At 41.3% G+C, this 144,179-nt stretch overlaps 2 protein-coding genes and 1 non-coding gene across 8 annotated transcripts; 1 reads left to right on the top strand and 2 right to left on the bottom strand.

Moving 5' to 3' along the window:
* Positions 1-1,716: 1,716 nt before the first annotated feature.
* On the bottom strand, positions 1,717-12,202 carry PROC (protein C, inactivator of coagulation factors Va and VIIIa). Of its 3 annotated transcripts, XM_022590565.2 has the most exons (9): positions 12,095-12,202; positions 10,709-10,795; positions 9,240-9,406; positions 7,794-7,818; positions 7,537-7,674; positions 7,296-7,430; positions 5,204-5,352; positions 3,947-4,064; positions 1,717-2,829 (listed from the first exon to the last, which is right to left on the bottom strand). In XM_022590565.2, exons 1-9 carry the CDS (start codon positions 12,138-12,140, stop codon positions 2,252-2,254), a joined length of 1,443 nt encoding a protein of 480 aa, XP_022446273.2. In that variant the 5' UTR covers positions 12,141-12,202; the 3' UTR covers positions 1,717-2,251. The 3 variants fall into 3 exon arrangements, with proteins under 3 accessions (XP_022446273.2, XP_089773043.1, XP_089773042.1); XM_089916917.1 differs by lacking the exon at positions 12,095-12,202 and having other exon boundaries at positions 7,296-7,371; positions 7,520-7,674; positions 10,709-10,920; XM_089916916.1 differs by lacking the exon at positions 12,095-12,202 and having other exon boundaries at positions 9,240-9,400; positions 10,709-10,920.
* A 28,976-nt stretch (positions 12,203-41,178) lies between these two features.
* MAP3K2 (mitogen-activated protein kinase kinase kinase 2) lies at positions 41,179-137,790 on the top strand. 4 transcript variants are annotated; one of them, XM_022590566.3, is made up of 17 exons: positions 41,181-41,695; positions 94,568-94,636; positions 98,826-98,944; positions 99,619-99,659; positions 101,142-101,241; positions 106,541-106,654; positions 106,827-106,914; positions 110,193-110,323; positions 111,258-111,337; positions 112,625-112,692; positions 112,869-112,961; positions 113,669-113,875; positions 115,308-115,456; positions 115,837-115,968; positions 120,458-120,587; positions 125,062-125,239; positions 128,568-137,790. In XM_022590566.3, exons 2-17 carry the CDS (start codon positions 94,630-94,632, stop codon positions 128,791-128,793), a joined length of 1,863 nt encoding a protein of 620 aa, XP_022446274.1. In that variant the 5' UTR covers positions 41,181-41,695; positions 94,568-94,629; the 3' UTR covers positions 128,794-137,790. The 4 variants fall into 4 exon arrangements, with proteins under 4 accessions (XP_089773032.1, XP_089773034.1, XP_022446274.1 ...); XM_089916906.1 differs by lacking the exon at positions 115,837-115,968 and having other exon boundaries at positions 41,179-41,695; XM_089916908.1 differs by lacking the exon at positions 125,062-125,239 and having other exon boundaries at positions 41,179-41,695; positions 128,568-128,647.
* TRNAW-CCA (transfer RNA tryptophan (anticodon CCA)) lies at positions 70,321-70,393 on the bottom strand. The gene has a single exon. It is a non-coding gene; the product is annotated as a tRNA-Trp (tRNA).
* Positions 137,791-144,179: the final 6,389 nt, after the last annotated feature.

Raw genomic sequence — 144,179 nt, 5'->3', positions numbered from 1 at the left:
TACAAAAAAATCATGTTGAGATTTTTCTATGAATTGTGTTAAACCTATAGCTCAATTTTGGGAAAATTGACATCTTTACTGTGTTGAATCTTCCATTGTTTCTCCATGTATTTAGGTCTTCTTTAGCATTTTGTAAGTGTCATCACACAGATCTGGTACGTTTGTTATATGTATATCTAAGTACTTCATTTTCTTTAGAGCGATTGGAAGCGGTATTGTGGTTTGAATTTTGGTTTCCACATGTTCATTGTTAACATGTAGAAATACCATTGATTTTTACGTGCTGCTTATTGACTTTTATTCTCCTTCTTTGCTTTCTATGGACAGATCAAGTTTTCTTATGTTGCTTTAAAAGTTGTATTTTTGTTCTTGTTTTGTTTGTTCTTAGGACCGTTTCCAGAGACTTTATTTGTTTGTTTGTTTTAATAATTTTCACTAGTTTCACTGGAGAACAGGTCAGCAGATCTCTTCGGGCTGGGATGCCAGAAGTTCTCTCCCCCACACTAGTTAACCACCTTGACAGGAGACTCACCTGGGGAATCTTTAACAAGGGCAAAGACCTCAGCATGCGGTCACTCTTTCAATCCATCATGTCCCACTGCAAGTGTTGGGGACACTGGCCTTAGGCACTGATCAAGCAGATGGTTCCAGCCCCAGGCCTGGCTTCCTTCCACCTCCAAGCAGTCCCACCTACCCTTTCCCAGGCCCTAAGGAGACAGATCCTGCTGCCTCCTTCTCAGCCATGCCTCTATTCCTTGTGTTGCACGTATAGAACTCAGCGGGTCCTGGTGTCCCCCCTGGTCTGTAAGCAGCAGCTGTGGTTCCAACAAGAGGGATGTAATCGTAAGTCAAGGCCTCCTGTACCACTGACTGATTTGTGCTCTACTTTATCCTCATTGGCCCTGAGCATCTTGGCACCTACCCAAGCAGAAAAGATCCTTAAAGTTCCTTTTGTCCAGTGGCTTTCAACCACAGCCACACATTAAAATGACCTGGGGAGTTTAAAAACTATCAGTGTTTTTGTTCCCCACCCTAAGTCAACTAAACCAGAATCTCTGTGGGTGAAACTGGATGTAGATGTCTTTGAAAGCCCTCAACCACACCCCCAGCCCCCAGGAGACTCAAAAGTACACCGAAGGTTGAGAACCACTGCTCCCAATCTAATCTTTTCATTTGCCCAGAGAACAGAAGTGACTTGCCGAGCCACACGGAGAGTTAGACTCATGTAATGACTTCAGGCTAACTGCCTCGGCTTTGTATCACCACTCTCCCCTTTTGTCGGGTGCATCCTAACTGATTTCTCTCAGTTACGCCTATAAGGCCAGGTCAAGGCAGAGTCAATAGCCTACCACCATTCACGATTGTGTGGCACCGTTCTTTTTGTTTTGTTTTTTTTTTTTTGGCGGTACGCGGGCCTCTCACTGTTGCGGCCTCTCCCGCCGCGGAGCACAGGCTCCGGACGCGCAGGCCCAGCGGCCAGGGCTCACGGGCCCAGCCGCTCCGCGGAACGTGGGATCCTCCCGGACCAGGGCACGAACCCGTGTCCCGTGCATCGGCAGGCGGGCTCTCTACCACTGTGCCACCAGGGAAGCCCGGCATTGTTCTTAAATAGCTTCCCCACACCTACAGCGTGAGTTCCTTCTGGGCTGAACCAACCCCTCTGGGTCTCTGGCTCCTCCCCGCACAGGCGGATGCTGGCCTCCAGAGCCAGCAGGAAGAGTGGGGGGCGACCTGAAGGGCCCTGGCTTGGGAGTCAAACCAAGTTTGAGTTTTGGCTCCACAATGCAAACCTTCCTGAACCTCAGTTTCTTCCCCCATAATAGGAGCTGCAGTCTCTACCTTCAGAGCTGGCTTTACTGTCAGGATCTCTGACTCACACAGGCCCCTTCCAAAGCCCTGGGAGGGACTCTCCCAGTTTTGCAGTCCCATTTTTTATTCTTTTTCATAAAGCGAGCTTCCCCGAATTTTACCGGCTTTAGACGTCGCAAACCTTGGGTCTGCCCCTTCCTACCCTACAGAGTAGTTGCTGTGGAAGGTAAATAAGATCCAGTTCATAAAGTGTGGGGCGCGCAGTAGATGCTCCAAAAATACTTCCCTCCAGAACAGCCCGGAAAAGGGTCGGAAAGACAGACAGATCCATAGCTGCTGTGCTTGCTCCATGCCCTTTTTAATGTCCAACATCTTGGCCATTCAACAACCCAGCCCCCGTCCAAGGGTGTCCTCTGGGGTCCAGACACAAGTGGGGAAGACGCTAAGGCACCTGGCTCTCGAGGGGGGCCTCCTTAGCGTTGATGTAGCCATGGATCCAGTCGAGGTAACGGCTGACTTTGGTGTAAACACCGTAGTTGTTGAGGCGCCCGCAGCCCTCGCCCCAGCTCACCAGGCCCACCAGAAACCAGGTGCCGCGGAAGGAGACGACCATAGGCCCCCCGCTGTCGCCCTCACAGGCATCCCGCGGGTCCCCCAGGATGCCGGCGCACAGCATGTTCTCGGAGATCTTGTTTTGCATGGCCAGAACGCACATATTGTGCGAGACCAGGGGGACCCTGACGAAGTTGAGGACGAAGGTGCGGTTTCTCTTGGCCTCGCTGCGGTAGCCCCAGCCTGTCACCACCGTCTCCTGGCCGACCTGCGTGAGCTCGCGCTCCGACAGGCCACTGTCTGGGAGGCAGATGGGCACAATGGTCTGCGAGAGAGTGGCGGGCCGGGCCAGGTGGAGCAGCGCGATGTCATTGTCACTGGTGCTCTTGGTGTAGTTGGGGTGGACAAACACCTCCTTGATGCCCAGGTCCACTTCCCACTTCTCCCAGCGCCGCAGGTCATACTCCCCTGCAGGGCAGAGGGGCTGTCAGAGTGGGCTTGGGGGAGCCTCCCTCCCCTGGGGCCTCCTGGAGCCAACGTGGCTGCCACGCTCCTGCAGGTCCTCGTGGAGGGACAGCAGGAGTGGTCACCACATATGCCCGGCACTGTCCTGGGCCACATGGTCCCTATCAAGGGTAACAGCCCGTGAGTGTCAGTCCTAAAGGGGCAGAACGGTGGTCTGAATTCAGGACTGGCTCATAGACGGAGCAGTGAGGCCTGGGAAGTGACCGGCGGTGGGCAGTCAGCAGGGAAGCCTGAAGCTCCCTGGAGACCTGGGACATAGACCAGAGCCACAAAGAGAACATGGGACGCCTGCCAAGATGGGGGCAGGGCAGGAGCAGCCAGCCGGACACAGGCTCCACCAGGGAAGAAAGATCTGGACCACACACAAGACACAAGGTCTTCTCAGGCGAGGCTGCTGGTTCCTGGAAAGGGGGGCTGAGGGCTCTGCCTCCAAGCCCAGCCCCGCTGGAGGCCACTGGCCTCTGGTTGTCCTGGGCGTGATGGCAGGGTGTGTGAATCTGGTCATTCACTCTCAGTGCGTACCTTTGCCTCTTTTTCTTTTTGCATAAAGATTGGAGCGAGAGAACCCCCGCCCCCCAGAAACTGGTAGAGAGTGGGGTCTAGGCTCGGGGAGCCCTGGGCTGTTGCAGGAAGCAGCTTGCTGCTGTGCCAGATGCCAGGGCCCCCGCTGCACAGTCCATCCCTGTCACCCTGTGTGAAGCGTGGCCCTGAGGATGTCTTCTGGGTCTCTGCACCCCAGGGTGCTGCGGGTCCACACACACGGCCACTCCGCGTAGTGAGGGTGAAGACACGAGTATGTGTGTCACCTCCTCGCTGGCAAACACACGTGTGTAAGCACCTGGGCACCAGATTCGAAGAGAATCCCTTACGTGCAAACTACCTGGCGTCACTGTGTCTAAAATGCCGCCACAGGAGTGGCGGGGAGGGAGCACGTGGGCCTCTCCCCCCCAGATGCCTTCTGTGCGGCTCTGGTGTCGTCTTGCTCAAGCACTCCGGAGACCAGGCTCCCCACCCGGCCAGCCCGTCTGGGTCACCCCTCCGGCCTGGTTCCAGCCCGCACCTAGCCTGACGATGAGCTTCTTGTGGTCGTCCAAGCAGTGGGCCGCTGTCAGCACCCAGGAGACGTGGACGAGCACCGCCCCGCAGGCCAGCTTCTTCTTCGAGTCCAGCAGGATCACCTGCAATGGGGGGTGGGCAGTGACGGCACCACACGGCCTTCTGACAGCTCCGTGTCAGGGCCCCCGGTCTCAGCACAGCCCCAGGCACTAGCTGCATAAATAGGTCTTCCCTGGGTTCCCTGGTCACACGGGCATGAACTTTTTTGGCATTTTCTTTTCTGCATGTTTGACGGCGTTTGCCTGTTCCAGGGTGTCTCCCCGCCTTTGCCTGTGCTGTTCCTATAATCACCCTCAGCAGCGTCCAGAGACTTCTTCTCACCGCCGGGGGCTCAGGCTGGTCGTCGAGTCCTTTGAGAAGCCTTTGAGGCCCCCAGGCTGCCTTGGGAGCCCTCTCCAGGTTCCCTCAGTCCCTGTCCTGTCAGCCGGCTCTGGTCCCATTGGGTTACCATGTGTTTAGGAGCCTGAATCTCCCGGGGGCTGTGAGCTCCCCAAGACCTGCCAGTCCCCTGCTTTTTTTTTTTTTTTTCTTTTTGCGGTACGCAGGCCTCTCACTGTTGGGGCCTCTCACTGCCGTGGCCTCTCCCGTTGCGGAGCACAGGCTCCAGACGCGCAGGCTCAGCGGCCATGGCTCACGGGCCCAGCCGCTCCACGGCATGTGGGATCTTCCCAGACCGGGGCACGAACCCGCATCCCCTAGCATCGGCAGGCAGACTCTCAACCACTGCGCCACCAGGGAAGCCCCCCACCACCCCCGCTTATTGATCTCTGGACAATTCCCCCCCCCCAACCCAGTGCCTGGCAGAGATGGGGACCAAATAAGTGTTAGTTCCCATGGCGGGGCAGAGGACAACCCTCCCTCCCAGCCCTTTCCCACGCAAAACACCGCTCCCCTCAGCCAGGCTTCTGCCTCAAATACCACCAGCAGAGCATTATCTTTCCAGCTCTTTTTAAAAGCTATACCTCTCCTTCCTGCACATTCCCCCTTGGCCCCCGGTGCCCAGCCCACCCTGCCCGGCTGCTCCTCTCCCATCGGGTTAGCGCCATCTTTCCCTGGAACCCTCCACCCTTAGCACTGCCGCCCCCTGCCCCCCCAAGCAAAGGCTGCACTTCCCTTCCCACTGGTGCCTCCTGAGCAGGAACTGGGTGGGCTCAGTGACTCCTGACCCAGCTGGTGAGCCGCTGTCTCTCTCTCCTCTCACCTGCCAGGGGCTCTCTCCCCATCCGGCCTCCTGCCCACTGATGAGCCGTGGATCTAATTGGCCTTCTTGGTCTACTTGGTCTGTGTCACGTTTCAAGTTCTTGCGTTTCTTCTCCATTCGCTTCCCTGGCCTCCCACAAGGGAACGTCACTGAAGGCAGGGGGAGGCTGCTGAGTGCCTGCTGGGTACTGCTCCCGAGACTGCCCTCCCATCTCTGTCCCCCTCCTGCCAGCAGCCTCCTTTGCTGCCTTGTAGGATAAATGATGCTCAGACGCTCAATTCTATCAACTTGCAAAGCCCCTCGGGATAGTCAGTCGGTTAACGAACAGCGCCACTTAATGGCAAGAGTCAGACCAAGCAGCATCTCTACCTAGCGGTGCGCCCTTGGGCAGGTCGTTAAAGTTCTCAGAGTTGGGACACCCCAGGGCTGTTGGGAGTAATCCCTGAGATGCACAAGCAAGGTCTCAGCGCTGGGATACTGCCGAGCTCCTAACAGAGGTAAGGACTTATGGGGAGGAGGAGACGGACACGCCCAGAGAGCCGCAGAGTGGCTCTGAGCACGGCTGTGAGCTCCAGCCCAGAGGAGAGAGCACTGAGCAGAAGTGAGGGCTGGGAGGCGGGCCAGGGCCAATTCAGGCTGCGATGGGAGATTTAGACTCGCGAGAAGCAGTGGGAAACCATCAGCAGGGGGATTGCCTAGTGACAGAAAATGGAGATGAAACAACAGCGACAAGATTCCAGAAGCTGGACAGCAGAGGGACATGGTAACTGACTTGGCCGACTGAGAAAGCCGAAACCTCAGCCAGTGGTAGGAGACGCTGGGAGCAGGCTGCTTGGCAACACAAACGCCCAGGAAGCCTCCACGTGTCTCTGAAGAAGCTGTGCAGGTGGGGCTACAGCAGGAATGGTGAGAGCTTGTCAAAGAAACTGCTAGAGCCCTAGGCTTCTGTCTCGACCCCTCATCAGTGGCTTGACTCTCCTCTCTGACCCCTGCAGAAGACCCTAGGTGTATTCTCCGCAGACGGTGAACCAGAGACCTGGGGACTCCAGGCACCGCCACAGGGAACAGTGACACGCAAGGCTGACCAGAGAGAGTCACGCAGACATCTGCAGACGGGGCAGATGCCAGTTCCTCTCCCCCTACTCTCCCCAGGGGGCTGGGAGCCAGGCTGGGACCACCCAAGCATGAACTTGGAGGATTACTCTCAGAAAAAAGCCTAAAGACCTAAGAATCTGGGCAATAGGGGTTCTGCCAGTGACCTGGGCCTTCAGATGGTCTCACAGAAAAGCCCACCAGCCAACAGGTCCACCAGGCATTTCTTTGCACCTTCCTGTGAATCTCTAATTACTTTAAAAGGAATAGTTGGCTTCTTTTTTTTCAGTAAAAGGACTGGAGTATAAAGTTGTGGAAAGTTCCCTGAAAGAAGAACACAAAGTCAAAGATACGGAAAATAGAAGAGATAATGTGATAATAAAACTAGAAGATCAATCCGGGGAAAGAGATCTGATTAGGAGGTGCAGAAAGAGAGAACAGAGAAAGCACAGAGCAGGTCATCAAGGAAATAACTAAAGAAATGTTCCTAGAGATAGAAGACACGCATTTCCACATGAAAAGGGCGCTGCACAGTGAATGCAAGAAGATCCACACGGAGGAACAACCTGCTGAAATCATGGTAAGAGCTGTGAAACTCCGACTGTTGCGTAAGTATATCAATCAGATAGAAATTTCAATGTATAAAAAGGAAAGTAGAAGAGAAGGCAGAATCACGGTTCCTGTCTCTCCTCACAGAAGCCAGAGGTGAAGGCGGAAAGAAAGCCGTCAAGAGAGATGAGGAGGACCCTGGAGGCGTGCCCGCCCCATCCGCTCCTCCCTGGGGAGATGCGCTACCTCTGGGTTCTTGCTCCAGGCCACGCCCCCAGAGTGGGCAGCGGCCCCTGGAGGAAGGCGGGCGGGCGAGGGCAAGAGCGGGCAGGAGACTCGCCGAGGGCACCCTCCCTCCCCGTCGGGGCGGCCCGTCTCCTTCGCCTGGGACTCGGCCCTGTGGCTTGCTCACCGCCCGGGCGCCCCGTGCTGTCCCCCATCTGCGGCTCACCCTTGGGCTCGCAGAGCAGGTGGTCGTCCCCCAGGCGGTAGCCGGGCGCGCAGCGGCAGTGGCGCCCGCCCTCCTCCTCCAAGCAATAGTGCGCGCAGCCGCCGTTCTCCGCCGAGCAGTTGGAGAAGCGAGCCTCTGCGGGGGACCGGCAGGAGGGCGCCGAGAGAGCGCAGCGCTCTGCGCGCCCGGCCCCGCCCCCGTCCCCGGGGAGCTCCCCGGCCCGCCGCCCGCCGCCCCTCACCTTGAAGGCAGAAGCGGCCCTCCCAGCCCTGCGCGCAGTCGCAGCGGAAGCCGCCCAGGCCGTCGATGCACGTGCCGCGCCCGCAGCACGGGCTGTCGCACGGGTGCGCCGGCGGCGGGGCCGCGCACTGGTCCCCGTCTGCGACGAGGGGTAAGGAGGGGATCACGGGGGTCCGCCGGCCCCGTCCCCGTGCCCCCAGCGGCCCAGAGACCTCGAGGGGCACGGGCACCGCGGCCAGGGGTCTGGAGCGCACTCACCGTGGTACTTGGACCAGAAGGCCATCTGCGGAGAGAAGGGGCGGTGTCAGGGGCCGTCAGCCCACCTGTGTAGATGGGGAGGCCCCGGGGTCCCTCCCCGGGCTGGCCCAGGTCCGGGAGGCAGCATCTAAGCGGGCAGGGAAGGGAAGGGCTTCCACACAAAGAGGGGTCAACCCCAGCCTCTGGGCAGCTGCACCCTGAGAAAAGCCAGGCTCCTTGCCCCTCTGCCCATCTCCACCCCACATCTCAAACCCGCCCCCCGTCCCCCGCCCGTGCAGCTGGAAGCGTCCTCTGGGCGCTGGCTGCTACCCCAGCAGCCTCTGCAAAGGAATGGACCCAGATCCCCCCCCCCCCAGGGTGCTCTGCCTGCTTCCAGCTCCATCCCTCCAGGCACCGGGCGTCTGCTCTTTCCCTGAGCCTGTCCTCAGAGCTGGGTGACGAGCAGGACATGGTGTGCGTGAGACACGGCTTTTGTCGGTTCAGACAGTCTTCTTTTCTAAGCAGCTCTCTGGTGGCACTTCTGCTGCTGGGCTGGGACCACCAGTCCCTGAGATCTACTGCTTGATGCCCAGGCTGAAAGCCCCCCTGCTGGCCTGGAAGACCCTGGGCGGGGGGTGGGGGTGGGGTGGGAGCGGGGGAGGCACGGGAGGGGTGTGATGTGCCCAGGCTGTGCCTGCTGAAAATTATCTTGGCATCTACTGAGGAGGCCATTTGGGGAAAGAGGCAGTGGAGATGGTGGCTGAGGGCAAGAAAAGAAGCCACCCAGAGGTCCGCCTTCAGCTGTGAGAGCTAAGTGGGAAGGGCATGCCTACAGACAGCTTGAAGGGGACCCAGGTGGTGGCACAACCCCCAGGTCCTAGTCGCTAAAGTGAGCTCTGGGTGCTGGAGGGGGTCTGAGCCTTGTATCAGGAACACCTCCCTTACCGAGCGCATCCTACCGCCTCAGGGCCACCACCACAGGGCCCTGAGGGCCAGAGAGGACGCAGACCCTTTCCTTGGATCCCCTGAGCAATCAGGTTTCACCCCTGGAGTATCTAAGGCACAGAGTGTGTGTGCCCAGACATCAGGGAGTCTTGGGTCACCTGGTCAGCAGGGTGGAAGCAGGGGTGGTGGCCTCTGGATCAGAGGGAGAGAGAAGAGGGGAGGCCGTGGTGGCCAGTCACAGGTGGAGAGGGGGACTGAGCTACCTCCAGTGGGATTGGGTGGGAATCCCTGCCTAAGGCTTCCCCAGAAGCTTCTCACGCTCATTGCAGAGTTCTGTTTCTTGGAGTCCCACGTGCCCTGGCCAAGACCATAGGGCCGTTCACTCCACTGCTGCACCCCTGGCAAGCTGGGAGGGTAAGGGGCTGGTGTCCACCACTTCCCAGGACTCCCAAGGGGCCCCCGGCTGCCGCTCCAGGTCCCACCCCTGAGCCTCACGCTCTGCACCCAGTCGGGCGGCCTTACCGTGTCTTCCATGTTTTGGAAAATCTCCCGAGCTTCCTCAAATTCACAGGTCTCCTCTGTGCACTCGCGCTCCAGGCTGCCGGGCCGCAGCTCCTCCAGGAAGGTGTTGGCGCGTTTGCGGATCCGCAGTACCTGGTGGGCACGCCGGTGGCTGGAGAACACTGAGTCTGGGAGGGAGACAGGGAGCTCGCGTTGGTGGGGGGGCCTGGCTGGGGAGTCCCTGGGGAGGTTTTCGTCTTGGGTCCCTCAGGATTATAATTCCAGGTACCGATACCCTCTCCTCCTCCCAAAGCAGGGGGCCGGCCATCGGAGGACAGGACACTTGACCATTCAGAGTGCGTGCACTGAGGCCGACAGACCTCCCTCCCTCCGAACCCAGCCCGACCTCCGTGTGACCCTGAGCCCATGTCTTTACCTCTCTAAACTTCAGTTTATTCATCAAAAAATGAGGATGGGATAATCACGTAAAACACTTAGTACGGAAATGAGCAGCCAGTGACAAATGCCACGTGCTGCTGCTGTTGTTATTATTATACTGCAAAGGTAAGTGGGCCTCGTTCTCCAGATACACCTTGTGCAACCCCCTCGTGAAGCCGTCCCTCCATCCTCCCTGCCCTCCCCTCCTCCTGTCCCCCTCATGGAGCATTTCCCACACCCTTCCCCTAGGGCAGGCACACCTGGACAAGGCAGACCTGCCACCCGGGGAGCATCACCAAATGTCTCCTGGGCTCTGAGAGGTGTCTGCCTTGGGGGCAGGGGGACAGCTGGGGTGGAGGGACCAAAGCAGGGGAGTGAGCAAGAGAGGCTCGAGGGTGCCGGGACCAGGAAGGGCATCCTCAGGAAAGGAAGATGTGCCAGACTGAGTCTGGACATAGGAGCCAAGAGGACCGCAGGTGGGAACTGGGGCTGGGAGTGGGGAGGAAGGGCCGCCAGGAAGACAGAGCAGCTCAGGAAGAGGCCTAAATGGGAGAAAGAGCCCAGGGTGGCTGCAGGAGGTGTGGGGGGAGGGGCTGCCTAAGAAACCAGGCAGCACAGCTGTCCCGCGGGCCTCCTCCTCTCCACGTCCTGGTCCCCTGGCCGTGGGGACCAGGGGAGGGGTTGGGGCAGGGTAGCGGCCCACAGATGAGCATTTTAGGAGGACAGGCTGCTCTGGGGCAGTTTGCGTGGCAGCGGGGCCTGGCGCTCTCACAGTTGAGGGAGTGAACGGTGGAGTGGGGGGACCCAGGGGACTCTGTGACCAACCCCCCAGGTGGGAGGAAGGACGTGACCCCGCGACCCCGGGGGCTCCCTGCCGTCGCCACAGGACTCAGCCCCTGAGCTGCGGCCTGCTGCTGTGTTCCCCTCGGTTAATTTATCCCTGTTCCCTCAGGTCCGCCTCTCATCTCCTCTCGCCCTGAGGCTCAGGGGAGACGGTGAAAGGTGTGAAGACCCCGAGGGTCCCGAGGAGGGGGGTGGGAGAGTGGCCTTACCGGGAGGAGCTGGTGCGCTGGAAACTCCCCAGATGGTCACGAACAATAAGAAGCTTGTAAGCCGCCACATTCTGAAGTTGCTGCCACCTGTCTGAGGAGGACTTCTGAGCTTCCAGCAGCCGCGCCAGCCCCCGCTCTGCCCCCTTCCCCGGCCCCGGGTGGGATCGCCAGGGCAAAAGCTGGGGTCGGGGGTCCCTGTTTACTATTCAGACACCCACGTGGCGCCTCGGTCCCCTTGTCTATATGGGGCTAAGGTCACACGACCCGAGCCTGCAGGGTGAAGAGAGGAAGTGGAAGGGGCAGTGACCTGGTGAAGATCAAAGGGGACTCGGCACAGAAGGGTGATGGGCAGGTGCACCCAGAACGTTCCTGCCCTCCCTGGGTGAGGATTCGGGGGTGACGCCTCTGCTGATCTAAAGGCCAGGTTAAGAATAATAACTGACATTTATTGGACAGTCACGGTGTCTTTCAAGAAATTTGGACATGGTTCAGAGGACAGGCCACCAAGTCAGAGCGCCTGGTGCAAATCCCAGCTCCAGGACAGGATTGTCGGGCGAGATCCCTAACTGCCCCTCAGTTGCCTCATTTGTAAAACGGGTGGAAAAACTGTATTTCTGCCTCAGAGGGTTATTGTGAGAATTAAATGAGTTAATCTACTTAAAGCTGTTGAATACGTTTGCACATAGCAAATGCTCAGTAAGCATGAGCTACTATTATCTCAGCGAAGGCTCACCACCACCCAAGAGGGAGGTATTAATGTTGTTACCCCATTTCACAGAGGGGGGGACTGAGGCTCACAGGAGAGAAATCGCTTATTAAACACCCACAGCCAGGAAGCGGAAGAGCTAGTGCTTGAGCTCAGGCCTGTGTGGCTCCAGGCCTGGAACCTTAACCCCTGCCACAAACCACCAGGCGCACCACAAGGCCACAGAGGTAGCCCTGCTGGCCGGAAACCTAGGAGCCCCCGCTGCCCCCCAGGCTGCCCCACCGGCACCTCCCTCCCCATCTAACCTCATGTTCCACTTTGCCGACTCCCTCTGAGGCTGATTCTGACATTTGTTTAGAGGGTTTAGAAGTAGAGGTGAGGCTGTGGTGGGGAGCCTGGAGGGCTCCGGGTTCCAAGCTGCCTCTGGCAATGGCTCTGGGGTCTGGAGGCCCTCAGCCGACTTCCACTTCCCTCAAAGTCTGGGAGGAAGGCCCCTGGGAGCCATGGCACCCCAGCCTGAGGAATGCCAGCCAGAGCCTTGGCCTGGCCGGCAGCAGAGCCCAGATTTCCTTTACCCCAAGCTCCAGCCAGCCTCTCAAACCCTGGCTAGAAGAGTCCACCTTCAGCCCTGCTCACCCTCCTCCGGCCCCCCTCACAGACCTGCCTCGAAGGGGACTTACTGGGGTGGACCGCCGAGAAACTGCAAGGTCGCCCTCCTGCCGCCATGACAGCCTGGACCTCGAGTTAATCCATAACTTCAAATATTTGCTTGGCCCTTGGTGCTGAGGCCTCCCTCTCCACAGATAAACAAACAAGTTCCCGGCTCAGGACCGCTGTCTGCCCCAAGCCCACCTGTGCCCATCAGTGGTGCCTGCAGGAGGGAAGGAGGGAAGGGGTGGGCGACGTCAAAACTGTCTACAGACACGGCCTCATTTTAGCCTCATAGCAGCTGGCTGAAGGAGGGACGTTGTCCCCCTTTAGCTGATGGGGACATTTTTACCCGGAGGTACTGCGGTTTGCCTCAGATCAGCACAACCGGTAATGATATTTCATCAAATCTAGGATGCCATTAGTTATAAGATGCATCTATTTTATGTGTCAGCGTAAAAGAAAAGAAACATTGTTAGTTACTCAATGGCCGGCCATCCTGATTACATCATGAAGGTTTGATGTAAAACATGAAAAGATGTGCCTCTCAGGGTCCCTACCACATGGGTGCCAAGCACTCGGCTAAACTCTCAGCTCCAGCCGCTCTGGTAGCTGCCCCCCAAGCCCACACACACGCACACGTGACTGCACACGACTGTTCCCATAACCTCGATTTTGCAGGTGAGGACGCTCGGAAATCTTTTGTCACTTGCCCAAATTCACGGAGCTGGTAAGTGGCGGGCCTGGATTAGAACTCGGGTCTTCCCAGCACCTCTTGGCCACTTCTGTGAGCAAGTGAGAAAAATAAACAGGATTCCGAAAAGGCTGCAGTCAGTTCTTGACCGGTTTGCCAGAAAAGGCAGGAGCAGAAGTAAAGGGTTCGACCTGGAGCCTCTGCCCTGGCCCTGCGGTCCGTCAGCATTTATTCTGTATCTTCCTTCCTGTACCGGGGATGCCCCCACTTCTCCCAAACCCCACTCCCTCCGTGGAGGACTTGACCAAACTCCTCAAACTCCCAGCCCCTGAACGGCTCATGTGACCCTGCCCTGCTGGCCTCTGGTGATGGCACCAGGAAGTCCCCTGACCCAGGAGTCCATCAGATTCTCTCCCTCGGCCCCGAGGAGTATGGCATTAGAGCCTCGTTCCACTGTGAGCCCTGGACTCACAGATTTTTTAATTTTTTGGGCACGCCTTGTAGCATGCGGAATCTTAGTTCCCCGACCAGGGATCAAACCTGCGCTCCCTGCAGGGGAAGCACGGAGTCTTAACCACTGGAACACCAGGCAAGTCCCTGGACTCAGATTTTGAAGCCAGAGGCTAGGCACTGACGTTTCCGACTAAAGCAGACGAGGCTGATGAGGTGGAAGATGTAGAACGTGCAGACAGAGGCTGAGAGTCGCGGGTGGGCTGCGGGCGGGTGGTAGCATCCTACCTCGTCATGACTGGGGCATATCCTACCATTGGCTTCATGGCAGTCCCCTGTGCTCCTGGGAAACCCCCTGTTTCCTTATGTCTCCTTGCAACCAGACGCCTCCTACTGGGGTACAGCACCGTGCCCGGCTGTGGAGTACAAGGCCCTTGTGCTGCCCACACGGCCCACTGGAGAAGACCAGAGGAACAGGGTGACCTTCTAACAAGGCAGACCCACTGGGCGGAGGCCAGGTGACAGGTGCAGATGGCGACGCTTATGGAATTCCGAGGAGAGGGAAATCAGCACAAGTGGGATGGTCAGGGAAGGCTGCCTGGAGGACGCAGAGCTTCAGCTGGACATCAGAGGGCAGGCAGGACCCAGGTAAAAGAGGAAGGGCCCTCAGGAGGGGAGGGGGAGGGGACAGGGTTTGGGATGGAGCCTCGAGGAAGTAGGGAGCCAGCGGCTGTTTGTAGGGTCTGGGGCCACTGCTTGGAGAAGGGAAGTCACGGTCCTGTTAACTCGAGTAGGAAGCATTGGAGACGACGTGCCTGACCACACAAGAGGGGAGGCTTGCAAGCTGAGGAATGTGTGAAAATGCCTCCTGCACCCCTGTGCTTGCTCCAGGGTCCTCCCCCATGGGTCTGCGGCATCACCTCCACTCCACTGCCTGCCACCCGTCACCCCGCCTGCCAAGTGCAAGGTGCTGTGTGTGTTCACAGGGACTCCCGCCCATCTTCCCTTCCCCACCACCTCCTCGCCTCCCATCTGCTCCCCAGCCTAGCCCAGGAGATCAGCTCCATGTGAAGTCTATGTAGGGTCCACCACGGGCCCTGACCAAGAATAAGGGACTCTGCCCGAGGCACCCCCTTCCAAACCAGCCCAGATGCCCACTGGCACCCAGAAGAGCCACAGCACCTGCAGTGGGAGGAGTGACCAGTGCTGGGGTCCGCAAAGGCCTGGAAGGCTGTCCGGAGGCCAGGGGGTCTCCTTTTGCTCTTTACGCCTGTTGGCCTCCTGGGGCGCTGCAGTGCGGGTGCCTGCATCACGGCCTCCGCATTGGCTGCCAGCGCAGGAGACCCGGCTCATCTCCCTGAAGCAGGGAAGGTCCACGCCACCAGCTATTGCCGAGTTCTGCTGGCTCTGAAAGCCTGGCATCACCTGGAGAGTCTAGGTGCAGCCTGGACTCCAGCGTCTCTGCTTACCTGCAACAGGCTTCCAGCAGGGGGCGCTGCTCTGGTCCCACAGAAGGGTCCAGACCGCTGCTCCAAGGTGTAGCTTCACCGGGCTTGGTGGGCGCGGATGACTGACCTTGTCTGACTCTGGGGGTTCGCTTCCCAGGTGTGTCACCCCACATCGGCCCGAATTCAGTCAAGTCGACCCCAGATGCTAGAGCAGAATTTAGGCATCCCAGCCAGAGGTGATTGAGAGACAGGAAGGACGTCTGTGTGCAGGGAATTCCCTGAATTTGTGAGGACCCAGGTGAAGGAACAAGAAGCAAAGGTGTGTGTGTGGGGAAACAGAAAGTCAAAATTATCAGACGGCATCCAGCAGTGGGGTGTTCAAAAACCTCATCTTTGGGGTCAGGCTTACGCGGGTTTAAACCTCATCTTGGCATCTTCCTGGCTGGGTGTTTAACTTCCCTGGGCCCCAATTTCTACTCTGTAAACGAGGCCAAGAATAGCATCCACCTCAGGTGGTTGTTATGAGGATCAAATAGTTTCTACAAGGTGAGCCTGAGACTTAACAGGTGATCGATTAATCGACAACAATTTTCTCTTGTGGCTCCCCAAATATCCCAGAGAGAAGGTGAGGATCAAACCCCCCAGGGGAAATGATGTCAACAGCACAAGGACACATTGATTCTTTTTCTTTTAATTTTATATTGGAGTATAGTTGAGTTACAATGTTGTGTTAGTTTCAGGTGCACAGCAAAGTGATTTACTTATACATATTCATATATCTATTCTTTTTCAGATTTTTTTCCCAAATAGGTTATTACAGGGTCTTGAGTATAGTTCCCTGTGCTATACAGTAGGTCCTTGTTGATTATCTGTTTTACATATAGTAGCGTGCATATGCCAGTCTTAACCTCCCACTTCATCCCTCCCCCACCTCTCCCCCTTGGCAACCACAAGCCTGCCCTCTAAGTCTGTGAGTCTGTTTCTGTTCTATAAACAAGTTCATCTGCATCATTTTTTTAGATTCCACATATAAGTGATATCATATGATATTTGTCTTTCTCTGTCTGACTCACTTCACTTAGTGAGTCCATCCACGGACTCACTTAGGTCCATCCATGTTGCTGCAAATGGCATTATTTCATTCTTTATTATTATTATTATTCTTTTTTTAAAAAATAGGTTTGAGGTATAATTTACATGCAGTAAAATTCACTCTTCTTGAATGAACTGTTCTGTTTGTTTTGACAAATGTCTGTAATAGTGTACCCACCAGCACAATAATTAAATGGGACATTTTTAACACCCCCAGCCCCTGGCAACCACTGATCTGATTTCTGTTGTTTTTTGTAGAATGGCATATAAATGGAATCCTTACAGTATGTAGCCTTTTTAAAACTGGCTTCTTTCATTCAACATGAAGCTTTTCAGATTTATCCATGTTGATGTGTGTATCAGCAGTTTCTTTTTATTGCTGAGTAGTTTCCATTATACGGAGGTACCACAATTTGCTATCCGTTTGCCACTTCTTGGCTATTATTAAATAAAACTGCTAGAACATTCACGCACAGGTCTTTGTGTGGGTATATGTTTTCATTTCTTGTGGGCAAATATCTAGGAATGGGATTGCTGAGTCATGTGGTAAGTACATGTTTACTTTTGTTAAAAAAAAAAAAGAAAGAAAGAGAGCAAAACTGTCATCAAAAGTGGCTTATATTATTTTGCGTTCCCACCAGCAACATACAAATGTTCTAACTGCTCTGCATCCTCCCCAGCATTTGGTGTGGTCAGTTCTTTGGGTTTTGTTTATTAACTGTTAGCTATTCTAATAGGTGAGTTGTAGTATCGCATTGTAGCTTGAATTTTTATTTCCCTGATCACTAATGATGTTAAGCATCTTTTCATGTGCTTACTTGCCATTCATATATCTTCTTTGGTTATGTTACTGTTTAAATCTTTGGCCTATTTTTTAAACTGAGTTTTGAGAATTTTTATATATTCTGGCAACAAGTCCTTTGTCATATAAATAAAATTTTCTTTCAGTTGATGGTTTGTCTTTTATTACTTAACAGTGTCTTTTCAAGAGCAAATATTTTTAATTTTGATGAACTCCAATTATCAATATTTTTTATGGTTTGTGCTTTTGTGTCCTACCCAAGAAACCTTTGCCTTAGATCACATAGGTCACAAAGGTTTTCTCTTATGTTTTCTTCTAGAAGCTTTATGGTTTTAGCTTTTACATTTGGATCTCCAACCCATTTTGAATTTATTAATTTTTATATATGGTGTGAGGCAGGGATTGGTTCTTTTTTTTTTTCCTATGGATATCTAGTTGTTCCAGCACCATTTGTGGCAAACACTATCACTTTCCCCATTGAATTGCCTCAGTACTTTGTCAAAAATCAATTGACCATATATGCACGTGTCTACGTCTGCACTTTATTTTATTCTATTGATCTATCTGTTCCTCCTTATGCCTGCATCATACTGTCTTAATTGCTTGACCACTGTTACAAGATTCCAGTGAGTCATGAAATCAGGCGGTGTAAATCCTCTTTGTTCTTTTTTAAAATTGTTTTGGCTATTCTAGGTCCTTTGCATTTCTACACACATTTTAGGATCAGCTTGTCAATTTCTATGAAAAAAAATGCTTGCTGGAATTTTGAATGGGGTTGAGCTGACGCTATAGAACAATCTGGGGAGAAAAGACATCTCAGTATTGAGTCTTCTGATCTATTAGCATGGTATTTCTCTCCATTTTTTTTTTTTTTTTAGCTCTTTGTTAATTTCTCTCACCAAAGTTTGATAGCTTTCGGTGCATCAGTCTTGAACATATTCTGTTAAATTTATCCCTACTTAACTCATGTTTTCAAAATGCTATTGTAAATGGCATTTTACAGATTACAGTTTACAATTGTTTGTTGCTAGTATATAGAAGTACGATTGATTTTTTAATATGGAGACATTTCTCTTTTTGCGGTTTTATTGAGATGCGATTAACATATAATGTATTAATATAAGGTATACAACATAATGATTTGAGATATGTATATATTGCAAAATGATCACCACAATAAGTTTAGTTAACAGCTGTCACCTCACCTAGTTACGATTTTTTTCTTGTGATGTGAACTTTTAAGATCTACTCTCATGTATGCAATACAGCATTGTTAACTAGAGTTACCATGCTGTACATTACATCCCCAGAACTTATTTATCTTATAACTGACCACCTTCACCCATTTCCCCCGCCCAGCCCCCACCTTCTGGCAACCACCAGTCTGTTTCCTTAATCTATGAGTTCTTTTTTACACTCATTAGTGATGTCATACAGTATTTATCTTGAGATGGAGCTCTTGATCCTGCAAGCATTTGCTAGAGTGACCAACCAACCTGGTTTGTCTGGGACTGTCCTGATTTTAGCACTAAAAGTCCTACATTGGGTAAACTCTTCCCTGGGATGAGAAAACTCCCAGTTTTCAGTGATGGGCACAGAAGGTTAGGGGAAAGGTACAAAACCCAAAGGTGACCCCCAAAAGAGAGGCTGAAAGCCACACTAGTTTTAGTGCCAAATGGACATGGCACTTTCCCTAGTCTCTGTTGCTCATGATGACAACCATGATTTGCAGTTACTGACAATGGATCATCCATTACAAACCACCACCCCACCACTGCCTAGTGATTCCACTTAAGTGCACTGTAATCTAAAGCATGAACATCCACTTTGCCTGTGGACTGACTGTTATGATTTGTGTCGAGACAGTGCTAGTTTAATTTTTAACATGGTGAATATTGTGGCCATGTTTTTAAGAGTTTGAATAATGAAAAGGAAAATGATAACAATACCAATCAATGCCAGCAGGAACCAGACATGATGGTCGTTTAGAAGGCTAAATGACTATGTTACTTTAATGACAGCTGGCATAACACGTACAACTGGGTTAGGGAGGTAAAAAATTAAAAAGAGCATACTGCACAGTATGCAGAAAAGAATTTGGGTTGGGCATGGTGGAAAAAGGAATGTGAAAGCACATGTAGAAACTGATTCTCACAAGTCCCCAATGAGACAGGCAAGTGCTTCTAAATTAATCAAAAGGGTTTTTTGGCCTCCCCCCAAAACAACAATTTGCAGTTGAAAATAATGGCTGCTGGAGGAATCATGCTCCCTGACTTCAGACTATATTACAAAGCTACAGTAATCAAAACAGCATGGTACTGGCACAAAAACATGCACATAGATCAATGGAACAGAATAGAGAGCTCAAAAATAAACCCATTCACTTATGGTCAATTAATCTATGACAAAGGAGGCAAGAATATACAATGGAGAAAAGACAGTCTCTTCAATAAGAGGTACTGGGATGGGACATCCTTGGTGATGCAGTGGTTAAGACTCCATGCTCCCAATGAGGGAGGCCCATGTTTGATCCCTGGTCAGGGAACTAGATCCCACATGCATGCTGCAACTAAGAGTTTGCATGCCACAACTAAGGAGCCCATGTGCTGCAACTAAGGAGCCTGTGAGCCACAACTAAGGAATCTGCGAGCTGCAACTAATAAGCCCACCTGCTGCAACTAAGACCCAGCACAACCTAATTAATTAATTAAAAAAATAAGAGGTGCTGCGAAAATTGGACAGCTACATGTAAGAGTATGAAATTAGAACATTCTCTGACACCATATACAAAAATAAGCTCAAAGACCTAAATGTAAGACCAGAAACCATACAACTCCTAGAAGAAAACATAGGCAGAATACTCTTTGACATAAATCATAGTAATATTTTTTTGAATCTGTCTCCTAAAGCAAAGGAAATAAAGGTAAAAATAAACAAATGGGACCTAATTAAACTTAGAAGCTTTTGTGCAGCAAAGGAAACCATCAACAAAATAAAAAGACAACCTGAATGGAGAAAATATTTGCAAGTGATATGACAGATAAGGGGTTAATATCCAAAATATATAAACAGCTTATACAACTCAACATCAAAAAAAAAAACACCTGATTTAAAAAAATGGGCAGGAGACCTAAATGACATTTCTCCAAAGAAGACATACAGATGGCCAACAGGCACATGAAAAGATGCTCAACATCATTAATCATCAGAGAAACCCAAATTAAAACCACAGTGAGATGTTGTTACCTCACACCTGTCAGAACGGCTATCATCAACAAGAACACAAATAACAAACGTTGGTGAGGATATGAAGAAAAGGGAACCTTTGTACACTTGTTGGTGGGAATGTAAATTGGTGAAACCATTATGGAAAAGAGTATGGCAGTTTCTCACAAAACTAAAAATAGAGCTACCGTATGACTCAGCAATCCCACTCCTGGGCATATATCCAAAGGAAACCACACTTTGAAAAAATACATGCACCATTATGTTCGTAGCAGCATTATTTACAATAGCCAAGACATGGAAGTAACCTAAGTGTCCATCGACAGATGAATGAATAAAGAAGATGTGGTATATATATATATATATATATATATATATATATATAAAATGGAATATTACTCAGCTATAAAAAAGAATGAAATAATGCCATTTGAAACAACATGGATGGACTTGGAGAGCATTATGCTAAGTGAAACAAGCCAGACAGAAAAAGACAAATACTGTATATATCACTTATATGTGGAATCTAAGAAATACAACAAACTAGTGAATATAACAAAAAAGAAACAGACTCTCAGATGTAGAGGACAAACTAGTGGTTACCAGTGGGGAGAGGTAATGGGGAAGGGGCATGCTAGGGGTAGGGGATTAAGAAGCACAAACCACTATGTATAAAATAAATAAGCTTCAAGAATATATTGTACAACACAGGGAATACAGCCAATATTTTATGGTAACTATAAATGGAATATAACCTTTAAAATTGTGAATTATTATGTTGTACATCTGAAACTTATAAATATTGTATATCAACTATACCTCAACAGGACTTCCCTGGCAGTCCAGTGGTTAAGACTCCACACTTCCACTGCAGGGCTCGTGGGTTCTATCCCTGGTCAGGCAACTAAGATCCCGCATGCCACATGACCAAACAAACAACTATACCTCAATAGAAAAAAAAGAAAAACAGTGGCCATTTAATTAGCTTGGGACTGCCACAAGAATGAACGTATTGCTCCTTTCACTGTTCAATGAAACTGAGTAAAGTTACATTTCCTCATTCAGAGGCTGTAACTGAAATATCCTGTGAGTGAAAAAAAGGAGAAAAATTTTGATAACAGATGTGTTGGCTCTTTATAATGTAGAGCTGAATCTATCAGACACTACCAACAATCACACTTTCTGCAGCCCGCATGCCACAACTACTGAGACCACATGCCACAACTATTGAAGCCCGCACACCTAGAGCCCATGCTCTGCAGCAAGAGAAGCCACCACAATGAGAAGCCTGTGCACTGCAACGAAGAGTAGCCCCCGCTCACCGCAATTAGAAGAATCCTGCGCACAGCAACGAAGACCCAACACAGCCATAAACAAACAAACAAACAAACAAACAAATAAATAAATAAATAAAACTGTTTGATGATGTTTGAAGAGGCCATATGGACCCTAAAAATGGATGAGCTGACTGCACCTGAGCTGTTCAGTGTGATGTGTAGGTAGTGACAAAAACGCATATAATGAAAAATGATTCACCTTGCGGGAAATAAAATAAAATGTCACCAGAAAAGGACAACGAATTTAAACAGGATTTTATCATTTCTTTACTAAAACTTGAAATTACTTGTCATTCAACTTTAATTTCCTAAGTTCAAATATCACTGTGCTTAAAATCATTTTCCCTGAGAGGTTTAACTTACAACATCCAGAGTGCTTCAAAATGTCCAAAAAGGACATTTTAGACATGAATATCCTACATAATGAACTTATAGATGCAAAGGAGCTGACAACTTATCTACCAAAACCAGCCTGTAGGTATGAAGCGGATGGACATTTTTGGAGATCTGGAAACTAATCCCTGCAGTCTAAAAACTTGCTATTGTTAGTTAAGACCCTACGTATTCCAAGCTCAAATGATTTTGTTGAGAGAATCATTAGCTTGGTGCCATCACATTGGACTGACAGCTGGAATCAGTGCAAAGTGCGCTTAATAACAGCAGGGTTGCAAGTCAAAGAATTTTATGTTTGACCACATTCAGTTTGATCACTACACAAAAGAAGTGTTTCCTAAAGGCTGCAGGCAAGGAAATAGAAAGAGGTAAAAAGGGCCTTTGTATCATAGAACAGAAATGTCGTTGTTTTTTAAAATTAAATACTGGTAATATCTGTTTAATTAGTCCTATTATATTTACATTCTCCCTTTTAAAAGTCTTACATGTATTTTTTAAAAATTTATTTTGGGGCTTCCCTAGTGGCGCAGTGGTTGAGAGTCCGCCTGCCGATGCAGGGGACACGGGTTCGTGCCCCTGTCCGGGAAGATCCCACATGCCGCGGAACGGCTGGGCCCATGAGCCATGGAAAAAAAAAAAAAATTATTTTGTAGAGCAGTTTTAGGTTCACAGCAAAATCGAGGGGGAAAGTACTGAGATTTCTCATATACCCCCTGTCCCTACACATGTGCAGCCTCCCCCATTATCAACATCCCCACAGCAGTGGTGCATTTGTTACAATTATGAACCTGCATTGACATAACATCATCAGCCAAAACCCACAGCTTACATTAGGATTCACTCTTGATGCTGTGCTTCACCTATTCATCCCTGGCACTACCCCCTCTCCCCAACCCCTGGAAGCTACTGATCTTTTCATTCTGCTCATAGTTCTGCCTTTTCCAGAATGTCATATAGTTGCAATCATATAGTACATAGTCTTTCATATCTATGTATCTTAATACAAAATTTTAGTAACCCATAATGGTTAAAATAAATTGCCCTGTCAGAGGAAAGAAACATTATAAAACTATTTTCCTATTTCTTTCTCATACATATTATTTGCTTAATTCGTCCTACTCGTAATTTTTTTTTTTTTAGATGTTGGGGGTAGGAGTTTATTAATTAATTAATTTTATTTTTGTTGTGTTGGTCTTCATTTCTGTGCGAGGGCTTTCTCTAGTTGCGGCGAGCGGGGGGCCACTCTTCATCGCGGTGTGCGGGCCTTTCACTATCGCGGCCTCTCTTGTTGCGGAGCACAGGCTCCAGACGCGCAAGCTCAGTAGTTGTGGCTCACGGGCCTAGTTGCTCCGCGGCATACGGGATCCTTCCAGACCAGGGCTCGAACCCGTGTCCCCTGCATTAGCAGGCAGATTCTCAACCACTGCGCCACCAGGGAAGCCCCCTACTCTTAATTATAACTAATCCTATTGTTTTGTTTAAACAATAGCAGTTATGTAACAGAAAAGTAAATACAGAATATATCATTTTAAATAGACACCTAGTTTTCATATTACACATATAGAATGTATAATTCTAATAGATATCATTTCAAATAAACCCTTTGTTCATATTTCTATGTTAAAGTAATATAGATATGTACGTGTAGAATTTTCTTACGTATTATATTACTCTGGGTATAACAAATAAGTGTCTATTTTTTACCTATTATATTATCATCGGTTTGGGGGATCTGGTATGGATGTGTCTCAGGTGGGATCTCTAAAGTTGGTCACCACCTCCTCCTCTGCTTGGGCTCTGTTTAAGCCCCAGGGATGCAGAGCCAACTGAGACCGACGTCCAAGGTGCCAGGAGGGAGGTTCCCCAGGCAACCCTGGAGCCGGCCCTACCTAGCCCCGAGGAGGCCCCGTGGGAAAGCTGCCTGGAGGAGGCCAGCCCCGGCTGGACCCCGGGGGCGAAGGACCGGGGCGGGGTGGAGGACGAGGGCGGGAGCGTGGCTGGAATTCCGAGAGGGGGCGTGTGAAGAGGTGGGCGGGGCCGCCGCCCAGTCTCTCCCGGCCGGGGACTGGCCCCAATGGACCTGCGCAGCCCGGGCCTCCCTCCCGGTCACCGCCCCCGTGTGCCCGGCGTCTGCCGGGCCTGTCCTGCGCCGTGGGCCGTCGTCCTTCGGGGCGCAGGCTCTGGCGAGGCCACCGCTCCCGGCAGCGCGGGTTGCCCGGCCCCGCGGAAGTCAGGGGCCCGCAAGGCTGCTCCTGCGGCTGGGCGTGCACGCGGGCCCGCGCCGCTCCGTCCCCTGCGCGGCCGCCGCCACGCCCCTACCTCCGAGGGCAGCGCCGCCGGCCCGCCGGCCGCCAGCCAGCCCGGCGCCCCGCCGCCCAGTCCGGGCGTGTGCTGGCCGCGCGCCTGCCGCTGAGTCAGCCTGTGAGTCAGCGCCCCCTGATCGCCGGCCGCCGCGTCTGGGCTGCAGTCGGGGACCCGGATCGGAGAGCGCGGGGCCGGGGGTGGGGAGTGGGGGGAGGGAGGGAGGGATGGGGGAGAGGGAGGGAGGGATGGGGGAGAGGGAGGGAGGGATGGGGGAGACGGAGGAAAGGAGGGCCACTTTCAAAGCAAGGGTTTGCAACCTGTGGCCTGCGGGCCAAGTCCAGCATCTCATGTTTCTGTTCAGCCCAGGAGCTAAAATTGATTTTTACATATTTTCATGGTTAAGTCCCCCAAAATGACTTATTTTGTAAGAAAAAAAATTATATAAAATTGAAACCTCAGCGTCCATGAAAAATTTCATTGGAACAGCAGTGCTTATTTGTTTATGTATTTTCCATGGCTGCTTTGCACGACAGCTGCAGAACGGAGCAGTTGTGAGGGGCTGTGTGGGCCCCAGAGCCTAGACTCCGCACCTTTCACAGAAGGCGCGCCCCGCCCGGCTGTTAAGAAGGCGGCTTGGTCTGCAGAGAGCACGTCCTGGGCTGGGGTGGGCGGCTCCGGCCTGAGGGGGATTCCCACGCTGGGAACCGTTCCAGCCCAGCTAAGCTATCCCAGGGTTTGTCAGCTGGCGGGAGAGCCCTCGGCACAGGCGCCCTTAGCCTCCTCTGTGGTTGAACTTGCTAGGCCCTGGGGCAGGCCTATACCCTGCAGTGTGCGGGGTCCCCCATGGGACCACACGCACCCAAGCTGAGTGGTTGTCGTCCCTGGTTACCCATTAACCAGCTAGTCCTCGAATCAAGTTTCAAGGAAGTCAGGCCTGCGCATTTATTGCCTGGTGGATCCCAGGAACATGACATGCCCTATGGCTTGCAGCCTGGGGCAAACTGTCTTGGTGATCCAGGTTCTAGCCTTCTGACAGTTGTGGCTTAAGGCAGTCTTTTTCAAACTTTAAAAAAACAAGCCCTCAACCCTCAGTAAGAAATACGTTTTACATGGTAATAGAGTTTCACAAAAACGACCCCTAATACAGTGATGCACTCTTGGCCGTTGTCTATTCCTTTCTCTCTCTCTCATTTTTTTTTTTTTAATGGAAAGAAAAGCTGCCAGGAGATATAGTTTTACAGAAACTATTGTGGAAAGTCTCAAACACAGAAAAGTAGAATAATGTAATCAGGTTCCATGTACCGGTCCCTCAGCTTCACAATGAACGTTTTGTCCATCTTGTTTCATCTACTGTATTCCCGTTTTTTCTTAGAATATCTTTCCTATTTTTAAAAATTGATGATCATGAAACACTCAGTTGATCTTTTGACCTACCTATTAGTGCAACACCAATGTGTTTGGTGATATCCAGACATATCTGTCTTTTCTGTCTTCAATACAAAACATATCAGCAGGAAAGGACCTTCTTCACCTGTTGGCAGAAGCTTCCTGGCTCTCACGCATCATGACCCTCCTTGACTTCCTGTGACCGAAGACAGAGCCCCCAACCTCTACGGGCAATAAGTACACATACCTGTTTGTTATTATCTGATGTGCATCGAATCCTCTGTAACTGTGATAACCTAGGAGCGGGGAAGGGCGGTGGGGTGGGGGAGGGGAGGAACTTGGGGATGGGAAGAAGACTTTTCACTGTGGTGTTTGAATTCTGTTGTATCTATTTTACTTCAAAATTTTTATTTAAAAACATTTCAAACCTACACAGAGGTGTCAGGAACAAATGTAACAGTCCTGTACCCACCACCAAGTTCACATACTTGGCCTTCCTCCCCCTCCCCCTTCCCTCCCCCTCCCCATAGACAACTCCAGCCACCCTCAGCTCTGCCCCTGGGATGAAGCCAAAGAATTAGCATTCGGGGCAGCCCTGAGTTGAGTTATTTGCCATCCTGTAGGCTGCACCCTTTTGATGCTGGCTACCAGCACCTCGTGTTTTTATTTTGAAAATCCCACACGTCATGTCTCCTGGGTCTCCTCCCATCTGGGACAGTTCCACAGTCCTTGCCACTGTGGCACTTTGGCCAGTTGTTTTGTAAGGCATTACTCACTTTGGGTTTGTCTGATGTTTTTTCATTCATAGATTGAGGTTATGCATTTTGGGCAAGGATGCCATGGAAGCAATGTTGTGCCTGTGTCAGGACACCACATCAGGTGTTGTTGATGTGTCTAATTACAGGAATACCTTGTTTTATTGCTCTTTGCTTTATTGCACTTTATTGCATTTTTCACAAACTGAAAGTTTGTGCCAACCCAGCATCAAGTAAGTCTTGTGGCACCATTTTTACAACAGCATTTGCTCACTTTGTGTCTCTGTGTCACGTTTTGGCAATTCTCACAATAGTTCAGACTTTTCCTTACTATTATATTTGTTATGGTTGTCTGTGGTCATTGACCTTTCACGTTCCTACTACCACTCGCTGAAAGCCCAGAAGATAGCACTTTTTTTTAGCAATGAAGTATGTTTAAATTAAGGTATGTACATTGTTTTTTTAGACATAATGCTATTGCACACTTAATTGACTAAGGTATAGTGTAAACATAACGTTTGTATGCACTGGGAAAATAAAGTGCGACTCGCTTTGTAGCAATATTCGCTTTCTTGCAGCGGTCTGCAACCTACACCAAAGTATCTCCCAGGTACGCCTGCACTAGTCATGGTAACTTTGATCACTTAGTTAAAGTGATGTCTTCCTGAGGTTTCTCCACTGTAAAGTTACTGTTTTCCTTTGTAATTAATAAACATCCTGTGGGGAGAATCTTTATGACTATGTAAATATCCTGTTTCTCCTCTTACATTTTCCTTCTAATTTTAGCATCCATCAGTGATTTTTAAAAAAATTTATTTATTTATAGCTGCATTGGGTCTCCATTGCTGTGCGCAGGCTTTCTCTAGTTGCGGCGAGCGGGGTCTACTCTTTGTTGCGGTGCGCGGGCTTCTCATTGCGGTGGCTTCTCTTGTTACGGAGCACGGGCTCTAGGCGCGTGGGCTTCAGTAGTTGTGGCACACGAGCTCAGTAGTTGTGGCTCGCGGTCTCTAGAGCGCAGGTGCAGTAGTTGTGGTGCACGGGCTTAGTTGCTCCACGGCATGTGGGATCTTCCCGGACCAGGGATCGAACCCGTGTCCCCTGCATTGGCAGGCGGATTCTTAACCACTGTGCCACCAGGGAAGTCTGGTGGCAAGAGTTATTACTGTGTGGTGTTTTTTTTAACCAAATGGTGATTTTCCTATTACCATTGTTCTTTCTACATTTGTTCTTTGGAATTCTGCTGTAAAAAAGAGCTGTCTCTTTCCCCCATTTATGTATTTATTCCATTATTTCTATATCTGTATGGACTTTTGGATGTTTATTTCATTCTATAGGTTATAGTCCATTACTATTACCTTTTTATTTTTGCTCAGATTGCACCACATTTGGCTATTGGGAGCTCCTTTGAGTTGGTCCCTGTGTCTATGATGTGCCCCCATCATCCTTGGAGCACTTCCTTATTGTCTGACACAAGATGTTGCAGGCTCATCTTGTACTTTCCCTGCTCCAGAGCTGCGATCAACCCTTTCTCTAGGAGCCCTGGTTTGTTTCACTGGAGAACGTATTTAGAAAGTAAGATCTAAGCATGAGTCAGATTTAACTTGGTTAAATGAAAATGCAGAACTGGGCTGCCGTTGGGGCAGCTTGGGAAGGCGAGGAGCAAACTGTGCAGGGCCGAGAAGAGAGGCAGGGGGCACACAGACTGTGAGACTGAGAGCGAACCAGAGCGAGGGAGGGCAGCTGGGTCCCTCAGTCCTTGGCTGGGAGCACTGTGGGGACCTGGCCTCCATTCGGATAAAAGGATGGATTCAGAGCAGCAGTGCCCCTCCATTGGGCTCCACGCAGAGCTTGCCTCTGGGGTGCACCTGGGGCCGGGAGTTGAAAGGGAGAGGATGATTTTTCTTTTTTCCCTTGCATCGGTACTGCTTGAATTTTTTTTTTTTTTTAAACCACATCATCTATTATTTTTAAAACAGAACAGAAAAGATCTATTCTGTTTTTTTCTTTAACAATGTCTATATTGTTCCCTTTTTCTCAAACTGAACAACAGCGGAGGGGATGTGGATGGATTGTTACAGTGGGTTTCACCCACCGCAAAATGTGTGTGTGGGGGGGGGGGGGCGGGGAGCAGTCCACCTGCACTCCAGTTCCAAATGATGAAAGCCTCGGGGCTCAGAGGGAGAGGGACTTTCAAACTCTTCTGATTGTCACCCACAGTTAAAAATAAAAAATATATTTTACAAGATGTCCTACCATAGAGACACACATTCAACTTAAAATTTCACAACACAATAGTCACTCTTGTTGTGTGTGTGACACTTTCTACCCCATGCAGGTTATTTCCCCCTACTTTGATTTCACAACATACTAATGAATGGATCAGGACCTGAAGTTTGAAAAACACCCCTCTAGGCCAGCTTCTTATTGTGCAAACAGGGAAACTGAGGCCCTAAGAAGGGGAGTGAGGGCCCAAACTGCTGCGGCTTCTCAGGATACATTTGCTTATGGCCTTTAAAACAATGCTACATTTTTACAGCTATTGGGGAGAAATAGGTCTGAATAATAAGAGTAGATTTTTAAAAAGTGTCCAGAGCTGGATGAAATTAGCCTAAGGGTCATGAACCAGAGATTTCCTGCCCTTATTTGATAGCCTCAAATTCCTACTGTTGGAGGCTTTAGGCTCTTTAAGATAAAATAAACGTTTTGTCCTTCACCTACCCATGCATCCACTTACTCAGCAAATGCACACAGCTGGTCCTAGGCAGAAGCAGGCATGCACGATGGGGGTGGTGTGCTTTGCCTTTGGGGTGCTTTCGGTCTCATCGGGAGGCAGCCGTAGAAGCAGCCACAGAGGACCTTGCAGTGACAGAGATGAACAGGGTGGGAGTGAGGGCTGTCAGCCCGGCAGGATGGGAGCGTGGCCATTGGAAAGTCATCTTTCAGAGCCTCAGTTTCCTCCCCTGGAAAATGGGGCAGCTAAGACCTACCTGCCTGAGTCCTAGTGAGCCTGGGAAGCATCCAGCACAGGGAGGCTGGGGAGGGCTTCAGGCGAGCATGGCGGGGAGGCCTGCGGAGGGACAGGGAGGAGAGGAGACAGTCTGTGGGGGACCTGCAGGCCTGAGAGGTGGGACTGGTTGAGGATTTGGGGTCTGGAGAGCAAGGCGTGATGAGAATGACAAGAGGGGCTGGAGACGCAGCAGCCCCAGGATGGAAGCCTTGTCTGCCTGCCACACAATGGAGTTTAAACTTCATCCTGTTGGCAAGGAGGCCACCGAGGTGCTCTGTGAAGGGGAATTGAAACAGGCTGGGACCTGGGACCTGGGACCCATTGCTGCAGTGCTTGCACCTGGACAAACATGTCCTCAGTGATGTTTGCAACAGGTACAAAGAAACTGTGAGAAACTAAATACAGAGAAACTAAATACAAAGAAACTAAAAATAACTGTGTGCATGCACAGCTGGGGCAAATTATGGACAATATGATACAAAAAGACCAAAATCCCAGCTGCCACTTCTGAAGAGCTGGGAGCAAAAGCAGGGTACTGCGCATGCCCCCTGCATGCAGCACCACCAAGGGGGTGGGCAGAGCACCTCAGCCGCCCCTCCGGCCAGACCCCTGGGCACACCCCTCCCCTCACCCCATATGAGGAACCAGTTCACTCCCCACACCCCACACTCGCCCGGGGAGGGAGCGAGCAAGGGAACCTGTTGGTTGTTCTCGCTCCCTCCTGCTCTAGCAGGGGCCCCAATAAAGCCTTTGCCCGGCCTCTTATCAATTTCTATTTATTAAGGAGGCCGAGAACCCTGGTCGGTAACAGAGTGACATGGCCAGATCTGTATCCTTTACCCTGACTCAAGAGATGCCTGCAACTCTAAGGAAACTGGTCAAAATCTGACACCGTGCAGCACTTGAAAGACACCCGGTAAGTTGACTCAAGAATAGAAAACGGGGGCTTCCCTGGCGGTGCAGTGGTTGAGAGTACGCCTGCCGATGCAGGGGACGCGGGTTCGTGCCCCGGTCCGGGAAGATCCCACATGCTGCGGAGCGGCTGGGCACATGAGCCATGGCCGCTGGGCCTGCGCGTCCAGAGCCTGTGCTCCGCAGTGGGAGAGGCCACAACGGTGAGAGGCACGCGTACTGCAAAAAAAAAAAAAAAAAAAAAGAATAGAAAAGGGGGCACTTCCCTGGTGGCACAGTGGTTGGGAATCCGCCTGCCAGTGCAGGGGACACGGGTTCGATCCCTGGTCCCGCAACAAGAGGAGCCACCGCAATGAGAAGCCCACTTTCCAGTTACAGGAGGCAAGCTGAGGCATGAAGGCAGCTGCAGCCTCTCCCAGCCAAGTGCAGGGACCATCCGTGCTAGTCCGAGACCTGGCCCTGACATCAGAGGGAATTCTCCAGCCCTCCATCCTCTGAGGGTCTGCCCTGGAGAGTTGCTTCAGGCTGAGCTCAGGAACTTAGTCCCTGAACCCCTTGGAGGGGCCAGGTATCTGAGCACTTGAGGTGGGGTGTCACAGTGAAAAGGCAGGGTGCTGTACCACACAGATCCAATTGGAATCCTGCTTCAACCACCTACAAATTAGGTGATTTTAGGAAAGTTAGTCAACTTTGCCCTGGACTACAGTTTCCTCATTGTCAAGTGGGCGGCGGGGTAAGTGTGAATGAGGTAATGTATTTAAAGTCTGTTGTAAGCCCCCAGTTAGGAGTCACTCTAAATGTGATCTCATATTCTTCCTTTACAGATGAGGAAGCTGAGGTCAGAGAGGTTAAGGGACTTGCCCAAGGCTACACAGCTGGCAGAACCAGGAGCCCAGTGGTGGTCTGACTAGGTAGCCCATATTCCTCCTAGGAGCTAGCTAGCGCTGCTCCAGACTCGGTTCCACAAGAAGAGCCCTGGCTGGCTGCACCCAGCCTGAAACGACGTGTACCCGGCAACCTAGTCCCAGGGGCCACAGTGTGCAGGGATGAGTCACAGCAACCCACTCCAGCAAGGAGACCCCCTCCTCCCCAGCCTGCTCGCGGCCCAGACCTGGTTGCCAAGCAACAAGACACAACACACATAAACACTCTGGGATCCCTCGCTGTAACAGTGAGGCTGTCTATGGCGCTGCTGTCTTTCCCCTGCCCCTCCCCTCCAGCCCCGGCCCCGCAGCCTTCCCTCCGGCTTTTTCTGGGGCAGAAGGTTTGACCCTCAGGCTAAGAGCTTCCAGACCGGAGTGAATGCGGACTTCCCGGGGTGGATACGGGGCTCTGCCCGGGCGATGAATGGGACGAGGCTACGAGGGGCAGGGTGGAGGAAGGGGCGGCCCAAGGCGTGGGCGGCGGCAGGCAGCGTGGACTTTCACCATTTCGGCTGCGTGAGGTGGTGCCCGGGCAGGGCTCCCTGAGGCCGAATCGGAGGACACAGGATGGTTCCACGATGAGAGTGCGTGCCCATTTCCCAGGGGCACGAGGGGCTTCTGCTCCTCTTGGTGCCTCGAAGGCGGTGACAGCGCCCTGCGTGGGTCCGCAGGACTCCGCGGCTCCTCTCCTCGAACCTGCGCACCCGCGCTTTCCTTACTCCACCTCGCATCACCTGGTTACTCAGTTTAGCTGCGAACGTCTTGAGAGGGTGGCTCCCTGGGCGGCCTCTCGTCTGCACACTTGCCTGCTTGGCCGAAGACAGTTAGCGTGCGCAGTTAGCAGCTATTATTTTAGGACTCCTGTCCTACTCAGGCGCTGAACTTGGGGCTGCATATATATCATTCCATTAACCCTCGCAGCGACATTGTAATGCAGGTATTTTAAAATCAGTTTTATTAAGCTTAGCTGACATACAACAAAATTCAGCAATTTTATGTGTACAGTTTGATGAGTTTTGACAAAAGTATACAAGCTTTTAATCACCGCCACCACAATGTTCATGACATAGAACGTTCCCATCACCCCTCTGTAGACAATCCTCCCCTCTTGGCCCCTGGCAACCACTGACCACTATAGCTTTACCTCTAGACTTTCATATAGATGGAATCCTGTACTCTGAAGTCTTCTGTCTGGCTTCTTTCACTTAGCATAATGCTTTTGAAATTCATTCATATGAGCACTGGTTTGTTCCTTTCTCTGCTAACCAGTTGATGAACAGTTGGATTTCCTGGTTTGGGGCTCTCATGAGAAAAGCGGCTATGAACATAGATGTACAAGCCTTTGTGTGGACATATGATTTCATTTCTCTTGAGGAAATCCTAGGAGTGGAATTGCTGATTCATTTAATAGGTATTATTATTATTATCTCCATTATATACATGGAAGAGTGAAGCTCAGAGAGGTTAAGCAGCTTGCCTGAGCTCCCAGTTTGGCAGAAATTCAAAGTCAAGTCTGACCTGTATGCCAAGTGGCCACCCGTAGAAAACAGGTATTTTTTGAGTTCAAAGTACCTCTTTGGTCAGTAATCACTGTAGTGACGTGTACGTGGGCTGAATTCAGCTGCATTCAAGTTCATAGCCTGACACTGAGCATAAGCTGCTGAGCATGCCATATGCACAGGGACAAAGGTCACTCCTGGAGGGCACTTCAGCAGGTGACTCCTGGAAGCTTAAACGGCAGGGCTGCAGGGTGTTTGTTTGGTAAAGGTGGTGTTTGCCGGGTTTCTCCACTGTAAAGTGACTATTTCCCCTTTGTAATTAATAGTTTGAGAGACTTTGAAATAAGTATCCTGTACCTCATCAAGCTTTCACCCACCAGTTTGAATATCCAACGTGAATTTCCTAACTCCACCATCCCTTTTACATTTGTTGGTTGACATTCTTCTGCGGCTCCTTCACGTGTCAGTATGCCCCATGGTTTATTTTATGATATGGGATAGAATTCATTACTATCACTGTTTTAATGTCCACCATGTCCCACATTTGGCCAGAAGCAGTCCCTTTAAGCTGACTCCTGCGTCCTTTTAACACACCCTCGTGGTTTTCTGAGCGCTTCCTTACTCTCTGGTGTACGATGGTCCGGGCTCTCACACTTCTGCACCAGCCCTGGTCCCCTTAGTGGAGAATGGCAAACAGAAACCAAGACTAGGGCATTAGACATACTCATCGTCACTGGGATGTCTGACTTCTAGGCCCCCTCAAGCTACGGGATCTTAAGGCAGCAGGGTTAGGTGAAAGGTATGGACCAGAGACTGGACTTGCAAGTGAGGGCGCAGCGAAGTCAGGCATCGGCCTGTAAGAGAATCTGTAGTAAGAGCCAGGTTCACTGGGTGCGGGAATCCAAGCCAAACCAATCACAGTGCAGTTTGTCTGCTCAGCAATCTCTCTACAGCTTCATAATTTTATAAACCTCCAGGGATAACATCTTTCAGCTCTTCTTGCTTTGGCATGAATTACTTCCAGGGCAGAGGACCTGAGAGGCTGGTTCTCAAGGACGGTGGTAGAGGGTCAGGGAGAGCGGGGGCAGGCCCAGCAGGGGAAGGGTTGTCTCAGGGGCTCCGGGTGGTAGGTTGTGTCTCCCATGGCGACAGAAAGCTGCCCAGATTTCTCCTGGCACAGACCCTGTGCTGTGCTTAAGGCTGACCGTCAACTGGCTCACGAGAGCCTGATTATCCGTGTGACTCCAGGAATGAGAGGTGGTGACTCGTCTCGTGGGGACACAATCTCAGAGTTGGTCTCCCTGAAAATGACCGTGCCTGCCGGTCGTGCTGGAAGCCCTCCATTCTGAAGGGCTCGCTGGCTCTTAGTCTAGTGGGGAGGGGGCAGTGCTGGGCTTTCTGTGGGCAGCAGGTGCAGACAAGTGCTGTCCGTTTCCAGTGGCTTCCACATGCCTTACCCCGCGGTGTCCACCACAGTCCTGGGGCAGGATGCCTTCTTCTGTCTTCAGATGAGGACGCTAAGCAAGCTGGGCTGAGAAGAGCGGGCACTGGTGTCTGCTAACTCCAGGCTTCTGTGTGGCTCAGCCTGGCCAGAGCTACCAGGCCTGGCCATGGCAGGGCGGCCACCGTTTGAGGACACAGGGAGCCCTGCTCTCTGAGACTGGTCTGAGCAGTCTGGAGGGCCCGAAGGTTCAGTGGCACTGCTGTCTCTTGAGACACTGAACCCTGCCCCGCTCAGCTTCAGCTAGGCTGGCCTCTGATGAAGAACCAGTGGAAGAAAGGCCCCCAACCTTCGTGATTTGACTTGTAGAAACCATCTGCCGAAGGAGCTACATCACACTGGGTTGAGGGGTGTGATGAGCCCTAAGGATGAAGATGACTGACCCTTAACTCACCTCTGCTGGTGCCAGCCCCCTTGATGGTGCACCACGGGGGCTTTGAGTCCTGCAGAGCAGCTCTGAGAGGGGGCTGGGAAGGCTTGGAGTGAAGGACCAATGGTTTCAGGAATGACGAGGCTGAACCTGGAGAGCAGAGCCCTGGTGCCAGGAGGAACCCCCAGGCGTTAGGCAATCAGGGAGGGACCTGGCATCAGGGAGCCACGTGAGACATCAGGCACGAGGGAGGACCGGACAGGTGGACTCCAGTTCAGGGCTGCTTCATGAGGTGTCCCAGGGACGTGGTGACAGTAACCCCAACCTTTCTCTGCCACTTTTTCCTCATAGGCAAATGAGAATAGTAATTCTGCTGAGCTACTCAGGATGTTTGTGAAAACTAAGTGATAATACTTGGTGAATTAAAGAGAGTGGGGAAGAGGCAGAAAGAGAAGGAGAAAGAGGCACAGGAAGAGAATAAGAAGACGGCATAAACAGGAGCAAGGGAAGGGACAGCCAGTCCTCGTTGTGCTGACAGAAGTCAGAAGCGAGGGGCCCGTGGTGTGTGTGGCGGCGGTGGGGGGCACCAGGAGGCCCCAAGCAAACAGCCACCTGCTAAAAAACCTGGTTATTATTGTTCACAGTTTGATGTCTTAAAAGCATATCTTTTACTATAAAGTCTTAGAATGCACTAATGCGGATAAACCATATGATTTAAATACCTATGGGTCCTTTTCCAAAATAGGAAGTTCTCCTCCAACGGTAATCCATAATATTCCGTTGGCACTATAAGCAAAATTAGCTCATGCTGGGACAAGGGCTAAGGGGATGCGAAATGGACAGTCATTCCCTGTAGTATGAGGTTCACTTCTCGGACTTAGGTTAGCATTGGGATCTCCTGTGGTCGTTCTCTCTTTGCCTCAAATACTAAGGGCAAAAAGAAATCTCTCTCTAATGTGTTCCACAGCCGCCAAGAAGCTGTCATTGGCTCCACATATATCCATTTTATGAACATGTTTCATTAAAAAGATTAGAATAAAGGCAAAGTTTTAAGTATACATACCAGCGATTCAAATTTCTGTTTGCAAGTGTAAGGAAAATAAAGTCAAACTACTTAACGCTGTGTTAAGTGAAAAAAGCAGGATATAAAATTACACGCGCAACTGCCTGAAAACTATCTTAAAGTGTATCTAAAACTAAAAAGCAACTCCTCAGCAAAGATCTGCGCGAAGAGAAAAGATTGGATGGAAATACAGCTACAGAAGGAATTAGAGGGTGTTTTCTCTTGTGTTTTCCACATTTTCTATTACTATGTATAGCAGAAAATACGTAACAAATATAATTTTAAAGAAATGTACGTATGAGCAACAGATAAACAGAAGAACTGGAGATGATCAAGATCACAGAAAATTTAAGATAATCCTCTGTTAGAAATCCTTCATATGGCCTTTTACCAAACTCAGAAAACTTCTCAGGCAGTTCCAAGCAGCAGAAATCCCAGAAATGACTTTTTTTTTTGGTTGTGGAAGCACTGTGCACTTCGATCAGGAGATTTACCTTACTAATGTTTTGCTTTTTGAAACAGCAAAGTGCGTTTCCACCGCAACTGCCCTGAGGATGATAGTAATAGACACGCCACCGATCATTTACACAGTACAAGATACGCTTAGGGGTCCTGCTCTGGCTCCCCGAGTCCTGACTCTCCAAGCGCTTCTCAGGCAGACACTGTTGGCCGCTATGCAACAGCCATCCATCCGTCGGCTCCCCTGTAACCTAACCTGGCTTTCTGTCCAGATGTGGCCTGGCAGTGTGCCCAGCCCCAGTGTGGGCCTCATATGGGCTGAACCCACCATAGCAAAGCCGAGTCCTCTGCAGGCACAGGCACGTGGCCCAGCTCCTGCCAATGAGATGCTATTAGGAGTAGGTTCTGCTACTGGTGACAGGTATTTACTCCTCTCTCATGAGAAAGTACAGACTGGGAAGGGGGCTCTGCTTCCAGCTCCACCATTCCTGTGTGTGGCCCCTTGTCCTCACTCTCCAAGATCGCCAGGAGGTCTTCCAGAATGGAGGAGAGGATGAAGACGGAGGGGCAAAAGCAGTGGTCTGCTGAGGAAGGGTCTCTCAAGGCAAGTACTTGGACTAGACACTTCCACTGATTTCCCTTTAGCCTGTACTTACTTAGTCACACAGCCACATTTAGCTGCAAGGGAGACTGGGAAATGAACTCTTTATTATGGGGGGGGGTACCTATGTACTCAGCTAAAATCTGATGACTTGGGAAAGAAAGGGATGAATTTGGGGCCACCATTAGCTGACCTTGCTGCAAAAACAAAAGAGGCAGTCTTCTGGGGGGGAGGGGGGCTGATGTGAGATCATCCTTAATGAAAAGAGAGTCCCAAGCACACCCAGCCTCAGATCTTTGTTTCTAATGTCATCCCCCAATCAAAGAAACCAGGGCTCCTTGGAGAAACGGCTGAATCTATGACTGGGTCAGGAAATAGTCAAGATGAATCTGGCACATCTGTGAAGGCAAGAAAGTAAGGGAGTGCTCAAAAAAGTAAAACAAAAACAAAAACAAAACAAAACCCGCACAGTGATGGGGGTATGTCAAAGGGTCACAGAAGTCGATGGAAAGATCTCCTAATGCCCAAATCTGGAGCTACTTGAACAAAATAATGTGGTACTGTGTTATAAACCAGAGTAAAACATAAATACCCATGAGTTCATAGTAATGTAAATAAATGACTGTATAAGTAAGCAACTGAGGTAGAAGGGACACATCTCCCACGCAGAAGAATTCTATGGAACTCATGTCGATACTCTGCACTCCAGGGAGTGGAGCATATCTCCCCACTCCTCAGGTGTGAGCACGGTGCCTCCTCTGCAGAGAGTACAGTATGGAAAGGGGGGCAAAAAGACTGTAGAAACCTGACGAACCAGACCTCAAACAGGCAATCAAGGTCAAGCTCAACAGTCACAAATCGTGTGGGTAGGATGTATCCTTGACAGGCTGTGGTGAGAATGGCACGTTACCTCTGTGCTCTGCGTCCCCCAAACCCATAACCCTGGTCTAATCACCAGAAAAAACAGCAGACATACCACAGTGAAGGGATATTCTACAAAACACCTGCCTAGTACTCTGCAGAACTGTCAAGGTCATCCAAAACAAGACAAGTCATGGCCAAGAGCAGCCTCAGGAGGCATGATGACTAAGAGTAACGTGGTGTCCTGGATGGGATTCTGAAACAGAAAAGGGACATTAAGTAAAAAAACTAAGGAAATCTGAATAAAGTATGGACTTTAGTTAATGATAATGTATCAATATTGGTTCCCTAATTGCAACAAATGTACCATTTTAATGTAAATATGAATAACAGAGGAAACTGGGTGTGGGGTATATGGGAACTCTCCGTACTATCGTCTCTATTTTTCTGTAAATCTAAAACTATTCTAAAATTAAACGTTTATTAAAAAGAGAGGGGGGGGCTTCCCTGGTGGCGCAGTGGTTGAGAGGCCGCCTGCTGATGCAGGGGACGCGGGTTCGTGCCCCAGCCTGGGAAGATCCCACGTGCCGCGGAGCGGCTGGGCCCGTGAGCCATGGCCGCTGAGCCTGCGCATCCGGAGCCTGTGCTCCGCAACGGGAGAGGCCACGACAGTGAGAGGCCCGCGTACCGCAAAAAAAAAAAAAAAGAGAGAGAGAGGGACTTCCCTGGCGGTCCAGTGGTTAGGACTTGACGCTTCCACTGCCATGGCCCTGGGTTCAATCCCTGGTCAGGGAACTAAGATCCCACAAGCTGCACAGCGTGGCCAAAACAAAGCAAAAACAAAAAATGAAGAGAGAAAGAGAGAAGAGAGAAAGACGCTTTCCCCTCTTTCGTGAGTGGGAGGTCATAATGTTTGAAGCTGAGGCAGCCATCTTCTGACTGCAGAGATAACAATTCACAGCCCTAACCAACTTTGGACCCATCTATTGGATTTCTGTTATGCGAGAACACAAACTTCACCGTTTAAGCTGTTTTTGGTCCCGGTGTTTTGTTCCTTGCAGCTGAGTGCATCTCAATCGACATTCTTCAAATCACTTTCACAGCCACCGCTGTGGTTTACACCTTCACCTCCTTACTTAAGATATTTAGCCCGCTCCAACACCCTTGCTTTTGCTCTCTTCCTTCTCTGCCTTATCCCCTGCCTGCATCTCTTCCAACACCCCAAGGCCAGCAACTCTTGCCATTCCCTAGACAGGGCATGTTCTTTTACACTTCCAAGCTTGTGCATACTTGATTCCCCCTGCTTGGGAATGCCCACTCCTCCATCCTTATTTCTCCCAGCAAATAAATACCCTGAACCAAGTTTTAGCTCACCGTGTGTGGTGCGCAGGATTCTCCTGTGTCCCTGAAAATGCCTGCCCATTGGTGGACATGGCCTGCATAACCCTGGCTACTGCGAATACAATGAGCTGTACTCCTATGGTTAAGTTATGTTGTAGGACAGTGGGTCTGGGTGGGTCTGATCTAATCATATGAACTCTTTAAAGGCAGACAGTTTCCTCTGGCTGGTAGCAAAAGTGGAAGTCAGATATTCAACATGTATAGGGGGATCTGGTGTGCAAGAAATCCTCTGCTGCTGGCTTTGAGGATGGAGGGGGTCACACGGCAAGGAATGCCAGTGGGCTCTAGGAGCCCACAGCAAGCTCTGGCTGACTGCCTGCAAGGAAATGGGGACCTCGACCCTACAACCACCAGGAACCAAATTCTGCCAACAACAATGAGGTTGGAAGCAGATCTTTCCCAGGTACTTCAGATGAGCACTCAGCCCAGCTGACATCTTGCTTTCAGCCTGTGATGCTGACCAGAGAACCCAGCCAGGATGCTGTGCAAACTTCTGACCTACAGAACTGTGAGCTAATAAACAGGTGTTGTTTGAAGCCACTAAGGCTCTGGTCCTTTGTTATGCAGCAACAGAAAACAAACACATCACGCCTCCTCTCGCAAGTTTCCCTTCACTCCTTGGGTACCCCTGTGCCACCTTCCTCTCCACTGCTGTGGCGCTTCATAAACATCCTGCTATAGGGCATGTCACTCGGTATTATAATGATTCATTTACCAGTCTGCTCTCCTCAAAAGATTCTAAGTTCCTGGGAGAGGATGGGACTACCACTTTATCATCGTAATCCCAGGCACAGAGCAGGGAGGCAAAAGCAAAAAATATTTGTGCGATGAAGGTTTCATCCAGGAAAAGAAGGCCTGAGATCACTAATTTGTAATCATATATACTAAAGTAACCCAGGATGCCAGAAATTTAACGTCTAAGCAAGAGTCTCACCAATGTAAAAAGAGACTGGAGAAAAAGAAAAAAGAGACTATTATTAATGTACACGTGGGGTGTTTCTAAGGAACCAGTGGTGGATGAAGTCCCTGGGTAGGAAAGGAAGGAGTGAGCAGAGGTGTGAAGAAAAATCCATCTCCATCTCTAGATTATTTAGTAAACAAGTATTTATTGAGCGCCTGCTATGTGGCCAGGCCAGGAATTGTTGAAAACAATATAGAAGTTTAAGATTTAAATCCTGCCCAAGCATACTGAGATCCTTTCTTTTCTGTGGTCTACCAGGCTTAGATGTTAGAACCAAAAGCAATCTTAAAGACTGATTTTATGCGTACGTAAGCTTAAAATTCCTCCACTTCTTAAATTAGTGGGAGCAATCTGCTTTTCTATTTAGCTGTGTATTTCTGAAGTCCTTCAGCATTAGCCCTTCTTTGTGTTGGCTGCCTAATCCTCCGCAGAGCAGATGAACCACCGTCAGCTCAGTCTTATAGTCATGTAGGTTTCCAGGCTTTCACTGTTACAAAAACCTGCCAATGAACATCTCTGGTCCTGCTCCTTTGACAACACCGCTAATGGGTCTGTAATAAAAACTCCACGAAGGGGATCAGATATTTTATTACATAACATCCTCCTCCTCAGTCCCCGCCCCACGGATGCCAGCTCCCCTGCCCTCTAGGGCCCTGAGTTGGGGCAGGTGCTTACCTCTGGGTGGCTACCCACCCCAACTCTCGGTCTGGAAAAGTCAGGAAGCGGGTGGGACCCACAACGTACCGAGAAACCAAGCAGATGCTGAGAGAGAGGAGAAACGGCACAGGAAGTTGTAAGGAGGTATTTGAGGAAAGAAGAGATGGGGAGGGACAGATACTTTCCGGATCAGAGTAGTGTGGGCTAAAAACTATCGGAATGTACGTTAGTCACATCACAGAGGCCTCCAACGCTAGCACGATGAATCTGTATTTTATCCCGCGGAGCGAGAGGGGGTGAAAATGGCTTCGGTGAAAGAGATTGGGTTTTAGACTCTGCCACGAATTCTGGAGGTGGGGAGTCAACTCATCTCTCTGGGCCGAGATTTCCACATCTGTTAAACTGAAAAGGTAATACTTGCTGGGCCGACCTCGAATACATACATGTAATAACTAAACACAAAACAACTATAAAACTTAGAAGGCTGATCTCCAGGGGGGTGGTTTACGGTCAGGTGACAAGCCGACAAGAATTTCGTAAGTCCTTTAGGAAAAAATTCTGAAACCAGCTCCAAAAACGAAGAGGCAGATGGCTTTTCGCCTGCAAACGACTTGCCATGGACTCGAAGTGGGTCGCAGCCTCTTCTTGCTCTGCTCCTCCCGCTCTGCCCGAAGCCACGCGGGAGACCCTTTTCGAGGTTTGCTTTGGAATCTCGGCGCCGAGGACTCCCGCAGATGCGAGGGGACCGAGATGCGTGCGCGCGTGTGTGTGCGCGCGGCTCACCCGCCGGGAACCGGTAGCTACGACCTAAGTACAAGGCGGCGCGTCAGCCGGGCCCGGGCCGGGAATCTCCGCACGGCGTAGCGGGCGTGGGCAGCGGGACGTGCGTGGACGCATCCGGCCACTGCGCAGGCGCGGACACGCTCCCCTCGGCCTGCGCGCGGCGCTCCGGGCGGGCGCGCGCCCACGGCGGGTTCCGCTCCCGACAGGCGGAGGGCTGCGCGCGCACGAGCGAGCCGGCCGTGACGTGTGCCGCGCTACGCCCGACGTCACGGGTCCGTGTGTAGTGGCGGCCGGGCTGCCCTCAGCAGCGGCTCCTGACGAGGGCGGTGCGGCCGCTGGGTGCGGCGTTCGGGGGTCTTGCGGACTGCGGCGGCGGCGGCAGCGACCACGACCGGGAGGCCCGGCGCTCCCAGCCGCGGAGTCGCCGCTCCCGCCCCTTCTCCGGCCTCGGCGGCGCCCGGCCGCGGCTTCCTCCTTTCCTACCCAGCTTCCCGCGGGCCTTCTGGCCGCGGCGGCGAGAAGCACCGAGGGGCTCCGAGAGGCTCCGGCCGGCCGCCGCGGTCCACGCGCCCGGCCCGGGCTCCATGTGAAGGAAGGACGGGCCTGGTCCCCCGACCCGCGCCCGACTCCTCGTGCGCCCCTCCGGCTCCCGGGGGCCCGCAGCCTCCCCCGACCGGGGGGCGCGGTGACAGGCCGCGCGGGGGCGGAGGGGTGGGCCTGCGGCTCCCTATGTCCCGGCAGAGCGGCTGGTACGTGTGCTCGGGCGCGCGCATGTGTGTGGGGGTGGGGGTGGGGGCGGGGGCGGGGGTGCGGGCCGGACGTGGGGAGGGGGCCGCCGCCGGCCTGAGCGCTGCTCCTGGGGCGGAGGTTTCGCTAGGTGGTTGCCTCGCTCCGGGTGGACGGACTTCTGGCCCCTTGCATCCTGTCCTGAAGTCCAGGTCTGAGCGAACTAGACTGCTGGGCGGTGGAGCTGTCAGACGCGTACTCTGCAGGGCTTTGGGAAGGAAGATTTTCCCTGGTCCTTGGCAGAAGCAGAAATGTTATATGCAGTGAGCGAGAAAGTGCTTGTCTTTGCACTGTTACCGCGTGGTTCACTAGTGGTTAGGGTCGAGGCCCCTTTCTGTTTACGGACCGTTTAGCTAGCACTTATACTTAATGCGCGCCCGGTATTTGTCGTGCGTTGTCTCACTTCACCTTCGAAGCCCAGTGAGGTGGGTACGTGTCTCCCCATTCTACAGTTGAAAAAATCGAGGCTCAGATTCAGGAACTTGCCCAAGGTCGTGCAGCTTGGTAATCTGGGAAAGTCTTGATTCGAATATGATGTCTTTTTTGTAGAACCGTATTTCTGGGTCTTGCGAAAATAAATTTGTGAGGAAAAGGAGAATAGCTGGAAAGTTTCTTCTTGGGAGTGAATTCTAAATACATAGGTAGAGTTCATTTGCCCGTAATGTAGGCTGTTCGATGTGTTTTGCTGCAGCCTAGACAGATGATTTTCTTGGCTCTTCTTTTTAAAAAATTACTTTTAAAAGGTGACTCCATGCACCTTTACCTTTTTTTTGCAGTGGGACTGAATGAGCAGAAATTATTTTCTCTCTTAACAAAAAGAAGAAACAGATTTGGTAAAACTCCATGTTTCTTGAAAAGTTACAATTTTACTTGTGTAATTCTTGATGCCTACAGGGAACTCGCAGTTGGGTTATTTCCTTGAGATTTCCTTATTGCAAAATTTGTTGCTGGATTATGTGGCAATGGCAACACGCTTAGTAATTTGTGCGTTAATTTGTGCAATATTTCTGAGTAGAGTGTCAAAATTTAATGTGTAGAATATTGTAAAAAGTTATCTTTTATTGGTGTGATTTTTTTCTTTTCTTTGTATGTAGCAACTAATGAGTGTTTATAAACGAATTGAAATTCTCATTTTAACATTGGCCTGTACTGTTTCTTTGGTTATGGTTAGGGAAAAGCGAAAGTTCCTTTATATTTCTCTTTACAGAAGAAAGTGTTGATAAATCCCTTTGAGTAGTTCAAGCTTCATGCATAGTTGTAAATGTTTAAGAAATCTGTTGATGCCCCAAATTGTAGTGCTTTATAATTTCCTTTAGTGTATTATCAGGTTTAAGAAAATTTGTAGTTGAATGTCTGTAAGAGAAAAGGTCGAATTATATAGTTAAGAAGTGGATGGTTCACAGATTGATTTGTTGTTTGGTTAAAATATAAATGTATGGTGAGTCTTGTTGAATATATCGTTGTAGAATGCTTATCCAGTCATGCTCTCCATGTGTCTCTCTTTTTTTTTTGCCGTACGCGGGCCTCTCACCGTTGTGGCCTCTCCCGTTGCGGAGCACAGGCTCCGGACGCACAGGCTCAGAGGCCATGGCTCAAGGGCTGAGCTGCTCCGCAGCATGTGGGAGCCTCCCGGACCGGGGCACGAACCCATGTCCCCTGCATTGGCAGGCGGCCTCTCAACCACTGCGCCACCAGGGAAGCCCCATGTGTCTCTCTTGAAAGAAATAACTATTAAAGATTTATCTTAAATAATTGGATTACATTGTAGATTCAATCTTTTAAGCAGTGTTTTAGTTGGAACTTTCATTCCTAGTTTACCTTATTGCTACCAAAGGGGTAAACTATATTTAATAGATGCTATATTAAAATGAAATCATGTTTGGTTCTATGCAGTGCCCACAGCTTTGGTTTCAGGTTGATTTTTTTTTTTTCCCCTGTAGAATCAGAGCTCTTTAGGCTCCCTCCCACCACCACCCCCAAACCCAGCCCCAACTTTTTATTATAAAACAATTTCAAGTACACAGGAAGTTGGTAATATTGAACATCCGTATGATAACTCTCTAGTTTCATTTGTTGACGTCTTGCCGTATTTGTTTTGTGTATAAATATGCGTATATTATTTTTGGTCATACCATTTGAAAACTAAGCTGTAGACATCATGACACTTCACCCCTTGCATCTCCAAAGATAAGGACATTTTCTTACATAGCCAAAATACCATTATTGTTAACTTCCTTAGTTAATACTTTTTATTGATAGTTAATAGTTTCTTATTGATCATTTTTTAATGTAATCTAGTATCCATCCACGTTTAAATCTCCGCATTTGTGCTGCACGGTCTTTTACTGCTTTTTATTCTCAATCCCACCAAACCAGGATCCCATCAAGTTTTATTCACTGCATTTGGTTAAGTCTCTTTGATCTCTTTGAATCTAGAACAGCCTCACCTCCCCCTTTTATTTATTTTTATTTTTTATTTATTTTTATTTTTTATTTATCTGTCTATCTGTCTTTTGGCTGTGCCACATGGTATGTGGGATCTTAGTTCCCTGGCCAGGGATCGAACCCGTGCCCCCTGCAGTGGAAGTGCGGAGTCTTAACCACTGGAATGCCAGGGAAGTCCCATTACCTCTCTCTTTTAAAATGGTGGTTTCTTTTGTTTGTTTTGTTTTGTTTCAGAGATCAAGCCAGTTACCTTATAAAATGAGTCACATTCTGGATTTGTCTGATTTTTTTCCCTCATGTCATTTAGCATGTTCCTCTATTCCCCCTACTCTAACTGTAAGCTAGGTTTAAAGGATTGATTAGTTTCAAATTAAATATTTTGGGCAAGAATAACTACTGGGTGTTGCTGTGTACTTTATATTGCTTCCCATCAGGGGATGTATATTGTCAAGTCCTGTTAATTTGTGATGCTGAGTTTGATCACTTGGTTATGGGGGTTAAGGTGAGGTTTATTTTCCCCATTGCAGTTGGCAAGTAGTCTGGCATGATAAATTAGCACTCTAGTGCTGGCCTGTTCTCCAGTAATCTTTTACCTAATAGTTTTATCTATTGCTGCATCTATTGCTGATCCTTGTCAAGGTAACTTTTGAATTTCAATGTTAACAATCTTTTGTTGGTCTATAGATAGTAACAACATCACAGGAATTGTAAAAATCTGTGCAGCTATATTAATCAGGTTCTGATTTCTAGGATTTTAAAGATTTTTAATCATGAATTCAAGTTATCTCCTCTTATGAATAAAAGGAAACCTGGCCCGAGAAAAATGGGAAAAATTCAATGCCTGTCTTTTCCTGTACTCTTTCATCTGTCTCAAGGAGTGTGAGTGTGTGTGTGAGTGTGTGTTTTGTTTTTTTTTTGTTTTTGGCTGTGCCACGTAGCTTGTGTGGCTTGTGAGATCTTAGTTCCTCGACAAGGGATTGAACCCAGGCCCTTGGCAGTAAAAGCGTGGAATCCTAACCCCTGGACCACCAGGGAATTCCCTCAAGGAGTGTATTTCTTTTCAGTTTTTCTTAGCCAATATTTGTTGCACAGGAATAGCCAGAAATACAATAAAGGGAGAATGGCTTTACTAAAAAACGTTTTGACAAAACTGTCTATTTTCTGGTGTAATACAAAGGAGCACTGGATTGAGAATCAGAAGATCTAAACTCTAGGCCTAATTCTACCATTCTGTGAAGCGCAAGGATTATAAGTTTTTAAGTTTCACCCTGTATTCTTATGTCATAATGATTGTTAGTAAACATTTGTGTATTTCTGATAATGAGACATGTTGGTTACATTTAGAGGCAAACCTCACTTTAATTAAGCCACATAGAAATAAATCAACTATGTGTAATATAAAATTGAATTTATTTCCTGACGAATTAACTGACATTTAGTAGGTGATTGTTTTAATGAAGGGTTCATAATACAACTTACTTAAGTAACACATTTTCTCATTAAAAGTATGATTTAATTCATGAAGCAAGTTTACATGAAGGTTTTCCACACATCTCTTTTATAAACAGGATGAACTGTACATATGGAAATTAAAAAACTTTTCCCTTATTCTCTAAGCGTTGTGAGAGGTATACCTCTTTATACACACACATTTATAAGAAACATGTCTGTATAATTTCATCTTTTTTTTTTTTATGGTACGCGGGCCTCTCACTGTTGTGGCCTCTCCCGTTGCGGAGCAACAGGCTCCGGATGCGCAGACTCAGCGGCCGTGGCTCACGGGCCCAGCCGCTCCGCGGCATGTGGGATCCTCCCGGATTGGGGCACGAACCCGTGTCCCCTGCATCGGCAGGCAGACTCTCAAACACTGTGCCACCAGGGAAGCCCTAATTTCATCTTTTACCTAGGATATCCCTGGGATTTATTAGGAGCATTGGCTGACTTTCTCATTCTGGTTAATCACATATTTGCTTTGTAACATCTCTTGTGTTGTTGCCTTTATTGTGACTTTTGTTGCTTACTTTTTTTGTTATGCATACTTTGTCAGGAGGATAGGGGTAGAATCTTCTTTGGAGTTCCTCTGGTAACTAGCTCATCACCTTTCTTATAAGTGTTCAAGAGTGTTACACTTGAGATTCATAGTCCCATAAATTTAAAAAGCACTGTGGTGTTTACAAACTTCAGAAGTTTTTTCTAGAGTTTTTCCCCCAGTTGTGCAGTTAGTCATTTAGTGTGGACTTTAATTATTAATGATGACCAATTAAAATAATAGTTTAAGATATGATTTTATCAGTATTCTTTTGATAATTCCCAGATTGAGTCCCCTCAGCACTACTACTTCAGGCAGAATGCTCCCTGAGCACTCTGCACCTGCCTCGACCACCCACTGACCGCATTGCACTGTGTGCATTGCACTGTGCACATCTCTGTGCCTTCCACTGGGAAGTTGGCTCTTCAAGAACAGAGGCAGTGTTTTGTTGACTTTGGTGCCCCAACACCGAGCACAATGCCTGTTGCCAAATGTTTATTAAATGAATAGGGAGTTGACAGAAGAGACCTTCTTTCGCACTGTTATAGGAGTCTTAAAAGGTCATGCCTGCCTGAGTTGAACAGGGTGGGGAAGTTCAATAAAATACTTCCATATGCCCAGGGGAAAATTAAGTAATTGTGAACAGCTCTAACACAGAGGCAAGGCTGTGGAAAAGTTGTTGTTTTTTTAAAAAAATATTTATTTATTTATTTGGTTGCACCAGGTCTTAGTTGTGGCAGGCGGGATCCTTAGTTGCGGCACGCGGGCTCCTTAGTTGTGGTATGTGAACTCTTAGTTGTGGCATGCATGTGGGATCTAGTTCCTTGACCAGGGATTGAACCCAGGCCCCCTGCATTGGGAGCACAGGGTCTTGCACCACCGGGGAAGTCCCTCGAAAAGTTTTTGAAAATTATTAGCAGGAGCTAGTGGGAGAATATGAGATAATATTTATTATTTTTGTAAGTCTTTGAGAACAGATCTGCAGTCTAAGGTGAAGCCAGTTTTTAATTGTTTCTGTGCTATTAGTTAAATACTTCCAACTCATATTGTATTTTAGATTTGTGACTTGAAGGTGCTTCGTTATCATTATCATTATTTGATAAGTTTGTGATTACTCTTAAGTTTGACTGACTTGGCTACATTTTAATTGTATTTGTGGAGTTTTAAATTAACCCAAAATATTTTGTTCTTTTGTTTTAATATGAAAGAAATGAGACCAATGTCCTCTGCCTAAATTTAAGGAGAATTAATATGACTTATACGATGACTTTAATGTATTTTTAAATCAGTTTAGGCATTTTATATTAGCCTGTTGACTGCTTTGTAAAATTAGTAATATTTTATTGTACAGTATGAGGTAATGTCAAACTATATTTACAAACTTTCTGACGTGCTTAGACATTAAAAGGAAATGAAAGAAGTAGAAGGTAGCTCAGCCTAGTGTTGATGAAGATTTACTTTGAGAGATGGTGCAACATTAACCACCCGACCTGTGAGCAGTACCTGGCTGCATTCTATTGACTTCACCCCCAAACTACCATGTACCTGCATATATAAATCTTGCCCCATGATATAAGAAAGGATAGATGAGTTATGTGTTCTTAGATCATATAATATATACTAAATAGCATCTCAAAGTTATGTCCCATAGTCATGGACTGTTGCATACTGCCTTAGGGTTAGAAGGTTTACTCAGGGATGTACCTTGCCTAGTGTTCCTGAAGTGAGTACCACAAACTACAAACTGTATTTCATGCTGTTTGTTGAACACTGATGGTAGGTAGGAAGCCTGAGGTCAGCCTTAAATCTGCCATTAATTAGAAATAGACTGTGATAAAGTGACTTCAACATTTCTTTTTTTTTAAAAAACTTTTATTTTTAATTTTTGTTTAATTTTGGCTGCATTGGGCCTTCGTTGCTGCGTGCGGGCTTTCTCTAGTCTGGCGAGCAGGGGCTACTCTTCATTGCGGTGCGCAGGCTTCTCATTGCGGTGGCTTCTCGTTGCGGAGCACGGGCTCTAGGCACGTTGACTTCAGTAGTTGTGGTGCACAGGCTCAGTAGTTGTGGCTCACAGGCTCTAGAGCGCAGGCTCAGTAGTTGCGGCACATGGGCATAGTTGCTCCGAAGCATGTGGGATCTTCCGGCCAGGGCTCAAACCCCTGTCCCCTGCATTGGCAGGTGGATTCTTAACCACTGCGCCACCAGGGAAGCCCACTTCAACATTTCTGAATTTGAAAAAGTTACCCTAGTTGATTTCTTAAGGACCTGCCTAGTCTCTGATTCTGTGAGATCCACAACATAATAGAAAATAGTAAAGAGTCAAAAGAGATTTAAGTTTTCTTGGTTAGGAGGTTGTTAAGATGACAACAGTCCAGGGAATGTTAGTTATAGGGCAGCATTTGGAAGATAAATAGCTCTCTTTAAATGTGATTAATTTGTCAGAATGAGATTTTTTCCTTAAAGGTAGTTTATTGCCAAGTACCTTGTGTTGAACTATGATAACCTATAGTAGGCTCTCAGTAAATTCTTGTTGAAAGAGTGACTGAATAACTTCAGGACTGATGCGATAGACATCAGAATCACTCATAGATCAGTTCAGTGATAAAATCCAGGATAGTAAGCATTGAACCCTAGAAAATAACAGAGAAGAACTACATTATTCTCATGAATGGGGAGCCAAGACTAGTGAAATACATTTTTTGGAAATACTTTAGCCAAAAGAGAGGGAAGATCTTTCTGGAAAAGGAGAAAAAAAGTATTGGAAAACTTGTACATGCAGTCTTTCATGCCCACTAGAAATTTTAAAATAATTTATGGATGTACTTGGATAAGCCCAAAACGATTACATAAAAGAATGAAGCTTTCTACTTCCCAATGGAAAAAAACATTTGGGACAAATTATACATCAGCAAATTTTTTTTTTCCTCAGAACCTTTCTGTATCCTTATTCTTTCTTTCTCCATCTTCACATCTCTAACCAAAGCACAAAAGCACCTTAAGAGTGCTTAGCTTATTTTGTCCTTAGTTAATAAATTGGTATTGGCTTTTGTTAATCTGATACCCACGCTAGTGTTTTCTCTCATGTAAATCTTGCTGTCTTGCAAATGGGAGGATCAAGTAAGGGAGATACAGCTTCTTTAGAATGATGGACACTTCAGCCTGTTTTCAAAGATGGGCAGCTCAGAACCTATTTTAAAGAAGGCTTGATTGGAGATTATGAAAGGACTGAGTGGCCTAGATTTGGTTATGCAGGAAGATTTCAAAAGGGAAAGTTGCAGAGATCTTGGTCAGTAGATGGGGGGAGGCTTGAGTAGTTGCATGAGTTAGGATTCAGTCACAGAAGAAGAACTGCTATGGTATTATGGAATTAAGGGATTTATGAAAGGAGGAAGACCTTGTGGAGTTGTGGGAGAAACTTGGAAACCAGAGTCTGTAAGGGGAAATCGGCAGATCAGAGAAGTCACTAATCAGCCTTCCTGAAGCGGTGGTGCAGTGGGCAAGTCAGAGTTTGCAGGTGAATCTGAGAAGCTAGGTATGCCCAGATGCTGGAGTGAGACTGCACAGTAGAGCTGGTGGAAAGTATGGAAAGCTGTTGCCTCTGCATAGCTACCTCTTCTGTGGTCTTTTGTCAGGCTTCTGGTGGTGGGGCTGAGGTTGCTGTTTGGTCAGCAGGGTTGGCAATCAGGAAGAAGAGCCGCATGCAGTACAGGGGAGACCAGAGACACGGTGCAATCTTCTGGCAACTGTGCATCTAACCATAATCTTCAGAGAGTAATTTCCATCTTTGGCCAGCTCTAACCTGGAACCATGTGGGAAGAGGATTCTGGGAAATGTAGTTTGAACTTAAAAGTTGACACGGTACAAACTGTCACTGCAGGTGAGAGTGGCGGGTGGGAAACCACAGTAGGGGATGTGGTAGTTGCGGGAGTCCACAGTGATATTTTATAGATCTAGGTTCATCCTCCTGTGAGAGAGCAAGTTCTTTAAAATCTCCAGGCCTTTTTCTTCCTCTGTGAAATGGGGAGATAATACCTACTTTACAGGATTAAATGAAATGTTTGTAAAGCATCTAGCAGTGTCAGCACAATGTAAAATATTGTAAATAGTAGCTTTTGTTGTTAGTAGTAGTTGTGGTAGTAATGAGAAGGGATTGAGAAATAGGAAGGGTGTATTTCAAAAGGGAGGGGAGAAGTAGAGCAGATGAGTGGAGATAAGAATGAAGTAGAGGGGCATCCCTGGTGGCGCAGTGGTTGGGAGTCCTCCTGCCGATGCAGGGGACGTGAGTTCGTGCCCCGGTCCAGGAGGATCCCACATGCCGCGGAGCGGCTGGGCCCGTGAGCCATGGCCACTGAGCCTGCGCGTCCGGAGCCTGTGCTCCGCAGTGGGAGGGGCCACAATAGTGAGAGGCCCGCGTATGAAGTAGAATACATGGTTCCTGTATTTGAGAATGTTATAGTCAAGCTGCAGAGAACACATGTAAACATAAAGCATGGTTGGGAAGCTGTTAAGTAAGGTGATATCGTTTAAGAAAAATGACTGCTGTGATAAGTGGAGAGACAGCAAGTGCTGTCATTCCAGGGCAGTTTAGGTTAAGCGGTAATGTATGTGAAATTCCTAGTACACTGGCAGTCCACAGAGGTTAATTATTTTCCACTTCTTATTTATAGAAGGAAAGATGCCCAGATGAGGGGGGTAGGGGAGGCTTAAGCTGGGTCCTTGTTTAGACAAGTAGAAAAAGGGAGGAAGCATTTCAGACAGCAGAAATAGGAGGAGACATAGACAAGGTATGTAGCATTTCATTAACACAGTTTTGGTAATCTGTTTGTAGTTTCTAAAGATTGTCCGTGTTTGCTCCTGCTTGGGCCAATTGCCCACCTCTGGACCATCAGTTATGGTGTGGGACCACACTGAGCTAATTTGGTGACACTTAGTAATCAGGTGGGTGGTTGGAGGTGGTGGTGGTGGTAGAAGGGACAAGCTTCCAGAAGAAGGCCACTATGGATGAGTCCCTCCTTTCGTTATAGTCATTTGGTACAATAATTCTACCTCGTTATTTTTCAGTTCCTCGAATTAAGCATTTTATTCTTTTAATACAATTAATATTTGTATAAGTTAACCACATTTACCAATTTTTTCCAGCTTTTGTTCTCCTGGAATCACTTTCCTTCTTCATGAAGTATATCCTTTAGGAGTTCCTCAACTAAGAAGGGTCTGTTGGTGATAAATTACGATTTCTGTTTGTTGGAAATTTTTAGCTCTTGTTCTTGAATGACGTTTTAGTTGTGAGTGAAAGTCTAGATTGGCAGTTATTTTTCCCTCAGCATTTTGAAGATATTATTCCAGTCTGTTTTCTCTTGTATAATCAGACCTAAAAGGCTGTACGGATATTTTATTAATGATAATTGTTTCATTGTGTTGTTGGAGTATATAAGTGATTTTTTAATGGAAGTATTCACATTGCTTTTTTTTCTTTCTATTTTAATTTTTAAATTCACTGAATGTTTATTGAAAAATCTTAGGAATCAGTAAAATGAGCTTTTAATAAGTTTGTTAATCTAGTTTTAGTTGTTCATGTGCACAGTTATTACTAAAATGTTTGACTGCCTTCTCTGTGTTAGCACTGAAGATAAATAAATTGATCATTGTTCCTGTAGTCATAGACTCCATTCTGGTTGGGGAGAGACAGACATATTAGGGTGACCTCATAATTAGTTATCCAGACTGGGCTACTTTTGAGAGTGAAAGCATGCTATTTTAATAATGATTTTGGAGCAACAAAAATAAACTGGGGAAGACCTGCAAGATGGCAGAGGAGTAAGAAGTGGAGATCACGTTCCTCCCCACAAATACATCAGAAATACATCTACATGTGGAACAGTTCCTGCGGAACACCTACTGAATGCTGGCAGAAGACCTCAGACTTCCCAAAAGGCAAGAAACACCCTACATACCTGGGTAGGGCAAAAGAAAAAAGAAAAAACAGAGACTAAAGAATAGGGATGGGACCTGCACCTCTGGGAGGGAGCTATGAAGGAGGAAAAGTTTCGACACACTAGGAAGCCCCTTCACTGGTGGAGATGGGTGGTGACGGAGGGGAAGCTTCGGAGCCACGGAAGAGAGCACAGCAACAGAGGTGCAGAGGGCAAAGCAGAGAGATTCCCGCATAGAGGATCGATGCCAGCCAGCACTCACCAGCCCGAGAGGCTTGTCTGCTTACCCGCCGGGGCGGGTGAGAGCTGGGAGCTGAGGCTTTGCCTTCTGAGTTCAGATTCCAGGGAGAGGACTGGGGTTGGCTGTGTGAACACAGCCTGAAGGGGGCTAGTGCACCACAGCTAGCTGGGAGGGAGTCCGGGAAAAAGTTTGGACCTGCCTAAGAGGCAAGAAGAGGCCATTGCTTTGGGGTGCATGAGGAGAGGGGATTCAGAGCACCGCCTAAACGAGCTCCAGAGACGGTCGTGAGCCGTGGCTATCAGCATGGACCCCAGAGGTGGGCATGAAACGCTAAGGCTGCTGCTGCAGCCACTAAGAAGCCTGTGTGCAAGCACAGGTCACTATCCACACCTCCCCTCCCGGGAGCCTGCGCAGCCCGCCACTGCCAGGGTCCCATTATCCAGGGACAACTTCCCTGGGAGAACACACAGTGCGCCTCAGACTGTTGCACCATCACGTCGGCCTCTGCCACACTTTAACCCCGTCCTGTTTGAGCAAAGAACAGATGCCCTCAGGTGACCTACATGCACAGGTGGGGCCAAATCCAAAGCTGAACCCCAGGAGCTATGTGAACAAAGAAGAGAAAGGGAAATCTCTTCCAGGAGCCTCAGGAGCAGTGGATTAAATCTCCACAGTAAACTTGATGAATTCTGCATCTCTGGAATACCTGAATAGACAACAGATCATCCGAAAATTGAGTTGGTGGACTTTGTGTGATTTTATCTGTGTAGCTTTGCTTTTACCATTTGCCCTAGGGTTCTGTCTGTCCGTGTTGGTTTTTTTTTTTTTTCTTTTTAAGTATAGTTTTTTAGTGATTGTTGTGATTGTTGGATTTGTTTTTTGGTTTGGTTGCTCTCTTCTTTCTTATCTTTTTCTTTTTTTAAAATTACTTTTACTTTGCTTATTTTTATAATTTTTTTATTTTAATAACTTTCTTTTCTTCCTTCCTTCCTTCCTTTCTTTCTTTCTTTCTTTTGTTCTTTCTTTTTCTTTCTTTCTTTTCTTTCTCTTCCTTCCTTTCTTTTTTCTTTCTCTCTTCTTCTTTCTTCCTTCCTTCCTTTTTTCTTTCTCTTCCTTCTCTCTTCTTTCTTTCTTTCTTTCTCTTCCTTCCTTCCTTTCTTTTTTCCTTTCCCTCCTTCCTTCCTTCCTGTTCTTCCTTCTTTTCTTTCTCTCTTTCTCTCCTTCTCTTGCTTTTTTTCTTCTCTCTCCCTCCCTCACTCCCTTTTCCTCTGAGCCGTGTGGCTGACAGAGTCTTGGTGCTCTGGCTGGGTGTCAGGCCTGTACCTCTGAGGTGGGAGAGCCAAGTTCAGGACATTGGTCCACCAGAGACCTCCTGGCTCCACATAATATCAAACAGCGAAAGCTCTTTCAGAGATCTCCATCTCAACGCTAAGACCCAGGTCCACTCAACGACCAGCAACTACAGTGATGGACACCCTACACCAAACAACTAGCAAGACGGGAACACAACCCCACTCATTAGCAGAGAGGCTGCCTAAAATCATAATAAGGTCACAGACACCCCAAAACACACCCTGGACATGGTCCTGCCCACCATGAAGACAAGATCCAGCCTCACCCACCAGAACACAGGCACCAGTCTCCTCCACCAGGAAGCCTACACAACCCACTGAACCAACCTTAGCCACTGGGGGCAGGCACCAGAAACAACGGGAACTACAAACCTGCAGCCTGTGAGAAAGAGACCCCAAACAGTAAGTTAAGCAAAATGAGGAGACAGAGAAATACACAGCAGATGAAGGAGCAAGATAAAAACCACCAGACCTAACAAATGAAGAGGAAATAGGAAGTCTACCTGAAAAAGAATTCAGAGTAATGATAGTAAAGATGATCCAAAATCTTGGAAATAGAATGGAGAAAATATAAGAAACATTTAACAAGGACCTAGAAGAACTAAAGAGTAAATAAACAATTATGAACAACACAAGAAATGAAATTAAAAATTCTCTAGACGGAATCAATAGCAGAATAACTGAGGCAGAAGAACGGATAAGTGACCCGTAAGATAAAATAGTGGAAATAACTACTGCAGAACAGAATAAAGAAAAAAGAATGGGAAGAATTGAGGACAGTCTCAGAGACCTCTGGGACAACATTAAATGCACCAACATTCAAATTATAGGGGGCCCAGTAGAAGAAGAGGAAAAGAAAGGGACTGAGAAAATATTTGAAGAGATTATAGTTGAAAACTTCCCTAATATGGGAAAGGAAACAGTCATTCAAGTCCAGGAAGTGCAGAGAGTCCCATACAAGATAAATCCAAGGAGAAATAAGCCAAGACACATATTAATCAACCTATCAAAAATTAAATACAAAGATAAAATATTAAAAGCAGCAAGGGAGAAACAAAAAATAACATACAAGGGAATCCCCGTGAGGTTAGCAGCTGATCTTTCAGCAGAAACTCTGCAAGCCAGAAGGGAGTGGCAGGACATATTTAAAGTGATGAAAGGGAAAAAAATCCTACAACCAAGATTACTCTACCCAGCAAGGATCTCATTCAGATTCGATGGAGAAATTAAAACCTTTACAGACAAGCAAAAGCTGCGAGAATTCAGTACCACCAAACCAGCTTTACAACAAATGCTAAAGGAACTTCTCGAGGCAGGAAGCACAAGAGAAGGAAAAGACCTATAATAACAAAGCCAAAACAATAAAGAAAATGGTAATACATATCGATAACTACCTTAAGTGTAAATGGATTAAATGCTCCAACCAAAAGACACAGAGTGGCTGAATGGATACAAAAAAAAGACCCATATATATGTTGTCTACAAGAGACCCACTTCAGACCAAGGGACATATATAGACTGAAAGTGAGGGGATGGAAAAGATTTCCCTGAAAATGGAAATCAAAAGAAAGCTGGAGTAGCAATTCTCATATCAGATAAAATAGACTTTAAAATAAAGGCTATTACAAGAGACAAAGAAGGACACTACATAATGATCAAGGGATCAATCCAAGAAGAAGATATAACAGTTGTAAATATTTATGCACACAGCATAGGAGCACCTCAATACATAAGGCAAATGGTAACAGCCATAAAAGGGGAAATCAACAGTAACAGAATCATAGTAGGAGACTTTGACACCCCACTTTCACCAATGGACAGATCATCCAAAATGAAAATAAATAAGGAAACACAAGCTTTAAATGATACATTAAACAAAATGGACTTAATTGATATTTATAGGACATTCCATCCAAAAACCACAGAACACACTTTCTTCTCAAGTGCTCATGGAACATTCTCCAGGACAGATCATATCTTGGGACACAAATCAGTCCTTCGTAAATTTAAGAAAATTGAAATTAAATCAAGTATATTTTCCGACCACAACATTATGAGGCTAGATATTAATTACAGGAAAATAAAAAATACAAACACATGGAGGCTAAACAATACATTACTAAATAACCAAGAGATCACTGAAGAAATCAAAGAGGAAATCAAAAAATACCTAGAAACAAATGACAAAACACGATGACCCAAAACCTATGGGATGGAGCAAAGGCAGTTCCAAGAGGGAAGTTTATAGCAATACCGTCCTACCTCAAGAAACAAGAAACATCTCAGACCACCTAAACTTACATCTAAAGCAATTAGGGAAAGAAGAACAAAAAGACGCCAAAGTTAGCAGAAGGAAAGAAATCATAAAGGTCAGATCAGAAATAAATAAAAAAATGAAGGAAACAATACCAAAGATCAGTAAAACTAAACGCTGGCTCTTTGAGAAGGTAAACGAAATTGATAAACCATTAGCCAGACTCATCAAGAAAAAAAGGGAGAACACTCAAATCAATAGAATTAGAAATGGAAAAGGAGAAGTAGCAACTGACACTGCAGAAATACAAAGGATCATGAGAGATTAATACAAGCGACTATATGCCAATAAAATGGACAACCTGGAAGAAATGGACAAATTCTTAGAAAAGCACAACCTCCCGAGACTGAACCAGGAAGAAATAGAAAACATGAACAGACCAATCACAAGCACTGAAATTGAAACTGTGATTAAAAATCTTCCAACAAAGAAAAGCCCAGGACCAGATGGCTTCACAGGTGAATTCGATCAAACATTCAGAGAAGAGCTAACACCTATCCTTCTCAAACTCTTCCAAAATATAACAGAGGGAGGAACACTCCCAAACTCATTCTACGAGGCCACCATCACCCTGATACCAAAACCAGACACAGATGTCACAAAGAAAGAAAACTACAGGCCAACATCACTGATGAACATAGATGCAAAAAATCCTCAAGAAAATACTAGCAAACAGAATCACACAGCGCATTAAAAGGATCATACACCATGATCAAGTGGGGTTTATCCCAGGAATGCAAGGATTCTTGAGTATATGCAAATCAATCTGTGTGATACACCATATTAACAAATTGAAGGAGAAAAACCATCTGATCATTTCAATAGATGCAGAAAAAGCTTTTGACAAAATTCAACACCCATTTATGATAAAACCCTCCAGAAAGTAGGCATAGAGGGAACTTACCTCAACATCATAAAGGCCATACGTGACCCACAGCCAACATTGTTCTCAGTGGTGAAAAACTGAAACCATTTTCTCTAAGATCAGTAACAAGACAAGGTTGTCCACTCTCACCATTATTATTCTACATAGTTTTAGAAGTTTTACCCACGGCGATCAGAGAAGCAAAAGAAATAAAAAGAATCCAAATTGGAAAAGAAGAAGTAAAGCTGTCACTGTTTGCAGATGACATGATACTATACATAGAGAATCCTAAAGATGCAACCAGAACACTACTAGAGGTAATTAATCAATTTGGTAAAGTAGCAGGATACAAAATTAATGCACAGAAATCTCTTGCATTCCTATACACTAATGATGAAAAATCTGAAAGAGAAATTAAGGAAACACTCCCACTTACCATGGCAACAAAAAGAATAAAATACCTAGGAATAAACCTACCTAAGGAGACAAAAGACCTGTATGCCGAAAACTGTAAGACACTGATGAAAGAAATTAAAGATGATACAAACAGATGGAGAGATACACCATGTTCTTGGATTGGAAGAATCAACATTGTGAAAATGACTATACCTCTCAAAACATCTGTACATTCAGTGCAATCCCTATCAAACTACCAATGGCATTTTTCACAGAACTAGAACAAAAAATTGCACAGTTTGTATGGAAACACAAAAGACCCTGAATAGCCAAAGCGATCTTGAGAAAGAAAAACGGAGCTGGAGGAATCAGGCTCCCTGACTTCAGACTATACTACAAAGCTGCAGTAATCAAGACAGTATGGTACTGGCACAAAAACAGAAATATAGATCAATGGAGCAGGATAGAAAGCCCAGAGATAAACCCACGCACATGTGGTCATGTTATTTTTGATAAAGGAGGCAAGAATATACATTGGAGAAAAGACAGTCTCTTCAATAAGTGGTGCTAGGAAAACTGGACAGCTACATGTAAAAGAATGAAGTTAGAACACTGCCTAACACCATACATAAAAATAAACTCAAAATGGATTAAAGACCTAAATGTAAGGCCAGACAGTATAAAACTCTTAGAGGAAAACATGGGCAGAACACTCTATGACATAAATCACAGTAAGATCCTTTTTGACTCACCTTGTAGAGAAATAGAAATAAAACCAAAAGTAAACAAGTGGGACCTAATGAAACTTAAAAGCTTTTGCACAGCAAAGGAAAACATAAGCAAGACAAAAAGACAATCCTCAGAATGGGAGAAAATATTTGCAAATGAAGCAACTGACAAAGCATTAATCTCCAAACTTTACAATCAGGTCATGCAGTCAATATGAAAAAAACAAACAATCCAATCCAAAAATGGGTAGAAGACCTAAGTAGACATTTCTCTAAAAAAGATATACAGATTGCTAACAAACACATGAAAGGATGCTCAACATCACTAATCATTAGAGATATGCAAATCACAACTACAATGAGGTTTCACCTCACACCAGTCAGAATGGATGTTGTCAAGAAATCTACAAACAATAAATGATGGAGAGGGTGTGGAGAAAAGGGAACCCTCTTGCACTGTTGGTAGGAATGTAAATTGATACAGCCACTATGGAGAATAGTATGGAGGTTCCTTAAAAAATTAAAAATAGAACTACCATACGACCCAGCATTCCCACTACTGGGCATATGCCCTGAGAAAACCGTAATTCAAAAAGAGTCATGTACCACAGTGTTCATTGCAGCTCTTTTTACAATAGCCAGGACGTGGGAGCAACCTAAGTGTCCATCGACAGATGAATGGATATAGAAGATGTGGCACGTATATATCATGGAATATTACTTAGCCATAAAAAGAAACGAAATTGAGTTATTTGTAGTGAGGTGAATGGACCTAGAGTCTGTCATACAGAGTGAAGTAAGTCAGAAAGAGAAAAACAAATACTGTATGCTAACACATACAGAATCTTAAAAAAAAAAAAAGAAAAGAAAGCTGAAGAACTAGGGAAAGAACAGGAATAAAGACGCAGATATAGAGAATGGACTTGAGGACATGGGGAGGGGGAAGGGTATGCTGAGATGAAGAGAGTGGCACGGACATATATACACTACCAAACCTAAAATAGATAGCTAGTGGGAAGCAGCCACATAGCACAGGGAGATCAGCTCGGTGCTTTGTGACCACCTAGAGTGGTGGGATAAGGGAGGGTGGGAGGGAGACTCAAGAGGGAGGAGATTTGGGGATATATGTATATGTATATTTGATTCACTTTGTTATAAAGCAGAAACTAACACACTATTGTAAAGCAATTATATTCCAATAAAGATGTTAAAAAATAAACCGGGACTGTCCTTAGCAACCTGGGACTTAACAGTTTACTGTACATATGTGCAAATACAAAGTACCATGGGGATATCACAGATAATATAAAATAAAGAAATAAAATTAAGTACAAAAGTATAGGTAGTAATCTAATATTGAAATACTGAAGCTGTATTTAATTAAATAATGATAGCTGTAATACTTTTGATCTTACAGGAATGAAGGATACCTAAATGTCAGCTTAGCCTAATGAAAACATGGCAAAAGCCACAGTGGACAAAAATTTTAGAATTTTCAAATTGGATATGTAGGAGATCATGCCCAGAAATCGGGGAAATAGGGGGCAAAGTGCTCAGAGTGGCAATTCAGTTAATTGGAAAAGGTTTCATGAATAAGTTGTTTTGAGATGAATGTTAGGAGTAAGAATTCCTAAAGAGGAGGGGGAAATAGGCGTTCAGGAGATGAACAGAAGCTAAGGCCCAGTAAGTAGGATCTATCAAGTCCTTTGGGGAAGGCAGGTAGATTGGATTGACTGAAACAGGTGTGTGCTGTGTTATGTTGTGGTAGTAAAGAGATTCAAATTTGAGGTTTAAGGTATTTGTTAATGGCCTAGCTATTTACAAAGTGCTTTTAGGTGCTTCAGGAGATATAAAGATTTGTAAGTAATGTTTCTTGCCCTCCAGGAGCTTACTGTATCATGAGGACACAGCCCGGTACACATAACTTTTTTACAAAGCATGAAATGAAAGGGATTATGGGAATTGATTTGATGAAAATTGGCTAGCTTTGGGGTTTTATGTTGGAGTTTGAGGTTCTGGCAATATATATTGAATTCAAGTTCTGACTGAGAAGTACTATGTTTCATATTATTTGGCAGTTTTGTTTTATATAAGCAATAGAAAGTGTCTGACGGCTACCAGCAAAATGAGTGTGCTCAACATAATCCTATTTTGAATATAACCCTGGCCGTGATTTTATTATACCAGTATAAGGTATACGTATTTGCTTATGTTTTAAGCTTTGGATAGATTTTAGAATTTTAAAAAGACATCAGTATTTTAGAATTTGGTGTTTTGTCATTTTTTAAATCCAGGAGATTAGTGAGGGGAGCATATTGGTACACAGTAGGCAGGGGCTAAGTGTTGGTGGACAAATGAGAGGCAGTATAATGTAGCATGTAAGAGTGGATTCTGAATAAGGTTGTGTGGGTTCCAAAGCTGAACTTAATAAATAAACTTATTATTATTTTTTTGAGTGTTCACTATGCTTTGGTATTGTTCTAAGTGCTTTACAGATATTTCATTTAAGCCTTATAATGAAGTAGGTACAGTTACTGTCCCCATTTTATAGATGAGGAAATGGGCTTTGAGAGCCATCATTATCATTATTGTCAGGGAATTTTGTGACATTTTTGGTAAACTAATGTTGAGTTTTTTCCTCTCTAGTGCATGATAGAAATATCAGGGAATGCCAGTCAGGGTACAAATACGTCTACATTAGCCTACAGTGATTTGAGAGATTTTTTTTTTTTTTTTTTTGGCTGCGTTGGGTCTTCGTTGCTGCCTGCGGGCTTTCTCCGGTTGCCGCGAGCGGGGCCTACTCTTTGTTGCGATGCGTGGGCTTCTCATTGAGGGGCTTCTCTTGTTGCGGAGCACAGGTTCTAGGTGCACGGGTTTCAGTAGTTGTGGCACGCAGGCTCAGTAGTTGTGGGCGCAGGCTCTAGAGTGCAGGCTCAGTAGTTGTGGCGCCCGGACTTAGTTGCTCTGCGGCATGTGGGATCTTCCCGGACCAGGGCTTGAACCCGTGTCCCCTGCATTGCAGGCAGATTCTTAACCACTGCACCACCAGGGAAGTCCCGAAAGTTTTTAAAAGGCCCAAATTTCTTAGAGTATTGACTGAAGAGCTACCCCATTCTCCTTTAAGATCCATTTAATAAAATGTAGGAAAGAATTAAGGTTTGTAGACATTTAAAATAAATTCCCCAACATTCTTAGTATGATTTAAGAACTAAGAAAGAGAAAAAAAAACCCTTAATATATCAACTTAATTTTAACAAACATTTACATAATTACTACTATATGCTAGGCCCATTCTAAGCACTTTACAAACATTAACTTGTTTAATTTCCATGGCAATCTGGTGATGATTATACCTATATAAATCTTCCTGTTACAGATAAGAAAATTAAGGCAAAGAGAGATTGAGTCATTTGCCTAAGATTACACAACTAGTGAGTGGCAGATGCAGATTTCAAACCCAGGCAGTTTGGCTCCACAGTCTGAGCTCCTAACCAGTATGCTTGCTATTTTTATTTTTATAGGGAGCATGACCTGTTGAATGTTAAAATGCAGGTGAGTATGACATAATGTTACAGATCACAAATATTTTGTTACTGTGTTATACTTAAAAAAGGAGAAAAATTAGAATTTGCTTTTTAGAATTTAACCTGCCTTTAGCTCTGAGTTGTTTGGTGGAAGAGAAGGCAACTGACATCTATTAAGTTAGAATCTCTATGTTAGGTATTTGTGTTAGGTGCTATACGTATCATCTTATTCAGTGCTTAAAGCAAACCTGGAATATGACCTCTGATATCTTCATTTTATAAACAAGACCATGAATAGTTGATTGTATTCAGAATGGCAAGAGTTATGAATGCAAGTCCCTGTGTGAATCTAAAACATTCTACTACAATACTCTGCTTCCCAAGGAAACGTGAAAACTCAAATTTGATTTGCCAGATAAACTACATGTCCTTTTGAAATGTCAGTTCAAGAAATAATAAAACATTTTATTAACTAAAAAGTCTTTTAGAACTTGATAACAGAAAGGAAGCAGAAACATCCTAAATATGATGATTATCATGACAACAGGGACCACTAGATGGACATTAGATTTTTCTCTGCCTTTCTGAGGATGTGCAGGCCTGTTTACAAATGATTGCCTGCACATGAGGGTGATCATTCAACCAGTCTGAAATTACATTAGAGCTAGCGCTATTAAGTTATTAAGAATTAACCAGATTTATTGCATCTAGGTAAGTATTTTCTTAAATCATTCTAGAAGGCTGTGTATTGTTGTTATTATATCAGTACTTAAGATGTTTTGGGAGCACTTAAAGTTCTCTTTAAATTTGATCTTTATATGGTTTTGAGTAGATAATATGGTACAAAGTTCAGAAACTATGAAAAGATACACAGTGCAACTCTCACCCCCCAGCTACCCAGTTCTTCCTAACTGGAAGTGACCAATATTACTGGGGAAGTACTCCTTTGAAATTGTCTTCCGAATTTTTGAATACCTGAAATTGGAATGTGTCTGACAAATGATGGCAGACTTTATTTTTTTAGAGTCAATTCATTTGTAGCCTGGCAAATAAAGGGGCCACCAGTCTGCGTAATTTTTTAAAAATCAAAAGCAAGGGGTGTCTGTAAGGTAGTGAGACTTGTGTAACTTATAAATTGGCTTAAAGTCAGTGGTCAGAGTTGCAGTGCTAGTAGCATTATAGAATAAAGTTTGTAGCTGGATTGAGATAATTGACAGACTACACATTTAAAATACGTGATTTGCTAAAATTGGACATACACACCCGTAAAACCATCACCCCATCAAGATAGTGAACATATCCACCACCCCCAGAAGCTTCTTCATGCCCTTTTGTAGTCCCATCACTGTCTTGCCTCTTTCCATTGTCCCTAGGCAACCAATGATCTGCTTTTTGTCACCATAAATTAACTATGCACCTGGTGATGGACATTTGAGTTTCCAGTTTGGGGCTATTACACATAACGCTGCTATGAGCATTTGTGTACAAGTATTTGTGTGGACATTCGCTTTCATTTTTCTTGAGTAAGTATGTAGGAGTGAAATGGATGGGTTGTAAGATTTTGCCAAACTGTTTCATAAGGTGGTTGTACTGTTTGACATCCTTACCAGCAATGTGGATATTTTTGTTGCACAACATCCTTGCCAACACTTAATATGGCCATTCTTTTGGAATCTCATTGTATTTCCCCCCGCCCCTTGCCGACTGTGAAAAGGAAGGAATTTTACTTTTTTTTTTTTTGAGCAGTTTTAGGTTTACAGAAAAATTGACCATAAAGTACAGAGTTCCCATTTACCTCCTCACCCCTCCCAATTTTCCCTATTATTAACATTTTGCATTAGTGTGATATTGATACATTTGTTACATTTGATGAGCCTGTATCGATGTATTCTTTTTTAAAAAATATTTATTTATTTGTTTGTTTATATTTGGCTGTGCCGGGTCTTAGTTGCAACATATGCGGGATCTTTAGTTGCGGCATGCGGGTTCTAGTTCCCTGACCAGGGATCGAACCCGGGCCCCCTGCATTGTGGAGTCTTAACCACTGGACCACCTGGGAAGTCCCGATACATTCTTATTCATTGAAGTCCATAGTTTACATTGGGGTTCACTCTTTGTGTTATTTATTGAATGAGTCCTGACAAATTTATAATGACATATATCTACTATTATTATAATACCCTACAGAATCTTCTGTGGCCTAAAAATCTTCTGTGGTCCACCTATTCATCCCTTCCTCCCTCCCTCCCTGGCTGCCACTGGCAGCCACAGATCTTTTTACTGTCTCCATAGTTTTGCCTTATCCAGAATGTCATATGGTTGGAGTCATACAGTATATAGCCCTCTCAGATTGGCTTTTTTTCAGTTATAATATTGCATTTAAGGTTCCTCCATGTCTTTTTCATGGCTTGAGAGCTCATTTCTTTTAGCACGGAATATTCTATTGCTTGAATGTGTCACAGTTTATTTATCCACTGACTTAAAAAAAAAAAGATCACTCTCGTTACTGTATGAGGGTTTGGAGTGAAAACAGGCTGGTTAGGTGGCAAGGTATTGCAGTAACCCACACAAGAGATGATCATGCCTTGGAATGGAATGGTAGTGGTGGAGATATATATTTAAGGAAAAGCTAACAGGATTTGCTGACAGGTTGGAATGTAGAATGAAAAAAATGAAAGGAATCAGGGCTATCCCCAAATTTTTGTCTTGAACAGCTGGAAAAATAGAGACGCTTTTTTGATGAGATAGTGAAGACTGGGGAGGAACAGTAATGTTTATATTTTCCCAACTTTGTTCGTTTACAATTTTTTCTTTAGAAATTTTCAAAAGTTGCAGAAATGGTTGTAAAGAAGTTTCTTTTCTAATCATTTGAGACTAAGTTGCCAGCATGAGGCTCCATCACTCCAGAAGACTTTAGTTTGTAATTGCTATCAGCAAGGGCATTTTCTTACATATCTGGAATACAGCCATCAAAATCATGAAGTTATCATTGATAGAATAGTATCATCTAATCCACAGAACCCATTCAGGTTTTGCCAGTGGTCTCAGTAATGTCCTTTTTAGCAACACAATTCAATCTAGGATCATATTTTGTATTTAGTGTTTTTCTGTCTGGAACAATTCTTCCATGTTTCCTTGACTTTCATGATCTTGATAGTTTTGAAATTTATAGAGTAGTTGACTCTTAAAATATTCCTCAGTTGAGGTTTGTCTGATGCTTCCCCTATGATTCAATTTAGGTTATATATTTTTGGCAGGAACATCACAGAGGTGATGTGATAGTCTTCTCAATGCATCCCATCAGGTGTAAATGATTTTAATTTGTCCATTACTGGTGATGTTAATTGATTACTTAACTAAGCTTTCTGCCAGATTTCTACTAAAAAAAGGTACTTTTTTCCTTTATAATTAATAAACATTGGGGGGAAAGATATTTTGAGACTAAGTATCTCATTCCTCATCACTTCACCCACTAGTTTTAGCATTTATTGATTTTTCTTGGCTGAATTATTACTACTGATGACTGCCAAATAATGATCTTATAATTTTATTATTATAATTTATAAGTCTACATTCAATAACCCATGCTTTGAATGTCAGAATAAAGGAAAGTCTTCTTCCTCTTCTCCCATTTATTGATTCATTTTTTAATGATGTGTCTGTGGACTCATGGATTCCTTTTTTGTTCAGTAGGTTGTAATCGATCATTATTTATTTTGAAACCCAAATTGTCCCGTATTTGGCTAGTGGGAGCCCATTCAAGGCCGTTCCTGTGTCCTTTTGACATGTCCCATGATTCTTTGCATACTTTCTTCCTGGCACAGTAAGATGTTCTGGGCTTCCTTTGCAGTTACCTGATTCATACATGGAAATAACCCGTATTTTCAAGGATCCTTCATTCCTCTTAGTGGAGATTGGTATTTAGAAACCAACATTTAGCAGGTGTGCTCATTGTGAGTAGGATGTCACTGCTTCCAGGTCTCCATAGACAAAGCTTTAAAACATATATAGGGGGGCTTCCCTGGTGGCGCAGTGGTTGAGAACCTGCCTGCCAATACAGGGGACACGGGTTCGAGCCCTGGTCGGGGAAGATCCCACATGCCGCCGAGCAACTGGGCCCGTGAGCCACAACTACTGAGCCTGCGCGTCTGGAGCCTGTGCTCAGCAACAAGAGAGGCCTCGATAGTGAGGCCCGTGCACCGCAATGAAGAGCAGCCCCCGCACGCTGCAACTAGAGAAAGCCCTCGCACAGAAACGAAGACCCAACACAGCCAAAAATAAATAAATAAATTTATATTAAAAAACAAAAAAACATATATAGGTACAAATGTGTGTGTTTGTGTACATCTATATGTTTTTTTACATATTTCAAAACTGTGACTTATGATGATACCTTCAATCCCAATTCCACACCACAGGATTCATTCTTGCCTTACCCCTTTCCATATTTGCAAGACCCCCAAAGACATTAGATGGAGCAATTGTTGGGTGGGCGGAGGCAGGTGTAATAGCAGCCCAGCATGGTGCTATAATTTTTCCTCTCACCACTTCTTTGCCTGTGTTTTACATGTTGTATTTCCGCTTAGTTCTATATACTTAAAAATTTGTTGAGACTTTCTCTTTTAGCTGCAGATTATTCTTTAAGTATGTTGTTTCACTTCCAAATGTTTGAAGATTTTCTTGTTGTTTTTCTGTTATTACTTTCTGGATTGCTTCCACTGTGGTCAGAGAACATAGTTTATATGATTTTAATTCTTTTAAATATGTTGAAATTTATTTTGTGGCCCAGGATATGGCCCAGGTCTACCTTGGCGAATGTTCCGTGGGTGCTTGAAAAGAATGTGTAATCTGCCATTAATGGGTGGAATGGTGTGTGTGTGTGTGTGTGTGTGTGTGTGTGTGTGTGTGTGTGTGCACTCACACATGTATGTGTGAATTAGCTTAATACAATCATATGTTTTTTAAGGCGCTTAAGAGAAGAAAAAAGAAAACATTTTAATAATCCTCAAACCTACTCTCATATTTCTTTCTAGTGTGCTTCATTTTGTCTATTGGATTTGAGTTACCTCATCTGATGTCACTTCTCAGTCTGAAGAACTCACCTTAGTATTTCTTTCCTTTTTTTTAATTTATTGCCTTTTTTTTTTTTTTTTTTGGCTGCATCAGGTCTTAGTTGCAGTATACGGGGTCTTCATTGAGGTGTGTGGGATCTTTCGTTGTGGCGTGGGCTCTTCGTTGTGGCACGCGGGCTTGTCTGTAGTTGTGGCGGGCAGATTTTCTCTCTCTAGTGGTGCTTGAGCTCCAGAGCATGTGGGCTCTGTAGCTTGTAGCATGCGGGCTCTCTTGTTGAGGTGTGCGAACTCAGTAGTTGTGGCGCGTGGGCTTAGTTGCCCTGCAGTATGTGGGATCCTAGTTCCCCAACCAGGGATGAAACCTGCGTCCCCTGCATTGGAAGGTGGATTCTTTACCACTGGACCACCAGGGAAGTCCCCCCTTATTCTTATAAAGCAGTTCTTGCAGTTAATTCTCTCAGTTTTTGTTTGTCTAGGAATGTCTTTATTTCACCTTCCATTTTGAAGCATAGTCTTGCTGAATATATGATTCTTGGTTGATATTTGTGTTCTTGTTTTATTTTTGTTGTTACTCATGCCATTCCACCTTTTTCTGACTCAGTTATTTATGACAGAAGTTAGTAGTTGTATTTTTCCTCTCTAGCAAAATGAGTTATTTTCTTTCAGCTTTTAAGATGTTCTTTATGTTTGGCTTTCTGTAGTTTAATTACAATGTGTGTCTAGGTGTGAATCTTTTTTTTAAGATTTTTCAAATGACTTTAAAAAATTTTAGGTGTTGATTTCTTGATATTTATTGTGTTTAGAGTTTATTGAGCTTCCTGGATCTGTAGATTCCTGTTTTTCAAGAAATTTGGGAACTTTTCAGCCATTGCTTCTTCAGATATTTTTTTCTGTCCACTTTTTTCTTCTTCTTTCCTTGTGGGACGTGCATTAAAATGTGTTCGTCTGCTTAATGTCTCACAGGTCTCTGAGACTTTGTTAATTTTCCTTCCGTCTTTTTTCTCTCTGTTCTTCAGATTAAATGACTACTATTGATCTCTTTGTGGAGTTTAATTCTTTCTTCTGCCATCTCAGATTTACTGTTGAGTCCATCTGATACACTTTACGTTTGGATATGGTATTTTTCACCTCTAGAATTTCCATTTCAGTTCTTTTTTTATAGTTTCTATTTATTGATGTTTCTTATTTATGGAATAATTTTCACCAGATTTTCCTTTAATTCTTTTAAATATATTTATAATAGCTGCCTTGAAGTCTTTGCTAATTCCAACATTTTAGCCTACCCAGGGTCCATTTCTACTGATAGCTTTTTTTTAATATATATATATTAAGTATGGGTCCCACTTTTTCTTTGCTTGCTTCACTTCTTTTTTTTTTTTTTGAGAACTAGACATATTAGATAATACATTGTAGGATCTCTGGATTGGGATTTTTTTTTTTTTAAACCAACTTGCTTCTACTTAATCCATGGAATACATTGTTCCCCATTCTTGTTTGGCTGTTATTGTATTTGCTTAGTTATTTTTGTTTGTTTTTCTGTTTGTATTTTTATTTATTTATTTATTTATTTTTGACTGTGTTGGGTCTTCGTTTCTGTGCATGGGCTTTCTCTAGTTGCAGCGAGCGGGGGCCACTCTTCATCGTGGTGCGCGGGCCTCTCACTGTCGCGGCCTCTCTTGTCATGGAGCACAAGCTCCAGACAGGCAGGCTCAGTAGTTGTGGCTCACGGGCCTAGTTGCTTCGCGGCATGTGGGACCTTCCCAGACCAGGGCTCGAACCCATGTCCCCTGCATTGGCAGGCAGATTCTCAACCACTGCACCACCAGGGAAGCCCTCTGTTTGTATTTTTAAAGCCAGACTTCCTAAGGGTTGCCCTGTGACTGCATAACTTAGTGGTCAGTCAGTGATAGAACAGAGGTTACACTCAAATACTTCAAGCCTGTAAGGCTTCAGCCATCTTCTGGTGGATGTGTGTGAATTGGAGAGTGCAAATTTAAGGCAATAGCCAAGTGGACCTTACTTTTTACTTTGCACCTGGCCCTCTTGGGTTTCCTCTGTCTACATATGCCCATAGTTTCCTAGTCAGCCAGGGATTTGTACAGTTCATCCAGCACTTCTGTGGCTCTCTCATTTTCAAGATCTTCCCATTAAATTTTTGACTGGTCTGACTTTGCCCCCAGCTGGGACCCTTTCCTCCTCCTCCTAGCAGAGCTACTGGTTTTCCCTGTTCATTTTTACCCTGTTTTTTCCTTTTATTGACAGTGTCACTTAGCGTGACTTTTCATCTTTCACACCAAATCAAATCAAGCCCTTTAGCAAGAGTTGCTGAATTTCAGGGCCAACTCTGCCCTGTTGAAAGTTCTTATGTAGGCCAAACTGGGCTAGTGTTGGGAATCTTCTGACTCCCACTGCTTTACCTGAAGTTCTGGTAGTTTTCCCTGAATAAATACTTCTCAATTTGTTGTTTATCTTTTGGCAGTTTCCAGATCCCTGAAATAGTTGTTTTGGGCAATTTGTCCAGTTTTATTCTTGTTTTTGGAGAAGAGGATTTGCTGACCTTTTTATTCCACATTAACTGGAAGTCCAAGCTCTTTTTATTTTGTCTTCAAAATATACCATGAATCCTTTTTTTTTTTCTCCATCTTCCCTGCTGCCATATTATTCTAAACACTTTAATATACCATCGTCTCCTTCTGGACCTTAAGTAACCTTATAACTGTTTTTGCTGCTTCTGTTTCTCTTACAGTTCATTCTTTAAATAATTTTTTGAGTTTGGGAATGCTTTAGATTTACAGGAAACTTTTAGATAGTTCAGAGGCTTCTTGTATTCTGCACCCAGTTTCCATATTGTTAACATCTTACGTTATTATGATACATTTGTCACAAGTAAGGAATCAATATTGATATATCATTATTAATCTCATATTTTATTCAGATTTTGTTGTCCTTTTTCCATTCCAGGATCCCATCTAGGATGCCAGATTACATTTGGTTTTTATAATGCCTTAATTCCTCTGGGTTGTGGTAGTTTCTCAAACATTCCTTGTTTTTAATGACCTTGACAGATTTGAAGAATATTGACTAGATATTTCATAGACTGTCTCTCAAATTTCATTTTGACTGATATTTTCTCATATTACTTAGTTTATGAGTTCTTGGAGGAAGGCCACAAAGGTAAAGTGCCATTTTCATCATATTTGATACCATCATATTAAAGGTTGAATATAAACTTGATTTATCACTGTGATGTTGACCTTGGTCACCTGGCTGAGGTAGTACCTGTTATATATCTGCACTTAAAGTCATTCCTCCCCTCTTTTGCAAATGAAAGCACACTGTAAGCATTCTTTTTTGTTTGCTTTTTTGCTCAACATATGTTTTTAACTTCAAGCATTGTTTGCTCAATATGAATAAATATCCATGTTTTGTTACATGTATCTGTAGTAATGCAAATGAACCAACTAAATAACATTCAGTTCCTGAATTTATAGTGTATCCATTCTATGAGTGATACACATTTTGGCTGTTACATTTATTCAGCAGCCAATGTGATATTTATTTATTTTTAATATTTATTTATATTTATTTGGCTGCACGGGGTCTTTAGTTGTGGCACGTGGGATATTTTGTTGCTACATGCGAGATCTTCGTTGCGACATGTGGGATCTTTAGTTGTGGCATGTGGGATGTAGTTCCCTGACCAGGGATCGAACCTGGGCCCCCTGCATTGGGAGCATGGAGTCTTAACCACTGGACCACCAGGGAGGTCCCCCAATGTGATATTTAAAAACAAAACAAAAACAAATGCAACCAAACAAACAAAAAACCCCAAATCAAATCATATCTTATCTTTGCTTAAAACCACTAACTGACTTTCTACTGTATTATATATGATAGTCAGACTCCTTTATGAACTTTCTTGGTAGTGGCTATAGCTTACATTTTCATTTTATTTCTTGCCACTCCCCCTTTGCTTTGTAAAGTACTGACCACACAGTCCTTCCTACAGTTCCTGGAGCATGCTAAGCTTTTTGGGCATTTGTGTGTGCTATTCTTTAGCCTTGAGAGTTTTCCCACTGACTCTTCTTCAGACTGATACCTTCTCAGTTTTTAGAGCGCTTACCTATTTACTCATTCACTGAGTTTGTTTTCTTCATTGCCACTTTGTATTCACTTGTATGTCTTCCTCATTAAAGTGTAAGCCCCAAGAGTACAGGGACTTTGTTTACTACAGTATATGTGGCACATAGTGAGTGGACGCTTAATAATTTTTTTTTTTTAAGACATGAGTGAATGGTATTCCTCAAAGCATACGAAATGGAGGTATTTACAATGTTAGTAGATCATTTAAAATACAAAATAAAACCCTACATTTTAAAAGTAAATGGTTGCGGGACTTCCCTGGTGGTGCAGTGGTTAAGAATCTGCCTGCCAATGCAGGGGACACAGGTTTGAGCCTTGGTCCAGGAAGATCCCATATGCCGAGGAGCAACTAAGCCCATGCGCCACAACTACTGAGCCCGTGTGCCACAACTACTGAAGCCTGCGCGCCTGGAGCCCATGCTCCGCAACAAGAGAAGCTACCACAATGAGAAGCCCACGCACTCCAATGAAGAGTATCTCTCGCTCGCCACAACTAGAGAAAGCCTGCACGCAGCAACAAAGATCCAATACAGCCAAAAAAAAAAGGTTGCATTTGAAGGAAAGCACAGTGCAGGATCATTAAGTTTAGATTTGAGTCTTGTTGGGATTTTGCAAGAAGTAAGTGTTTTGGGGTGTTTCTTTGGTATTTTTAAAATTGTAGTAAAATAAAAATAACCTAAAATTTACTGTCTTCACTATTTTTTTAAGTGTACAGTGCAGTGGCATTAAATATATTAGCATTGTTGTACAACCATCACCACCATCCTTTTCTAGAACTCTTTTTGTCTTGCAAAACTGAAACTCAAGACCCATTAAACAAAAACTCCTCCTTTTCTTCTGACCCCAGCCCCTGACAACCACCTTTCTACTTTATGTCTGTATGAATTTGATTAGGTACCTCAAATAAGTAGAATCATACAGTATTTGTATTTTTGTTGGCTGGCTTATTTCACGTAGTAAAATGTCCTTAAAGTTTATCCATGTTGTATCATATGTCAAAATCTACTTCCTTTTTAAGGCTGAGTAATACTTCATTGTATACATATACACCATGTTTTGTTTATCCATTCATCTGTCAGTGAGCGCTTGGGTTGCTTTAACATTTTGGCTATTGTAAATAATGCTCCTATGAAATTGGAAGTACAAAAACCTGTTTGAGTCCCTGCTTTCAATTCTTTTGGGTATATACCCAGAAGTGGAATTGCTGGATCATATGGTAACTTAGTTTTTAATTTTTTGAGGAACCACCATACTGTTTTCCATAGTGACTGCACCATTTTACATTCCCACCAACAGTACACAAGAGTTCCAATTTCTCCACATCTCTGCCAACATTTATTATTTTCTTTTTTCTTGATAGTAACCATTGTAAGGGGTGTGAGATGGTATTTCATTGTGGTTTTGATTTGCATTAGTTTCCCTAATGATTAGTGATACTGAGCATCTTTTCATATTCTTATTGGCCATTTGTATATCTTCTTTGAAGAAATGTCTATTCAAGTCCTTTGCCCACTTTTTAATCATGTTATTTGTTTTTTTGTTGTTGAATTGTAAGAGTTCTTTATATATTTGGACGTTAACCTCTTATCAGATAAATGGTTTGCAAATATTTTCTCACATTCCATGTATTACCTTTTCACCCAGCTGATTGTGTCCTTTGAGGCACAGAAGTTTAAAATTTTTTAAACAGTTATATTGAGGTGTAATTGATAAAAAAATATAACTGCACATATTTAATGTGTACAATTTTATGAGTTTGGACATATATGAACACCCATGATACCATCACCACTATCAGAGTAATAGACATATCCAATACCTCCCCCAAATTCCTTGTGTCCCCCTCACCCCCTTTGGTGGTGGTAAGAGCACTTAACATATTTACCTTTATAACAAAATTTTAAGTGCACAGTACCATATTAATAACTTCAGGTGTTGTACAGCAAATCTCTAGAACTTAATCATCAGAATAACTGAAACTTTATGTACATTGAATAACAATGCCCCATTTTCACCACCTGCTGGTCCCCCAACCCCACAACTATTTTATTCTTTGCTTCTATGAATTTGACTATTTTAGATACCTCATATAAATGGAATCGTGCATTATTTGTTTTTCTATGACTGGATTGTTTCACTTAACATTGTGTCCTCCAGGTTCATCCATGAGATGTTTTAAATTTTGATGAACTTCAGTTTATCTGTTTTTTCTTTTGTTGACTGTGCTTTTGGTGTCACATCCAAGACATTGTTGCAAAAATGAAGCTTTCCCTCTATATTTTCTTTTAAGAGTTTTATAGTTTTAGCTCTTACATTTAGGTTTATGATCCATTTTAAGGTAACTTTTGTATTTGGTGTAAAGTAAGGCTACTTTTTTTTTTTTTTGCATGTGAATGTCTAGTTTTCCCATCGCCAAATGTTTTAAAAACTGTTCTTTCCCTGTTACATAGTCTTGGCACCCTTGTCAAAAGTTATTTAACCAAATATACAAGGGTTTAATTCTGGACTCTATTCCATTGGTCTTTATGCCAGCACCACGTGTTGTTTTAATTACTGTAACTTGGTAGTGCGTTTTGAAATCAGGAAGTGTGAGTCCTCCTATTTTGTTCTTTTTCAGGATTGTTTTGGTTATTTGGCATCCTTTGAGATTCCTTATGAACTTTTGGATGGGTTTTTCTATTTCCGCAAAAAAAAAATCATTGGGATTTTGATAAGGATTGCATTGAATATGTAGATCACTTTGGATAGTATTGACATCTTAGTATTAAGTTTTCTCATCCATGAACATGGGATGTGTTTCCATTTATTTATGTCTTTTTTTTTTTTTTTTGGCGGTACGTGGGCCTCTCACTGTTGTGGCCTCTCCCGTTGTGGAGCACAGGCTCCGGACGCGCAGCCTCTGGACGCGTAGGCTCAGCGGCCATGGCTCACAGGCCTAGCCGCTCCGCGGCATGTAGGATCTTCCCGGACCGGGGCATGAACCCGTGTCCCCTGCATCGGCAGGCGGACTCTCAACCACTGTGCCACCAAGGAAGCCCTATTGATGTCTTTTTAATTTATTTCAGCAGCATTCGGTAGTTTTCGTTGTATAAGTCTTTCACTGCCTTGGTTAAGTTAATTTCTAAGTATTTTATTCTTTTTGATGCTATTGTAAATGGAATTTTCTTAATTTCATTTTCAGATTGTTCATAGTGTATAGAAATGTAACTGATTTTTGTGGGTTGATCTTGTTTCCTGCAGTGTTGTTGAATTTACTAGCTCCAGCACTCTGTGTGTATGTGTGTGTGTGTGTGTGTGTGTGTGTGTGTGTGTGTACAGTCTTTAGGTATTTCTACATAAAAGATCATGTCACCTTCAAACAGAGATCATTTTACTTATTTCATTCCGATTTGGAAGCCTGTTTCTTTTCATGCCTAATTGCTCTTACTACAACTTCCAATGCTATGTTGAATAAATGTGGCAAAGTGGGCATCTGTGTCTTGTTCCTAATCTGAACCAGGAAAAGCTAAGGGGAAATGCTTTCAGTCTTTCACAATTGAGTATGATGTTGGGTATAGGTTTTTCTTATATGATCTTTATTATGTTTAGGAAGTTTCCTTCTGTTGCTAGTTTGTTGAGTGTTTTTATCATGAAAGAGTATTGAATTTTGTTAAATGCTTTTTCTGCATCAGTTGAGATGATTGTGTATTTTTCCCCCTTGCTTCCACTGATATGATATATTACATTGACTTTTCATGTGTTGAACCATCCTGCCTTTTAATAATCCATCCCGCTTGGTTGTGATGAATACTCCTTTTAATATGTTGCTTAGTTTGGTTTCCTAGTACTTTGTTGAGGATTTTTGCATCAGTATTCATCAGAGATAATTGGTCTATAGTTTTCCTGTAATGACTTTGTCTGGTTTTGGTATCAGGGTAATATTGGCCTCATCCAGTGAGTTAGGAAGTGTTCCTTCCATCTGGATCTGGGCTTTTCTTGTTTTTATACATTTATCTGTTTATTTTATTTTTGGCTACGTTGGGTCTTCATTGCTGTGCGTGGGCTTCCTCTAGTTGTGGCGAGTGGGGGCTGCTCTTCATTGCAGTGCATGGGCTTCTCATTGCGGTGGCTTCTCTTGTTGCGGAGCACAGGCTCTCAGCATGCAGGCTTCAGTAGTTGCAGCACATGAACTCAGTAGTTGTGGCTCGCAGGCTCTAGAGCACAGGCTCTAGCGCGCAGGCTCAGTAGTTGTGGCGCATGGGCTTAGTTGCTCCACGGCATGTGGGATCTTCCCGGACCAGGGCTCAAACCTGTGTCCCCTGCATTGGCAGGCAGATTCTTAACCACTGTGCCACCAGGGAAGTCCCTGGGCTTCTCTTGTTTGGAGGGTTTTTTGGTTTTTTTGGGCAATGCCACATGGCATGTGGGATCTTAGTTCCCCAACCAAGGATCAAACCCTTGCACCCCCTGCAGTGCAAGCATGGAGTCCTAACCACTGGACTGCCAGGGAATTCCCTGATCCTTTTTATTTCTGTAATGTTCCCTCTTTCATTTTTGATTCTAGTTATTCGAATCTTTTCTTTTTTCTTAGTCTAGCTAAAGGTTTGTCCATTTTGTTGATCTTTTCGGAGAATCAACTCTTGGTTTTATTGATTTTTCTCTGTTTTTTATCTCTTCTCTATTTTGCTTCTCTCTGCTCTGATCTTTATTATTTCTTTCCTTTTGCTAGCTTTAGGTTTAGCTTGTTCTTTTTCTAGTTCCTCAGGATGTAGAATTAGGTCGTTGATTTGAAATCTTTTTTATTTTTTTAAAAATTTATTTATTTATTTAATTTTTGGCTGTGTTGGGTCTTTGTTGCTCGGTGAGCGGGGGCTCCTCTTCGTTGCAGTCTACGGGCTTCTCACTGCGGTGGCTTCTCTTGTTGCGGAGCACGGGCTCTAGGTGCATGGGCTTCAGTCAGCACGCAGGCTCAGTAGTTGTGGCTCGTGGGCTCTAGAGCACAGGCTCAGTAGTTTTGGTGCACGGGCTTAGTTGCTCCGTGGCATGTAGGATCTTCCCGGACCAGGGATGGAACCCATGTCCCCTGCATTGGCAGGTGGATTCTTAACCACTGCGCCACCAGGGAATTCTCTTGAAATCTTTTTTTTTTAATGTGTGTGTTTACAGCTATAAATTTCTCCCTTAGCATTGCTTTTACTGCATCCCAAAAGTGTTGTGTTTTTATTTTCACTTTTTTCTGGATATTTTCTAATTTACCTTATGATTTCTCCTTTGACTTCTTTGGCTGATTAAGAGTTTGCTGTTTAATTTCTACATATTTGTGACTTTTCCAGTTTTCCTTTTGCTATTGATTTCTAGTTTCATTCATTGTGCTTGGAAAAATTATTTTGAGTTCAATCTTACTAAATTTTTAAGACTTTTTTGTGGCCTAACATATGATCTATCCTAGAGAATATTCCATGTGGAGTTGAGAAGAATATATATTCTGTTTTGGGGGTGGAGTGTTCTGTATATATCTGTTAGGTCTAATTGCTCTCAGTGTTGTTTAAGTCTTCTGTTTGCTTATTGATCTGTGTGGTTGTTCTATCCATTATTGAAAGTGGGGTATTGAGTGAACTGTTGTTATTGTTTAAGTATGTCTATTTTTTTCTTCAATTCTATCAGTTTGCTTTATATATTTTGGAGCTCTGAGGTTTATCATTGTTATATTTTTTTCATCAATTGACCCTTTTGTTAGTGTTTAGTGTTCTTTTTTGTCTCTTGTAACAATTTTTTTTTTTTTTTTGTGATACGCAGGCCTCTCACTGTTGTGGCCTCTCCCGTTGCGGAGCACAGGCTCCGGACGCGCAGGCTCAGCGGCCATGGCTCACGGGCCCAGCTGCTCCGCCGCATGTAGAATCTTCCCAGACCGGGGCATGAACCCGTGTCCCCTGCATCGGCAGGTGGACTCTCAACCACTGTGCCACCAGGGAAGCCCTCTTGTAACAATTTTTGACTTACAGTCTATTCTGTTTGATACTAGTATAGCCACTCTGGTTTTCTTCTGTTTCTATTTGCATGGAATATCTTTTTCTGTCCTTTCACATTAAACCTATTGTGTAGTTAGATCTAAAGTGAGTCTCTTGTAGACAGCATACAGGAGCATCATGCTTTTTAAATTCGTTCTGCCAATCTGTGCCTGTTGATTGGAATGCTTAATTACTTTACACGTAAAGTAATTACTGATAGAGAAGGCATTTTATGTGGTTTTTTTGTATTTTTTTGTCCCTCATTTCCTCCATCTCTGCCTGTCTTTGTGTTTAGTTGATTTTTCTGTAGTGACGCAGTTTGATTTTTCTCACCTTTTTTTTTAATCTATATTCTGTTCTGTTGGGGGTGTGTGTGTGTGTGTGTGTGTGTGTGTGGTTACCATGAGGTTACATATAACATCCTAAAGTTATAACAGTTTGTTTTGAATTGAAATCAACTTAACTTCAATCACATACGAAAACTATTTCTCTATAGCTCTGTTCATCCCTGTTTATTGTTAGTGTCACAGATTACATTTTTATGCATTGTGTTCCCATTAACGTAGATTTAAAATTCTTTTTGTGCATTTGTCTTTTACATCCTGTAGAAAATAAAAAGTGAAGTTACAGTATTGCAGTAATGCCGGTTTTTATATTTGCCCATGTATTTACCTTTACGGGAGGTCTTTATCTTCATATATCTTAGAGTTACTGTCTGGTGTTTCTTCATTTGAACATGAAGAAATTCCATAGCATTTCTTGTAGGGCAGTACTAATAGTAATGAACTTCTTTAGCTCTTGGTAGATACAGAATTCTTCTTTGGCATTTTTTTTCTTTTAGCACTTTTAATGTATTATCCCACAGCCTTGTGGCCTCCACAGTTTCTACTGATAATCTTTTTGAGGATCTACATAATGAGTGAATATTCTCTAGCTGCTTTCAAGATTCTCTAGCTGCTTTCAAGATTCTCTCTCTTTCAGCAGTTTGATTATATTGTGTCTTGCTGTAGATCTGCCTGGGTTTGTCCTACTTGGAATTTATTGAACTCCTTGGATTTGTAAATTCATGTCTTCTGTCATATTTGGCAAGTTTTTGGCCATTACTTCTTCAGGTAATCTCTCTGCCCCTTTCACTCTCTCTTCTTCTCAGATTCTTAAAATGTTTATATTGATATATTGGTCTGCTTGATGGTGTCCCATAAGTTCCTTAGGCTCTGTTCACTTTTCTTTATTATATTTTTCTATTCTTCAGCCTTGATAATTTCAAATGCTCTATATTTAATTTTGCTGATTTGTCTTTTTACTCAAGTCTACTGTTGAACCCCTTTATTTTATTCTTCAGCTCTGGAATTTCCGTTTGGTTCCCTTTTGTAATTTCTTTTTGTTGATAATGTAATTTTGTTTATATATTGTTTTCCTTGTTTCTTTTTTTCTTTGTGTTTTCTTTTAGCTTTTTTTTTGCAATATATGGGCCCCTCACCGCTGCAGCCCCTCCCGCCGCGGAGCACAGGCCCAGTGGCCACGGCCCACGGGCCCAGCCGCTCCGCAGCACGCAGGATCCTCCCAGACTGGGGCACGAACCTGCGTCCCCCGCATTGGCAGGCGGACTCCCAACCACTGGGCCACCAGGGAAGCCCTCTTTTAGCTTTTTAAACATATTTAGGACAGTTGTTTTAAAGTCTTTATCCAGTAAGTTCATTAACTATGCTTCTCTAGAGCTGGTTTTGCCACTTATTTTTCTTCCTTTGAATGGGCCATGTTCTCTTTTTTTTTGTATGCTTTGTCATTTTTTGTTGAAAATTAATCATTTGAAAAAACGATCACTTCTCCCTGCCTTTGCAGACTTGTTCTGTGTCTGTCAGACCAGTCTTTCACTAATAAGCCGAGTGTGCTTGGGGCTTAGGATCAGCCCAGTGTGAAGGCTTTTTGTCTTCTCAGGCCTTTTCTGGGCATACCTTTTGCTAAATCTCCATGTGACTTCTTCAGTTCCCCCATATCCACAACTGCTTTTTTTTTTTTTAATGCTGATCCTAGTCTCTCTACCATTAACCTCCGTTGGAGGTTAATGGGGGTCCCACTGTCTGCATCTTGTACCCCAAACTCTGACCTTTCTGCTATATCTGACACTCCTTTTTTAAAAAGAATTTATTTATTTTGGCCACACCACATATGCGGTCTTAGTTCCCTGACCAGGGATTGAACCTGTGCCCCCTGCAGTGGAAGTGCAGACTCTTAACCACTGGACTGCCAAGGAAGTCCCCACAACTGCTTTTAAAGGTCTTAAATTTCCAAAGAATCTTCCCCTTGAATCTTCTCCTCAGAGCCCTAGATGATCTGTTGTATGTATCATAATCTCTTGTTTCAAGCATTTGCAGGTCTGTAGGCCCCCTGCAGTTTACCCACATAGTACTGGCGTCTTTTCCATCTGAGTTCTGAGTTAGGTACAACAGAGAGCAGTCAGTCCTTCAGGCAGCTCCCAGCAGCTTAGAACACTGCAAACAAATTTGCTTTGTTCCCTCTAGTTTGGGGGAGGGATTTGGGAACCAGGCTGTTTGCTCCTGACCAAGACTGTGTAGGGAGGGGGTGGAGCAAGGTCAAATAAAAATGCCACAAAATTTGTTTCTATTTTGAATGTAGCTTTTACTTGATTAGATATTTACTTGGTTGTTGTAGTCGTTTAACTGTTTTCCAGAGCTCCTATTTCACCAGCTTCCGGCTGATTTTAAATGTTCTGTGGGGGAATAAGGGCTTGGAGCTTCATAGTCCATCATGTTGCTGATGTCACTCCTGAGTATCTTATTTCCTTATATTGCCTAGTAATAGTCTACTGTATAGATAGATCACATTTTTCTTATCAGTTCCTCAGGTGATGGACATTTGGGTTGGTTCCACTTTTTACTCCTGTAAATAATGCTGCAGTGAATCCATTCAGTTTTGACGGAAAGACACTATGCATCAAAAATGTCCTCTCCATTTTATGAAACTTAAGTAATAACATATTAAATAGAAGTGTAAATATTTTAAATATACTTTAAAGATTTAAAGTATGTAAGTATATATGTATAGGCAGAATGGCATTTGTATTGTTAGAATGGCATCACTTTATAGCTCATACATCTCTGTTTAGTTAGTATTTTATTTTTGTCTGGAAATATCAATCAACATTTACATAGATATAAAAAGTTAATTTTTTTCTCTTTGTCGATTATCTATTCTGCATAAGAAGTTTCCTCAAAACTCAGGGGTTTAAAACAGCAAGCATTTGTTCTCTCACAGTTTATGTGGAGCAGGAATCGCAGCACAGCTTATCTGGATACTTTCGGCTCTGGATTCCTTACAAGGCTGCAGTGAGTTTTTTGGCCATGCCATGCTGTAGTCATTTTAAGGCTCACCTGGCGTGTGACCTGCTTCCTCATTCAGTTGGCTGTTGGCAGGCTTAAGTCCCTGTTGGATGTTGGGCGAGATATTGTTTCTTTGCCATGTGAGCCTTTCCATAGGGCAGCTTACAGAATGTTGTCTGGCTTTCTTCAGAGGGTGCTACTGAGAGAGAGCAAGATAGAAGTCAGTCTTCTTGTAACCTAATTTCAGAGATGACGTCTCATTTTTTTTCCTGTTCTTTTTGTTGAAAAGAGAGTCACTAGGTCCAGTTGTGCTTAGCAGGAGGACATTACACAAGAACATGAATATAAGTTTTCAGCATGCCACCTTGTTGAAGTGAATGCTTATAATTGAGGTTTTGGACAGTGAGGAACGCTGTGATATAAAGGCTTTTCCCTAGTCTAAGCCTAAATGATTTTAGATAAAAGACCTTAGATAGGCTGTGAGTGACATGAAATGTGGTCAGTGTAAATTATTTTGTTTGGAAAGCTTCAGAAGATTATAGAGTGTTAATGATATTTCAATATAAATTATAGTTTTCATTTTTAGCATATATTTTTGTGGGTTTAGTGCTTTAGAAAGTTGTTTGAATTATTGAGTTTCAGAAATAGGTTACTTTGTTTTAAGTGTATTTTGATTAGATCCTGGAATGAGAATGATTCCAGGACAAAGGATGTATTTTGGAAAATAAAGCCACATACAATCAAAATTTTAATAAACTTTTTTACATGATACATAGAATATAGGTCATCTTTGCTTCGACTGAATCTTAATAGGCTGAAATGTCATGAGATGCTCTCAATTTACTGTCAGCTTCTCGTACACCACTTTCACAGATCTCATTTAACTTGTAAGTTATTCATGTCAGGACAGTCTTCTAATCATTAGTTTCCTATAAACGTGAAAATCATTAAAATCTTGTTAGAACAGTTTAACAAATTTAGATTGAGTACCAGTTTTGACTGTCGTTTGTTAGTGAGGATAAAGAGTTACATAACATTTGGTTTGATCTCAGTGAATTCATGATCTGCTTGTGGATGAGGGTGTGCTTAATTATAATGAAGTGCACTTTAAATAATTAGTTGTAGTACAGTATGGCAAAATACTGTCACACAGTTGGGCTTTTCTTACCTATATTTTAGTGACATATCTCTGTTAACATGCATGACACTACAGCAGTGTCTTTTCCTCTTTATTGGTCCATGGGCTTTTTGAGTGGCGTGCAAAACTGTCTTACTAATGTCTTGCTCATTTTCTTATAGTGTGAGTATTTGTGTAGACCTTTTTTCCCCTGTTCTTTTATTATTTTTTTTCCCTGTTCTTTTAGATTTAGTTTTTTATCTTTGCAAGCTAACTTCTCTCTTCTCTTATCCCCCACCTCCCACTTTTTTGCTTTCTGTCTTTCATTCGAAAATGCTCAGCGCCTTCTATGAGCCAGGCACTGTCCTGTGCATAGGAGAATCAGTAATCAACCGTATCAATAAAGTCTCTGTTCTTAAGGCTCTTGTGTGCCATTGGGGGTGGAGATACAATAAATAAGTAAATTAACTAAATTAAAAGTATTTTTGTATCATGATAAGCTCTATAAAGAAGCAAAAATAGGATGATGTAAAAAAAATAATTGAGTGAGTGGGAGAAATGTCTTATATTGGATGGTCAGTAGACATGAGCAGCCATTTAAGGACTTGGGGAAAGACTCTTAGATGTAGAAAAAGCAAGTGCAGAGGCCCTAAGTTGGGTGTTGTGAATTGAACAAAGTCAAATTGGTTATGCACAATTACTGTGTTCTTTTAGGTAAATAAAAGTAGCTACCAATCAATGAAGTTAAGTGAAGATCAGCTGCTTCCTTGTAATCTATTGGCTTATAATGAAAGTAAACCTTAAAGTAAATTCTGCCAAATATAATAGACTTTTATTTCGCCAACATTTATTAGCAAGCAACTTCAAAAATAGTAAGTGCCATTTGCTTTGTAAACATGTTAACTTCCCAACTTTCTATCCTTAAGGTACTTCAGCCATACCTTGCATGAAAGATTCACTTGATATATAGATGCAACAAAATTGTAGAGGCAGCAGTTGGTTAATCTTATTGGTGGCATCAAATAATCAGAATCCTCAAAATGAATGACTGACCTTGGCACTATCTTTAAGAATATAGGCTTTTACAGAAATAAACCAACACACCTATGGTCAGTTAATCTTCGACAAAGGAGGCAAGAATATACAGTGGGAAAAAGACAGTCTGTTCAGCAAGTGGTGTTGGGAAAACTGGACAGCCATATGTAAATCAATGAAGTTAGAACACACCCTCACACCACACACAAAAATAAACTCAAGATGGCTTAAAGACTTAAGTATAAGACATAACACAATGAAACTCCTATAAGAGGACACAGGCAAAACATTGTCTGACATAAATCATACCAATGTTTAGGTCAGTCTCCCAAGGCAATAGAAATAAAAGCAAAAATAAACAAATGTGACCTAATCAAACTTAGAAGCTTTTGCACAGCAAAGGAAACCATAAACAGAATGAAAAGACAACCTATGGACTGGGAGAAAATATTTGCAAATGATGTGACCTACCAGTGCTTAATTTCCAAACTATACAAACAGCTCATACAGCTCAATAACAAAAAAAGAAACAGCCCAATCAGAAAGTGGGCAGAAGACCTAAATAGACATTTCTCCAAAGAAGATGTACAGATGGCCAACAGGCACATAAAAAGATGCTCAGATTGCTAATTATTAGAGAAATGCAAATCAGAACTACAATGAGGTACCACCTCACACCGGTCAGAATGGCCATCGTTAAAAAGTCTACAAATAACAAATGCTAGAGAGGGTGTGGAGAAAAGGGAGCCCTCCTACACTGTTGGTGGGAATGTAAATTGGTGCAGCCACTATGGAAAACAGTATGGAGTTCCTTAAAAAACTAAAAATAGAATTGCCATATGATCCAGCAATCCCATTCCTGGACATATATTGGGACAAAAAGATGCATGCACCCTAGTGTTCATAGCAGCACTACTTACAATAGCCAAGACATGGAAACAACCTAAATGTCCATTGACAGATGAATGGATAAAGAAGATGTGGTATATATACGCACTGGACTACTACTCAGCCATAAAAAAGTGAAATAATGCCATTTGCAGCAACATGGATGGACCTAGAGATTATCATATTAAATGAAGTAAGTTAGGCAGAGAAAGACAGATATCATGTGATATTACTTATATGTGGAATCTAAAATATGACACAAACGAATGTACTTACAAAACAGAAACAGGCTCACAGTCATAGAAAACAAACTTGTGGTTACTAAAGGGGAAAGGGGGTGGGGAGGGATAAATTAGGAGTTTGGGATTAGCAGATTCAAGCTAATCTATATAAAATAGATTTTAAGAAAGGTTCTGTATAGCACAGGGAACCATAATAAACTATATTCAGTATCCTGTAATAAACCAAAAGAATATGAAAAAGAATATGTATATATATATATATATATATATGTGTGTGTGTGTAACTGAATCCCTTTGCTGTACACCAGAAACTAGCGTTGTAAATCAACTATCATTCAATAAAAACATTCTAAAAATTTTAGAGAGTAAAGAATATGGGCTCTTATACGTTGTTCATGCAAGAGTAGAGGAGTGTTTCTTTGGTATTTTAGCCGGCCTACTTATTTGAACCCCACCAGTTTCATGAATGAAAACTCATTTCTAATATCTTTCATGCCAGTTAATAACCACCAAAACACACATGAGCATTTTTATCATTTACTATGCAAATAATAAAGGCTCTGATGTTGGGAATAAAAGGAAAAAGGATAGCAGAGACAGTAGTAACTGGAATGTAGCCTTTCTGAATAAATAGTAACTGTGCGTATTCCAATTTTGTCAGTTGACCTAATGTCTTTATAGCACTGTTTCTCTCTAGTACAGGATCCAGTCTAGGGTCAGGATGGATGAAGTTGCCATGTCTCTTTACTCTCCTTGAATCTGCAACATTTCCATAGCCGTTCTTTGACTTCTATCTCACTGGCATTTCTGAGGAATGCAATCTCCCTTTTTGTTTAAATACAGTGTTTCTTATTTTTTATTTGTCTAAAGTTTCTTTATGAATTGTATTTAGGTTATACATTCTCAGAAAACTGCTTAGTTTACGTTGTGTCCTTCTCAGAGTATCACATCTAGAGACACAGGATGTTCATCCATCCTTTATATGTGATGTTAATTTTGATCACCTCATCAGGGACTTGCCCAAATTCTCCACTGTATACTTACTGACTCCATTAAATTTGTTAGAGTGAAGATATCATAAACAGAGTGTAAGGAGAAGACACCATAATGAACATATCCAACAAAATTCCTGTATCTAAAGTTTTAAAAGGTGCAAAATACGTAAGCAGTCATTTTACAAAAGAGGATATCAAAGTGGCCAGTAAACCAATGAAAATGGTACTCAACATCATTAATCATCAGATAAATGTAAATTAAAACTATAGTGAGATATTACATAACCACCAGAATGACTAATAGTGTTGCTGAGGATGTGGAAGAACTGGAACTCTCTTACATTGCTGGTGAGAGTATATATATTTAACACAATCACTTTGAAGAAATGTTTGGCCATAACTGCTAAAGCTAACTATATGCGTGCCTTAGAGATCTAGCAGTTCCCTCCTTGGGTATATATCCAACAGAAATATGTGTTTATGTTTACCAAAAAGCATGTTCAAAGAGGTTCATAGAAGTTTTATTTGTAATAGCCAGTAACTGGAAACAACCTTCATGTCCATCAGTAGTAGAATGGGTAAATTAGTTGAGGTATAGGCTTATAATGGAATATTACACAGCAATGAAAGTGAACAAAATACTCATACAGATAATGTGGAAGAATTTCAGAGACATAAGATATTAAGTGAAAATAAATACAGGGAATTCCCTGGTGGCCCATTGGTTAGGACTCCATGCTTTCACTGCCAGGGTCATGGGTTCAGTCACTGGTCGGGGAACTAAGATCCTGCAAGCTGCACAGTGTGGCCAAAAAAAAAAAAAAAGAAAAAAAAATACAAAGTTTGTCTTGTATGATTCAACTAACATGAAATTTTAAAAGGCAAAACTAATCTATGGCAATAAATGTCAAGATGATGGTTACCCTTGTGGGGAAAGGGTGACTGGGAATGGGTACAAAGGAGCCTTTATGGGTCCCGGAAATGTCTATATTTTTATCTGTTTGGTGGTTATGTGGGTAAATGCATATGTAAAATGTATATTTAAAATTTGTTCACTTTAGGTAAGTTCTGCATTCAAAAACTAAGGGTGGTAGGTAGAAAATGATGTTTATACCTCTGTTCCCTTCTAAGAATTTTATAGATTTAGCTTTTCCATTTAGTCTTTGATCCATTTTGAATTAATTTTTACATATCATTTGAGGTAGGGGTCCAACTTCATGCTTTGGCATGTGGATATCCAGTTGTCCAGCACCTGTTATTGAAGACTGTTTTTTCCCCCATTGTCTTGGCACCCTTGTCAAAAATCATTTGACTGTAGATGTTTGGGTTTATTTCTGGACTCTCAATTCTATTCCACCAGTTTCTCTCCTTATGTCAGTACCCCCACTGTTTTGATTGCTATAATTTTGTAGTAATTTTTAAAATCAGGAAGTGTGAGTCCTCCAACTTTATTTTTCTTTTTCAATATTGTTTTGGCTCTTCAGGGTCTCTTGTAGCTCCATATGAATTTAAAGATCAGCTTTTCCATTTCTGCAAAGAAAGGCCATTGGAATTTTGATAGAGGATTTTGATAGAGATTGCATTGAATCTGTAGATCACTTTTTTTTTTAGAGTGTAATTGCTTTACAGTGGTGTGTTAGTTTCAGTTTTATAATGAGTCTGTAGATCACTTTGAGAGTTTTGTCACCTTAAAAATATTTTGTTCCAGTCCATGAACATGGGATGTCTTTCCGTATATTTAGATCTGTTTCAGTTTCTTTCAATAATGTTTTATAGTTTCCAGTGTACAAGACTTTGTTATTCTTTTGATGCTGTTATAAATGGAATTTATTTCTAAATTTTATTTCTGTATTGTTCAGTGCTAGTGTATAGAAATACAACTGATTTTTCAGTGTTGATCTTGTATCCTGCAACTGTGCTGAACTCATTCATTAGCTCTAATATTGTTTTTGTGAACTTCTTAGATTTTCTGTATACAAGATTGTCAACTGCAAATAGGGATAGTTTTGCTTCTTATCCAGTCTGGATTCCTTTGATTTCATTTTCTTGCCTCATATTCTGACTAGGACCTCCAGTACAATATTAAATATGAGTGGCAAGACTGGACATCCTTGCTTGTCCCTGATCTTAGGGGGCACATGTGCAGTTTTTCATCATTATGATGTTAGCTGTGGGTTTTTCATGGATCCCCTTTATCAGCTGGAGGAAATTTCCTTTTCTTCCTAGTCTTTTGAGTAGGCAGTTGGATTTTGGCACTTGCGTTTTCTTTGTCTGTTGAGATGATCATGTATCTTTCTTTTATTCTATCAGTGTGGTTTATTACATTGATTTTTGTATGCTGAACCTACCTTGCTTTTGTGGGTTATATCCTACATGTTCATGGTGTAAAGTCTTCTTTTTTTTTTTTTTTTTGCGGTACGCGGGCCTCTCACTGTTGTGGCCTCTCCCGTTGTGGAGCATAGGCTCCAGACGCGCAGGCTTAGCAGCCATGGCTCACGGGCCTAGCCGTTATGCGGCATGTGGGATCTTCCCGGACCGGGGCACGAACCCATGTCCCCTGCATCGGCAGGCGGACTCTCAACCACTGCACCTCCAGGGAAGCCCTAGAGTCCCCTTTTTTAACGTTCTGGATTAGGTTTGCTAGTATTTTGTTGAGGATTTATCTATATTCACAAAGTTATCAATCTGTAGTTTTCTCTTGTAACGTGTTTGTCTGGTTTGGTTATCAGAGTAATACTAGGTTCAGTATTTTTTTTTTTTAATAATTGGTGGTAATTCTTTCTTAAATGTTTGAAGCCATCTATCTGGCTTAGGACTTCTTATTTGTGAAAAGTTTTTAAATTTCTAATTCAATCTCTTTATTTCATCCAGGTGATCTAATCCATTGATATACAGTTCTTCATAGTATTCCCTTATCCTTTTTATTTCTGTAAGGTTGGTAGTAATTCTCCTTTAACTCCTGAGTTTAGATATTTGTATCTTCCCTCTTTTTTTCCTTGGTTAATCTAGCTAAAATTTTGTCAATTTTATTGATCTTTTCAAAGAACCATTGCTTCATTGATTCAAAAAATTTCTATTGTGTTTTAATTTTTTTGGTTTGTTTCCACTTCTAATCCTTATTGTTTCTTTCCTTCTACTTGCTTTGGGTTTAACATGCTCGTCCTTTTTTGGTGTTTTAAGGTAGAAGTTTAGTTTATTGATTTGAGATCTTTTTTTTTTTAATATAAACACTAACTGTTACAAATTTCTCTCTCTCTGTCTCTCTCTCTCTGTCTCTCTCTCTCTCTCTCTCTCCTTTTTTTGGAGGGGGCCATGCTGCATGGCTTGCAAGATCTTAGTTCCCCCACCAGGGATTGAACCCAGTCTACGGCAGTGAAAGTGCTGAGTCCTAACCACTGGACTGCCAGGGAGTTCCCAACAGTTATAAATTTATCTTTAAGTTGTACTTTAGGTGTATCAAATAATTTTCAGTATGTTTTGTTTTTATCTTCATTCTTCTCAAAGCATTTTCTAATTTTCCATGTGACTTCTTTTTTGTTCCATTGGTTCTTTAGGAATGTGTCATGTAATTTTCACATATTTGTAAATTCCCCAAATTTCTTTCTATTATCAGTTTCTCATTTCATTGCATTGTTGTCAGGGAACATACATCATATTTCTTAAATCTATTTATACTTGCTGAGATAAGTTTTATTGCCTAACAGGTGGTCTGTCCTGGAAAATGTTGCACATGTATTTGAGAAAAATGTGTATTTTTCTGTTTTGGGGTTCAGTGTTCTATAGATATAGTGCTCTATATCTATATAGCATTATTTTATCTGTATAGCATATTATAGCATTATTTAAGTCTTCACTTTTTCATTGATTTTCTGTTTACTTGTTTTATCCAGTATTGAAAATGAGGCATTGAAATCTCTGTTATATTTGAATTGTTTATTTCAAGTCTATCTTTTTTTTTCCCATGCATTTTGAGAGTCTGTTGTTAGGTGCATACATGTTCATAATTACTATATCTTGTTGATAAGTTGGCAATTTTTTCACTATAAATGTTCTACTTTGCCACTAATAATGATTTTGTAATATATTCTTTTTTATATTTAATAATTATTTACGGTTATAGGAAACAAATTTTAAACAAATTTGCATACATGTTTTGTTGCTGTGATATATGAGACTGATCAATAAAAGACTGTCGAGCATAAAAATATCAATGTATAACATCAGGATAAAATTCTGTGGGGGAAGTGAAATGGAAATATAATTTCAAGGAGTAAAAGGAATGATGTAAAATGTCTGATTGTTAAAGAGCTTGTCTTGTACTTTTAAAATGGATGATGGTGGCTCTCACATCATAATGATGCTTTCTTTTTTTTCCCAACATCTTTATTGGAATATAATTGCTCTACAATGGTGCCTTAGCTTCTGCTGTATAACAAAGTGAATCAGCCATACGTATACACATACCGCATATCCCCTTCCTCTTGTGTCTCCCTCCCACCGTCCCTATCCCACCCCTCTAGGTGGTCACAAAGCACCGAGCTGATCTCACTGTGCTATGCAGCTGCTTCCCACCAGCCATCCATTCTACATTTGGTAGTGTATGTATGTCCATGCCACTCTCTCACCTTGTCCCAGCTCACCCCTCCCCATCCCTGTGTCCTCAAGTCTACCCTCCACATCTGCGTCTTTATTCCTGTTCTGCCTGTAGGTTCTTCAGAACCATTTTTTTTTTTTTAAGATTCCATATATATGTGTTAGCATACAGTATTTGTTTTTCCCTTTCTGACTTACTCGGTATGACAGACTCTAGGTCCATTCACCTCACTACAAATAACTCAATTTCGTTTCTTTTTATGGCTGAGTAATATTCCATTGTATATATGTGCCATATCTTCTTTATCCATTCATCTGTCGATGGACACTTAGGTTGCTTCCATGTCCTGGCTATTGTAAATAGTGCTGCAGTGAATACTGTGGTACATGACTCTTCTTGAACTATGGCTTTCTCAGGGTATATGCCCAGTAGTGGGATTACTGGGTCGTATGGTAGTTCTATTTTTAGTTTTTTAAGGAACCTCCATACTGTTCTCTGTAGTGGCTGTATCAATTTACATTCCCACCAACAGTGCAAGAGGGTTCCTTTTTCTCCACACCCTCTCCAGTATTTATTGTTTGTAGACTTTTTTTTTAATTTATTTTTGGCTGTGTTGGGTCTTCGTTTCTGTGCGAGGGCTTTCTGTAGTTGCGGCAAGCGAGGGCCACTCTTCATCACGATCTGTGGGCCTCTCACTATTGCGGCCTCTCTTGTTGCGGAGCACAGGCTCCAGACGCGCAGGCTCAGTAGTTGTGGCTCATGGGCCCAGTTGCTCCGTGGCATGTGGGATCTTCCCAGACCAGGGCTCTACCCCATGTCCCCTGCATTGGCAGGCAGATTCTCAACCACTGCGCCACCAGGGAAGCCCCGTTTGTAGACTTTTTGATGATGGCCATTCTGACTGGTGTGAGATAAAACCTCATTGTAGTTCTGATTTGCATTTCTCTAATGATTAGTGATGTTAAGCACCCTTTCATGTATTTGTTGGCAATCTGTATATCTTCTTTGGAGAAATGTCTGTTTAGATCTTCTGGCCATTTTTGGATTGTTGTTCTTTTTTTTGATATTGAGCTGCATGAGCTGCTTGTATATTTTGGAGATTGATCCTTTGTCAGTTGCTTCATTTGCACATATTTTCTCCCATTCTGAGGGTTGTCTTTTCATCTTGTTTATGGTTTCCTTTGCTGTGCAAAAGCTTTCAAGTTTCATTAGGTCCCATTTGTTTATTTTTGTTTTTATTTCCCTTTCTCTAGGAGGTGGGTCAAAAAGAATCTCGCTGTGATTTATGTCATAGAGTCTTCTTCCTATGTTTTCCTCTAAGAGTTTTATAGTGTCTGGCCTTACATTTAGGTCTTTAATCCATTTTGAGTTTATTTTTGTGTATGGTGTTAGGGAGTGTTCTAATTTCATTCTTTTACATGTAGCTGTCCAGTTTTCCCAGCACCGCTTATTGAAGAGGCTGTGTTTTCTCCATTGTATATTCTTGCCTCCTTTATCAAAGATAAGGTGACCATATGTGTGTGAGTTTATCTCTGGGCTTTCTATCCTGTTCCATTGATCTATATTTCTGTCTTTGTGCCAGTACCATACTGTCTTGATTACTGTAGCTTTGTAGTATAGTCTGAAGTCAGGGAGCCTGATTCCTCCAGCTCCGTTTTTCTTTCTCAGGATTGCTTTTGCTATTCAGGGTCTTTTGTGTTTCCATACAAATTGTGCAATTTTTTGTTCTAGTTCTGTGAAAAATGCCATTGGTAGTTTGATAGGGATTGCACTGAATGTGTAGATTGTTTTGAGAGGTATAGTCATTTTCACAATGTTGATTCTTCCAATCCAAGAACATGGTATATCTCTCCACCTGTTTGTATCATCTTTAATTTCTTTCATCAGTGTCTTACAGTTTTCGGCATACAGGTCTTTTGTCTCCTTAGGTAGGTTTATTCCTAGGTATTTTATTCTTTTTGTTGCCATGGTAAGTGGGAGTGTTTCCTTAATTTCTCTTTCAGATTTTTCGTCATTAGTGTATAGGAATGCCAGAGATTTCTGTGCATTAATTTTGTATCCTGCTACTTTACCAAATTCATTGATTAGCTCTAGTAGTTTTCTGGTTGCATCTTTAGGATTCTCTATGTATAGTATCATGTCATCTGCAAACAGTGACAGTTTTACTTCTTTTCCGATTTGGATTCCTTTTATTTCTTTTTCTCTCTGATTGCTGTGGCTAAAATTTCCAAGACTATGTTGAATAATAGTGGTGAGAGTGGGCAACCTTGTCTTGTTCCTGATCTTAGAGGAAATGGTTTCAGATTTTCACCCTTGAGAACAATATTGGCTGTGGGTTTGTCATATATGGCCTTTTTTATGTTGAGGTAAGTTTTCTCTATGCCTACTTTCTGGAGGGTTTTTATCATAAATGGGTGTTGAATTTTGTCAAAAGCTTTTTCTGTATCTATTTTGATGATCATATGGTTTTTCTCCTTCAGTTTGCTAATATGGTGTATCACATTGATTGATTTGCGTATATTGAAGAATCCTTGCCTTCCTGGGATAAACCCTACTTAATCAGGGTGTGTGATCCTTTTAATGTGCTGTTGGATTGTGTTTGCTAGTATTCTGTTGAGGATTTTTGCATCTATATTTATCAGTCATATTGGCCTGTAGTTTCCTTTCTTTGTGACATCTCTGTCTGGTTTTGGTATCAGGGTGATGGTGGCCCTGTAGAATGCGGTTGGGAGTGTTCCTCCCTCTGCCAAATTTTCGAAGTTTGAGAAAGACAGGTGTTAGCTCTTCTCTAAATGTTTGATAGAATTTGCCTGTGAAGCCATTTGGTCCTGGGCTTTTGTTTGTTGGAAGATTTTTAGTCACAGTTTCATATTCAGTGCTTGTGTATAATATATTCTGTTTTGTCTGCTATTAGTATAGCTAGGTCTCCTTTGGCTACTGTTTGCATGGTATATCTTTTTACAGTCTTTAACTTTCAACCTGTTTTGTGCCTGAATCTATAATGTGTCTGATGTAGACAGCATATAGTTAGATCTTGTTTTTTAACCTAGTCTGCTAATCTCTGCCTTTTAACTGGTTTGTTCATTCCTCTTATATTTAATATAATTACACATAAGGTAAGATTACATCTGCCATTTTATTTTTGTGTTCTATGTGTTTTGTATCTTTTTTGTTGTTGATGTTCCTCATTCCTCCATTACTGCCTTCTTTGTGTTAAATAGATATTTTGTTGTGTGCTATTTTAATTCTCTCATTTCTTTTGCCATTTAAAAAAATGTATTCTTCAGTCATTGACCTGGGGATTAAAATTAACATCTCAACTTAAAACAATGTAGTTTGAGTTAATGCCACTTAATTTGAGTGGCATACAAAACTTTCCTTTTAACTCCATCCCTCCTCTTTCCTTTGTACTATACAAAGGGAAATTTGTGTATATTGTTGTACAAATTATATCTATATATTGTACACCCAACAACACGCTTATAATTATTGCATTATGCAGTTTCTTTAAACTTGTCTATTAATTTGCTTCTGCTGTTTGTATATAAAAGAGTTCACATAGCCTCACTGCTTATCTTTGGAATTAATTGCTTATCATTGGCTGGCATCTGAGAACTTGGATTTCAGGAGAGTTCCCAGCTGCCTAACTGATAAGAATGGCTTATTGTGCCTAAGCTGCTTATACAAACAATATAGTTTATGCTGAACTCTGGCTTTTCATCTAGGAATCTGGAATTTTTGTATGTGTCTAGTTAGTCTGACATTTAGGCTTTCTCAGGGCCAGTTTCTGTTGATTGCTTTTTCTCTGTGTATGGACTATTATCTTTGTATGTCTCATTTTTTTCTTGAAAACTGGACATTTAAAATATTATAATGGGCCACCTCTGGAAATCAGATTTTTCTCCCTCCCCAGTGGTTTTTTGTTTGTTTGTTTGTTTGTTTTTTGGCTGTGCCACACAGCATGCCAGATCTTAGTTCCCTGACTAGGGATTAAACCTATGTCCCCTGCATTGGGAACATGGAGTCTTAACCACTGGACCACCAGGGAAGTCCCCTCCCCAGTGTTTTTTGTTTATTCTTCTTATTTGTTTGTTTAGTGACATTTCAGAACTCACTTTTTAAAGTCTGTATTCTTTGTCAAATATGGTCACTGAAGACTGCTCTTAGTTTAGCTGTCATCTAATGATTAGACAGAGATTTCCTTAGATACTTCGAACAGATAAGTCTCGAAGTCTTTTTTGAGTGGTTTTCTGTGTGTGTTGGGGCTGGCCTTTAACCTTCTCCCAGGCATTTACAACTCCACCTTATCCTTTACTTACTGCTACACAGAGCCTCAGAGTTAGCCAGAGGTAAAAGCCGAGGGCCTTCTTAGGCCTTTCTTGAGTAAAACAACAGCCTTGGGCATTTGTGTACCTTCTAGAGTCCCAGGAGTCTGTTGGAGCTTTTCAGAGTTCCCTGTTGACATCTCATTTCTCAGCTTTTCTAAAAAATTTTTTTCTTAACCTATTGTTTGCCCAACTATTTTCCCCTTCCTCAGACAGTTGACATATGTTGTCCCTGATTGATTTCAGCAAACACTCCAAGTTCTTTGCAATGGAAAAGCTTTGAGTCAGGTTAAATAAAGGCAGCCTTTCAAATGGGGTCTATCAGCCAGCCATTAGGTAGGTCATATAATGACGGGTTTTTTGGAATCAGACTTTGAAGTCATTCCAGTTCCATTCTGCCCTTTCCAGTTGCTGCCAGGCTGCTCATTTTCATGGTGACTGTGGGCTGTTTGTTTAGATTGCTACTTTGGAGCTGGGAATAAGGGGCAGGAAGATAGGAATAGGGAAGGTCAGAATGCCACAGGGTTCTCTCTTTTTACTCTGACTCCTAAATGCTGTCCAGATTGCTGCAAACTTTTGGTTAATTCCTTTTTGTTGATTGTGATAATATTTTCTTTTATGGAGATTTGTAGGCCTTTACTATTTTGTTGATGGCTCTAAATATGACATTTGCCACTCAATCTTTATATCTGCCATTGCCCTGTGGGAACTTCAGTTTTGTTTTTATTTTTGTTTTTTTGATACTTATTTATTTAGTTTTGGCTGCATCGGGTCTTAGTTGCGGTGCGCGAGCTTCTCTGTAGTTGTGATGCGTGGGCTCCAGAGCACGTGGGCTCAGTAGTTGTGGCATGCCAGCTTAGTGGCCCCGCTGCATGTGGCATCCTAGTTCCCCTACCAGGGATCAAAGCCACGTCCCCTGCATTGGAAGGTGGATTCTTATCCACTGGATCAACAGGGAAGTCCCGGAACTTGAGTTTATTAGATTATCTCTTAAGTTTTTTGACTCTCAAAAATCGTTTTGTTTTGTTTTGCTTTAGCTTAGATAGATAGGAACCTGAAAAGTACTTAGGTAAATTTAATTTAAAATAATAATAATTTTCATTTCCTTCTCAATAATTGAATATCTGGAAAAAAGAAGGCACTTCTCCCCAGCAAAATGTGTATTAATATTGTACATTCACATTAGTGTTGTTTATACTGACTTTTTTCTTTTTGTGGCTACCTCTTCTCTTTCTTCGTCTTATTAACGTGTTCATCTTTTTATGTTCTTAGGCAATAGAGAATGCTGATGAGAGAACCATTTCCCTAATTTTCAAATAGTCAAGCTGGTTGCCATGATGGGTGAGTTCCAACTAAAAGCATTTCTCATCTATAATTAAAGGATAAAATGGGAGGGACAACTTTTTCTCTGTGTGTATGATAAGCTTTTTATGAAGAAATTTTATGATTAAGTAGATTTATGTAATATTTTACATTTATTTACTTAATAGATTTTCAATTAAAGCACTTCTTGTGTTGACTTCTACAGTTTTGGGATAACCAGTGTATGCAGGACATAGTATGGACATTCAAAATAAACTGTTAAGATGGATCGTGATTTTCTTAGAACCTGATGGCCAGAGAGAATACTTGGTAAAGAAACCTGACTTTTAAAGATTGAATAAATGCTGAAGAATGAATTGTTATAATTACTCAACAGTGTAATAATATAGATAGGCTAAAGAAAATAGCTGCATAAAAATAATAAATCATGAAACTTTATAAAAGAATAGAGCAGTAAATCATTGGTGCTTGAAGAGGATATGTTTTACAACTCTTGTGAATTTCCTATGGTGTCATAATGTTAATGGAAAGAGGCTAAAGTATGGGAATGGATTGTGGGTGTTCAGTTTCTATATCATTTTGTTTTCTTCTTTACTCTCTTCTTTCTTTCCTTCTCTTTTCTCCTTGGGGTTGAGCATTCCAATGTGAGGCAGGGATTGGACAGTGAAACACTAGAAAGAAATGGAGCAACTGGTCTGTCCTATCTTAAACGGGGAAAAATGGACTGGGTAGTTGGAAGCTAAGGTTTTAAACTTAGACCAGTATCTTATAACGGTATCTTAATGCTGACATGTATTTGCCAATGTTTGTCTTTGTCACACTTTTACTACCACTTGCTTAACAAATGTATCAATATTGGTCACTCGGATTTCCCTGGTTGGTGCAGTGGTTAAGAATCTGTCTGCTGGGGCTTCCCTGGTGGCGCAGTGGTTAAGAATCCACCTGCCAATGCAGGGGACATGGGTTCAAGCCCTGGGCCGGGAAGATCCCACATGCTGCAGAGCAGCTAAGCCGGTGCGCCACAACTACTGAGCCTGTGAGCCACAACTCCTGAAGACCATGTGTTCTAGGCCCAGTGCTCTGCAACAAGAGAAGCCACTGCAATGAGAAGTCTGTGCACCACAACGAAGAGTAGCCCCCGCTCGCTGCAACTAGAGAAAGCCTGTGTGCAGCAACGAAGACGCAACGCAGCCAAAAATAAATAAATTAATTAAAAAAAATATATTAGTCACTTGTATATGTATATACATGGCATTTAGGCCAAGGAACTTTAATTTGTCTGTGTTCTTTAGTGGGAGGGCTAGCACACTTTCAGTGTGTCTACTCGTGGTAAGTGTGTAAAATAAACCTCCACCTTCCTACTTTCTAAATTTCTCTTCTACAGTCTCTTTTATTTATTTATTTAATTTTTTTAATTTTTGGCTGCGTTGGGTCTTCATTGCTGCACGGAGGCTTTCTCTAGTTGCGGCAAGTGGGGGCTACTCTTCGTTGTGGTGCGCAGGCTTCTCATTGTGGTGGCTTCTCTTGTGGAGCATGGGCTCTAGGCACGTGGGCTCAGTAGTTGTGACTTGCTGGCTCTAGAGCGCAGGCTCAGTAGTTGTGGCACGTGGGCTTAGTTGCTCCACAGCATGTGGGATCTTCCCAGACCAGGGCTCGAACCCGTGTCCCCTGCATTGGCAGGCAGATTCTTAACCACTGTGCCACCAGGGAAGCCCTACTTTCTCCTTTTTTAACCATGAGTGCAGTGCCATCATGTAGTCCAAATTCTCCACTTTTGTCACCTTCGCCTCCAATTCCAAATTGGATATCCTTTTACTGAATTCATACCAACTTTTCATTTTTGTTGCTCTCACTTGCAGTCTGAACTTTATATTAAATTTGAATTACACCATACTTCTCAAATGATACTTATAGTATGCAAAGAACAGTCATTGCTTAAAAACATGTACAGAGCTAGTCACAAGAAACTGTGAATATTTAAAAGTGTGTCACAGATATTTGAATTTTTGATTGAAGATTTTCTCCTGTAGTTTTAAAGTAAAATAAGAATATAAGATACCAAATTAAACATTGCTGATAAATTTTTTATTTGAAATTATTTCCCAAGTATTTTCCGGTTTTCTGCTCAACTCACTGTCCTTTTAACGTTTGTCAGAAATACACTGCTTCTCCTGTGTGACTGTTGGTCAGGCTCTGGGATCCTTCAAGCATCCTCTCTGCCATTTGGATCAACTCATGATCCTATGACGTTTATAACCTGTCTAATTTTCCTAGTACCTGTAACCACCATAGAGATTCTTAATAGAGTAAAACAGTCTAGGAATAGTTAGAACAGTGCTTGTAGTGTATGTTCACCACTTTGCTCGATCCTTTGGGGATTTGTTAGCTTACATCTTATCAAAAGTAAGTTACCTACTGGGTACTAATTTACCATCTGATTCTCCTTCATTCCAGAAAAAGAAGGAATTCAATTAAGTAACCCTTCAGTTGTATGTTATCTCCCTGAGAAGTTACTTTTATTCAAATGGCTCTCTTTACTTTTTTACATGTACTGTAGAAAACGGTATTCATTTTTTTAAACAAGGAAGTTCGTATATGTAAATGTGATAAGAGATTTAAGCCAAAGCCTTCCCAGGCATTTATTTATTTTGGTGTTATAATATTAAACATGTAATGTTAAACATTAAATATTGTGAAAATGCCTAAATTCAAGTGTTTAATGAAGAAAATAAAACATAGATATGTTTAAGAGTTTTCCTTTCCCCAGCATAGAATTAAGGGTCTTACTTTTCTTAAGAAGGTTACATCAGATAATTTTATTCCAGTTCAGATCATTTTCAACTTATTCTTTTTCTAAGGGAGGATTTATTTTTATCAATAAATGACATAATCTGGCTTGGACCCATATACAATACACCTGTTGTTATTACATTATACCCATCTGGCTCAGTTACTGTTTGGCTAAGCTAATATTATGTAGAAATTTTATTTTACAAAGAATACTTTGTGAAGGATTAAAATTTTCTCCAGACCTGGAATTTATTAACAAAACCTTTGGAGCCATTATTTTAATTTTAATATGCAAGTTTTTTTTACTGTAGAACAGAATATATTAAGTGTTATAAAAAATTAACATGTTAGAGAAGTCAGCTATTTGTGTGTTTGAAAGACTGATGAAGCCATTGACTTGCCACATTCTTTTTAATGATCTCCCTTTACAGGATAAAGCATGTTTTAACTACTGCTCTGGAACATAAATTATTCTTCACCAAAATGGTTACATTTTAAAATGTAAGCTGTAAAGTCCCTCAGTTCCTTTATTTACCAATTGGTGATTATCATTAGTAGAGTTGATTTACTAGTGAAAATCAATTAAATTGTCTCTGAAGTTTTCCAGAGGTCATATAGTTGACATTACTAGGAGACTCATGCTTATAGTCTTAGAAATCTCTGATGTGTTTGGTAAAAGTTCATGGTTCATGGTTCATGATCCTTTCATTCAGTTTTATGGATTCATTACTTTTTTCTTGCATTGATACCTTTTAAGTTGTTAGTGGCTGAGACCATTAAATAGTTTGTCTGTTAAATGTAGTCTTGTTGAACCTTATGGTGAAGAAGTTAAAAAAAAAAACTCTTCCAAGTATCAGTATAGGTCTTCATCCACTGATAAAGCGTTTCTTTGTTTCTGACATGAAGTACTGATGAAAGAGAAAAACTCTAAAAGGCATTCCATACTTTGAACATAAATGTTAAATAATGATGGTATTTATAGAAAGTTGTTTATTTTTTCCCCACTTGTTTTAATTAAGATTTTAGATGTCTTGTTGATGTTTTGTTTAGGTGTCGTAGAAAAGAATTTGTCATAACAGGGCTGTTTTGACTCATATGCTAGGATGTTACATCATTAGAAGCATCAGAGTGACTTTACTTGCCTTATAAATGTCTCGTGTGAACACCTATGCGAGTAAGATGCAAGTGCTTGAGTCTAGTGCAGTTTTAATGTTACTTGTCTTCAGTTTTTAAATAACTAAATTTTTATTTCACCAAAATAGCAGGAATGTAGGCATTGAAAATGTTCTAGATGCATTTTTTGCATTAAATTAATGTATTTTTGCATTAAATTTTACTATAAATTTTTGTATTGGTGTCTATGATAAATACATATTGAAATTACAATTCTGTGTATATGTTATTTTAAAAATACCAGATGATCAGCAAGCTTTGAACTCAATCATGCAAGATTTGGCTGTTCTTCATAAGGCCAGTCGACCAGCATTATCCTTACAGGAAACCAGAAAAGCAAAATCCTTATCACCAAAAAAGCAGGTATTTGTCTCAATAATATTTTAATAAATATATATTGTTATTCTATGAATTACTTTCTTTGACTATCCTAATTGTATAGAGGGTTTGTTTAAAGTGATTAGCTTTCACACTTTCGAATCAAGTATTTTGTTATTTGCATACATTTTTCCGTAGGGTGTCTGTTTTGTTTTGTTTTTTTAAATGGTAGTTTCATTTAATGTGGTAACTTCTCTCTAGAGTTGATATTTCATCCAATTCTTAAGGCATGTAACACGAGCAATGGTTTTTATTTAAAATAGTCTATTATTCTGTATATTTACAGATGAAGATCATTTTGATTCTTTTTTAATTAATTTTTATTGGAGTATCATATTAAATTTGTTTGGGATGTCTAACATAAAAAAGTGGAAATATAGTATTCTATATTGCCCTCTAACAGAATTAACAAATGTCGCAGACCCATGATGCCATCACTAATAGATCTTGGTGCTCTTTCCCTTTGAGCCCAGATTCAGCAACCTAATTCTCAGCTCAGCTCTTTGGTAGACACTATCAATTGATTGGAGTTGACACTGAAAATGAAACCTCCTTCCCCCTCTGCTCTATTTTAAATGAGTGACTAAGAAAAAAAAAAGTGATTTAGAAATTCTGGAAATTTTATCTGATCTCTGAAATGATTTATTATTTCGTTACAGAATGATGTCCGAGTCAAATTTGAACACAGAGGAGAAAAAAGGTAAGGAAGGAAACATTATATGTCAGTTTATTGATATAATCAAATGCATGTCCTAGTTAAGACCATTAGAGGTTGTTTTTAGATTTTAATGAAGGTTCATGGCTTACAAATTGAGAATGGAATAGTCCTTGGTAACTGTAATGTGTACTTGGACTTAAGATAGAACCTGTCAAAATTCAGGCTAAACATCAGAAATGATTAATGTTTTTACTTTGCAGTACTAGGAAATAAATAAGGTCACTGCATTTTAAAATTTTTACTCAGTGGAAATTAAATGTATTTCTCCTTATTATAATTGTATCGTCCCTTCAGATACTATATAGAATTTGGGTGCGTGGTCTTAAATTCACAATTTTGATTATTCTCAAGAGACTTTAATCATATGACCTGTATTTAATTAATAACATTGAGGAAAGTGAGTTGGAATGGTGACTCCAAATTACTTAGCGGAGGTGGAAGCCTAGCCTTCAACTGGGTATCTGTATCTCAGTGGAATGGTGGAAGTCATAGTAGTGGTGGTTGACAACAGAATTGCTAAACAAGACCTAATAGGAGTTAGAGAAGATGGGATTTTATTTCTATTATTAGTGTCTCATTAAATTAATTTAATGAAAGATCTGTCCATTTTAAGAAATTTTAAAAGGCTCATAAATCATACAACCTGAAGATGTAAAAATGATTTACACGGAGATGTTTAAAAAAAAGGGGGGGGGACATACCAGATATACCATACATGTATTGTCCAATCTACTTTTTTCCTATTTACAATTCTTTATGGATATTTTCTCAGTTTTTTTTATTCATTGAGCACTATTTATTGAGTACTTACTATATGCTAGGCTATGAAGGGAATAAAGTAAGTGAAATAGACATGATCCCTCCTGTTACAAAACCTACGGTCTAGTAGAGTAGTCTCCAAGCTCAGGTTCATGGTCCCCAGGGGCAACACAAGTCAATCCTTTGTGAAATACGAAGAAAATTCTAAAATTAAAAAATTTTAACTCTTTAAAGATATTTATCTGGGGGAGATGTGCTTACACGATATATATATGTGCTCAGAAATGTTGAGTTGATAAGGGTATAGGAATCAAAATTGGGATCCCTGGAGAACAGCTTTATTCTTTTTAACAGTTTTGATGCATTTCATCATATGGATGTCACATAATTAAGTTTAATCACTTTCCTCAATGAACATTTTACATTGCTCTTTTATGTTCATATAACACTTGCAGCACAAATTATAAAGTGCAGAACATTTAGAGAATTTCCTTTTTATAATTTTTATTAAGATAGAACAGACTTCAGAGTTCTTGAACTTTGTGTTGAAATATTGGTGCACTTGATCAAAAATGCGCCATTGTAGTGTTTAAGTGAATGTTTACATTTTAACTTAATTTTATATTTCTCTATCCAAGCGATAACTGTTGCAAGTATTTAACTATGCCTAAGAAAATAAAATATATAAAAATTCTGTCTATATAGAATCCTTCAGTTTCCCAGACCAGTTAAACTGGAAGATCTGAGGTCTAAAGCTAAAATTGCCTTTGGACAGTCTATGGACCTACATTATACCAATAATGAGGTAAACATGTACAGTTTAACTTTCAATAGTTCTTATTTTGGAAAACAGTGTGTTTATTTAAGAGATTGTTTTAGGATGGTTGTGCTTTTATTTGGGGCTTGATTAAGGATATGGTATTTTAGAGAGGAGTAAGATAACAGAAGTAAATTTTAACTTATTAAAATGAGTTTTTTCATTGTGGAGGATATTGAAAGGTGTTACTGTGCAAATAATTGAGATCTATTAAAGGAGGAAATATATGTATTACTTAGAGGTTTGCTGCTTATTTGTGTTTTATTTTTACTCTTTGTTCTTTATTGATGAACTCTTTTCTTTTCATACTGTATACTTGTCTACAGAGTCAACAGAGCTTTGGTAGTTGGACAGTTTAGTTAAAGCTTAAAGGATTACTTTCATGTTTGTAAGGACGTGATTAGATCATCATGTTTATGTTGGGGGTCAGTACGTGTAATCTTAAGGGCTCACTGTGGCATTCAGGAGCTCTGTGTTCTGGGGAATCCCTTTTGAACCTTCTGTAAAATGTGGATTGCAAATCTCTGAGATTTCTTTCAAGTCCTGTGATCTCAGATCAAGATCTTGAGATTTAAAAAATTTTAGGGACAGTTTAGTTAATTGGTTAATTTGTTATTGTTCCCTGTCGAAAAATACTGTTGAATTTGCCAGGCATGATGGCTATGATTTATGAATTACAGCCCCTCATGGAGTTTATAGACTTGTGGTAGAAGCAGACAGTTAATAATTGATTTGTTTAAATATGTGAAGTTCTTCGAAGGAAATGCATAAAGTGTTATGATAAAGGCAAGGGCAGTAGGCGTCCTATTTAGGTAGTACTAAGGAAGAGCTGAATGAGGTCGTAATATTTAATTGTTGAGATTTGAAGTATGAAAAGCCAACCCTGCAAAGAGTTTGAGGGGAACAACATTCCTGACAGAGAGAGCAGCTTGAGAGCAGAGCACACAGAGATCCTAAGATGGAAAAGACTTGTGTGTCAGGAGTAGAAAAAGTGTCAGTGGGAATGGAGTGACAGTGGAAAGTTCAGTAAAAATTAATTTGAGAAAATGTGAAAGTACTTTGCAAATGTTAAAGCATTGTGCTAATAAAAATATTTGAAATATTAGATTTTCAAATGAATTATTGTTATTTTAAAGCAAAAGAACATGCTAATGTAGCTTGTCTAAAGAAACCACTTATAGCTGAAAGTGGAAAATATTTTGATAAAGTAGAAATCCATATCCAAATAATATTTCTGAACAAAGTGATGAGTATTATACTGTGGTAATACCTTAAAATGTTATTTTTCAAATACTTTTTTGGGTTTTCAGTTAGCCATGAACACCTCTTGTTGCCTGGCCCTATCATGATACTTATTTCTGTTTGTGTTGGCCTGATTTCCATCTGCCAGCCCCTGAGAGTCTGAGGGCTTTTCAGAGGTATGGCTGTAGGGTGTAAGCTGAAGTACATATGGTGGTGGGGAATTGGGATTGGCGATATGAGGCTCAAGGATGTGGTGGGAGGTGGGGATGGATGGGCCCCACTTACCCACGGTGGTAACTAGCTGGATAGGATACCCTTTATGAGGCTCCTTCTCTTCCCTGTCTTCCCCATTCCCTGATCAGTGTTTCCTAGTATCTTTTACAAACATACTTGAATCTTTATCACGTGTTATGATTCTAAGGAACCCAGTTATATCTTTGTTTTGGTCTTGTTTGGTCTAAAATTGTATCATGGAAAACTTTCAAATGCCAAGATACATTGACTACAATATTGTCTTGATCTGTGAGCTTAGTAGTTCTGTCAAAAAAAATGAAGTTAGTTTGACATGATTTGTTCATATTGTACCTGTCTGAGCTCCTAAAATTGCTGTTTCCTTTCTGAGTTCTCCCAATTTGTTTATAGGCATACCTTGGAGATACTGCAGGTTCAGTTCCAGACCACTACAATAAAGTGACTATTGCAATACAACTAGTCACATGAATTGTTTGGTTTCCCAGTGCATATAAAAGTTATGCTTACATTATAATATAGTCTCTTAAATGTGCAATAGCATTATGTCTAAAAAAAAAATCTTACCTAATGATACTTTTATTGCTAAAAAGTTCTAACCATCATCTTAGCCTTCAGCAAACTGTAATCTTTTCGTAATAGTAACATCAAAGATCACTGATCATAGATCACCATAACAAGTATAATAATAATGAAAAAGTTTGAAATATTTGGAAGAATTACCAAAATGTGACACAGAGACATAAGGGGAGTAAATGCTGCTGGAGAAATGGTGCCAGTAGACTTGCGGCAGGGGTGCCACAGACCTTCAATTTGTAAAAAACATGGTATCTGAAGTGCAGTAAAGTGAAGCACACTAAAACAAGGGGTGCCTGCATATAATTTTTTCTAGGGTTTTCTTGAGGATTGACATCAAGCTAATTGATCTGTAGTTTTAGGAACCCTCTCCCATTGTCTAAAAATTGGAAAATGTCTCCATTTCAGTTTCTTTTTCTCATGCTGTCTAAAGGATTTCTGAGAGTGGTTTTGCCATTATGCTGGGTGGTCTCTTGGCAGAAATGTGGTGGAGGAGGCACTGGGGTAACATTACATTGTTTAAAATTGTCTTGCAACTCTGAGTTTCTGTGAGAATCTGTGATTCTGTAAGTTAACCATGTCCTGATTCACATCATGACAAGCCCAGGGCATGTCCTTGGACATTGGGGGCACTAGGGAAAGACTTAACAAGGTGTATTAGTTTCGTGGACTTGTAGACAAAGCTAAAAACTCATTTAGACTTCTTGTTTTTCCAGTTCCATAAATATTTTTTTCTCGTGTGATATAAAATCCTCTGTTCTAAAAGACTATAAACTTCTGGTTTGCCAGAATTGAAACAAGCAAATTTAAGCTGGGATTGGTTGGATCTGTGAGTTAGGCTACTCTTTATCTAATAAAGTGTCAGGTTTGTGTGTATTGTCACAGGAGATAAATGCAGGCAAAAGTAAGTGGGTTTTCTAAGACCTTTTCCATTTTAGATAGGTAGAGGAGGACAAGCCTTTTTATGGGCAGTTTTCATGTTTCACTATGTAAAGTTAGGAAGATAATTAACTTATTTCAAACTTAGGTTCTATTTAATGGGGTTTTGGACTTAATTTTTAGTTTCCTTTCCAGAAATGATTTTTATTAACATACAACTGGATTTATCAGTAATGAGCCAGAGGCAAATAGATTTCATGAATGAGGCCAAAATGAATTCACCAAGCAGGGAAATATTGGGTGACTTATTTAGTATAATTTAGGTAGGGTGGGACTTGTTCGTGACTTTTAGTCCTTGTTTTAAAATTTGTAATAAGTGATCTCAGCACATATGAGGGATTACATCAGCGATATAGACAGTAGTCCAGGCTGCCACTCCAGGTACTCCAGAATGTCCAGATTTCACTTTCGTAAGCTAAAGAAGAGCGGAATTATTTATGTTCATACTTTGTTACTGTGATTTAAATTAGTGTCTTTTCCTTCCAAAGCAGCAGTATCTTGGAGAAGTAAACAATCCAATTATAAATAATGTGTAGTTAAAGTAAACATTCAGGTTTCCCCCTAAATGAAAGGTTGGCAGAACAATCCTCTTCATTGCTTTAAAATGTTTTCTAGTGCTTAAAATATAATTTACAAACTATTAAAGATGGGAACAAGGTGTACCAATATGGTTCATGATTGATAGGAAAATGAAAGGAATTTAATTAAGTAGATCAGACTTGTTCTACGATACCAAACAGTTAATATTCTTTTTTTTATTAGAAAAAAATTCTCACAGAGAAAAAAAGGCCTGATAGTAGCTAAATTGTGACAGTATAAAACTAGCTATATGAACAGAAATTGGGAATATAATTTCAAGTACAGAGTAAGTAAATGTAAGCAGATTGTATGATGTAATTCACATTAGTTCTGCTTTGTATTTGTGTCTGGCAGGCTTTCTTAAAACAAGGAATAGTTTTCATAAAGAAATCTATAGAGAATGAATGCACACCATGTCAGCTAGTGGGTTTGGGTGCAGATGAAGCTTTTACCCTATCGTATTTATTAAACAATATTTACCAAGTATTTGGTTTTTGATGTGCTCTCTGTTCATTGCTGGCTTAGGGGGGGAGTCCTTACCCGCAAGGTATTTGTACTGTAGAGGACCCTTAACTAACTAGGCCTTTACGTTTGATTGGCTTATATACTGTGTTAGTTAGTGCTGGCTCACAAGTATGGAATATGTTCACTTGTTTTTATTCTGTCCTTTCAATGAAACGGAATGTACTTTGAAGATTATTGACAAAGTCATCTTAAGCTACTAAGTTTACTTTTTTTTTTTTTTTTTTTTTTTGTGGTACGCGGGCCTCTCACCGCTGCGGCCTCTCCCGTTGCGGGGCACAGGCTCCGGACGCGCAGGCCCAGCGGCCATGGCTCACGGGCCCAGCCGCTCTGCGGCACGTGGGATCCTCCCGGACCGGGGCACGAACCTGCGTCCCCTGCATCGGCAGGCGGACGCTCAACCACTACGCCACCAGGGAAGCCCCTAAGTTTACATTTTTAAAAAAAGAAGTATTTTGTTTAGTAGTATGAATCATGCTTTTTCCTCACAGGCTGTTCAGGTGCTTTTGTCCCTTATAACATCTGATCCATGAGAGGACTAATGAAAGCAAATTTCAACATTCAGGGGTTACTGTAGGATGGCTCACCCATTTAGCTTACTTGTTTTAGACTGTAGTGGTCAAGTCAGAGATAAGAGTGTCAGGTAGGCTGTAGATTGCAGGTACATTACTGGTGGCACCCCTCCACGGCATCTGTCACTGATGCTCATTGTATTTTGTATGTTGGTAAGCATACCGGGTGAGGACGAGAATCTGTGGTTGCTATAAAAAAAGTAAAACTTTCATCAATGCAGATAAAAGAGAGTAATTTTATTTTACATGGTTTTTGTGTATGTTCCTTAATGCTGTTTTGAGGTGAAGATATTATAACTTAAGTTTAATAATAGTATTGAAATATCCTAGAAAACTGATCTTTAATCTTTAAATGTGTTTTCTAGAAGAATTTAATGTTCAGTAAAGAAAAAAATTTATTAATCCATATTCATTTTATGATTTTAGTGATGGTAGGATGGGAAGAGCAAAACAATCTAAATAACATGTATTCATTCAGAATTTCATTATACTGACAAATCAAAGAGCAAGGTATTTTGAGATTTATAATTCCATAGTAATGGAGATGCTCCTGGGAGGACTTGACCTGGCGAGATGGCTACACAATTCCTATGTTCCCTTTTGTTTAGTTGGTGATTCCATTAACCACCCAAGATGACTTGGACAAAGCTGTGGAACTGCTGGATCGTAGTATTCATATGAAGAGCCTCAAAATATTACTTGTAATAAATGGAAGTACACAGGTATGAATTGGGATTTTGTTTTTTCAGTGAGGATTATAGGATTTATGCTTGTAAAAGTCAATATATGAAACGTAGTTACCTAGAATGCCTGGGTTATATTTGGTAGGGGAAAGGATTCTGATTAAAGCCCTAAAGGGGAAGAATAGCATGAATCTTCTTTTTTTCTTCGTAGGCTACTAATTTAGAGCCATTGCCATCACTAGAAGATTTGGATAACACAGTATTTGGAGCAGAGAGGAAAAAAAGACTTTCTATAGTAGGTAAGAAAGCTAGCGTCGAAATCATGAAATGGGTGATTTCTTGGTTTCATCTCCATCCTTTAAGGTAGGGCAACACCTAAACATAATCCTGATAAATAGCAGCCTATCTCTGTACTCTTTGTAATTTAGTTCAGTTAACTATGTTCTGGTATCTGATGTCCCTTGAAAAGTTAATGTCAAGTATTACACGATTAGCAGTCTCCAGTTTAAATATTTCCTTTCTTAAGATACCCAGGGTATTTTGATGTTTAACAAGTTAAAAGGAAACCTCAAGAGCGTTTTAATTGTACAAATAAGCTGAAGGGAAAAAAATTAAAAGAAGTAATTCTAACATATTAAAATTAATGGATGGACTAAGTTCATACACCTTTCTCTAAGTTTTAGTTATTGCCAAGAATGCTACCAAAATAAAGATTGCTAAGAATTTCCAGATTATGTTTTATAATTACTTTATTAGTCATTAAAAATACACTTATATTTACGTTTATGGTAAAAAGAAAAATGGATCCTGTGTGCTTTTTTTTTTTTTTTTTTTTAAGGAGGCCTATTAGAGAGGCATAGGCTGGGCAGAGGTGCTCTGAACTCCCCAGTTCTGTGCATCTTCTTCAATGTGTATAAAACATTGATAATCTACGTTTTTATATGATAAAAACATTTCATTGCTCGAAAATGGGTATTAAAGATAGCATGAAAACATATGTGAGGGATGAATTTAAAGGGGGAAGTAGGAGACATAAAACAGATGAATAGGGAGGAAGCAGGAAGGGAATCTAAGACTGGTGATAGAAGAGGATTGTTAGTAATGAAAGAAAAGATTAAATTAGCATGTGAACCAACCAGAAAATCTGTTATTCATCTTCTGTTTTGGTACCCAAAAGCTTTTTTATGACTACTTCCTTCTAAGTGTCTGTCTTTTGTCTTACTTTGGGTTTCAGAAGTGTTGGAAGTATGAACAGCAGAGATAATATACAAGTAAAATAAAAATTGCTTGTCTTCATTTGGATGTATTTTGATATAATTTAAATTTTTGATGAAAGAACATTAGGGGTACCTGAATTCAAATTCCAGCTCTATAATTAACCTGAGACCAATAACATTGTCCTCATCTTTAAATCATGGGATTGTTGTAGCAGTCAATTGAGAGAACACTTTTTTTTCTTTTTAATAAATTTATTTATTTTTGGCTGCATTGGGTCTTCATTGCTGCGCATGGGCTTTCTCTAGGTGTGGTGAGCGGGGGCTACTCTTCCTGGTGGTGCCTGGGCTTCTCATCGTGGTGGCTTCTCTTGTTGCAGAGCACGGGGCTCTAGGTGCACGGGCTTCAGTAGTTGTGGCGCAAGGGCTCAGTAGTTGTGGCGCACGGGCTCTAGAGCACAGGCCCAGTAGTTGTGGTGCATGGGCTTAGTTGCTCCAGGGCATGTGGGATCTTCCCAGACCCAGGCTCAAACCTGTGTCCCCTGCATTGGCAAGCGGATTCTTAACCACTGCACCACCAGGGAAGTCCCTGAGAGAACACTTTTAAACTACATTTTGCTTTTCAAACTAGAAAGCAGGACTATTATTAATCATACATTTCTTTATCCTTTTTCTTATCATGATAGTACCTATCATTTTAAAGTAAAAAATTGCTAATTCATCTTAGTTGCATTAGACAGAACAAGCTAAATACATTAGTTAAATTGACATTTTAAATTCATTTTGATTTAAAACTGTACTGAATGTCTCACTCTTATTCTACTAATAAATATTCTTGTTTGACTTCAGTGCCAGCATAAGAAGAAACTGGAAATTGTAAAGTATAAAATTTACTAGTCTTTTCTTGGCACCTCTTTAAACTTGAAATGGCTTTGATAGATATGACCATTATCTTTTTTCCTTATTTATTGATCATTATCTCCTTCAATTATTTTTACAAAAGATAGAGGAAGAACTTCCTTTGGGATGGGAGTATATGCTGGTGTGGAGGTTTTGACCAAGAGTGCATTGGCATACCTATTAATAACAAAGGTTCAAAAAAATGGGTTATCAAGCAAGAAGATGAAGAAATTTTCTAAGCTTTTTTTCTTCCCTGTCTGCTTCAAATAATGGGTATATTTATCTTCGTTTATAAATAGGGGCGTATGGAAGAAATAAAAATATTAGGGACATTGTGATCATAGTTGTTACAAAGCCCACATCAACCACTGACTCAATAGTTCCTAATAATTTTGGAGTCCCGTGTAGAAAAATTATCTTTTTCATGCATATCTCTTGATAATCATTTTGTTCTCTTTCTCCCTATCTCTTCACTAACAAATGCCGACACGTATTACAGTGACCCCTTACATGAGGCAAAAGCCTTTTTTGCTTTAAATCTGACCAGAACTCAAATGCTCACATGATTTCATCATATCGTTTTTATAGTTTAATTTCAAAAAATAAGGAGGAAAGCTGAGAAAACTATGTTAATAAACATAGCATAATTAGACGAACTGTATTAGATTCTCTAATTTTCTAAAGTATGAATAAATTTAAATTCCAGGAATATGGCTTGCCACCAAAAGCCTAATTTTAAGCACCCAAGAATAAAGTCCAGGATTCCAAATTGGAAACATTCTAATGTTGACTAAATGACTAAGAAGTAACCTCACTTTAGGTTTCTAAAGATTAAAGAGCGGCAATGGAAAGAACATCATGTAGACAGATGTGCACAGCATATGTTCATTATGAATAATTTTGCCATCACAACACCCTTGCAAAGGAGAGATTTAGTCCCATGTTTACAGATGAGGAAACAGGTTCATGGCGATTGGATAACTTTCCCAAAGACGCAGAGCTGGTAAATAACTGGAACTGAGATTTAAATTGAGGTTAGACTGTAAAGCCCATATTCTTTCCACTACATCATGATGCCTTCCATAAATTACATTAAAGGGTAACATATACCAGGGTACAAGTGACCTTTGGAAGTGCAGAAGCAGTGGCATTTATCTAAAAATCTTTATTATCAATACAATACTCATAATGCAGTTGTCAGCAGTCAGAAGAACATACCACCTAATAAATATAAGTGAATATTACAATAAGGTTAATAATTACAGTAGGTGGGAGTTTAGAAAGGAATAAAAACATTTGAAGTTTTACAGACATGAGTGCTCTGATAAGCTTTAATAAAAACTAGATTTCAGTTGCTAAAAGCATTCGTATTATAGTCCAGAAATTTTGAGTGTATATTTAATTAAAACAAGAATTGGTTCCCTGCTGGAATTTATAAAATCATATAATTTTTCTCCTTTGAGGTCCCACTAGTAGAGATAGAAGCTCCCCTCCCCCTGGATACATTCCAGATGAATTACACCAGGTTGCCCGGAATGGGTCATTTACCAGTATCAACAGTGAAGGAGAGTTCATTCCAGAGAGCATGGACCAAGTAAGCAAAATTTGGATGTGGTTTTTAATTTCATTTAAAGGGATGTTGTCAGGGAATAGTGTGGTTTGGCAGGTATATGGAGGAGGGGGTATTTGTTTTACCTCTTCTCCAATCCCATATCTTCCTTTATAAGCGAACAAAATAGTAGAAATATAGGAAAAACCCCACTAATTTACATGTGTCTGTGTGCATTCATGTATAAAGAAAGGTGGAATAAGGCTGATTTTCTTATGTTGCTCATCCATAAGTGAATGAATGCATTTGTTTATAATCCTGGGATTAACATTCGGATTTTTTAAAATTAACATTTGAAAGACACAGTAAAACTATAAATATTTAACTTTGTGAAGCTGAGGTTTGTCTACTTTCTAAAACATTTAAAAATGTTTTTTAAAGTTTTGTGGTATTGAAGTATTTTCATGGATTTGCTATTGTTTTCTTAACATTAAATTGGCTGCTTATATTATTACAGGAGTTTACATTTTCTAATAATGTAGCAGTCATGGTGTCATTTGTTTCAATTTGGGTGGTGCCTTTGTTCAGTTTTCAGTAAACAAAATTATGTGAAGTGTTTTAGCTTTTAATTATTTAGATAATAATCCAGAGAGAAAGAAATAGAAAATTCCTATTTTTCTCTTAGGAAATTTTGAAGTTGTAGCCTACCTACAAGGACAACTACTTTTAAAACATTTAAAAATGAATAACTCTGGGGATGACTGCTGTTGGATATGGATTTTCTTTTTTGGGTACTGAAAGTGTTCTGAGATTATGGTGAGGGTTATACATTCTCAGTATTAACCACTGAACTGCACTGTATGCTTTAAGTGGGTGAATTTTATGATACATGAATTATATCTCAATAAAGCTTTTTTTAAAAAACAGTAACTTCTGGTTATATCATGCAGACTCAAGGTGGACCCATTTATTTTTCTAGATGCTGGACCCATTATCTTTAAGCAGCCCTGAAAATTCTGGCTCAGGAAGTTGTCCATCACTTGATAGCCCTCTGGATGGGTAATGTTGATTGTAGTTTTTGTTTTTTAATATATGTGGGTAAATATGCATATATATAACATGTCAAAGTATCAACTCTTCTGTGTTACATTCAGAGGAATGTAGTTGATACTCATCTATACTTACGGCAAATTGATTTTTTCAGTTTGGACAAATTTCTTAACTTCATGGGCTCAGTATCTTTTTTAGTTAAAATGATATCTGATTATAATATTCTGAGTTTCTTGCTAAATTGTGTTTGAAACTAAAGGCAAACTTAGAATTTATGTACGTTTACTTTTAAACCTGTGTTGGTGAAACTGCTGTCAAATTTTTCATAATAGGTTTTGTTTTGGAGATTCTTGAGTTGTTGCACCTGTTCAGGATTACGTTCATTCTGGCACCAAATTATAAATAACATATATTCTTGGTAGTTATGTCCCAGTATTTTGGTCAATTAAAGTTTAAGTACTTTTGTGAGACAGCTGTTCAGGAATATAAGCTGGGACAAGTTGCATCTGTGAATTTTTGGTTACAAGTGCTCCCTCTCTCTTGGTCTCAGTCGGACAGTGTTCACCTGTAGCATGCAAAGTCAATATCTTTATTAAGATCATGACCTATTTAATCTCTGGAATTGCTCTATGAAAGCAAATTTGGAAAATATAACTAATATTGTGTGGAACTTTACGTTTAATTTTTTGTTACCCATATACATGAAACCTTTGTCTGTGCCCATGTCTATCTCAAGATAGATATTTAAAACATTTAAGAAATTCAGGGAAATTGTGTTGTGAAAGCTATATATTGAGTACTTAATATTTGAAAGACAGTGTCCTGAGGTAGATAAGTATAAAATTGATGAGTTAGACATTATTATCTCCTTGTTATAAATGCAGAAATAGTCTCAGAAAGGTGATTTGCCAAGGTTGCAATAGCTAGTTTAAGTGGCAGAGCTAGGATTGAAACACAGGTGTTTCCATGCATCTGTAATTCCAAAATATATCATTCTTACCACTGTACTCTGTGGGTTAATTTTAAAAGCCAGGCTTTTTGCGGTGCATGTGCCAAATAGATGTTTGAAAAGAAGTTCCCCCTTTCTCAGCTAATGTTTCAGAGAGAGCATATATATGTGTATATATATGTATGTGTGTGTGTATATATGTATGTATATATAAAATATATGTTGTTTTATATATGTATGTATGTATATATACACGTACATACAGATAGATATTGGTATTGCATAAAGATTTTTTTTAATGCCTTAAATATTTTGTCTTAAAATAACAAGACTTTTTCTACTTTTAGAGAGAGCTATCCAAAATCACGAATGCCTAGGGCCCAGAGCTACCCAGATAATCATCAGGAATTTTCAGGTTAGACTGTTCACATTCTAAATGTTTAAATGTTATGTCATTGAATAATCTTTTGGCTGGGAGGGCGAGGGAACATTTTAAAATAATCAAATAAAAATGAGTAAATGCGTTTTTCATCATTGGAAATATTTGACTTTTGTATAACTTGTATACAACTTTCTTGTGTGTCTTAATAGACTATGATAACCCTATCTTTGAGAAATTTGGAAAAGGAGGAACATATCCAAGAAGGTATCATGTTTCATATCATCATCAAGACTATAATGATGGTAAGTTTATTAGATCAAAGAACACAACAGTTTGTTAAAAATCTCAGAAACAATAAAAAAAACTTGTTCCTATATCACTTAGCTTTCTGCTTAAAACTTTTTTTAAAGATATTGGATCATAATTAAAACTACAATAACAGCTTTATGCCAACTTACCTCATAATACTTATCTTTCCCTTAGAAAAAAGAAAGGAATAGTTAAAAATGGTATTAATTAGAAAATTATTCCTTGATGTTGAAATGCATACTTGCATTGTCCTTTTAAGGAAAAAAAATTGCTGCCTATAAACTTTGCAATTTTTATTTTGTATTTTAAATCATTATTGGAAATAAGAATAAATATATTTTTTCTCCTTTTTATACAAAACTGAGGGAGTTCTATGCTTTTATGAATGTGTGTGTGTTAACATAAAGGTTATTTGAATTTATATTCAGATTCTGTTTCTTTTTTCCCCACTTTTCTTTTCTGCTTTCACTTTTCTTTGTATTTTTATTTTTTACTTCATGATTCAGTGTTAACAAAGATATTTCTTTGCACTCTTAAAAAATACTATTCTTTTTAAGTTTAAAACATATAATCATATAATTGCTGTTTTAGTTTCTTAGCCTAGTCACAGAACAAATTTCTCTTACGTTACAAATTTTAAATACTTTTAATTATAATATATTAATAAAAGTTGCAAGGTAATTCTATTTTCACTTTGTAGGTCGTAAAACTTTTCCAAGAGCTAGAAGGACCCAGGGGACCAGCTTCCGGTCTCCTGTGAGTTTCAGTCCTACAGACCACTCCTTAAGCACTAGTAGTGGAAGCAGTATCTTTACCCCAGAGTATGATGAGAGTCGAATAAGAAGAAGGGGAAGTGACATAGACAATCCTACTTTGACTGTAATGGACATCAGCCCACCCAGCCGCTGTGAGTAATAGAAATTGGCATAGTGAAATGTGTAGCAGAGCCTTTGCAGAATTTTATAGTATTAAAAAAGAATAAATACCAAGCCAGTCTTCACAGGGAGACCAGAATCTCAAGAGAGGTAAAAATGGTATTTCTAAAGGTGGTTGTAATGTCAGGTATAAGCATGGTATTACTGCTATTACCTTAAATGATTCTGTCCTTTGCTTTTATTAGGAAAATTGTTACCAATTAGTCATTCATTCATTCATTCCACATATCCTTATTGAGTACTTAGCTCTGAGATTTCAAATATGGCCTCTAAGATGTAATCTAATGGGGATAATGATGTGCATAGGAATTCACCAGTTAAGGAGGTGACATGTGCAAGAGGCCATGATATTTTCTGAAAATGGGGAATAGTTCATCTTTGGCTGAAGTAGAGGGTATCTTACTTGAAACAGTGGAAGTAGAATTAGAATGGTAACTAAGGCCGGATTGTAAAGTATTTGAACTTTATCATGTAAGCAATGTATAAAAGATTCATGCTCAAAGATATTTATTGCAACAATATTTTTATACTCTGAATTCCTCTCTTTTGTGCTAGTGTTGTCATATTTTGCTTTCACATCTGCGACTCGCACTACATTGCTGCTATTTTTGCCTTAGGCAACTATATTTTAAAGTGATTAAAAATAGGAGAAGAATGTCTTTTAAATATACCTCCAGTTTATTTCTGTAGATCTTTATGTAGATCCAAGATTCTGTCAGGTATCAAATTCCTTTTGCCCGAAGAATTGTTTTTAACCTTTTCTTGTAGTACGAGTCTACTGGTAATAAATTCTTTCAGCTTTTGTTTGTTTGAAAAACTCATATTTCTCCTTTATTTTTGAAAGATATATTTTTCTGAGTATAGAGTTCTGGGCAATTTTTTTTTTCTTCCAGCACTTTAAAGTTATTTCTCCATTGTCTTCTGGCTTGTATACTTTCTGAGGAGAAGTCTGCTGTATTTCTTATCTTTGTTCCTCTGTATATAGTGTGCTTTTTCCCCCACTGGCTGCTTTCAAGATTTCTTCTTGTTAGAATGAGAACGATGGTCTTTCCAGCTTTCTACATTGTAGGCAGTTGAAAAACTAATTACAGATATTACTGCAATAAAGATTAGAAGTAGTGCATCTTACATAATCAGTGGCATCTTAAATTGAGTGAAAGATGCTATTACGTTTATAATCAGGTGAAAAAAAATCTCACTGGAAAAAATTAGTCATAGGGATCTGAACCTTGTTTGGGTTTAGAATTCTTACAGTTTTCAAAGATGATGATCATTATGAATTTGGGTGAACATGATTTTCCCTTAATATCCAAGCATATTCAATTAAGGATATCAATAATGCAGTAGTCCTTAACCATTGTGTGCCATTGGGCTATTCCATTTTAAGAAAATGTTCTTTTTTAGCACCTCGTGCTCCAACCAACTGGAGATTGGGCAAACTGCTTGGCCAGGGAGCCTTTGGCAGGGTCTACCTCTGTTATGATGTTGATACAGGAAGAGAATTGGCTGTTAAGCAAGTTCAGTTTGACCCAGATAGCCCTGAGACCAGCAAGGTAAGAATCACTGCATAAGCTGCTTTGTCACATTATAAGAAGCACTTTTACTAAAATAAATATAACACATAATAGAATTTTTTGTTTTTCTTCAATGCAAATTATTTGCAAAAAAATAGATAGCTAGATATGTTTGTTTACTTTGTACTATGGATTTTTCTCTTTTAGTACTCAGTTATATTCCTAATGTGATTTAGTGTTGCTTTAGCATACCATCAAGGACTGTTACAAAAGTTATTATTGTTTAGAGACTTTAAAATGTTTATTCCTTGGGAAGTGAAAATTTCAGATTGAAATCACCTTGATGGTCCATGAAGTTAGAATTTTTTTGCTTTTACTAGCAATGCTGTAAAGACTTAACAGTGAGTTCTGTCTTTCAGGAAGTAAATGCACTTGAGTGTGAAATTCAGTTGTTGAAAAACTTGCTGCATGAGCGAATTGTTCAGTATTATGGCTGTTTGAGGGATCCCCAAGAAAAAACACTTTCCATATTTATGGAATATATGCCAGGGGTAAGTTAGTACATCCTTTGAAAATAGAGATATTCTATTTAAAGTCTTAGTTGAGAATAAAGAAAAACAACAAAACTTTGATTATAAAATGTTAAGGACATTTTGGAAGAGTTTTAAATGAGAACTGGGTAATACAATTTTATTTTCTGTCTTCTTCATCTATCTTTGTATTTTTTAACTCGTTTTTTAAAAATACTAAAGTATACTAAAATAGGTTACAGACATCATAGCAGTCTATACTCAGATTTCCCTAAATGTCCTAAAAATAACCTGTAATAACTGGTTTATCCAAACCAGGACTCAGTCCAGGACCACACATTACATTTTGCTGCTATGTCTCTTATTCCTCTTTTAATCTAGAACAGTTTTAGGTGACAGATTCGACAAAGAGACCAAGCTATTGGTGCTTTGTGACCACCTCGAGGGGTGGGATAGAGAGGGTGGGAGGAAGACGCAAGAGGGAGGAGATATGGGGATATACACATAGGTATAGCTGATTCACTTTGTTATAAAGCAGAAACTAACACACCATTGTAAAGCAATTATACTCCAATAAAGACGTTAAGAAAAAAAAAAGAAAGAGACCAAACTAGTTGTTCTGTTGACAGTCTCATCTCATAGATTTCTCCCCTTGCATCCTCATGGTGGTGTTTAGTTTGTTCGTTTATCCCTATATTTCCTGTAAACTCCAAGTTAGATCTAAAATCTAAATTATATTCAAATTCAGTATTTATTCGCATGCATCCTAAATGATGCTGTGCATCCCATTAGGAGACATACAATTTCTGGTTGTTCTACTGGTAGTGATGCTAAGGTGACTGCTTGACTAGGGTGATTGACGTCCTGATTCTTCCATTGTAAAGTTTTGTTTTTTCCTGAAGACGAGAAAGTAATCTGGGCTTACAGCAGTGGCACATAGGAATATCCAGTTCCTTTTCAACTATCCACCTAATGTTTTTAACACAGATTGATAGTCATTGCCTGAGTCAGTAATTTCATTGGGAGGTGAAAAATGTGATTTGCAAAAAACTCTGTCATTCCTTCTTCATTATTTTTAGTATTTGTAGAGTATATTCTAATACTAATGATTTTCAAGATGGTGGTATATATTTACTCACTTAAAAATACATTCATTCTTATAATAGGCAGTATATGTTAGAAAAAGGCTTGATTTATGGGTCTTTAAGGAAATAGCTTATTAGAATTGTATGTAGAATGTACAGGTTGCAGTTTAATCTTATGGATCAATAAAACTGTGGATCAGTATCTCATAGTACAGTTGTCCCTTGGTATCCCCAGGGAATTGGTTCCAGGGCCTCCCACGGCTATCAAAATCCAAAGATGCTCAAGTCCTTTATAAAAATGCTATGTAAATAGTTACAACTACAATGTAAATGCTATGTAAATAGTTGCCAGTGCAGCAAATTCAAGTTTTGCTTTTTGGAACTTTCTGGAAGTTTTTTTTCCAGATATTTTCAATCAGCAGTTGGTTGAATCCCCAGATGAGAGGCCTGCAAATACAGGCCGATTGTAATCGTCTTAACACATCCTCGGTCTTACAACAGCAACAGTAAATTTTACTTTGATTTTTATCTTCATGAATAATTGTTTATAGGGACACCACTGTTATTCATCATTGCTATTTTTTATTTTCAAAGATTATGTTGGCAGTGTAAATTGTTTTTTAAAATTTAGTCTACAGCAGTAATCCAAAAGAAGGAGAAAGCTGTGAACCTTTATTTTAGTACTATCTGTGATGGAAAAAGTGGAAATATCAATTCCCCCAGTGGAAGTAAACTATGATGGCATTGTCCAAGACAGTATATATTAAAAATTAAAATTGTGAAGCCCATGTAGCAAAGTTGGAGGAAGTACTTAGAGGAAAAGAATATAAAATGCTTTTTAATATTAATGATATTTTAAAAGTATCTGTATTTGGACAAGAACAGAAGAAACTTAGAAAAATGAAAATGTATTATGTTGGGATTGTGATTGACTTTTCTCTTATTCAGATTCCCATTACTGTTTGTGCAACAAATATTTAAATTAAAAATAAGGAAATAACTATGAATAAATGTGAATAGAGACCCAGATTGTTGAAGATAAAATTAATTAAAATGGCTCATTGGTTAGAACCAGTTTACATCGCAAATGGAGATATGGGTAATCTTTATATATTTAGCAATCTTAAGACTAAACTAGGACTATTCAGGAAGAGGTGTTAGATCATGTTTCTCGTTAGGTTTTGTAAAGGCAGCTGTCTTTTCAAAGTCTAGGTTATCACTCCTTGAATTTGAAAAGCATGTTACTAAATTAATGATAGTTCACTGGCAATCTAAATGAATTATGTGTATGGCAAGCCCATGGCATACATGGGATGGACGTAGATGTTCCTAGACTTTCCTGAATCTCCAAGTCTGTAAATGATGCTATATAATTTCTTTCATTAAATTTGGTATAATGGACCCCTTTATGCCCTAGATTCAAGCTTTGCCAAAATTGTCATTCCATTCTTCAGTTTTTCCCAACATAACATTCCATTCCTTAGTCTATCTAGAACTACTTTTACACCGGAACCATAACTTTCTTTTATTTCCAATACCTGGCCTAGCAGTTGACTTCTCTCTGTTACTCTTACACACACACACACACACACACACACACACTGTTTTTATCTGACACAGTGCTTTCCAGCCCATTCCAGTTGTTCACACTGAAGAAGGTAATATTTTCATGTTACACAGCAGTAAACAGACTACCCTGATGGAGCTGTTAGCACCATGGGCCACTGGCCCAGCTGCCAGAGGGCCCAGAGGATCTGTAAGTCTGATACTCATTTGCAGCCTACAAGTATCTGGGGGCTTATGGTTTGGAAAGCTCAGTTCTAGCTCTGTAATTTTGTGCATTACTGCAAGTAGAGACATAATAAGTTGACTGAAGAACGAGCCACATTGAGTTATAGGTATGACTGGTTGTCTGGGTTCACTCACTGCCTAAGGCTTTCCACGCGTGTTTGCAAGTTGGGGTCAGCAGAATTGCATCTTGCTGTCCCTTCAGGGATTGCTCATGAATAGTGGAAACAGCAAGTGGCTAAACCTGTAAAATCCAAGGATCTATTTTTATATGACAAAGTACACAGTTTACCAAAATTCAAGGAAAGACAGGAACATTTGGTTATGTTATCTCTAAAAGATTTTGTCCCTCAGGAAGCATTTTATTTCCATCTTTTAAAGTCGTGATTATTTATCAAATTTGCACATTGGAATCAGCAGGGAAGCTTTTTCAAAATTCAAGTGCCTATGTCTCACCAGATTGATTCCCTATTCTCAGAGATGGCACCTCATCCTGCCTAAAACATGTAAGAAAATTAGAAATTCCTTTTTAATTTTCTCATGTTTTGAACTAAAACAGTGAATATATAAAAGAAAAACTTTAAAATCTCACGTGTGTTCTGATCTTCTCATCATACCCATTCTTTCTCCTGAGAAGTAAATTTGCAGGTATCAATAAAACTGTGTTTTAAAAACAGAGTAAGAACAAAATAAATAAAATTAAAGTAGGACGTATATAGAAGAGCAAGTAGGAAAATCAAAAATGTATTCAGGGCAAAAACAATGCAAGATAAAAGTACTGGAGAATTTAAAAAAATACAGTTGCAAGGAACAGGAGATAGAACCAGCATAGTCATAGAAACAAGGGTATCAGTCAAAGAATAGTTTTAAAGGCTTCCTTCCACAATTCTAGTCAGGGAATATAGTAGAGTTTTATGTTAAATTAATGGCATATAATGTCCTTCCTGAGAATTCCTGTGCTGTCCAATTAAAGCCTCCCAGTCATGAACTAGGATTCTCCAAATTAAAATGTCTAGTTTTAAGATAAATAAGTCATGTAATATACAGCATAAGGAATATAGTCAATAATACTGTAATATAGTCAATAATACCGTAATAACTTTGTACAGAGATAGATGGTTACCAGACTCATCGTGGTGATCATTTTGTAATGCATTTAAATGTCGAATCACTGTGTTATACACCTGAAACTAACATGACATTGTATGTCAACTAAACTTCAATTAAAAATAAGTAAAATAGGACTTCCCTGGTGGCACAGTGGTTGAGAGTCCGCCTGCCGATGCAGGGGACCCGGGTTCGTGCCCCGGTCCGGGAAGATCCCACATGCCGCGGAGCAGCTGAGCCCGTGAGCCATGGCCGCTGAGCCTGCGTGTCCGGAGCCTGTGCTCCTCAACAGGAGAGGCCACAACAGTGAGAGGCCCACATACCGCAAAAAAATAATAATAATAATAAAATAAATAAAATATTGTAAAGCAGTTATACTCCAATAAAGATGTTAAAAATAAAATAAAGATCACTTTATTCAGTCGATAAGAATAATAAATACCCATGTACACGTCTTTAAAAATAAAGATTTACTAGTAGCTTTCATTTCAAACCATACTATAGTTTTCTTTCGTTTTCTTTTATCCTAGGGTTCAATTAAGGACCAACTAAAAGCATATGGAGCTCTTACTGAGAATGTGACTAGGAAATACACCCGTCAGATTCTGGAGGGAGTTCATTATTTGCACAGTAATATGATTGTTCATAGAGATATAAAAGGTAAGTAATGAGGTATTTTTTAAGTACACAGTTCTTTTAACGAAACATGTGCTGTGGTTAAGAAATTCAGCATTTAATACATGTACCTTTAAAGTACCATGGGAAAACAGTTCCAGCTAGTTGTGTTGTTCAGGTCGCCACAAGAGGAAAGCTCCCCTGTTGGGGCTCACAGAATCAGTAAAGTTCAAATGAGCATGAAAATGAGACATGTTTTCACATATAGCGCACAGGCATTCGGACATAGCGGTTAAGAATAGGGGCTCTGAATTTGACCTGATTCAGATTCAGGCTTTATCCATCACCAGATGTGTGACCTTAGACGAGACAATCTCTCTATGCCTCAGTTCCTCATTTTTAAGGAGGGTGATAATAGTGAACAGCTCACAGGATTCTTACAAGGATTAAATGAGTTAATGCATATAACATGCTTAAAACCGTTCTTGGTACCTAGAAAGCACTCAAAAGTTAGTTACGGTGATGATGTACTTTATGCTGAGATCATATTTAAAGCTGAGGGATGGACCTCATTACCTAAGGGAGAGAATGAGAAGAGAGACCAAGACTGAGCTTTGATAAACTGCAACTCAGTTAAGCTCACTTTTTAAAACTCACAAACTCAACTGTTTTCATGGATCAGTTACATAAGGTAACTGCATGAAGTGAGACAAAATAGTGGTGGAGGTATGTAAGTTTGAGAGTCATAAAACTCTGTACTGCAAAGCACGCTGAGAGGCTTCATTCTGTAAAAACCAGGTTGTGACCCGAATATAAAGATCACTTTATTCAATCATTTGACGAGAATAATGAACAAATACACAACACACATTTATAAATAATAAATTGAATTTTTTTTTCATTGGTCTTTCTAGGGGCTCTTATGAGCTACCAGGAATTTACTTCCTTTCTGTGGTATATCACGCCCTGAATATGGCCATATTCAGGCTAAAGAGAACATTCCTAACTAGTGTCTGGTCACAGAGTAGGATCTGCTGCACAATGCCTGAGCCAGATCACATGTAAAGAATGGACCTTACTAGTGAGTCTTAGAGGATGACAACCTGGCTCATGATCTGAAAGAAATAAGAGCCTGTCTTTCACCTCAGGGTCTACCCAGCTTAGGCAGACCTCAGCTATCAAGTTCAAAACCCTAAAGCTTAAAGAACCACATAAGGTGGTGACCATTTTGTAGTGTATGGAAATATTGAATCACAATGTTGTACACCCTGCAACTAACATAGTGTTGTAGGTCAAGTATACTTCAATTAAAAAAAAAACACATAGGAAAATGATTTGATTGTGAATTATTCTATTAGGAATAATCTCTATTCGAGCCAGTTTCTCTTTACCCCTGATAATAAGATAAGGTAAAGGAACTGAGGGGAGCTACCCCCCAAGCGGATCCTCCTCTAACCTTGCCAGTAAAATGAGGAGGTTGGAAACAAGCTGATTTAAAAACATTATAGGGGAAATATATTGATAAGAAAAATGTAAGGTATAAAATTGGATAAAGCAGTATGATCTCAAGTTCGTTCTTCTAGGTCATACTTTAATTTTACAATCTCTACATGATTAACAGTGGTTATTTCCAAGTGGCAGAATGAGTGATAGTTGTTTTTCTCCTGCATACTTTTTACTTTTTATGTAATTCCTAAATTTTTATAATGAGCAGTTTTTAAATGGCGAGGGCAAAGGAAAGCTAGTTGATTACTTTTAAGTTTAGACTCATGAGTTCATAATGAAACCTAGGGTAAAAATTAATTGATCATTGTTGCTAGGGAACCAACTCATTATTTAATAATAGGGTTTCTTTATTGGACCTTTCTTTTATGAACTGTACTGAGGACTAAATAGTGGATGAAAGGAAACTTACCTTTATAAAAATATTTTGGCTAACAAATGAAGCAGGAATGATAGAATAGTACCATTTTACAATGACTAACAGATTAGTAGACATAAGCACTAAATGTTAATAGCTGTTAACATCACTTCACACAGACAGTCTGTCATTACATGCTTCCTATTCATAGACTATATCATTATCTACAAAGCAGTTTTGCCAAAGAAAATTTTTTTGCACCTGAATCTGATCAAGCCTCTAGATTCAGCTACCAAATTGGAGAATTATAGAATATATAGAACAGATGAACATGTTAAATGACTCCTTGGGATGGACTCAGCAAAATCTAGACAATAAGAAAGCTATAGGCAGACAGCTTAGACTCTTCATAAACTGCAAAGGAAAAAAAAAAAAGGTTGGAGGGAACTTTAGCAAAAGACTTAAAAGATGTATTAATGATTCTCAATGTAAGGACCTTATTTGGATTCTGATTTTTTAAAGAAAAACAAAAAGACACTGAATGTACATTTAATAATATTAAAGGCGTTACTGTCCATTCTCTTAGGTGTGATAAGAGTCTTTATCTTTTAGAGATATGGACTGAACTATTGATGGATCGCGATGTCTTTCATTTGATTCAGATAGTGTGAGGGGTTCATATGCGGTTCGGTCTGCTTTATGTGTATATTTGAAAACTCTCCTTCATAGCTTACTTTTAACATATCCAAAGTAAGTTTTTGAAAAATTAGATAACTGTATTGGGAACCTGGCTATACATTTTCTCCTCAGCCCTTTGTATGGATGGCCGTTGGTTCAGCATTGGTGATTACTCCCTGGAGATAGCTCTGTCTGTCTGTGACCTGCCTGGGACTGTTCCTTCCCAGCTGGTAACCAGTAAAAACTGGCTTGTTTCTTGTCCTTCCCCAGGTTAAATATTTTAGACACGGTGGCTTTTTTTGACAGAGTCCTTCTTTAAGAATTGGACAGCGGGAGATGTTAAAAAGGCAATAGTGTCTTAGAGAATCACCGGTACCATGGCGTACTTAGGCTTATGGCATGCAGAGAATGGATCCTTAACCCTGCCCAGAGAGAGGCTTTGCAAAGCCTTAATTGACTAGACTGGGAAATTTGCTGGGAGAACAGAAAGACAGGTACAGAAGTTCATGGTGGGGATGGACAGTCTGCATTCTCTCCAGTCTATAATACATTTTCTCCACTATTCACTCTCCTTCTTAGAGGCCATTAAAAAAAAAAAAAAGACAAATAGGGAATTTTAAAAAAAAAAAAAATAATATGATTAAGGTTAGGAAGACTTAAAAATAATTGAGGTAAAATTTAGAAACTAAAATTAGATAAGCTAATAAAATAAGTTGCTCGTTTAAAAACAGGTAGTTTATAGAAAAAGCTAAAAATGAGAATAGAAATAATTTACATAAGAAGAAACTAGACTTACAATCCCAGAAAAAAGATTGAGTTTAAAGAATGATAAAGGGGGGAAAATAGAGAATAAAAATAAATGAACCTAGCTCCTAGATCTTGGTTTCTGATACCATTCTTCAGTAAACGGAGAAATGGCTAATTCTAGAAGTGGTTACAGGGGATACACAAGGTGAGCCTGGAACGTCTTCTAGTACCAGAACGTAAGACGATACTAAGAAACAAACAAACAATCCAGAAATCAAATCAAGCAAGAACACAATGATTGAGGTATGGCAGAGGGACACAGGAGCCAACAGAGAGAGCTCCCCATGGCCAGAGCTGGAACAGCTTGAGCGAAAAGTCATTGGATTATAACCCAAAGTATAAAATTAATATCCATGTGTTCAGACTGATAGAAATGGATGGTTGAATAAATAAATGGGAGAGAAGAGACAAATCTCCCATGCAGAATAATTCCCTTATATGTAACTACTAAGCCTGTAGCATAACTTCTCACTCCTTTACACATAGTGAACTTCTTCCAAAGAGCTAAGTATGGAAAAGGGGAAAGAGTAACTTTACAGGGGAGGGCTCTGCAAACACCACCTCAGCCAGGCTATCAAGGTCAGTTTATAATAAGTAAAATTAAAAGTTTATTATGGAAGTAAATGAAATTTTAAAACAGAAACCTCAAAGCTTGCTTAGATTAGATTTAAAATACACTGTACAGAAACTGAGAATGAAGAATGAAAAGATTTTGATTATGAAGGTCCCTTAAGAGGTTCCTGAGGAGATGCTAGGTCCTCAGGGAAATAATCTATAGACATGGGCTTCTTACTTTATGACAGAGAAATTGGGGCCAAGAGCCTGCTACTGCTTTTCTTCATCCTTCTCTGAACTTCACATTCTTAGCCCTTTCCCCCTTTCTCTTCTTTTTCATCCTCGCCTCCCACTTGCACCAGTCCTTTTCAGTGGGAGAAACTTCTTAGGTCTTGAATCACACAGGTGACTCTAAATATTCAGTGTTCATGTAATAAGTTTTTAATGCACACTGACTGTATGACTGGCATTATGCCAGGTACTGCTCGGAAGGTGAAGAGCAGCCTGATTTTGGAGACAGATTGAAGAGTCTGCTAAGTAATTTTCTGCCGTTGTTCTTTTATGTTGTATTCCAAATTGCCAATACAAATAATGAAATGAGGATATTTCTTATTTTAGGCGCAAATATTCTGCGAGATTCAACAGGCAACGTCAAACTAGGAGATTTTGGGGCCAGCAAACGGCTTCAAACCATCTGTCTTTCGGGGACAGGAATGAAGTCTGTCACAGGCACACCATACTGGATGAGCCCTGAAGTGATTAGTGGAGAAGGCTATGGCAGAAAAGCAGATATCTGGTAGGTTTTGATGGGGGATTTGACCGAAAGCACATTTCTTCTTAACATATTTCCACCCAGGATGGAATTTACTGAGGTAAATTTATTTTTTTGTACTTTTGAAATAGGATGTCAGGATTACAAGGATTAATATCATTTTAACTGTGTGTGTTTGAGGCTTAATAAATGACTAAATAACTAGAGCTTTTGAACCTGTCTTCCATTCTTTAGGAAAGATCTTTTTTTTTTAAACAGAGGACAACTTATTTTTATTATTTATTTTAATTAATTAATGTATTTATTTTTGGCTGCGTTGGATCTTCGTTGCTGTGCGTGGGCTTTCTCTAGCTGTGGCGAGTGGGGGCTACTCTTCATTGTGGTGCACGGGCTTCTCACTCTGGTGGCTTCTCTTGTTGCGAAACACGGGCTCTAGGCACATGGGCTTCAGTAGTTGTGGCACACGGGCTCAGTAGTTGTGGTGCACGGGCTTAGTTGGTCCACGGCATGTGGGATCTTCCCGGACCAGGGATCGAACCCATGTTCCCTGCATTGGCAGGCGGATTCTTAACCACTGCACCACCAGGGAAGTCCCAGGAAGGATTTCATCTTGAGCAAATTTCAGCATTAGAAAGCTATCTTCATTTTATTTCCCTGAAGAACTTTAAAAGTAATTAATCTTTATTATTAGTCTTATAATTCAGTTAACCTTTAATTGCTTAATAATTTTAAGTTAGAACATAAAATGGCCATTTCCTACTTCCCACTGAGAATTTTTTTTTTTAATTTATTTAATTTATTTATTTTTGGCTGCGTTGGGTCTTTGCTGCTGCGCACAGCCTCTCTAGTTGCAGCGAGTGGGGGCCACTCTTCGCTGAGGTGCGCAGGCTTCTCATCGTGGTGGCCTCTCCCACTGCAGAGCATGGGCTCTAGGTGCACAGGCCACAGCAGTTGCAGCATTCCGGCTCAGTAGTTGTGGCTCATGGGCTCCAGAGCACAGGCTCAGCAGCTCTGGCACACGGGCCCAGTTGCTCCGAGGCATGTGGGATCTTCCCAGACCAGGGCTTGAACCCATGCCCCCGGAATGTCAGGTAGATTCCCAACCACTGCACCACCAGGGAAGCCCCGAGAAATTTTTTTGATAGATATGCATTTTAGGCACCTAAAGACAAAGAATTTCTAGCGTTTGTATTCTTTGTAAGATAAAGACAGAAAACAGTTATATTCAATGTCAGGTTAGAGAATTATATAAAGCAAAAATTATAAAATGAATAACATTTTTTGCCTAACAAATTTGAGAGCTTAAATTTTAGTTTATTTTCATTGATGTTTATGTTTAAACTACAGGTTTTTGTTTTTTCTTTTAGCTCAAACACAGGCTGTAGTACTTTATTATTTTTTAAATTTATTTAAGTTTGGCTGTGTTGGGTCTTCATTGCTGCGCGCAGGCTCTCTCTAGTTGCGGTGAGTGGGGGCTATTCTTTGTTGTGGTACGCTGGCTTCTGATTGCGGTGGCTTCTCGTTGCGGAGCATGGGCTCTCCGCGCATGGGCTTCAGTAGTTGTGGTGTGCGGGCTCAGAAGTTGTGGCACACGGGCTTAGTTGCTCTGCGGCACGTGGGATCTTCCCGGACCGGGTCTTGAACCCGTGTCCCCTGCATCGGCAGGCAGATTCTTAACCACTGCGCCACCAGGGAAGCCCTGCTTACTTTATTTAACAATGAAATAGTAATAACAGTAATTTAGTTGTAACAAAGCCATCAACAGAGCAATATAAAAACAAAGCCCAAATTGATTATCTCCTTTAAACAGGAAAAACCACCGTTAGTCTAGTGGTTCTCAAACCTATCCACACATTTGAGGAATGGAGGGAAGGAGGAGGATTGGTGCTTAAAAACTAGCTATACCCAAAGCCCAAATCTGAACAGTTATATGAGAATCTCTCAAGAGTGGGGCCCAGGCAAAGATTTTTGAAGTATTGTCAGGATTGAGAACTACAAGCCTAAAGTAATAAGCAATAAAAACCATGTCTTCAAAGCAATTCAAAAGAAGAAGTTAAAAAAAAAAGAAATATGATAAATTTCTTTCCCCTTATCCTGGGAAAAGGAGGGTAGCCCCTATTCATTTCCTCATTCTTTTTTATTCATTTTTGATTGCCCAGAGTTGAGTTTAACAAACATCAAATATTGGAAGTTATACAAACATTTTACCCAAATTGAAATTCTCAATACTTTACATTTAGAAAGCTCTTTCAAAACAGTACCAGCTTTCAGAAAGAAAAGCACATTTTAAGTTTGCATAGGTGTTTAAACTGTTTGTTAAACTAAGAAGAGTCAATAAAATGCACTAGGAAGTATTTCACTAATAACAGTTGTTATAAAACAATATTCATTTCATGTACCGCAAATTAACTTTTTGGTGCAACAAGAGGAATATTTGAGTGTTTCCCATCTGTTTCTACAACTGTCAGAATTCATTGAAGTCTAGAATCCAAATATAAATTTTTCTTCAAGACTGCATACATAAAATGCTTCCCCTCTAACTGCCCTCTGCCCCTGACAAATCCCTGTTGGGAGGTCCAGTAGTGTCTGCAGGCATATTTATCTTTAAAACAGACTTTCCTCACTTTTCAGGTTTGGGAATGATACCACATCAAGTATGGATATATTTTTCCTTATTTCTTAAGAATACATAAATTCACTTAAAGATGTCTCCTCAAATTCAGAAAACCCCGTTTCTTCAGCCCTTTCTGTCAGGTCTCCGTGTCAGTCGATCTTAATCGCCTCATTCCGGCCCCGAAGCCTTCTTCTCTCAGGTTGTCTTCATTCGCGCCCTCAGTGTCCGCCAGACGACAGGAGCCGAGGGATTCTCCTCCAGTACCCGTAGGGGGCGCGGGGCCGGGGGCTGGTGTCCCCGCTGTTGGGTGCTGGCCGCGCTTCAGGCCGGGCCCGCCGAAGCCACGCGCACCCCTGCGTCTTTTTGGCGCTTTGCGGCGGCCCGAGGACCCCGCGGGGCTGCCCGGGTTGTGGCGGCGGGTTGCGGCGGCGGGTTGCGGCGGCGGCAGCGCCTTGGCAACTCGGAAGTGAGGAGAGGGAGCCGCTGCCGAGGCATGTGGAACCGCCCGCCCGGCCCCGACCCCGACCCCGACCCCGACCCCGGCCCCGACCCCAGAGGCTCCGTGCGGGAGGCCGAGCGCCGACCTCAGTTTTTACAGCCTTTTAATGAAACTTTACGTTTGAAACCAAGTCGTATTTAAATGTATATGGACTTCACGCCTGTTTCTCATTTTGTAGTTAGTTAGCTGACTTCATGATGATGTTGTTTGTGTAAGGTCTTTCTTTTATTTCTTCTTAGGAGCGTGGGCTGTACTGTGGTGGAAATGCTAACGGAAAAGCCTCCTTGGGCAGAATTTGAAGCAATGGCTGCCATCTTTAAAATCGCCACTCAGCCGACGAACCCTAAGCTGCCACCCCATGTCTCAGACCATACTCGAGATTTCCTCAAACGGATTTTTGTAGAGGCCAAACTGAGACCTTCCGCTGATGAACTTTTAAGGCACATGTTTGTGCACTATCACTAGCAGCCAGTAACCTCTCGTGTGCCTCTACCCAGCTCCCATCTATTCATTCACCTTCTCTCTGACTGCACTTTTCTTTTTTATAAAAAAGAGAGATGGGGGAGAAAACAAAGACAAGAGGGAAAGTGTTTCTCTTGATTCTTGGTTAAATTTGATTAATAATAATAGTATCCTGAAGTTTTTATATTTAATCTTTTTTTCCCTTACAAGAACTTGAAACTTTTTTTTTTTAATTTTTATAATGTACTGATGTGGTTCAGAGACATAAAGCACTTTAGTACATAGTCACTCTTTTTAGTACAAAAAGATCATTTGGAATACCTAAAGATTGTAGAGTCTTTCCCTGTGTCACTGACAGATTGGCAGTGATGGGGAGACATGGAAAACAAGGAGAAGAAAATGATGTATAATTTGTAGTTTTTAGTGATAGTATTTAAAATAGATTCTTGTTTGTGGGGTTGAGCCCTAAACTTGAGTTTAGGATAGGTACTCAGCTTAAAGAATATAGGTTCCTTCTTGTATCTGTATTCTTTAGATCCTAACCTCTGTCTACCAAGCTTTTTGCTCAGTAGGACTCTTGATAGCAAATATGAATCTCTAGGAGGTATGTTTGTTTGTTAATCCTAACCAGTATAATAAGCAAATACACTATAATAGACCCATGTTACTGGAATCTATAAACCTTGAGGGATAGCTTTCTGCTTAAAAAAAGAAAAGATATTGTTTTATTTTAAAACAGATATGGGAAGTCAATAAGCAAATCCAAATTAAAAGACAAAAGGAGATTGCTCTAATTAAATGTGTAAGCAGTAGAAGAGACCACATTTGCCGGTCAACAGAAATAATGAAAAGAAGAACTAAGTGTTGTTTAGTGTATTTTAAACTGTGTTCTTTACCCGAGGGGGAAAGTCCCAAAAATCAAGGGGAAGGAGAAATAATCAAAATCATGTATACTATATCTTCCTTTCTAGCTCCTGATTCCCCATAGATAACATTGTTTAGGAACTAAGAGTTTAACCTGCAGTATCCATGTGTTAAAAGCTAGTGTCATGATATGAAACCGTTGTTCTTGTTCTTTGGATCACAGACTACTAAAGCACCTCAAAAAACAGTTAGCATGTAAAACAGTGGTTTTCACAGCTGGGGTGAGGATAGTTTTGCTTGGCATTTGGCAATGACTGGAAACATTTTTGGTTGTCACAGCCAGGAGGATGCTAGAAGCATCTAGTGGTTAGAGGCCAGGGATGCTGCTAAACAAATTAAAGTATACAAGAACAGCACGTCCAGCCCCCCAACAAAGAATTATCCTGCCCCAAATGTTAAAAGTGCCGAAGTTGAGAAACCCTGATGTACATACCAGCCCCAGTTATAAATGAAAATGGCCATTTACAAAGCAGGTTCCTTGCAAAAAGTAAGTTTCAGAGAGTGATGTAATGCATAATGAGGGTTTTACAAGAGAAGATACCACTACTTCAAGTCGAGGGTGAAAGGTCTCAACAAACAGCCAGTAACAATCCTTTCCCTTCCAGCTGCATATTGCACCCAAATCAGTAACTTCCATTTTAGACACAAAATGAACTTAAACACGGAGCCTGTTGAACTCAGTCATCTGTGTGTATTCTTTCCTCAATAGTCAATTCATAATTGTGGGAAAACAAAGGCATATTAAAACAAAGTATTAGCTACTTTATAGGAAGGTTAAAAACTGCCAGGTATTTCTAATATAAGAGCAACGACATTAAGCGGAACGAGACAGCTGGGAAACTCCCACTATCTCTAATGGACTTGCGCTACTGAAAAACATGAATGATATTGGTAATTTGGCCACTTGCAATTTTTTTCAGCGTATTAAAGCAAATGCTAATAACTTTATTTTTAAAGGTCTAGAAAATAGTATTCTTGGAGGCCCTAACTGTGATGCCTTTCATGGGATTCATAAGGGACTCAGGTATTTTGTTTTCTGCTAAAAGGTATGCTCGTTTAGGAACTCTTTTAAAATACTTTGTTTCTGAACTTAAGTAGATGTTGTTTTACTGTATCAAGGTCCTATCTGGCATTCCCTGTAGGAATATTTGAAATTCCATTAGCTAGTCTGAGAAGAAGTCAAAGCACAAATATAGTTGTTAAAGCTTCTCACATACCCTTATAATGAAAGGAAGCAGCTTGCAAGGAAGAACATGAATTACTGGCCTCCTCCCCCTGGGAACTCAACTGCCAAATCTTGTGCTATAAACATAGTCCCCAAGGATGTGGATCTATTATAATTTCTTTATCTTTTATGAGTGAAGGCATCTCTTCTACTTGAGCAGGATCATGGTATCTGGACCAGTGGGCTTTTCCTTTGTTTCTTTGTATTGTGTGGTTGTGATTTCCTTTTGGCTCATTTTTGGTCTATCAGGGTAATCAGCAGTGCAGAATATGAGACAGGTGCTCTTTAAAGAGAAATCTTGGGAGACTGTGAAACCCAAAGCAAAATTGTTTGCTTTATTTTCAGTCTCTTTTTCTTTTTGAAATGCTATAGAAAATAAAATCACCTGAAAAGAAACTACTACTTTAACACTGCTGCACAAGACCTTTGTTTTATAAGAAAAATATTACTAGCTATGGAAAAGTATTGTTCTTTATGAAAGACTTAAGAGTAGACTAATAGTTTACAGAGTTATATAAAAATGTGATGTGAATTTATTTCAGACAAGTTGTAAAGGTACCAAAAACCACAGTAAAAGTTAATATATATAAAAACTACTAGAACAAAAAAGCTTAAAGTGGGGTGAGGTATGAAAGACCAAAATTAAATTTAAAAAAGAAAATTTTCAAAGGAACCACCTCTATCAGGGGCAGTTAAAATAGCACTCCAATTTTTTCTTTCTAATAATTGTATGGATCAACAAATGAAATTTGGACTTTTTAAGATGACTCTAAATGTATTTTGTTTTTTAAATGCACAACTGATTCTTCTATACTGTAATGTTTCTTTGCTGAGGCTGGAAAATGACCTGACTGCTAACTTTGTGCCTTTAAAATGCATTCTGCTTTGATAGTGGCAGACTTTTTGGTGCTGGAGAAGATTCACTAGCAGTCTTATATGTGCTTTTCAGGAAATATCTTTCTACTTAGGCCTTGAAAGATTCAAAATGGCATGATTTAGGCTTGGACCAAATATAAGATCTTTTACATTGCAAACAAAGTGTATTGAATAAAAGGGTTGAGAAATATCATAATGACTAATGGAAGTTTTGATGATAATTCTTTAAAATGTATTTAAAAATATACAGACTTTGAAATTTTCAGTATGACTATCTTTAATTTTCCTCATTTACAAAACATGTTTCTAACCTGAAGAATGGTTAAAGACTACTGCCTTAGAAAGTTTTCAAAGGCACAGTCAACCTTACATAATTTATATAAGAGATGGAAATGTTAATGCACAGGCTGAACTATAAAAGAAAAATTAAAACTTATTTCATAGTAAATTGAATTGGCTTTCACTTGAAGGAGTCTTTATCTTATTCCCAGTAGAAGCTACATTAAAAAGAGGAAACTATTTCTTTAGAGTAGCTTTCTTTGCTACTTCAGCTCTTATATATGTCAGGTCTGGTGTGTCGTATTTCTGAGACGGAGTTGTTATAAGATACATGAAATCATTTGAGAAAATCAAATCTGAGTAGTTTATAGGACAACTAAGCTTGGGTGCAAAAGCCAAGATGTTCGCCAGATGCAAACTCCTTGGCCCACAGCAGAATTCTTTGTCACTGATTTCATTTGGGACCAATAGCATGATATAAAATCACCTGGTGTCAACCAAGTATAGGAATCCATTGATTTTTTTTTTTAAATATGGTGAATCCTTTTCATTTGCTTTTTCAGTATTGTGGCTTATTATGGTACTAAATTAACTTAAGGAGGTCACAGTCTAGGAGGAAAAATGGGCAAACAGTTTCTTTTTTTTTTGCGGTACGCGGGCCTCTCACTGCTGTAGCCTCTCCTGTTGCGGAGCACAGGCTCCAGACGTGCAGGCCCAGCGGCCATGGCTCACGGGCCAGCCGCTCCGTGGCATGCAGGATCCTCCCGGACCGGGGCACGAACCTGTGTCCCCTGCATCGGCAGGCGGACTCCCAACCACTGCGCCACCAGGGGAGCCCCCAGTTACTTATTTTTATGGCATATCCTGAATCTGAAAGTTAAGCAATGATGTTTTAAAATGTTATTTCTTATGAAGTGAGGGAAAGCAATTTTGGGTAACCATTGGCTATTATAAACTAAAATGTCATTAACAACAGCAATTAAAAGTATTCCCAAATTGGAGGGATCTGCGTAGGTCAAGCAGCCTCTCTCTCAGGACTCCCTCTTACAAAACCCAGCCTCTGCTCAAACAGTTCCAGTGATGGGGGCATTTATTCCATTACAGAGTATTTTTTCCTGCTTTTTCCTTTAAAGAAAAAAATATTTTCTTTTGGTCTAAATTGTTAAAATACCCAAAACATTTGATAGAAATTGAATTCTGTCAACAGTGTTATTTATACTAAGATCAGGAAAATTTCTTGAGATCTTATTGTTTTATATGAAGTTTGGCCTTAGTTACAAATGCACTGTTCATATTTATTTGAATTTTAACATTGGTTAAAATGTCAACGGAAAGCAATTTGTTAATTTTTCGTAGTGCCTTTTTCTCTGTATGCCTTAATTTTGTTTTATATCAATAATAATTCAAGTTACCCACCGAAATGAAGGTTTTTCCAAAATCAGTAGGCTTCAAGAGTTGATTTGGCCTTAGACTGTGTATTGGCCCTTAAACGTTTCTTAATGCCTGCTTCTTCCTCCTACCCTTTTCTACCTCTTTTTTTTTTTTTAATATGTTAGAAGAGAAACATTAGCATTGTTCTGTGATAGACACATTGCAGTTTTACTAGACACAAATTCCTAAGATAAGGATAGAAAGAGGTATTCTAATTCTAAAGAGACATAGTGAATTGTGTTCCAGGTTGATTACTTGATTTTCAATCACACTGGCACTGTCTAAATTCTTTGTATGTCGTGGTTCAGTTATGATTTTCAAAGCAGAACTAGAAAGGTGGTTTTTGTCCTAAAGGGGTCAGTTAAATGGTTTACAGATGTTAAGGCAATGAGACTTAGGGCAATGAGCAAGAAATCCAGGGATAGCAAATTCTAATCCTTACTTTATGACTAACATTTTGACTAAAACTCCACCTTACTTTTCTGTGAAATGTGTATGTGTGTGTACGTGTGTGTGTGTGTGTGTGTGTGTGTGTGTTTGGAGTTGGTGCAGGGGTGGGAAGGAAGGAAAGGTGTGAATGTCCAGTTAGCTTAGTCTCTGTTCTTGGAAGAACAGCTCAAATGTGTGTGACCTACTGATGATGGAATGCCAGCACATTTTCCACAAGTAGCTAGTACAAACGGTTGTTTAATAAAGGTATTTATTGTAAATTGCCAAGCTCTTGGTTGCTAAAAGTAGATTAAAATTGAATTTGTATGTGTGTATAATAGCTTATATATAATTCTTAAGTAGAAAGTAATTGGTTTTGCATAGTTCTTCATGAGCTCTTTGGAATAGAAATTCTGCCAGACATTATCAAAACAAGCTTCCTTAGCTTACCAAGTGTTCAAAAGGAAATTTTACCTCTGTTTTGGTTGGCTAGGGAAGGCGTGCTGTGAAGCCACTGTTCCTACTTCATAGTCGTCTTTAGCTTTGCTTTAACTTCTGCCACAGTCTGGACAGGATGCCATAATAGGTGTGAAAGTATCAGGGCCAACCATCCCTCTGTACTCACCTTTCAGAGCTGTAGATGGTAGTGAGCTCTCAGGGGAGTCTAGAGAACCTTCTCTAGGTTATAGTGAGAGCAGACATGGTTTCGTTTCAGAAGGTCAAGGGAGGAGTTGCAGCTATCGTAAAGAAAAGAATAAATTTTACCTGTTGCCTATATGCAGTCTCTTATGTAATTCTTCATATTTTTCATAATTGGGCATTTTAATTGACAGTAATGATATTTTTGTTAATAACAGCAAAGGCATTAAATCAGTGAGTACTATTATTCCCTATGCCTGATGACTTATTGTTTGTATTTACAATCTGTATTATCAGAATCACATTAAACCAAAGCTTTTATATTCTCTGCACATACAGCCAAAATGATTATCACTGTTACTTCTGCCCACCTGTAAGCTAATAGTGTAAAAATGATAAAACAGGTACTAGTAGAATTTGTATCTCAATCTATCCTTCAAGTTAAAGACAGGTGCTCAGTGTTTGCATTTAGACATGCAGGAATTTACTTCAACTATTATGGAGCTATATAGACATTATGAGCTTGAGTTTGTACACGTGCCAATCTTAATTAATGTCACTTGACCATAAACGCATATACATATACCTTGACGTATGATGCCTCAGGTTGGTGGCGTACTTTCTTCCTAATGTCTTAACATTTATGAACTTGTGTTTGACTTGAGGGGCATTTCAGGAAAGCTGTGAAGAAAAGTAGGTTATGGACTTTTTGTGCCATAGACACTTTGGAACGTAAGGACGAGTCTGCTCTCCAGCATACATGCAGAATTTGTCCCCAGGTAGGATTTCTGAGTCCCTTAATGCCAGTTGAGAACAGTAAAGTTTGTGACTATACTGAAAAGCACTTTTGTGTTCACTTATTTATGTAGCTAACAATTGGTGACTTTAGCATTAGCATTACTTGTGAGGGGAGAGATAAGTAACAAAATTACATCCTAACTATATTAGATACTTAGGCTCCAAAATGGATTTGTCATGTTCTCATTTTTTCCAAAGACTTTTTTCCACCTGGAATAAGAAGAGAGAACTAGTGGAAACATTTGAGCTGGAAAGGTTTATGGGCCAAAAAAAAAAAAAAGTGGGCCAAACCCTTGCAATATACCCTGTTCAAGTGAAACTACAGTGTCTAACGATAAGAATACTTCTTTAAAAACAAACAGTTGTTTTTAATACAATCTTAATTAGTAAGTAAAAGGTTTACATTTTTTCTATTGCTGTTGGTTTTAAAATTTGCTACCCTGCATTCTGAAATATTGTAAAAGAGTTAATACCAAAAATACTTTTAATGTCTGACATCTCTTACATTTCACATGGTTCTTTTTATTCAAATATCATTGTAAATAAAAGTAAACTTGGATAAATCTGAGAATAAAGTTTTAATTGTTGCAAACTATGATTATCAATTTGTAAATTTACCCTTTGACCTAATGTACATTTTTAAATGTAGCCATTAAATTCTCTATATTTAATCCATTAGTTTCTCTCTGTAAACGTTTTTAATCTCAGTTGAATGCTGGGCAGTTTATAATTATGTACAAAGGTGTTCTTTTCCTATCAAGGTTGACTTTTTTGCACATTTTTGGAAATGTTTAATTTGTACACTGATTTACTACTCTGACCAATAATCGTTGATGGGTGTATGAGCATCATGAATGCGTGCATTGAACTACTGTCTGTGTCTCTACGTTTAAACTTCTTTCAAGATGTAGCCGTCAGTAACTGCACTGCTATTACTGACTTAAATGGACTTTCTTGCTTTTACAAAGTATACATATCTATGGTTCTATCTTTGTTGAAGAACTCAGGAGTTCGACATCACTTTCTGATTTTATATGTATTCTGAAATCCATGACTAAGTGGCAAGTATGCTTGTAACTCTGTGTATCAGGGGATGTGTGTGTGGAGATGTCTTTTTCTGTCTGTAGGTACATGTATATATCCCAGTAATTTCTTATTTTCATTTCTACATTTTTATGAACTTGTTTTATAAGGGTACTGTTTAGTTAGAATAATTAAATATATATAAAGCTTTCTGAGAGATTATTTACTATATGAATATATTTTCAGCTGGCTGATCAAAAATATTTTTTTAGTTTTGTTTTTAACCATTCAAAATGTATTTGTATTTCCACAATTGGATGCAGATTTACTTAGATATCTATCAATTAAAATACTCTTGCAAAGAACAACATTGAATTCTCTCTGAGAATTCTATGAAATGCAAATTAAGAGAAAAAAATAGGTTTTAAGCAGTAGCAAAAACACTGTCCACTCAAACAGTCTTTGAATTCTCAGAACTATGAAAAAATGTGAGAAACTAAATTAATTTGAAGAGATGTCAAAGGTTTTTATATCTCCAGTTGCTGTTGGCCTGGCCTACTGTTGTTTTTGAATATTTCCTTTATTCTTCCCCAAAGATTTCAACTTTCAGTTTTTTTCTTACTGGGCAAGGTCAGACCTCATTCATAAAACAATATATTGACAAATTCTGATTCTCTGTAATTGACTATAAATTGGTTTAGAAATGTCCAGACATACATTGTGTCTTTATACCGTACTGTGTATTTTAAGTAACTGGCAGAAAAAGAATTGGGAATTAAAGTTCCAATCTGACAATGTTGTTGTGCTTAAGGAAAACCTTGTTTTTAATATGCGGTACCATGTAAAATTACTTATGTTAGGAATAAAGTCCACTGTTGAAGTTGAATGTCACTAAGCTTATTATGTTACAAGGAGCCGATATGATTAGAAAAACCTACCAGAAGCCAGATACAGTGTGGTGTGTGCCACATTTCATGCACATTTTGACTTTGTGTTCATTCAAAATTGTGCTTGTAAAAATGTATAAAATTTCTGAGTTTTACAGATTTTATGTACTTGTTTTTTCTTGCTGGTAAATAGCCTTTTTTCTTTTTAAATCTAATGTGAAAGAAACCATGTTTATATTTTGTTAGTGATCAATGACTTTGTTTATATGGAAATTTGTATATTGTTGGCACCCATCTTTGTTTAGATTTATCGTGCATGAAGGCCTGCAATAATTAGCACAATGAAAATTGCTTTTTCTTACATGTTAGTTCATTTTTTGAAAGATTGTGGTGCAAAGGCTTACTCTAAGTAACCTTCTGGACTATGGAATGAATATAAATGAATGGCACTTTGAGTGTTAATAAAGCTGATATTTATTTCCACTGTGACTGTTTTGTCCAGATCTGTTCTTGGACACATTGCGCTCACGGTTGTCTTTCCTTTGCCTGAGCTGGTCACTTCCTAGGAGACCAGTAATAGACCAACCTAGAAACACTGCAACTAAATCTTCCCAGGATACAAGTTTATAATGTTCTACCCAACATACTCTGGCATAGTTCTCTGGACACTTTGATTACCCAAATCAGAAATCAGTGGTGATTAAAAACAAAGTCTGTTGTCAGAGGGTAAGGAATGGATGCTCCCACAGTATTGGAGATCATTTAAGTTAATGCCGCATATAGAGCAGGGGTCCCCAACCCCTGGGCCACAGACCGGTACCGGTCTACGGCCTGTTAGAAACTGGGTCGCACAGCAGGAGGTGAGCAGCGGGTGAGCGAGCGAAGCTTCATCGCCCCGTCGCTCCCCGTCGCTCGCATTACCGCCTGAACCATTCCCCCCCGCCCCACTCCCCTGTCCGTGGAAAAATTGTCATCCACGAAACCGGTCCCTGGTGCCAAAAAGGTTGGGGAACGCTGCAGAGGGCAACTTAGCAATGCAAGTCAACAGTGTCAATCTTGTATATCCTCTGACACAACAGTTTTGTATATAGGAATATGATTGCAGATGCGCTAAAATATATCCATAAAAGCCCAAAATTGAGGTTCTACATGTCCAACAAAGTACTACAACGGGGTGGCTTGTAACAGAAATTTATTGCCTCAGCTCCAGAAGCTGTAAGACCAAAATTAAGGTGCCAGCAGGGCCTCCCGTGCTCCCTCTGAAACCTGTAGGGGAGTCCTTCCTTACCTCTCCCTAGCTTCTGGTAGCCCCAGGCATTCCTTGCATGTGGCTGTAACTCCCGTCTCTACCTCCTGTATTCATGTGGTGGTCTCCCTCTGTGTGTTTCCCTTTTTGTAAATAAGGACACCAGTCATATTGGATCAGGGCCCACCCTACTGACCTCATTGTAACTTGATTACCTCTGTAAAGACTATATTTCCCAATAAGGCCATTCTGAGCTACTGGAGATTAGGACTTCAAAATACCTTTTTGTGGGGAACACAAACCGATTACAGTCTGCCCTGTGGCCTCTGAAAATTCATATTTTTCCCAGGTACCGAATACTTCCACCCCAGCCCAACTTCCCCCAAAGTCTTAATCGTTCCAGCGTCAACTCTAAGTCCAGTATTTCATCTAAACCACATCAACTCAGATGTCATCATCTAAATTATCCAAATCAATTATGGGTAAGAGGTAAGATTCATGCTGGAGCAAAATTCCTTTCCATCTGTGAACCTGTGAAACCAGACTGGTTATCTGCTTCCAAAGCACAGTGGTGGTGCAGGCAGAGAGGATAGACACTTTCATTCCAGAAGGGAGATGTCAGAAGGAAAAAAGGGACACAAGTCCCAAGCAGGTCTGAAATCTAGCAGGGCACATTTGATTAGATTTTAAGACTTGAGAAGAATCCTCACTGGCTCCATGCCCTGTCTTAAGGAACCTACTGGGGTAGTCGCACCGCCCCCTCAGAACCAAGAAGGTGGCCCAGAGTCAGTGGACCTGCACCCTGGCCTGTCTCTTCTGGGCCTATGGTGGCAACAGCAGCCCTGCTGGCATCTGAACTGCCCTCAAATCATTCTTCCCTTTTCTTTAAGGATAACACATTTGCAGCTGAAAAGCTCTATCCTTTTCCTGCCTGTAGAATACCTGATGTCTACCAGCCTTTCTTCATTTTGTCCCATCTCTGTCCCCTTCCAAGTGGTCAGGGTTTTAGTTGATTGGATCCACAAGTCACAAGCCTAATCTCTTTAGCAAATGGTTGTCCAGCCACACCCTTGGTGTTTTCTTCAGAGCATCCTTTCTAGTTATTTGCCAAATGGATAGGCTGAGAACTTTCCAAATCTTCAAATTCTGGCTCCTTTTTGCTTAACAATTCCTTCTTCAATTTATCGTTTTCGTCTCACATTTAAACTTAGCAGCAAGGAGAAACCAGGCCACACCTTCAACCTTTGCTTACAAATCTTCTCAGCTTATCCAAATCTTATCCAAGTTCATCACTTACAAGTTCTCCTTTCCACCCAACGGAAGCAGTTCAGCCAAATTCTCTGCCACTTTATAACAAGAATCATCTTTCCTCTAGTTTCCAATAACATAATGCTCATTTCCATCTGAGCACTCAGCACAATCACCTTTAATGTCCATGTTTCTACCACCCATCTCTTCAAGGCACTATAGGTTTCCTCTATCGTGCATTGCAAAATTCTAGCCTCTACCCATTACCTGATTTCAAAGACACGTCCACATTTTGGGGTATTTATTGCAGCACTTCCCTTTACCAAAATCTGTACTAGCCTAGGTTCTCAGAGAGGCAGAACTTCTGGGTCACAGTCTGGAGGCACAATTCCTTTTTCCTTCGGAAACTTCTCTTTGCTCTTAAGGCCTTCGACTGGTTGGATGGGACCTGCCCACATTATTGAGCAAATTCTGCTTTAGTTAAGTCTACTAATTGCAAATGCTCATTGCATCTAAAAAAAAAAAAAAGACCTTAGTAGCAACATCTAGACTGTGTTTGACCAAACAACTGGATACCATAGCCTAGACAATTGACGCATAAAATGAACCGTAGCAGGGATTGAGCAAATAAATTGTAGTATATCTGTACAATGGAACTCTTCATCATGTATCATCGACTGAAAGAAAGCAAGTTACACAAGATGTATAGTTTGATCCCACTTTTTGTTTAAAAATAGCTAGAAAAAATATTGAGAGAATATATATGTCACTCAAGTGATGGTTATTACTTTACTTATCTGTAATTTAAAAACTTTTATGATAAATGTGGGTGGTTTTGTTTTGTACAAAATACTTTCCACCCTCCCAGCTTTATTGAGATATAATTGACATAAAACATTGCATGTAAGTTTCAGATGTACAAAGTGTTGACTTGATACACTTACATATTGCAATATGATAACCACTGTAGCATTATCCATCACATAATTACCATTTCCTTTTTTTGTGATGAGAAGATTAAGATCTAGTCTCAGCAACTTCCAAGTATTTATTTATTACAGGTTGTTGTTTTTTTAATGTGGACCATTTTAAAAGTCTTTATTGAATTTGTTACAATACTGCTTCTGTTTTATGTTTTTGGTTTTTTGGCCCTGAGGCATGTGGGATCTTAGCTCCCTGACCAGGGATCCAACACACCTCATCCCCTGCATTGGAAAGCGAAGTCTTAACCACTGGACCACCAGGGAATCCCCGTCTTACAAATATTTAATACAGTGTTATTAAGTATAATCACCATCCTGTACACTAGATCCCCAGAACTTACTCATCTTCTAACTGGAAGTTTTACTCTTTGATCAACATCTCCCCATTTCTTCCCACCCCCAACCCCTGGTAACCATCACTCTACTCTCTGTTTCTATGAGTTCAGAGTTTTTAAGATTCTGCATATAAGTAATATCATACAGTATTTGTCACAAATGGCAGGATTTCCTTCTTTCTCACTGCCGCATAGTATTCCATTGTATATTTAAACCGAATATTCTTTATCCATTCATCCATTGACAGACACTGAGGTTGTTTCCATACCTTGGCTATAGTGAATAATGCTGCAATAAACATGGGAGTGCAGACATCTCCTTGAGACCCTGTTTTTATTTCCTTTGGATATATACCCAGAAGTGGGATTGCTGGATCATATGGTTGTTCTACTTCTAAGTTTTTGAGGAACCTCCATACTGTTCTCCATAGTGACTGTATCAATTTACATTCCCACCAACAGTGTAGGAGGGTTCCCTTTTCTCCACACCCTCTCCAGCATTTGTTATTTGTAGACTTCTAAAAAAAAATTATTGGAGTATAGTTGATTTATGACGTTGTGTTTGTTCCTACTGTACAACAAAGTGAATCAGTTATACATATACCCACTTTTTTAGCTTCTTTTCCCATGTAGGTCATTACAGAGCACTGAGTAGACTTCCCTGTGCTAGACAGTAGGTCCTTGTTAGTTAATCTGTTTTACATATAGTAGTGTGTATGTGTCAATCCCAATCTCCCAGTTATCCCTCCCCCCTGCCTCTTTCACCTCTGGTAACCGTAAGTTTGTTTTTTTAAATTTGCACCTCTGTATCTTTTTTGTAAATAAGTTCATTTGTACCCTTTTTTAGATTCCAAATATAAGCAATATCATATGACATTTTTCTCTGTCTGACATTTCGCTCAGTATGACAATCTCTGGGTCCATCCACGTTGTTGCAAATGGCATTATTTCATTCTTTTTATGGCTGAGTAATATTCCATTGTATATATGTACCACATCTTCTTTATCCATTCCTCTCTTGAAAGCAACATTTAGGTTGCTTTCATGTCTTGGTTATTGTAAATAGTGCTGCAGTGAACGTTGGGGTGCATGTGTCTTTTTGAATTATGGTTTTCTCTGAATATATGCTCAGGAGTGGGATTGCTGGATGATATGGTAGCTCTTTTTTCAGTTTTTAAGGAACCTCCATACTATCCTCCATAGTGGCTGTACAAATATACATTCCCACCAACAGTGCAAGAGGGTTCCCTTTTCTCCACACCCTCTCCAGCATTTATTGTTTGTAGATATTTTGATGATGGCCATTCTGACTGGTGTGAGGTGATATCCCATTGTAGTTTTGATTTGCATTTCTCTAGTAATTAGTGGTGTTGAGCATCTTTTCATGTGCCTCTCGGCCATCTGTAGATCTTCTTTGAAGAAATGTCTGTTTAGATCTTTTGCCCAGTTTTTGATTGGGTTATTTGGGTTTTTTTGATATTGAGCTGCATGAGCTGTTTGTATATTTTGGAGATTAATCCCTTGTTGGCTGATTTCATTTGCAAATATTTTCTCCCATTCTATGGGTTGTCTTTTCATTTTGCTTATGGTTTCCTTTGCTATGCAAAGGCTTTTAAGTTTAATTAGGTCCCGTTTGTTTATTTTTGTTTTCTATTTTCATTACTCTAGGAGGTGGATCCAAAAAGATTTGCTGCAATTTATGTCAGAAAGTGTTCTGCCTATGTTTTCCTCTAAGAGTTTTATAGTATCTGGTCTTACATTTAGATCTTTAATCCATTTTGAGTTTATTTTTGTGTATGTTGTTAGGTATTGTTCTAATTTCATTCCTTTACATGTAGCTGTCCAGTTTGCCCAGCACCACTTATTGAAGAGACTATCTTTTCTCCATTGTATTTTCTTGCCTCCTTTGTCATACATTGGGTGACCATAGGTGCGTGGGTTTATCTCTGGACTTTCTATCCTGTTCCATTGATCTAGATTTCTGGTTCTGTGCCAGTAAATTACTGTTGGAGAGGAGCGAGTGAACAAAGGAACCATAACTGATTTAATGAGCCAGTCACAGCTTCACTGTAGCAGCCGTGCATACTTAGACAGGCATGGTTTAATCTTTGAGACAAGCATGTGCTACTGGCATGACCAACCGGGTATATTATTTGTAGACTTTTTAGTGATGGCCATTCTGTGGTGTGAGGTGGTACCTCACTGTAGTTTTGATTTATATTTCTCTAATAATTAGTGATGTTGAGCATTATTCATGTGCCTATTGGCCATCTGTATGTCTTCTTTAGAGAAGTGTCTATTTAGGTCTTCTGCCCATTTTCTGATTGGGTTGTTTGTTTTTTTGTTATTGACGGACACAGGAATCCCTTTCCTCCACATCCTTGCCAGCATTTTTTACATTTTGTCTTCTTGATAAGCCATTCTGACCTGTGTGAGGTGATATCTCACTGAGGTTTTTGATTTGCATTTCCTTGATGATTAATGATGTTAAACATCTTTTCATGTATCCTTTGGCCATTTTTAGGTCTTCTTTGAAAAAAAGGCCTTTACAGTTCCTCTGCTCATTTTTAAATTGACATTTTTTTTGTATTGGGTTGTATATTTATATATTTTGGATATTAACCCCTTATCAGATATATGGTTTACAAATATTTTCTCCCATTCTGTAGGTTGCCTTTTCATTTTGTTGTTGTCCTTTTGCTGCACAGATTTTTACTTTGTTGTAGTCCCACTTATTTATTTTTGCCTTTGTTTCTTGTGCTTTTGGTGTCGTATCCAAAATGTTGCCAAGACCAATGTCAAGGAGCTTTTCCTTGTTTTTTTTCTAAGAGTTATATGGTTTCATGTCTTTTATTTAAGTCTTTAATCCATTTTGAGTTAATTTTTGGGAGTGGTATAAGATAGGGGTTCAATTTCATTCTTCAGCATGTGGTTATCCAGTTTTCCCAACAAAATTTATTAACGAGACTAACCTTTCCCCATTGAGTATTCTTGTCAAGTATCAGTTCACAAAATATCTTCTTAATTATGAAAAGGTCAGATTAGTCATTCTTCCTCATCAAATCC

Source organism: Delphinapterus leucas, chromosome 8 (genome assembly GCF_059928025.1).
Source record: "Delphinapterus leucas isolate spDelLeu-1000000601 "Yukka" chromosome 8, BTC_Dleu_Yukka2, whole genome shotgun sequence".
Lineage (NCBI taxonomy): Eukaryota > Metazoa > Chordata > Mammalia > Artiodactyla > Monodontidae > Delphinapterus > Delphinapterus leucas.
Note: the sequence above shows the minus strand (reverse complement) of the source record. Positions and strands in the feature narration are given on the sequence as shown.

Bases quoted from the DNA above. Each gene is read 5' to 3' on its own strand.
- PROC (XM_022590565.2), bottom strand. From the start codon at position 12,140: ATGGCGGCAGGAGGGCGACCTTGCAGTTTCTCGGCGGTCCACCCCA. The intron at 9,407-10,708 runs GTAAGGCCACTC...TCTCCCTCCCAG, and splicing joins CAGCGCACCAGCTCCTCCCG to ACTCAGTGTTCTCCAGCCAC. The intron at 7,819-9,239 runs GTAAGGCCGCCC...TTCTCTCCGCAG, and splicing joins TCCAAAACATGGAAGACACG to ATGGCCTTCTGGTCCAAGTA.
- MAP3K2 (XM_022590566.3), top strand. The intron at 98,945-99,618 runs GTATTTGTCTCA...ATTTCGTTACAG, and splicing joins CCTTATCACCAAAAAAGCAG to AATGATGTCCGAGTCAAATT. The intron at 125,240-128,567 runs GTAGGTTTTGAT...ATTTCTTCTTAG, and splicing joins GGCAGAAAAGCAGATATCTG to GAGCGTGGGCTGTACTGTGG.